Source organism: Triticum aestivum, chromosome 4A, assembly GCF_018294505.1.
Source record: "Triticum aestivum cultivar Chinese Spring chromosome 4A, IWGSC CS RefSeq v2.1, whole genome shotgun sequence".
Lineage (NCBI taxonomy): Eukaryota > Viridiplantae > Streptophyta > Magnoliopsida > Poales > Poaceae > Triticum > Triticum aestivum.
Window position 1 is genome coordinate 382855300 of NC_057803.1, and position 144179 is coordinate 382999478.

The following is a 144179-nucleotide window of genomic DNA, read 5'->3' on the forward strand; positions in this document are numbered from 1 at the left end:
ACAATTGCAGCATAGTAGAGGAGGCATAGGTCTTCTTTTCAGGAAGGTATGACACGGTGCAGCGATGGTTCCAGAACCAAGTAGATTCAGCTGCAGGCACTGTTCACTGCGAATCCCTCCAATATCAGCCGTTAGATTTAGGAGATGAGTGGCTAGGATTGATGCTCTAGGTGCAATCCAGGACTCGTATACTATATAGTAGTATAGATAGTATAGAAAAGATCATTTCTTGCAAAGCACAATAAGTGTTATTTCTTCACAAGTTTTGGATGCAGGTTGAACAGTTGAACGCTTTTGTTTGCAAAAGATACCTTTTTATCTATTTCACCCGGATGTTTGTGAGCTCTAGAGATGAAATAATATCCGAAGAAACCTATCGATACCCGTTACACATGAGATGACCCCCACATCCTTTGTCAAAATAAACAACTCCCCGATCAATGCATTTCACTCTTCGGTGCAACGCACGGGCACCTTACTACTATAGATTAGTACGACCAAAAATTGAACTAACATTATATATAGTACGATAAATGCTGATGCATGTCACCTAAAATTATATCATTCAAAACTATGTTCAAATACGAATCCAACGATATAGTTTTTGTTGACATGCACTAACATTTTGTCAGTTAAATCTTCAGTCAAATTCAATGGGGGACTAATAAACCACGACCGATGTAGTACAAGTGTAGAGGGCGGCGCTGCACGGGAGTCTCACCTCTCACCCCGCTCGTGGCGCGGCAGTAAAGCCGTCATATCACAAAACCCAACCACTCCCAGTAATAAGTGGCCTGGTAAAATAAACGGACAAGCAACCATCACATCCCTCCGTCTTTTTTGCATTTCATCTCTCTGCATTTACTTTCTCCGGTTCATCTCGCACACTCGATCCCTAGCTACTACTCCTAGGGCCAGTTCTTTTGGCGGCTTCCCCAGCTTTTCCCACAAGACTAGTCACAGTGGAGAGTAACAATAAGGCGCCTCACTCATTTATTTGGGCTTCTAAACTACTACTCCGTCCTGGTTTATTCCTCACCATTGTAATTTGTGCTAAATTTTGACCAAAGATTTAACTGGTTTATTCCTCACCATTGTAATCCCTCCGTCTAGGTGTGTAAGTCATCTTACGAAAACCAAATAATCCCAAAAAACTTAGGCGCGGTGCATTAACTTCTACCTCGTTTCTTGTTTCTTGACATATCAACCAATAAGAGATAAAGAGTGTGTATGCTTCTAATGACTTGAGATATCAAACATGACATGTAGTGGTTAGTTCATTGCATGCAATACTATTAATTAGAAAATAAACATTAATGTTTCTCGTTTTCTCCTCCTCCTTGGTCATGGTGCATAGCCTAAGAGCAAGTACAATAGAGACTAGTGAGCAGGCTATAGCATCTTCCACATCAGCAAAATCATAGCTGGAGGAGAGAGCAGTGAGAAGAAAGGACCAAGCGGGCGCTTCGCGAGTCGCCGGGCGATAGCACAAGCAACAAGGAAAAGGAGCCTGCATGTAGCCCATGCGAGCTCTACGGCCGGCGTTCAGCTCCCCCAGCCAATCCTGTCACTTTCCTTTGCCTAGCAAAGCATGCATGCATTAAATGTATAGCCAACACTACAGCCATTCTACTGTATGAACTTTTTCAAATACAGGCTATAGGTGACATGGCTCTACTATAGAGCCGGCAGCAGGCTTTACTATTAACCTTGCTCTAAGATGACTTACTCACCTAGACGGATGGAGTAGTGCATGTGACATGCACTAACATTTCATTAGTTAAATTTATGATCAAAATTTGACACAGATTACAATGGGGACCAATAAACCAGGACGGAGGTAGTAGTTATGGGATTACTAATCTAGAAGCCTAAAAGAACTAGCCCCTGGTACTCCTACTAGTAGTAGTACTCAAGTTGGAATTCCAATTGCACGGCACAACTTGTTAGGCAAAAAATTCGATACAGGGTGTAGGAAGCGGTTTGGGAATTTGCATGCCTTTCCAACCAGTGAGATACTCCGTACAAAGTACGACAGAGAAATAACCACAGAGAAGGAAGCTAAAAGTAAACAATCAAACGAGCATTTTTGCATTTGTTTTGCATTGAATCGTTTCACAAGCTTGACTAGTGTTGTTTTTCTACTTTTACAAAAACCGCATCGTAATGTTAAAACGTGCATTTGCACGTACATACGTAATAGTAGTACTCCCTCCGTCTAGGTGTATAAATCTTCCCTCCTTCTTGGTCACGGTGCACAACCAAAGATGACTTATTGACCTGAACGGAGGGAGTAGCACAGTCTGCAAGCATATATCGAGAGAGACGTGTAGTGCGATAGTATATAGTAAAGTTTGTGCTATATGCATGTACTTGCAAAATGCGTATGAATACATAAGGTTTCCAAACTTTCCCTTTTACATACTTAATTAAGGACGCTAAAAATTCCTGAATGTTCGGGATTTATCATTTGCGTCCCAAAACTAATGAGATCTCCTTATGAAACAAAAATTATACTCCTCCTAAAAGCCACGACGCTCGCAGGAGCGCTGGCGGCGCGCCACGATTGCCCTGGTGCGCGGCCGTTTTCCAGCACGCCGACACAACACCTCTTCCTCAGCCTCGCAACTCACGAGGTGCTGATTGGCGGCTTGCCGGCGGGCGAGCGCGATCTCACCGGTGTGGTGATCCGGCACCAACAGGTACTCCTCCTTGCTGGAAGCGTGCACCCGGTCCATGTACCGCCAAGCGTAGATGAGGCACTCGGGCCCAACTGCACTCAGGGCGTCGGCACGGGTGTCCTCTACCACCCTCACGGCCCCCGCACGAGCCTTTTGCCAAAGAGCCAATCGCCTGACTCTCTCGGACGCGACATAGGCCTCCAAGGCAGCTTGTTCCGCGGTGCGCTTCTCTTCCTCGGCCTTCTTCTCCGCCTCTATTTTGGCGCGCTCTGCTGGAGGCAAAGCCTCCTACAAGGCGACATCCATTTCTTTCCAAAGCTCCTCAAGGCAGGGGGGGCTCGGCTGGCGGCGCGACATTCTCCTCGTAGCGGGGAGCTGACGCGTCCTCCGGCGCGCGTGCTGGCGAGATTGGGAACACCGACGCGTCCACCTCGACGCGTTGCGGCGAGAGCGGAACGCCGACGCGCCCTCCTCGACCAGTGGTGGCAAGGAAAGGAAAGGCGACACGTTGCATCACGACGAGGAGCGGAACACCGACGTGTCCTCCTCGACTAGTGGCGGCGAGGAACGGAACGGCGACGCGTCGCGTAGCGGCGAGGAGTGGAACACCGACGCGTCCTCTACGACTAGTGGCGGCGAGGAATGGAATGGCGACACGTGACCGTCCGCGCGGTGCAGCGAGGGGCTCCTAGGGCTTGGGAGGGGCGATGCCATGGTGGTCGACGTGAGAGGGAGGGGGAGGAGATAGCGATGAACGTGAACGTGAGGGGGAGGAGATAGCGATGTCCTGGGAGGTGCAGTATTTATAGTGGGCAAGGGCACACCTACGTAAGATATGGACTGAGCTACACTGACTTAACTGCAGGTCCAGTTGCGTCACTGACATGTGGGCCAGACCCCTGTTGGGCCCATATGTCAGTCACCCAATGCACCTGCAGTTAAGTAACAGCTACGTGGGCATATTTGTTGGAGTAAATTACGAGGGAGCGAAGGGGTGGAAATATTGCTGGTCACAACGGATTGGATGAGCGTGGGGGAGGAGAGTCATGCATGCGGATTTTTTCACACGGGGTGGAGTGGTGGGATCGCCGGAGGGAGAAGGAGAGTTTGGCAGGCATATTGTTTCCACACATGGAGAGGAAAATATTTGGAGACGAACGGGCTTCCTGCAGGTATGTGGAATGGTGCATAATAAGTCATCTTGCATGCCGGGCTAGGTATAGTCTCAAGTCATTAAAAACATACACGCCCCACACATGTTCATATTTCAAGGTGCACTAAATTATTGCATGCGATGATTAAGGCTGGCCATAATGGTGGTATCTTAGCTGGTATCATGCACACGGGAATAGCAAACATGCTGATGTGGCAAAGAATTAAAGAAGAGAGGGGGTTAGAGGGGGGTTAGAGTAACTAGTGTTCATGCATGCATCTCGTTTTCCATTCACATTTTACAAGTAAAATTCATGGACAAACTTTGACCCAAACTACGATGGGGAATAGTAAACCATAATGGAGGCAGTAGTTTTTTTAATCAAAGAAGGGTTTCCCCTTCCGATTTTTATTACTGAAAACCAGCATCTAAATCTAAACCATAGTATTTGCCCTAGAACTACCAGGTTCAACATCTCGCAACATAAACCCATACAACCTCCATCGCAAAAAAACCATACAACCATACGCCAAGGAGGTACGTAGTACTATGAATTCCATTTTTGCTCCATACCAATCGTTCTAAAAACTACTTACTACTTATAACGCGCCATTGAAAATCAGAACTCTTAACCCCGCTAAAAAACGATATTTTAAACATGGCTACTCGATCTGTGGCAACTGGCGAGCCACCGCGCTCCAAGTCATTCCCCTGTGGTCCTGCCATCAACTCCTACGGATCAAATTATCACGCGAGCTGACTATTCCTACAAAGGTGCTCCACCACGTACCCGGTACCTGCAAATGCAGCAATCGTGCACCTAGGGTTTTAGGGTTTATTTGTTAACGTCGCCTTTACGTAACACTCATGTGTGCGAGACATCGAGAGGTCGACTGCGTGTGTGCGCCTCTTCTCTTCATATATGTACTCCACCGTTTGTCTGGTGTCCAAAAAATTATAATAACTACTAGCAATGTGCCAATGCGTTGCCACACGATCAAAGTAGATTAATACATATTCACCGATTTGATAGAAAAAAGTCTAGTTTTGAAATACGTATATCACTAAAAATATGTTATGTTTCACTCAAAATATATTCCTTTGGCGGTTTTGATGAGATAAGGGAGGAATGTTGTTGGTTTCAAGATTCGAGAAGTGGTATATGTCTAATTTCTACTCTTACTAGCAAGATGCCCGTGCGTTGCACGAACATCAAGATCTTGTGGGAGAAAAGGATGAACGAGGGAAGGCCTTATCTGCAAATGTGGTGAAGAGTGCGGGTAAATTGCCATATTTTCCTTCCTATCCGTCAGATATAAATCGGACGACCTACATTGCAGGATGGCAGGCCCACCATCATCACCAACTCTATTTTTTATCCCTACTCTTATAAAAAGCATTGTCGGTGATGATCGTGTGCCTGCCATCCTGCAATATAGGCCGTCCGATCTATATCTGATGGATAGGAAGGAAACTATGGCAATTTTGCAAAAAGATACCCACACCCCTCTCCACATTTGCAAATAAGGCCTTCCCTCGTTCATCCTTTTCCCCACAAGATAAACTAACCATACAAATGCATCTTGATGTTCCGTGCAACGCATGGGCATCTTGCTAGTTGTTGCAAAAAGCCCATGTGTGTGTGAGAGAGAGGGAGAGTGGAGGAGGACGGAGTGCATGTGTGACAAAGACACAAGGAGTGTGTGTGCGATAGGTATCAGCTTAAAATGAGGCGATAGTGTGTGTGCACGATCGAGAGGGCGTGTCTCAAGAAGGGAAGAAAAATCTACATAGATACAAGGAGCGGGAGAGAGACATGTATGCGATGGTGGAAGCACGAGTGTGCGGGTGTATAAACCTATCTAGAGGCTAGCTAGTCGATAAATGTTTGTGAGAGAAATACGAGTCGGGGTGCGAAAGCGAGAGTTTTGTGTGTGTGTGAGAGAGAGACGGTAGTCGGGAAGGGGAGTGGAAGCAGGAGTTGTGTGTGTGTGTGTCTGTGTGAGAGAGAGAGGAGACGGTAGTCGGGGTTGTCTGATCGGTAAACAAATGAATAATGTCAGTCTGGGATGGAGACGAAAAGGAGACCGCAACAAATGTTGTGTCTACAGGAGAGAGAGAGAGAGTAATTTTAGTGGTATGAGTCATATGTAGAGACATATAGGGTGTGTGAGAGAATCCCATAGAGAGAAAGACAAAGTGAAAGACGAGTGGAGACTGTGTGTGTGGCGGTGAAAAAGAAAGCTTAGGTACCGAGTGATACCAGAGAACAGTAGAGACGTGAGAGATAATGAAAACCGTGTAATGTATAATGATAGGGAGAGTGTGACACTTCTCAAGGGAGACGTCGAGAGACCATGTTTGCGAGGATAGGAGAAACATGAAGTGAGCGTGCGGGTGAGCTGGAGAAAAGAGAGTGATAGCTACCTGAAGGAGCATGCATGCGAGAGAGATGGGCGTGAAAGGAGTGAACAAAAAAGGGATTCAAATATTTGAATTCGAGATGATGATACATGTAATCCATACTCGAACCAAAATTGATCTATCAAACATGCATACTCATATGAATTCACGCACATCTATGTTATTTAATATGTAGATATTACTGATCCATACATTTTAGTAGAACATAATTTGGTTAAATTTTTTCGAATTCAACCTTAAGATTTCGAGATCGTTGTATTTGTAAATCATATTATACATATAAAGGAGCATAATTCTTTGTTGTGCTTTTGAAAGTATATATAAAAAATGATGTATATAGAATGTAATTCCAATTGAAAATGGATCCCGCCCGAAAAAAATAGAATACAAATGGAATTCGAATTGAGTTGGCACGGTAAACGTGCACTCTACAAAATTTGAACGAAGCGGGGAAAGTCGCAGTAACCGCCCGAAACCAAAATCTGCGAGATGGAAATCACTACTGCCTATCCCTGCCATGCAAAGCCTATCTGCTGGATTTCTATAGGTTTCGATAGGGGTAGGTTTGTAATTTCACCCAAATGTGGGCGCCAAAACACAGTGTGTCCTTGTCCGAAATCGATTCCCTCCCCGATTCATATTCATACACAGTGGTTGCCAAAAACAAACTCTCGTCGGCAAATATTCGGTGTATGCGAGATTACCGTCCTATCCCCAACTGACTAATGTTGCTGTGATGTAGTAGAAATTTGAAACAGGGGCTAAGTTTGTAAATTTCCTCGCATTTGAGACAAGCGCGCCCTAAATACATGGTTCCCCCCTTCCTCTCTACCTCCCTTTTCCCCATTCGTACTCCGTGGGCGCCAAAACACCCTCTCCACCCCACCCTCCTCCGTCCGCCGCCGTCCGCCACCCCATCCACCGCCATCCTCCTCCACCATGCCGGAGCTGATACCCCGATGCCGCCGTCCATTACAAGAGATCGACCTCTCTCATCCACGGCTTCAGACCGGGATCCTTGCATCCCGTCCTCTCGCTTCATCCCCGTCGTCGTCCACCTTGAAGGCGCCGCTCCTATGACCGTCTCGTCCACCGCGCCCCGTCGCCACTGTCTACCTTCCTAGATCTGCTTCCACGCAGCCGACAGCCATCGCTACCGCAACACCGTCAAATTCTCAGTAGATGCGTACACATCGCCGGACCAGAGGCGGTACTCTTTCGTATCTGCTCAACTTATTTATCACAGCAAGAAAATAGATCGCCACTGCTTTACTCTAATTTCTTGTCTTGGTTGCGAAGTTGCCTTTGTCCGGTTTGCACCTTCAGATCTGCCATGGCACGCTCAACACTATACTCCCAATGCTTATGGTTTTCCCCTTTTATATTCCACACTAGTTAAATCACAGTAGACTAAATTTCAAAATTGGGCCAGTCGATTTTTCAGAGCTCGCTGGAGTTCGCCGGTGCAATCAAAGGGGCTCGGGTGGTTGTGGGGCCTCGCCGAACGAAGAAAACTCGACGCGGGTGGGGGTTGTGGCAGGGGTGGGGGTGGCGGAGGAACACGGGCGGTGGGGGCCAGTGGTCCGGCCGGCGGCCCGTGTGGTGTTCTGTATGGGAAGAATCAGAGACGAGGAAGAAGAAGGGTTAGGAGACGTAGGATCTTCATCCAACCGCCTGAAATGGCCGAGAGACAGCTGGGAGTTGCATTCTTAATGCGCTCTGGTTCATCATGTGTGGGCACTGTGCAACCAACATTTTATTATCCAAAATCTGCTTGCTCTTCTTTACCATGTTCCTCTTCCGTTCTTCTTTAATATGTACTCTCTCCGTTCCTAAATACAAGTCTTTGTATAGATTCCACCATGGACTACATATGGAGCAAAATGAGTGAATCTACACTCCAAAATGTATCTGGATACATCTGTATGTGATCCATAGTGGAAATCTCTACCAAGACTTATATTTTGGAAGGGAGGGAGTATGATAGTAGTACAATATGTTCCTTGTACTGAAGATGAGCAGGGACTTTTGCAGTGTAGAGGTCTATACGGTCGGTTGTGATGGACACTTTGAGCCTCTTTGATTCGTAGGATCTTGTAAACATAGGAATAGGATTTGCAGTGGCCTCCCCACTTGAATCCTATAAGAATAGCAAGGAAATGCGGTGAGCTGTGTCGCCTTTGAGAGTTACACTGATATTAACAGTACCGCACCTTCACTTGAAGAGAGCTGGTATCCGAAGCCTTTCTAGCCGTACCGGCAATACTAGCACATATATTCCAGCAAGTTCCACTTTGCTGATTTTACTCTAATGTTTAAGGTTTTCCCGTTATATCTACACTATGATCTATGTAGCTGCTTTGTGTCGCACTAGCAGCAATCCACTCTTGAAGCTAAACACTGCAATAACTTACAAAATTGGCACCAAGGCATTGAGTGCCATTCTGGATGCAATGAAACTCATACGCTCCCCACCTGTTGATTCTTGTTCAGAATATGATCCTAATGACTATTCTATCCTCGAGGAGTCAAAGGCAGATGGCCTGTCCTGTTCACCCATCAAGGTGCATGTTCTAATTTCGCAATGTTTTATTGATTGCTGGTATCTTGCATATGTTGTCTTGCATTTCTTCTACTTTGTTGCACCGCCATCTGCTTAGTTTACTCATCATATATGTCGAGATGCCATGCCCATCCATTATCAATACATATTCCATCTGTCACCATACCATGTTTTTCCACTCAAATGATGTTCTTGTGCATCAGACATCAAAAAGGAAGAGGGTGATCGCCGAACCTAAAGGAGCACCAGCAAAGTCCTTGAAAAACATGGTGGTGCCAGAGAAATCAGACATCATCCCACTTATATTGGTTGTATAACCAGTGACACAAAATGTAGGACCGACTCCAGCAGACTGTACCCATACTTCACTGGCCACACCACTAGCCCCACCACAAAGGACCTGCACTCCAGCAAAAGGTATACCGATTTCATTTGCCATAGCACCAGTTGTACCACAGAAAAATCCCACTCCAGCAAAAAGTACAGCAAGTCCACCGGCCGAAGACCTATCCCAACTTCAGAGACGGCTAATTCCTGCAGATTGGAACCCCATTCCATTTATTCCCAGTTTAAAAGACAATGCTTTCAATGTTGTTAGGGACTATGTGCATATATTCCCATCATGGGAAGATTATTGTGAAGACAAACACCATTTTTTACATCTTCCTGTCCATCTTACGTGTAAGTGCTATTATTCATGGTTATTATTTTCCTGTTTTCTGCTGATTGAACACATCAATGATTTACATTACATTGTTGTAACTAGGCGAGGGTCAATCTGGATAGCCATGACGAGCAAAACATGCTTGTGCTTTTCAAGGAAGCATTGCAGCAATATCAGTGTTACCTGGGGAAATCACACTTTGATGGCAAGTCTATAAACGAATTTCTGGTGAAGTCTCATGTGCTAAATTTAGAAGACATTGAATGGAAAAACCTTGTTATGCACTGGTCTCGTTCCCAGGATGAGGTACTGTCTATGAAATCACATGACAATTTGAACTTCTACTTTTCCGCATGTGCCTTACGGATCTTTTTTGCAGGAAATCTGCTCGAAGAAGAATTCTGGTTTGATAAGAACGACAGGATATCGCAAATATGCTGCCTGCTACTTTGCTCTTGTTAGTACCTGTTGTCCTGTATCACTGTACTTGCATACATACCTGGTTCATTATGTGACAGCAATATGCATGATAGCTTGCTTATCAATTGTTCACTCCAAATTATCTGATCTGTATGAATGGTTACATTAGTGTACAATATATACAATGCCAATGTTTTTTAGCTCTGCATTGTTCTTGTAAGTACATGTTGTCCTTTATCAGTGTACTTATAATGACAGGTAGTTGTTCATGTACCATCACTCTGCAGCTTATTTTCCTTTGCCCTCCATTTTCTACACATCAGATCTATATTTACTCTTACCATAAGGTTGGTACTGAAGAAGTTTAGCTGTGCATTGCTCTTGGATGTACCTTTTGCCTATATCGCCGCACTTACATTTATAGCTACTTGGTTATGTAGCATCACTCTTCATCTTATCTTAAATATTCTCCATTTTTTGTATATTATCACATCTATATTTACTCTTAACAAAATGTAGAATAAAGGCAATGCTTTTCAAGAAGATTTTGTAGTAAACTTCTTGAATTGCCCCCCATCAGCATGGACAAGGCCTTTATAGAGCCTGTCTTCACCAATAATGTAAGTTTGTCCATCTCAAGCCTTCAAACTTTGTTGTATATATTTGGTTAGGCATGACTGCAACAACTGTTTATTTTTGGTGTTTGCATCAAATTGCTTATTTAAAGTTTATTATGTAGTTCATAAACAAAAGTTTGTCCTTTCTCAATTTAAGTTTTCAGTTGTACAACCAAGTTCCTTCTTCATACCATGTAAATTAAACTATACAGAGCAAGTGATCTTCTTTTGCACTGCATGTATGCTTCTGTTCTTAATCCGTAATCCAGTGGTGTGGTGAACCTACCCACCACAACACAATGTCATATTCTGCAATGTATTAACTATGAACAATGTCATATCATTCTACTATTATTTAAACCGTCTCTTTATTTGCCAATCTGAAATGGTATAAATTGACAGCACACTAACCATTGATACTTATGAGTTCTTGATCTATAATCCAGTGGTTCGTTAAGCTGCCAACTCCTTCACAATGTCATTTCCTGCCATGTCTTGACCTGAACAATACCATATTGTGTTAATGCAATTTTAAACTGTGTCACTTTATTCGTCAGTAAGAAATGTGATGAATTGCCAGCACTGATACTTTTATGTGCAAAACCTGTCATCTGTCTGCTTGTTTATCTTTTAGAGTGAGGAATATATAAGTGTTGAACAAGCGCAATCTCATCATCTTGCTCAGCTGCTTGCGCTGCAGCTCCCCAGCAGGTCTAACCTTTCTTGAACTCTATTGAAGTGCTGTCGGTTTTGTATATTATTTTGTCGACGTATTTATTTGCACTGGTGGCGATCTTTGATGCCCAGTGTATGTAATCTGCTGTCTGCTTGTGCTTTATTATTATAGTGGCGAACTTTGATGCCCAGTGGATGTAATATGCCGTAATTCCTTTATTGTATAGTCTAGGTTTTTTCTTATTCACGATGCTGCAGTTATTTTACTGTATATATATATCCTATCTTCACAGTAAACCGGCCAAACCGTAAAATTACGGTACATAATCGGGCCGTCATGCAACCACGATGTAGGTTGCGCCTAAAACGTGTCGAACAGCTCACGGGCTGGCAGCAGCCCGAAATGAACCCCGGCCCATGATTGTGCGAATCAAATCACGGGCTTTTAACAGGCCAAAATTGTCTTGGTCCTTGTTTGGCCCAATCATATATCGGCTGCGAGCAGGCCGGATGCAAACCGGGCCATAGTTAGGCCCAACTATATGACGGGCTTTTAACAGGCCAAAATTAATATAGGGCCGAAATGTTGAATGGGCCCTTAACAGGATAAAACTAATATTAGGCCGAATTACTAAGTGGGCGTTTAGCAAGTGGGCCCAAAAGCATAGTGTCCAGTTGACGGGCCGAATCTGATATGGGCCATAATTGAGCCCAAAGCCTCTTAAAGGGCTGGACCTGATCTGGGCCGTAATTTGGCCCAGAACGTGGTAGGATTTTAACGGGCCGGATCTCATATGGGCCACTATTAGGCCCGGAGCGTGGCAGGCCATTAATGGACTGGATCAAATATGGGCTGGCATTTGGCCCAAAACATGGCAGCCAGTTAATGGGCCGGCCTACTAGGGTCCTCAATATCTTGTGGGCATACAGCTGGGCCGGCCCATTAATGTCGGTGAAATCTCGTGGGCCTTTAGCTGGGATGGCCCATTATGATCCGCAAGAATCTTGTGGGCCTTTACCTGGGCCGGCCCATTATGGCACACAAAAATCTTGTGGGCCTTTACTTGGGCCGGCCCATTATGGCCCGCAAAATGTTATGGGCCTTTAGCTGGGCCAGCCCATTATGGTCCACAAAATCTCATGGGCCTTTAGCTGGGCCGGCCCATTATGGTCCGCAAAATCTTATGGGCCTTCAGTTGGGGCGGCCCATTTAAACTTGATGGGACGGTCCACGTGTCAACTTATCATAGGCGCGTCTTGCCCATTGGATGAGTGACACCTGTGCCAACGCGGACCTGACACGTGTCTCCTCCAGCCAATGATGATTTTACATGTGGAAAATCCCCATTGGTCAAGGCTGTTAACGGGTTATCGGATCCAAAACCCGACCCGATAGCTTAACGGCGTTCCGTTACGGTGGATGCCACGTGTCGGTCACCCTTGACGAAAGCACTTCTGTGACGCGCGATTTATCGTCATGGAAGTGGGCACGTCCGTGATGATAATTTTGGTAATGTCATGGAACACTTCTATGGCAGCACATGTATGACTATCTTGATTCTGTCATAAAATCGTCATGGATGTACATGCATGACAAAAAACGCGACCTACTGTGACAAACACGTATCATCACGGAAGTGTATTTTTTGTAGTGATCATTGTCATATTGCTTTGCATGATCATGTAGTTGACATTGTATTTGTGGCAAAGCCACCGTCCATAATTCTTTCATACATGTCACTCATGAGTCATTGCATATCCCTGTACACCACCGGAGGCAGTCATATAGAGTCATATCTTATTCTAAGTATCGAGTTGTAATACTTGAGTTGTAAGAAAATAAAAGTGTGATGATCTTCATTATTAGAGCATTGTCCCAGTGGGGAAAGGATGATGGAGATTATGATTCCCCCACAAGTCGGGATGAGACTCCGGACAAAAAAAGAGGCCATAAGAAAGAACGAGAAAAGGCCCAAACAAATAAAAAAATGAGAGGAAAAGAGAGACGGGACAATGCTACTATGCTTTTACCACACTTGTGCTTCAAAGTAGCACCATGATCTTCATAGAAGAGAGTCTCCTTTGTTATCACTTTCATATACTAGTGGGAATTTTTCATTATAGAACTTGCCTTGTATATTCCAATGATGGGCTTCCTCAAAATGCCTTAGGTCTTCGTGAGCAAGCAAGTTGGATGCACACCCACTTAGTTTCTTTTTGAGCTTTCATATACTTATAGCTCTAGTGCATCCGCTTCATGGCAATCCCTACTCACTCACATTGATATCTAGTGATGGGCATCTCCAGAGTCCGTTGATACGCCTAGTTGATGTGAGACTATCTTCTCCCTTTTTGTCTTCTCCACAACCACCATTCTATTCCACCTATAGTGTTATATCCATGGCTCACACTCATGTATTGCGTGAAGATTGAAAAAGTTTGAGAACATGAAAAGTATGAAACAATTGCTTGGCTTGTCATCAGGGTTGTGCATGATTTAAGTACTTTGTGTGGTGAAGATAGAGCATAGCCAGACTATATGATTTTGTAGGGATAACTTTCTTTGGACATGTTTTTTTGAAGAGACATAATTGCTTAGTTAGTATGCTTGAAGTATTATTATTTTTATGTCAATATTGAACTTTTGTCTTGAATCTTTCGGATCTGAATATTCATACCACAATTAAGAAGAATTACATTGAAATTATGCCAAGTAGCATTCCACATGAAAAAAAAAATCTGTTTTTATCATTTACCTACTCGAGGACGAGCAGGAATTAAGCTTGGGGATGCTTGATACGTCTCCAACGTATCTATAATTTTTGATTGCTCCATGCTATATTATCTACTGTTTTGGACATTATTGGGCTTTATTATACACTTTTATATTATTTTTGGGACTAACCTACTAACCGGAGGCGTAGCCCGGAATTGCTATTTTTTTTTGCCTATTTTAGGGTTTCAAAGAAAAGGAATATCACAATGGAGTCCAAATGGAATGAAACCTTCGGGAACGTGATTTTTGGAACAAACGAGATCCAGGAGACTTGGACCCTACGTCAAGCAACCAACAGGGAGGCCACGAGGTAGGGGGGTGCGCCTACCCCCAGGCGCGCCCTCCACCCTTGTGGGCCCCCTGTTGCTCCACTGACGTACTTCTTCCTCCTATATATACCTACATATCCCCAAACGATCAGATACGGAGCCAAAACCCTAACTCCACCGCCGTAAATTTCTGTATCCACGTGATCCCATCTTGGGGCCTGTTCCAGAGCTCCGCCGGAGGGGGCATCGATCACGGAGGGCTTCTACATCAACACCATAGCCTCTCCGATGAAGTGTGAGTAGTTTACCTTAGACCTTCGGGTCCATAGTTATTAGCTAGATGACTTCTTCTCTCTTTTTGGATCTCAATACAAAGTTCTCCCCCTCTCTTGTGGAGATCTATTCGATGTAATCTTCTTTTTGCGGTGTGTTTATTGAGACCGATGAATTGTGGGTTTATGATCAAGTTTATCTATGAACAATATTTGAATCTTCTCTGAATTCTTTTATGTATGATTGGTTATCTTTGCAAGTCTCTTCGAATTATCAGTTTGGTTTGGCCTACTAGATTGATCTTTCTTGCAATGGGAGAAGTGCTTAGCTTTAGGTTCAATCTTGTGGTGTCTTTTCAAAATTTTTAATTCGCATTCTACAAGAGAAACAAGAAGACACATCACAGGTTTAGCATGTATTATATGACACTCATTTTGGTAAACCGGTTCAGTAGTAAGGTAGACAGGATAATAGCATGAAACAAACATATATGTATGTACCATAGTCACTATATTGTCTATACCATTCTAGTTTATGTTACCAAATCAAGATAGAGACACATTTCAAATCATATCTTTTTAAGACACAACAACATAGACAGTATATAAGTGTGGGAAAGTACACAACACTAGCAACACTTATAATGTGCATGAGATGAGAACATAATTGTTTATACAACTAAAATCGGAATCAACACAGAGCAAGAAGTTAGAACAATAGTCCAGTTAAAGAAATAGGTTTAAAACATAACTGTTGTGCCATTGGAGTTTCAATTGGATCCTTCAAATTCAAAATTAGTTGATATGAGTAAATATAGTGATGCAAGAGCGAAGGAGTATGGACCATAGCTACGGAATCTGACCTGAGAACAGTTGCTTTTCTGCTTTAAACGTGGAGTTTTGGGTTCGGTGTGGTGGTCGTCGTGCTTTCGGCACTGCAGTTGCTTTACAAACTGCTCGTGTGGGGGTACTCTGTGGTGGACATGGTGCTATGTCAACTAGAAGTGGGTTACTACCTGCTGGGGTTGGGGTTAGATGGGGTGTAGCTGGTTCTCTATCGAATGGTGTAGGTGTACAATCTGGAAGAGTCTCGATTATGTGTGGCGGGGCTAGTTCCTGGGCCAGTACAACCATGGTTCTATCTGCATCGACGGGTAGCACTGTCTTTTGTGAAGAACAGGTTGTCAGATTTCGGGCTCTGCAGACCCTTGATATATTCGAACTCTGGGGTGCGTGCGAAGAACTCAACCTCCCAGTCTGCCTACTCGCCAACCTCGTGGCCTAGCTCGATGAACAAGAAGGAAATGGGACACAACAGTTTACCCAGGTTCGGGCCACCTTGCGGTGTAAAACCCTACTCCTGCTTTGTGGTAGATTGGCCTCGAGATGGGCTGACGATGAACTAGTACAGTGGAAGAACAACCTTAGGAGGTGTGCTCTTGAGTTTGTGAGCTGGTGGGGATTGAATGGATCCTCCCCCTCTATGGTGGTGGCTAAGCTATATTTATAGTGGCCTTGGTCCTCTTCCCAAAGGAAGGCGGGAAGGGATCCCACAACGGCCAAATTCGAAGGGAGAGAACTAGTACATCTTATCCTGACAAAAGTAGTGTTCGCCTGCAAAGCCTCTGGTCGTGACACCGTGGTGAGCTCGGCGATGACCTCCGTCCTGCCGTCCTGGCGGTCTTGGTCTTGTTGCCTGGGAATGGAAACCTTTGGCTGATTCCTCGAGGCTCCGCGCATGCGCTTGTGTCACGCCCAATATGCAATCCTGTCCGAGAGCAACTCAATGGTCCCACCAAGGATAGAACCGCATATTGAAATGCTTTTGCAAGGTGGATATCATTACATCGTACCATTACATAACAGATGGGGATACATGCAAAGGGCATACAAATGACACAAGAATACATCAAACATCATACATGAGAACAACATCCGACTACGGATGAAACACAAATAGAAACTCAAACAACATCCACCCTGCTAGCCCAAGCTGCCGATCAGGAACCTATCCCCTGATCGAAGAAGAAGCGGAAGAACTCAAAAACAAGCAAGCATCGCTCTCACGTCAGATCATCGCATTACCTGTACCTGCAACTATTGTTGTAGTAATCTGTGAGCCACGAGGACTCAGCAATCCCGTTACCATGGGTATCAAGACTAGCAAATCTTAATGGGTGTGGAAAGGATAAGTGGTGAGGTTGAGGTAGCACTAAGCATCTGTATGGTGGCTAACTTACGAGTACAAGAGTAAGAGAAACTACGCAAATGGTCGCAAACTAGTAATGATCAAGAAGTGATCCTAAACTACTTACGTTCAAACATAACCCCACTGTGTTCTCTTCTCGACTCACACGAAAAGAGACAGTCACGGTTACGCACGCGGTTTGTGTATTTAAGTTGAGTTTAGTTTGAGTTCACTACAACCAGATATTAAAAATTCCCATTTGCCACATAACCGCGGGCACGACTCTTGAAAATTTAAACCCTGCAGGGGTTTTCCAACTTAGCCCATTATAAGCTCATGATCAATGGTGGAAAATCCTCCTCCCAGAACAACCCGATCAAACTCAAAATCCCAGTTCACAAGACATTTCGACAATGGTAAAACAAGTCCAGCAAGACCTCCCAGCATGCCGACACCCTGATAGTAGCCGTGCGTATCTCATCTCAGGCCACGACCGAATGAGCAGTTCGTACAACTAAAACCAGTCCTCGAGTTTCCCTGTGGCGGCACTGCAAGGGGCTCTAGTTTGGGACCAACACCATCAGCACTGGCCCCCTGTATTATGTGGAATTAAGAATCCTCGAGAACGCGACCCCCTATGCCAATTAATTATTTATCAGGTTTATTTTTATGTTGAGCAAAAGGTAAAACCAATATTGGGTCTTGTTGGAGGAGTTTTATTCAAAGCGAACTGTCGAGGGGCCCATAAACCCCAATCGTGTTAGGAACGCAAAATCAAGTGACATAACACCGGTATGACGGAAACGAGGGTGGCATGAGTGGAACAAAACACTAGGCAAAAGGCCGAGCCTTCCACCCATTACCAAGTATATAGGTGCATTAATTAAATAAGAGATATAGTGATATCCCAAGATATCCATGAAACCCATGTCCCAACATGGAACAACCTGCAATTGCACCTGCAACTAGCAATGCTATAAGAGGGGCTAAGCAAAGCGGTAAGATAGCCAAACAACGATTTGCTGGGATCGTGGAAAATTTTTGAGGCTATCATGGCAATTTGGGAGGCTTGATAAACAAGTGGTAGGTAGCGCGACATAGCGATAGCATCGAGACAACTAGCACATCAAAGATAGTAGTGAGATCCAAAGTGATAGTCATCTTGCCTGAAATCCCGCTAGGAAGAAGATCGAGTCCATGAAGTAGACGAAGCCACATAGACGAACCAAGCATAGTCGAACGAATCCTCACGATCACAACGAAACATGAACAAACGAGAAGAAGCACAACCGGAAAAAAGCAAACAACATGGTAAACACACAACACGTAAACGTGGCACGATGCTCATCCAAGTATGATGCATGCCAACCTACATGATGCTACTCATGGCAAGAGATGATACATACAAGAGCCCCACATCAAAGCAAGTTTAAATGAGGCCGAAAACAACTTATAACAATTCCGGAAACTCCCTATATAAAAATTTCGAAATTGGACCAGAACTGAATAGCACATTATGTTGAAGTTGTTAAATAGAAAGTTAAAGTACACCATAATGATTTATGCGTCTTTCTAGTCAAGTTACATATAAAGTTCTTTTAATTCGGAGCTATGGCCTAGAAGATATGAGCAAAACAAGTTACACATGACATTGATACAAGAGGCATACAAATATCAAGAACACACACTCAAAACAAGGATGCAGCAGGCATGATGATACTACATGCAAAACCAAGTAAGTTCATATAGAGCATGCTCAAAACGGAGCAACAGTTCAACACATGCACACAAAACAAGATATGACAACAATCTGCCTAAACAGCAACTAGGCATTTTGCACTCATCACATGCTACAAGAACCATATTAGCACAAACTTGACATGCACTTAAAGTACATATTACATGCTTCAATTATCATCAAGGTTCAGGTTCATAGGCGTCAAGATTAAACCAATATTGCCAATGCAAAAAGTAACTTTATAACACAGATTATGACTTAGTGAAAAACAGGTCATACATGTGGGCATGAATAACATGTTGACATGTTGGAGGCATGAAACAATGATGCTACAGTGCAAGATCATAGCAACCAAAAGCATGGCATTAAAGTATAGGTTAAACATGGCAAAACATGATTACTAAGCATCTCCATATAACGTCTAGATCAATGGAATTCATCATGACAAGTAGCCAAGTCGTAACATATTCTCAGAAAGTGAAAAACAGAGCAAGGTTGAAAACAGATTCATGAAGCATACTTTGAGACAACAAAAGTATATGCTACATGAACATTTCATGGCATCAAAGGGAATGGCAAGCATGTGCTAAACACCGTTAACAAAACATCATTACTGAGCATGATCATTGGAGCAACAGATTGGATGATAACGTCAAGTTAACATGGCAAGATTATATAATAGACTTAGTGAAAACTGGGCATGGAAGAAACATCATTGTCGGTGTCAAAACCGGCGGATCTCGGGTAAGGGGTCCCGAACTGTGCGTCTAAGGCGGACGGTAACAGGAGGCAGGGGACACAATGTTTACCCAGGTTCGGGCCCTCTTGATGGAGGTAATACTCTACGTCCTGCTTGATTGATCTTGATGATATGAGTATTACAAGAGTTGATCTACCACGAGACCGTATAGGCTAAACCCTAAAAGCTAGCCTATGGTATGATTGTATGTTGTCCTACGGACTAAACCCTCCGGTTTATATAGACACCGGAGGGGGCTAGGGTTACACAGAGTCGGTTACAAGGGAGGAGATCTACATATCCGTATTGCCAAGCTTGCCTTCCACGCCAAGGAAAGACCCATCCGGACACAAGACGAAGTCTTCAATCTTGTATCTTCATAGTCCAATAGTCCGGCCAAAGGATATAGTCCGGCTGTCCGGAGACCCCCTAATCCAGGACTCCCTCAGTAGCCCATAAACCAGGCTTCAATGACGATGAGTCCGGTGCGCAGATTTGTCTTCGGCATTGCAAGGCGGGTTCCTCCTCCGAATACTCCACAGAAGATTTTGAACACAAGGATAGTGTCCGGCTCTGCAAAACAAGTTCCACATGCCACCGTAGAGAGAAAAATATTTCCGCAAACCTGGTTTTTTCTCAACCAGCTATTGCACACATCGTGAGGTGGTTTCGTTGGCACGTCTTGTCGAAGCAGAGATCGTGTCCCCTTATCACGGGATTCTCATCAATACGGATGCGGGTAATCCAACCGCGCCAACAATTACGGCGCTTGGGGAATAAGAGGTTTTACCAGGTGAGTGGGTGTAACACCCACGATGCGGCTATATCTCCCACGTGTCGGAGCACGACTTAGAGGCATAACCTCATAGTAGGCATGTCGCAAGAGGGGTAATCTTTACACATCCCATGTACTAAATAAGAGAGGGATAAAGAGTTGGCTTACAATCGCCACTTCACACAATACATAAATATAGCATTAGATCATCCAGAATACAATCAAGGTCCGACTACGGAACCTGCTACCTCTTGAGCACTGCATTGGTTTTCCCCAAAGAGGAAGGGATGATGCAGCAAAGTAGCGTAAGTATTTCCCTTAGTTTTTCAGAACCAAGGTATCAATCCAGTAGGAGGCTACACGTGAGTCCCTCGTACCTGCACAAAACAAATAAATCCTCGCAACCAACACAAATAGGGGTTGTCAATCCCTATAAGGCCACTTACGAGAGTGAGATCTGATAGATATGATAAGATAATATTTTTGGTATTTTTATGATAAAGATGCAAAGTAAAATAAAGGCAAAGTAAATAGCAAAGGAAATAACTAAGTAGTAGGAGATTAATATGATAAAGATAGACCCGGGGGCCATAGGTTTCACTAGTGGCTTCTCTCGAGAGCATAAGTATTCTACGGCGGGTGAACAAATTATTGTTGAGCAATTGACAGAATTGAGCATAGTAATGAGAATATCTAGGTATGATCATGTATATAGGCATCACGTCCGAGACAAGTAGACCGACTCCTGCTTGCATCTACTACTATTACTCCACTCATCGACCGCTATCCAGCATGCATCTAGAGTATTAAGTTAAAAACAGAGTAACGCCTTAAGCAAGATGACATGATGTAGAGGGATAGACTCATGCAATATGAAGAAAACCCCATCTTGTTATCCTCGATGGCAACAATACAATACGTGCCTTGCTGCGCCTACTGTCATTGGGAAAGGACACTGCAAGATTGAACCCGAAGCTAAGCACTTCTCCCATTGCAAGAAAGATCAATCTAGTAGGCCAAACCAAACTGATAATTCAAAGAGACTTGCAAAGATAACCAATCATACATAAAAGAATTCAGAGAAGATTCAAATAATATTCATAGATAGACTTGATCATAACCCACAATTCATCGCTCTCAACAAACACACCACAAAAAGAAGATTACATCGAATAGTTCACCACAAGAGAGGGGGAGAACATTGTATTGAGATCCAAAAAGAGAGAAGAATCCATCTAGCTACTAACTATGGACCCGTAGGTTTGAGGTAAACTACTCACACTTCATCGGAGGGGCTATGGTGTTGATGTAGAAGCCCTCCGTGATCGATGCCCCCTCCGGCGGAGCTCCAAAACAGGCCCCAAGATGGGATCTCGTGGATACAGAAAGTTGCGGCGGTGGAATTAGGTTTTTGGCTCCGTATCTGATCGTTTGGGGGTACATAGGTATATATAGGAGGAAGGAGTACGTCAGTGGAGCAACAGGGGGCCCACGAGGGTGGAGGGCGCGCCTGGGGGGGGGGGGTAGGCGCACCCCCTACCTCGTGGCCTCCTCTTTTCTTTCTTGATGTAGGGTCCAAGTCTCCCGGGTCTTGTTCGTTGAGAAAATCACATTCCCGAAGGTTTCATTCCGTTTGGACTCCGTTTGATATTCCTTTTCTTCGAAACCCTAAAACAGGCAAAAAACAACAATTCTGGGCTGGGCCTCCGGTTAATAGGTTAGTCCCAAAAATAATATAAAAGTGGATAATAAATCCCAATACTGTCCAAAACAGCAGATAATATAACATGGAGCAATCATAAATTATAGATACGTTGGAGACGTATCAAGCATCCCCAAGCTTAATTTCTGCTCGTCCTCGAGTAGGTAAATGATAAAAACAGAATTTTTGATGCGGAGTGCTACTTGGCATAATTTCAATGGAATTCTTCTTAATTGTGGTGTGAATATTCAGATCCGAAAGATTCAAGACAAAACTTCATATTGTCATAAGAATAATAATACTTCAAGGATACTAACAAAGCAATTATGTCTTCTCAAAATAACATGGCTAAAGAAAGTTATCCCTACAAAATCATATAGTCTGGCTATGCTCTATCTTCACCATACAAAATATTTAAATCATGCACAACCCCGATGACAAGCCAAGCAATTGTTTCATACTTTTGACATTCTCAAAACTTTTTCAATCTTCACGCAATACATGAGCGTGAGCCATGGATATAGCACTATAGGTGGAATAGAGTGGTGGTTGTGGAGAAGACAAAAAGGAGAAGATAGTCTCACATCAACTAGGCATATCTACGGGCTATGGAGATGCCCATCAATAGATATCAATGTGAGTGAGTAGGGATTGCCATGCAACGGATGCACTAGAGCTATAAGTATATGAAAGCTCAAAAAGAAACTAAGTGGGTGTGCATCCAACTTGCTTTCTCATGAAGACCTAGGGCAATTTGAGCAAGCCCATCATTGGAATATACAAGCCATGTTCTATAATGAAAGATTCCCACTAGTATATGAAAGTGATAACATGAGAGACTCTCTACTATGAAGATCATGGTGCTACTTTGAAGCACAAGTGTGGTAAAAGGATAGTAACATTGTCCCTTCTCTCTTTTTCTCTCATTTTTTTATTTGGGCCTTTTTTATGGCATCTTTTCTTTTTTTATTTGGGCTTCTTTGTCCTCTTTTATTTATTTTTCGTTCGGAGTTTCATCCCGACTTGTGGGGGAATCATGGTCTCCATCATCCTTTCCTCACTGGGACAATGCTCTAATAATGATGTTCATCACACTTTTAGTTTTCTTACAACTCAACAATTACAACTTGATAAAGGAACGGTGGAAAGTTGCATGGCAATATATCTCGGAATGGCTATGGAAATGCCACAATAGGTAGGTATGGTGGCTGTTTTGAGGAAGGTATATGGTGGGTGTATGATACCGGCGAAAGGTGTGCGGTATTAGAGAGGCTAGCAAAGGTGGAAGGGTGAGAGTGTGTATAATCCATGGACTCAACATTAGTCATGAAGAACTCACATACTTATTGCAAAAATCTACAAGTTATCAAAGAAAAGTATTACGCGCATGCTCCTAGGGGGATAGATTGGTAGGAAAAGACCATCGCTCGTCCCCGACCGCCACTCATAAGGAAGACAATCAATAAATAAATCATGCTCCGACTTCATCACATAACGGTTCATCATACGTGCATGCTACGGGAATCACAAGCTTCAACACAAGTATTTCTCAAATTCACAACTACTCAACTAGCACGACTTTAATATCACCATCTCCATATCTCAAAACAATTACCAAGTATCAAACTTATCATAGTATTCAACACACTCATAAGAAAGTTTTATTATTAATATTGTATACCAAGCATATTAGGATTTTAAGCAAACTACCATGCTATTTACGCTCTCAAAATAATCTAAGTGAATCATGAGAGATCAATAGTTTCTATAAAACAAATCCACCACCATGCTCTAAAAGATATAAGTGAAGTACTAGAGCAAAATTATATAACTCAAAAGATATAAGCAAAGCACATAGAGTATTCTAACAAATTCCAAATCATGTATGGCTCTATCAAAGGGTGTGTACAGAAAGGATGATTGTGGTAAACTAACAAGAAAAGACTCAAATAATACAAGACGCTCCAAGCAAAACACATATCATGTGGCGAATAAAAATATAGCTCCAAGTAAAGTTACCGATAGAAGTAGACGAAAGAGGGGATGCCTTCCGGGGCATCCCCAAGCTTTGGCTTTTAGGTGTCCTTAGATTATCTTGGGGGTTCCATGGACATCCCCAAGCTTAGGCTCTTGCCACTCCTTGTTCCATAATCCATCAAATCATTACCCAAAACTTGAAACTTCACAACACAAAACTTAAAGTAGAAAATCTCGTGAGCTCCGTTAGCGAAAGAAAATAAAAGACCACTATAAGGTACTGTAATGAACTCATTCTTTATTTATATTGGTGTTATACCTACTGTATTCCAACTTCTCTATGGTTTATAAACTATTTTACTAGCCATAGATTCATCAAAATAAGCAAACAACACACGAAAAACAGAATCTGTCAAAAACAGAACAGTCTGTAGTAATCTGTAGCTAGCGCAAGATCTGGAACCAAAAATTTCTAAAATAAATTTCTGGAAGTGAGAAATTTATCTATTAATCATCTGAAAAAAGAATTAACTAAATAGCACTTTCCAAATAAAAATGACAGCAGTTCTCGTGAGCGCTAAAGTTTCTGTTTTTACAGCAAGTTCAACAAGACTTTCCCCAAGTCTCCCCAACGGTTCTGCTTGGCACAAAAACTACTTAAACATAAAAGACACAACCAAAACAAAGGCTAGATAAATTATTTATTACTAAACAGGAGCAAAAAGTAAGGAATAAAAATAAAATTGGGTTGCCTCCCAACAAGCGCTATCGTTTAACGCCCCTAGCTAGGCATAGCAGGCAAGAATAGATCTAGGTATTGCCATCTTTGGTAGGCAATCCATAAGTGGCTCTCATAATAGATTCATAAGGTAATTTAATTTTCTTTCTAGGAAAGTGTTCCATGCCTTTCCTTAATGGAAATTGGAATATAATATTTCCTTCCTTCATATCAATAATTGCACCAATCATTCTAAGGAAAGGTCTACCAAGAATAATAGGACATGAAGGATTGCAATCTATGTCAAGAACAATAAAATCTATGGGCACATAATTCCTATTTGCAACAATAAGAACATCATTAATTCTTCCCATAGGTTTCTTAATAGTGGAATCTGCAAGGTGCAAGTTTAGAGAGCAATCATCAAAATCACGAAAACCTAACAAATCACACAAAGTCTTTGGAAACGTGGAAACAGTAGCACCCAAATCACATAAAGCATAGCATTAATGATCTTTAATTTTAATTTTAATAGTTGGTTCCCATTCATCATAAAGTTTTCTAGGGATAGAAACTTCCAATTCAAGTTTTTCTTCATAAGATTGCATCAAGGCATCAACGATATGTTTAGTAAACGCTTTATTTTGACTATAAGAGTAAGGAGAATTTAGCACGGATTGCAACAAGGAAATACAATCAATCAAAGAGCAATTTTCATAGTTAAATTCCTTGAAATCCATAATAGTGGGTTTAGCAACATCTAGGGTTTTAATTTCTTCAATCCCACTTTTATCAAATTTAGCATCAAGATCAACAAATTCCGAATTCTTGGAATGCCTTCTAGGTAAAGGTGGATCATATTCAGTCCCATCATTATCAGGATTCATATTGCAAAACAAAGATTTAATAGGGGACACATCAATAACTTTTAGATGTTCATCTTTATTTTCATAGGAACTAGAAGAACACGCTCTTATAAAGGCATCTTTCTTAGCATGCATCCTAGCGGTTCTTTCTTTGCACTCATCAATGGAAATTCTCATGGCTTTGAGAGACTCATTGATATCGTGCTTAGGTGGAATAGATCTTAGTTTCAAAGAATCAACATCAAAAGCAATTCTATCAACGTTCCTAGCCAAATCATCAATCTTAAGCAATTTTTCTTCAATCATAGCATTAAAATTCTTTTGTGAAGTAATAAATTCTTTAATATTATATTCAAAATCAGAGGGCATCTTATTATAATTTCCATAAGAATTGTTGTAGGAATTACCATAATTATTGGAGGGATTACTAGGATAGGGCCTAGGATTAAAATTTCCTCTATACGCGTTGTTACCAAAATTGTTCCTACCAACAAAATTCACATCCATAGATTCATTATTATTCTCAATCAAAGTAGACAAGGGCATATCATTAGGATCAGAAGAAACACTCTTATTAGCAAATAATTTCATAAATTCATCCATCTTTCCACTCAAAACATTAATTTCTTCTATCGCATGCACCTTTTTATTAGTAGATCTTTCAATATTCCATTGAGAATAATTAACCATAATATTATCTAGGAGTTTAGAAGCTTCTCCTAAAGTATTTCCATAAAAGTGCCTCCCGTGACTGAATCTAAAAGATTTCTGGAAGCAAAATTCAATCCGACATAAATTTTTTGTATAATCATCCACAGATTTAAACCATGAGTAGGGCAATTACGTATCGTTAATTTCATTCTCTCCCAAGCTTGTGCAACATGTTCATGATCAAGTTGCTTAAAATTCATAATATCGTTTCTAAGAGAGATGATCTTAGCGGGAGGAAAATACTTAGAGATAAAAGCATCTTTGCACTTGTTCCATGAATCAATACTATTTTTAGGCAAAGATGAAAACCAAGCTTCACACGATCTCTAAGCGAAAAAGGAAATAGCTTCAATTTAAGAATATCAGTATCCACATCTTTCTTCTTTTGCATGTCACACAAATCAACGAAGCTATTTAGATGGGTAGCGGCATCTTCACTAGGAAGGCCGAAAAACGGATCTTTCATGACAAGATTCAGCAAAGGAGTATTAATTTCACAAGATTCAGCATCGGTAAGAGGAGCAATCAGAGTGCTAATAAAAGCATTGTCGTTGGTATTGGTGAAGTCACACAATTTAGTATTATCTTGAGCCATCGTGACGAGCAAGAAAACTAACACACAAGCAAACAAAAAGAAAGCAGACAAAAAGAGGAAAATAGAGAAAGAGAGGGAGGATAGAGAGAGAGGGCAAATAAAACTACAAGGGTGAAGTGGGGGGAGAGGAAAACTAGAGGCAAATGGCAAATAATGTAATGAGGGAGATAAGGGTATGTGATGGGTACTTGGTATGTTGACTTTTGCGTAGACCTCCCCGGCAACGGCGCCAGAAATCCTTCTTGCTACCTCTTTTAGCACTGCGTTGGTTTTCCTCGAAGAGGAAGGGATGACACAGCAAAGTAGCGTAAGTATTTCCCTCAGTTTTTGAGAACCAAGGTATCAATCCAGTAGGAGGCTACGCGCGAGTCCATCGTACCTGCACAAAACAAATAAATCCTCGCAACCAATGCAAATAGGGGTTGTCAATCCCTATAGGGCCACTTACGAGAGTGAGATCTGATAGATATGATAAGATAATATTTTTGGTATTTTTATGATAAAGATGCAAAGTAAAATAACCAATCATACATAAAAGAATTCAGAGAAGATTCAAATAATATTCATAGATAGACTTGATCATAAACCCACTATTCATCAGTCTCAACAAACACACCGCAAAAAGAAGATTACATCGAATAGTTCTCCACAAGAGAGGGGCAGAACATTGTATTGAGATCCAAAAAGAGAGATGAAGCCATCTAGCTACTAACTATGGACCCGTAGGTCTAAGGTAAACTACTCACACTTCATCGGAGGAGCTATGGTGTTGATGGAGAAGCCCACCGTGATCAATGCCCCCTCCGGCGGAGCTCCGGAACAGGCCCCAAGATGGGATCTCGTGGATACAGAAAGTTGCGGTGGTGGAATTAGGTTTTTGGCTCCGTATCTGACCGTTTGGTGGTACGTAGGTATATAAAGAAGGAAGGAGTACGTCGGCGGAGCAATAGGGGGCCCACGAGGGTGGAGGGCGTGCCTGGGGGGGGGGGGTATGCACGCCCCCTACCTCGTGGCCTCCTCTTTTCTTTCTTGACGTAGGGTCCAAGTCTCTCGGGTCTTGTTCGTTGAGAAAATCACGTTCCCGAAGGTTCCATTCCGTTTGGACTCCGTTTGATATTCCTTTTCTTCGGAACCCTAAAACAGGCAAAAAAATAGTAATTCTGGGCTGGGCCTCTGGTTAATAGGTTAGTCCCAGAGATAATATAAAAGTGGATAATAAAGCCCAATAATGTCCAAAATAGTAGATAATATAGTATGGAGCAATCAAAAATTATAGATACGTTGGAGACGTATCAGAACCAAATAAACAAAGACAACCTGAATTGCATAGATACCCGATCACCCCAACTTGGCTCCTCTATTGATCGAAAGGAAACGAAACACAACAACGAAAAGGTCTTCATCGAGCTACCACTTGAGCTCGGTTGCGTCACCTACACGGGTATCATCGACACCTGCAAACTGTTTGGAAGTATCTGTGAGTCACGGGGAGTCAACAATCTCACACCCGCGAGATCAAGACTATTTAAGCTTAAAGGTAGGACAGGGTAGTGAGTTGGAGCTGCAGCAAGCACTAGCATATATGGTGGCTAACATACGCAAATGAGAGCAGAAGAGAAGCAAAGCAAACGGTCATGAACTAGAAGTAATAAAGAAGTGATCCTAAAACTACTTACGTTCAAGCATAACACAAGAACCGTGTTCACTTCGCGGACTCCGCCGAGAAGAGACCGTCACGGCTACACACGCGGTTGATTCATTTTAATTAAGTTAAGTGTCAGGTTTTCTACAACCGGATATTAACAAATTCCCATCTGCCCATAACCGCGGGCACGGCTTTCTAAAGTTCAAAACCCTGCAGGGGTGTCCCAACTTAGCCCATCACAAGCTCTCACGGTCAACGAAGGATATTCCTTCTCCCAGGAAGACCCGATCAGACTCGGAATCCCGGTTACAAGACATTTCGACAATGGCAAAACAAGACCAGCAAAGCCGCCCGATGTGCCGATAAATCCCGATAGGACTCACACGTATCTCGTTCTTAGGGCACACCAGATAGGTCAAGCTACGAGTAAAACCAACCCTCGAGTTGCCCCAAGGTGGCCTTGCAGGCTGCCCGTTTCGGACCAACACTCAGAGGAGCACTGGCCCCGGGGGGGGGGGTTAAAATAAAGATGACCCTTGAGTCTACAGAACCCAAGGGGAAAAGGCTTAGGTGGCAAATGGTAAAACCAAGGTTGGGCCTTGCTGGAGGAGTTTTATTCAAAGCGAACTATCAAGGGGTTCCCATTATAACCCAACCGCGTAAGGAACGCAAAATCAAGGAACATAACACCGGTATGACGGAAACTAGGGCGGCAAGAGTGGAACAAAACACCAGGCAAAAGGCCGAGCCTTCCACCCTTTACCAAGTATATAGATGCTTTAAAGTAAATAAGATATAATAATGATATCCCAACAAATATCCATGTTCCAACATGGAACAAAACTCCATCTTCACCTGCAACTAGCAACGCTATAAGAGGGGCTGTGCAAAGAGGTAACATAGCCAAACAACGGTTTGCTAGGACAAGGTGGGTTAGAGGCTTGACATGGCAATATGGGAGGCATGATATAGCAAGTGGTACGTATCGCGACATAGCAAAAAGCGAGCAACTAGCAAGCAAAGATAGAAGTGATTTCGAGGGTATGGTCATCTTGCCTGAGACCTCGCAAGGAAGAAGAACGAGTCCATGAAGAAGACAAAAGGACAAAGTCGAACCAATCCTCACAAACGCGACGTTAAGGGAACCAACCCGAAGAAGCACACCGGAAAGAAGCAAACACCATGGTAATCAACCATCACATAATCATGGCATGATGCACAACCAAGTATGATGCATGTCCGGTTTAAAGAGGCATGGCATGGCAAAATGCACAAACAATACTACAAATTAAGTGGAGCTCTATATGCAACGAGTTGCATATTGACGGAGCACCACATTCAAGTTATTTAGTTCGATCTCGTTTATGTACCCAACAATATTAAATGTTGATTAACATGACAAGGGGTTAAGCACAACAAAACTAGCTATTTAGGCAAGTTTAAATGAGGCCGGAAACAATGAACAACAATTCCCATAAAATCCTCATGTGCATATTAATGGATTTGGTACTGTTCTGCCCTAAACACAATTTTAGGGGTAACATGCAAAGAAAGCAAACCATGTTAAACTAGGCATTTTTCTACCCCATTTACATATAAGGTTTGCTAGGTTTGGAGCTACGGTTATTTAGTTATGAATTAAATCATTTTAGCATGCTATAAGAGCAAATTTAATCAAACATCATTTTAAGTTTTTCAAACATGGATGAAAGTTGGATATTGTGAAACTAGATGAAATTCTAGTCATATTTCATATATAAAACATTTTAAACCAATGCCCGGTTCAAGAGTTATTAAATGCATGAAGTTAGGGGTTTTTCTGTAAAACTGTAAAACCTAGGATATTTGACAAATTTGTTCAGGAAAAAAACAACATGGGCTGTAACTGACTGGGCCCATATTGCACAGGAGAGGGCTGGGGCTGCTCACCCATGGGCTTGGCCCGTTCGGTGGTGCGGTTAGGGTCTAGCAGCGGCTGGGCTAGGCCTTGCTCACGCGGCCCACGATGGTGCTGGAGGCGGGCCTTGCTGCCGATGCTCTGGAGGCGCAGTCAACGCTCGGGGCGAGCGCTCTCACGCACACGCGCGTCCATGGTGCAGGGCTCCGGCGAGCTTGGCTTGACGCGGGAAGTGAAGACGATGCCGGGAACGGGCCGCACCAGAGGAGCTTGTCCAAATCCGGCAGGGAATGGTAGAGGCAGGCGCCAACGAGGGTTACCTGAGGCGTGGTGACGTCAGGAGATCCTGCGGGACGAAGGATCGGGTGAGAGGGAGTGCGAGGGGAAAAATGAGAAGAGGAAAGGGAGCGAGATCGGCCTGGGAGGTCCTTCGGCGGAGCTTGATGGCGACGAAGTCTCCGGTGGCCGCCGGCGAAGCTCACAGGGTGCAGCGCAGACGCGGGGGCAGTTACCTCGATCCAGATTGGATCGAGCGCTGCGGGAGGATCAGCAGCAGCGCTTCGGGTGGAGATGGGCTCATCTAGGCGTAGATCTGGCCTGGCGTGGGTCAACGGCGGGCTCCACGGGCGGTGGTGAAGTGGGGCGCAGGGGGGACATGTGGCGCGCTGGGGTTGACTGGGAGGCGGTTTGTGGGGGAGGCTAGCCAATGGCTGGCTGCCAAGTGGCGGGAGCGAGGTGTCAGCGCCAGATCCGAGGAAGGGGAGGGTTTGGCTGCGGCTATGAGGTAGGGGAAGGGCTAGGGATGCCCAAAAATGGCAAGGGGGCTGCTTAAATAGGGTAGGGGGTCTAGGGTTAGGGGAACTAGTCCGTTTTCGGACCATTAGATCTCGATCGGACGACATCAGACGCGAGGAGGGGTAGGTGGGCTGAAGGTGGGTTGTGCAGAAGGCAAATGGCTGAGAAGAGAGGAGAGAGAGGCCCGACAGCAGTTTCGGAGACCGAAAATGTCCAACGTTTGACTGACTATATTGTCGTTATAGTTTAACAGTTGGGCTATCAAACGAACTCCTAATGGGATGAAACTTCGCATGCGGCCTACCTACAACATAACAACACCGCATGCCTACTTTCAACCCATTCCGAGAACATTTTCCGGCCACTTATAAAATACTATTTCGGACATGCCGCGGGCGCGTGCAAGTGTGTCTGGGCTCAAAACGGACAACGGAAGGAACGGGGAGACCTGGACAGATGCAAGTTTTGAAAACATGATGATGCAATGTGGATGATGACATGGCAAGATGCGACACGCAAGCAAATGACAAGGCAACAACAACGAAATAATTGGAAGACACCTGGCGCGTCGGTCTCGGGGCGTTACAACACTCCACCACTATGAGAGGATCTCGTCCCGAGATCTAGGATGGCACCGGAGGGAAACGGAAGAGGAAGAGAAGAGGTAAAACTAAGTTGCTTCTTTGACAAAAGAGTGAAACCAATGAACCTTGAGAGGTTGAACAAATTGAAAGAAAGAATACAATGGAGATGAACGAAGTTGAAGACACTCCGTTAGAAAAGAGGAACAAGGAACATTACTAGAGTCTTGTAAGTTGAAAGACATAAGAAAAAGGGTTGCAATGGATAATAAGTACATGCAAGCACTCCGTTTGAAACGAGATGTACAAAGAACAATAAGGATCAAATATGATAATACTTCAGTTGGAAAAGGAAGGCAATAATAGGGACTTGGCAAAATGAAAGCACTTGGATGAGACTTCGGTTAGAAGAGGAATGATAGACACCACACTCCGGTTAACACAAGATAGAGAAGGAATAAGGATGATATGATTTGGACAGCACTCCAACTATAATTGGAAAGAATTCAACATGAACTTGGGAAATTTGATGATACTTGACGAAATCAATGTCAGGACCCCGATCCTAAGTCACACCGATCTAGCATGTAACACATCATATCACTTTGCGGCCTCACGCACGGTATTCCCACGGGTGCCACCTTACCTGGCCCGGGACCGTTTGCGCCTTTTGGCTCACGTATATGATAGTGTCGCTAGCATCCATATGACAAAGAACCCGGGCTGACATGACTAGTCGTGAACACAAAGTGGCACTAACTTACAGGGACAGGCATCCATGACCCAGCATCGAACGTGTCGGTCATCAGCGAGTGAATCCAGGCTGTACCACTGGGCTAGTAGGACTCCGGTGAACCGGGCTGTAGCGGGCTAACAGGACTCCGGTATTCATCGCGTGACATTTCCCCGAAGGGACAGACACAGGAACGAAGAAGGACACATGCCAGCCAGCCTAAGTGTTCCGGAGCAGTAGGAAGCTACCATGGCTCAGTGGAAACACTAGGAGACATTTCCCGGTAAGAGAGGCTACTAAGGATAAACAACTAGATAGTCAGATCCCACACATACCAAGCATTTCAATAACATACACACAATATGCTCGATATGTGCAAATACAACATGGCATCACAACATGACTCTACGACTCAAGTATTTATTCAATAGGCTCCGAGGAGCGAGATATTACAAACATGGGTCTCATGACCCAACAATCAGAGCATACAAGTCAAAACACAAGCGGAAGCTTAACATGTCTGAGTACAGACAACTATAAATGAAAAGGGCTGAGAAGCCTGACTATCTACCAGATCCTGCCGAGGGCACAAGATCGTAGCTGAGGTAACAAGCTAAACGTCGAAGTCCAAGCGGAACTACTAGTGAGACTGAAGTCTCTCTGCAAAACATAAAATAGGCAAACGTGAGTACAAATGTACCCAGCAAGACTTACATCAGAACTAACTACATATGCATCATTATCAACAAAGGGGATGGTGGGGTTTAACTGCAGCAAGCCAGCTTTGACTCGGTGGCTATCCTGAACTACGACTGCAAGTAACCCTCTTGAGGTGGCGCACACGAGTCCACATATTCACCATATCAATGCACCACTATGGATCCGCTCCCATCTCCCTACGAGAACGCTATCCATAGCACTCATGCTTATCTTGCGTATTTTAGAGTATCCACTTTCACTTGTCTATGAACTGTACAAGGGGTCCAAGTTTCTATATCCGAGGAATCCGGCTATTCGAATAGATAATGATAACCCTGCAGGGGTGTACTTCTTCACACACGCTTTCGCCACTTATCGCCCTGTACACGTCATGTACCTCGGCAACCTTCAAGCGGAAGCCAGGAGAGGGAGTCGGCCATGACCTGACTAACCGAACAAGTCTCTAGTCCAGGTTTATCGCCTATTCGGGTTCCATCCGCAAGGAGATCCGGCCGGGGTGTCGCTCACGGCCCCAAACGATGTGTGCAGGGTTCCCAAGCCCACCTCGACGGGTGGATCTACGCTTGGTACACCGTGCCACTGTGCCTAGTCTGTCCCAAGCCCACCTGTACCGGGTGCCACTTGGTAGACTACTAACACTACCTACAAACACCAGAAACTAGTTGCAACTCCTGGACAGAGATCAAGTTGATTAATAAGTCGAGAGAGCTTGGAGCGCCCGGAGCTCAATGTGTGGTAGTAACTGATCATGGATCACAAACATAGAACTCAGTTCCTGAGGACGGCTGCAATGAGAAAACCCACCATGTACTCCTACATGGCCTCTCACCGCTACCTTTACCAAATCGTGTTCACACACTTAGCTCACACACAGTAGGACATGTTCACGCGCCTCTGATTCATCCCCGATGAATCAGACCTGACTCAACTCTAAGAAATAGCAGGCATGACAAACAAACATGAATGAGTAGGCACAACAGGGCTCAAACAACTCCTACTCATGCTAGTGGGTTTCATCTATTTACTGTGGAATGACAGGTCATGCAAAGGATAAAGGGGTTCAACTACCGCAGCAAGTAACAAATATGTCGTTGTTGTCCTAATGCAGTAAAATAGAGCAGGAGCGAGAGAGTGGGATTATATCGGAATGAACAAGGGGATTTTGCTTGCCTGGCACTTCTGAAGATAGCATTGAGTCTTCATCAGTGTCAATGATCACATCGTCGGTACAACGTCTATCGAGGGGGAACAACACCGGCAAACACAGAAGAAGCACGATCAATGCAATGCACAATATGATGCATGCTCATGACATGGCAATATGAATGTGTTTTGAGCTAATGCAACTAGCAACAGATTAAATGAAGTTGGTTTGAATACAAGATTCAAATTCAAACTCCATATGTGATTATTCAAATGCCATTTAATTGATTTGTGCTAAACAGCAGCTATAAGTTGTTCTAACATGCATGAAAATGGTACAGATGGATAGATTGGATTTTTCTGATAATTTTTCATATATAAATTATTTCATTCTGAGCTACGGTTGAATTTCTATGAATTTTTGAAGTTTATACAATTTTCTGGAATTTCCTGAATAATAATAAATCCAGAAATGATTTATGGCGTCAGCACTGCGTCACTGTGACGTCAGCAAGTCAACAGGCGCTACTGCAGGTCAAACCTGACCAGTGGGGTCCACTGGTCAGTGACACTACTAACTAACCGAATTAGTTAGTGTTAGGTTAAGTACTAATCTAGGTTAATTAGCACTAACTAATCCTAACTAATAACTAACAGGGGCGGGTCCACACGTCAGTGACTTAGGGGTAATTAGTTTAACTAATTTAATTAGTACTAATCCTAATTAACTAACAGGGCTGGGCCCCACCTGTCATTGAGTCAGGGGCGTCCAACTGGGGTCAAACCCACCGGCGGCTTGACGCCGGCGAGGCCAGCCGCGGTGGCGAGCCTCGGGTTTTGCCCACAGGGCTCGGTTTTGCTCTGGGTTTGCGGCTACAGCGAGCTGGAAGACTCGCGCATCTAGTGGTGGTGGCGGTAGCAGCTGCGGTGGTCGGGATCGACGGCGGCGACCAAATCGGCGGCGGCCGGAGTTCGGGTGCAGGCGGGGATGGGGCTGCGGTGCGCAAATGAGCGCGGCAAGGTGCCACGGAGGCTCTACGCGATGCGGGGAGCGCGTTGGGCGCATGCCCGGGACCAAATGGTCACCGGAGCATCACCGGCGACGAGTGCGGGCGGCGGTGCGTGCGGTTGGATGTGGTGCGGCAGCTACGGCGTGCGAGAGAGAGAGCGGAGAGGGGGAGCAGGAGCAGGAGCTCACGGCGATGACGACGGAACGCTCGGCGAGGTCGGGGACGGTCCGGAGCCGGCGAATTTGACAGTGATGGCCGGCGGGTCCGAGGTGGAAGACAAGCCCGGTGAGGTCGTTCGGGGCTTCTGGAGGGGCGTGGCTCGGTGAGGTGGGTCGAGGACGGAGTGGCGGAGCTTGTGGGCTAGTCGGGGAAGCGAGGGAGGCCCGGTGGCCGTGGTGGCCGTGGACGGCGGCGACGAGCGCGCTCGGGCGCGAGAGGGGGAGAGCAGAGAAGGGAGAAGGGGTCGGGAGAGAGTGAGAGGGAGGAGCGAGGGGGCTGCGTGGCTTCACCCGAAGAGGCCAGGGCGAAGCGGCAAGCAGGAGGTGGTCGGGGCGGCGTCGGCGCTCGCCACGCCTCGCCTCTGTCCTTTTAGCGAGGGAGGAAGACGACAGGGGGGAAAAAGCGGCGGTGGGCTGGGCCGTGCTGGGCCGGTTGGTGGCGCCAGGTAAGTGGCTGGGCTGCTGGTGGGCTACCAGGTAAGTCTTCTGCTCTTTTTTAATTTTTCTTTTCTGTTTTATTTTTATTTAATCTTTTGCCACTGTTTTGAATTTAAAAATAATTCAAACAATGCCAAAAGCTCCTCTGAATATTTTTATTTTGCTAGATGGACTTTTCCAAAAGCTCATAAAATATTTCAGGGGTATTTGAAATTATATTCTAGTTATATGAATATAATTCAAATTCAAATAGCTAATGATTTAAATTCAAAGTCCCAAAAATAAATCCTTAAAAATGTTCAATATTTTTGGTTTGAATCAAAACCCTTGCCAAAAATATTAAACATCTAAGAAGAGCATTTTGGAACAATGAATGAGATTTTAGGGTTTTTGCCCTTCTTTTATTTAGGGTTTTGAGGCTTCTAAATTCCTCAGTTCAAGTTTCAGAAATTTAAACATGATGCAAACACTAGGCAGCACCAGAAGCTAGGGATGTGACACAACACACTGCCTCCAGAACTATAGAAAGAATGGCACCAGGGTTAAGAAAGATTTCAGACAGCACTCCGGTTGAGAAATGAGGTAAAACTTGATAAGATGAGAGAACTTGAATGAAGGACACGACACTCTGATTGAATGGATAAGCAAAAGAAAGAACATGATCTTCACAAAAAATGAGATGATGGGTGAAGAGAGCAACATCACAATGCCTCCGGAACAAAAGTAAGAATGGAATCAAAAGAACGGAGGAGAAAACAACATCTTCTACCTCAAATGAGATTGAAAAGCATCTTTAGGAGAAGGGTCGAACGGAGTTGTTGGAAAACCAACAACGAAAAGAATAAGGTTGTAGTGGGCTTATGGAGAACATCTGAAAACTATGAGGTGAAATTCTGCCACTAACGAAAACAATAGATTGGATTGATATGAACTAGGAGACGAGAAACTTATTTCACCGGGAGGATAAATGAAGAACTAGGGTCGTTTATAAGCACCATAAATAGCACAATCCTTAGGGAAAGATTTAGGTGAAATATAACCCAAGATAACTCCAATGAAGAGATTGATGGGTTTCAAAGGATCTCATGAACGAATTGAAAAACATGGGTTTAAAATATGTCATTCTGGACAACTTGTCAATCATGAACACGAAGGAAAATTATCACCAATGACATAACACCACCTAAAAAGATGAGATATGAAAGAATTGCACTTCGGAATGCAAGATGAAGAATGCTTAACCTCCTAAAGACAAAACATGTATTGAGCACCATGTTTATTTTAGAGTATAGCTTGGGGGATCTTAACTTCAAGAGAAATCTTGGAGAGCAATAGAAGAATGCAAAGAATCCTTGACGAACTACCATGTAGAGCCTCTATGAAGAACTCCGGTAACAAAATGATGATAAAAATAAAGAGAAGTTGAAAACACAAGGTGAAGCCTTGTAATGATATAGATGGATCTCCGTGGTGATATAATTGCAAGAGCTTGGAACTCCGGGAAAGAAAAGATGAAACAATTGAGAACCGAGAACTTGATGAGCCTCCAGAATAAGGAATTGAATTTACTCGATGAAACAAGAATAAGAATTACATTATGCTTATCCTTCACCAATTTAAATTGATGACAAGCAACGGATTTTTGCATACTACTTATTCTCATAGAAAGGATTAAGATAGATATAGCGCCAACTTGAAGAGGCCTCCAACGAACAACCAGTAGGATTTGGAAACAACGAATGAATTGATATGAGAACGAAGGAAGAAGAAACTTGAACAAACCACCATAAGAATTGAAAAAAGAATGAAGAAAAAAATAAATAAACATTGGGAAGAATTAGAGAACGAATGAAGATACTTGAGGGGATTTAGATACAAGTGAACGAAGAGATCCCAAGCTTATTAGAGAAATTTGAATGATGCACTGGTAAGATTTAGAGAACGAGAGCTGAAAGCTGGAAAGAATAATTCTGAGATGATGGCTTTGGATGAAAAAACACTGAAAAGACTCTTGAATTGATCCTTATGGGTGAAAAGAATTCTCACAATCGAAAGTAATTATGAGAGGATGGCATCAAGCTAGAATCACGAATTTTTGAGGGAATGGACCATGATTTAAGAGAAACTATTCTTCGGTCTTCAAGATTCGAGAATGACAATGAGAAACACCGTCATGAATTGTTGAGGCACTCCGGAATGAAGAATGGAAAGGTTGAGCCAACGATGAAAAGAATTTGACAGATCTTGGAGAAATACATATGACTGATGATAATTCATTCTTACATCAAACTTTGAAAGATTTGAGAATAACTCCAGTAAAAATAAGAAGAGTCGGGTAAGATCCTGGTTAAAGACCTATGGGTAAGGGCCCACTCAAAAGACACACCATTGGAAATGGTTGCTTGGAAGAGAGATTGCACCAGTTGAATTAAATGGCTTGAATGAGATAACATCCTCAAAAGAGTTTGAATGGATTGAGAATGGAAACTAGAATCTTCTGTGATCTCTTCAGCACTCCAAAACAAATGAATGGCGAGAAGTTAATGAATAAGAGGTGCACCGACATGAGAAAACATTTGAAACGAGGAAAGGATATGATCAACAAAGCTTGACTTGAATCCATCGTAGAAAAAGGACGAATAATGATGAACTTGAGGCTCCGTTAGTATCTTCCCGAGAATCACCAGATAAGAACATTGAAAGGAAAGGAAGAAGAGAGTTCACATGAATAAGATGGATACTTGATTAAGAATTTTGAGTCCTCGAAGAAAAAGGGTGGGAGGGCGGGGAAAACAAAGGTAACTTGGAGACGGATGAAACAAACACAGTTGAGAAACTTAGAGTTGATCTGGCGGATGTTGAAAATGATCGGATCCACTTAAAGAGAAACGCGCCGGTTGGAAAAGAATTAACATGACAACCTCGATGATCAAGAAGGATCGGTATTCACATAGAAGTATGAGAACACCGCTTAGGAAAAGTATGGAATCAACACTTGACATTGAAGCAACTCGAATACCACAACAAAACAAAACAAAGGATTGGCTTGCAAAATAAGCCGGAAACAAACATATGATAGATCCCATATCGTATCATGTGTCTGTTGGAAAGATATTCTAGGAGCTACTTGAATTCCCACTTATAAAACTCCCAAAACTTCCTGGTTATGCAATCAGGTGTTGGGGATACAGGGGAAGCATAATATCTCACCCAAAACTAGCAAATCCTACATCCAGCTGTATCCATCCTTCAACACATAACCAAGAAACCTTCGGAAATCATTTACCTCAACCTTCGAAAAGCATCCGTTATACGAGTTATGGCAATACTCCCGAAATCCCACCCCAGTACTGGGTGGCGCTGAGGTTATCTCACACAAAACTGCATAAAAGAGATTTTCGATGTCGGTGAAACTCAGGTATTCCAGAACTGCAACGATAGAATTGTGACGACAACACCTCGGAGGTCAACTCCCCAGGACACTGCCACAACCCCTAAATGTCAGGAGGCACCAAGGACAATGCTCTTGTCACAAAACCATCGGAACGATTCCAAGATACCCGCGTGATCCTAAAAAAATTCATGAAATTTGGGGAGAGAAGAGTCAAAACTCTACGTCAGGAGACCTCACCGGAGCGGCGAAGGGACTGAGGAGTAAAAAGAATCCTACTCTCCGATATATATAATCCTATAAGACTCAAAACATTTTTCTAGACTCAACAACGCCAGCGATTCGATCAAGCAGGGGCTCCTAAGTCGGGGAAGGCTCTGATTACCAACTTGTAACACCCACGATGCGGCTATATCTCCCACGTGTCGGAGCACGACTTAGAGGCATAACCGCATACTAGGCATTTCGCAAGAGGGGTAATCTTTGCATATCCCATGTACTGAATAAGAGAGGGCTAAAGAGTTGTCTTACAATCGCCACTTCACACACTACATAAATATAGCATTACATCATCCAGAATACAATCAAGGTCCGACTACGGAACCAAATAAAGAAAGACAACCCCAATTGCATAGATCCCTGATCTCCCCAACTGGGCTCCTCTACTGATCGAAAGGAAACGAAACACAACAACAAAAAGGTCTTCATCGAGCTCCCACTTGAGCTCGGTTGCATCACTTGCACGGGTATCATCGGCACCTGCAAACTGTTTGGAAGTATCTGTGAGTCACGGGCACTCAGCAATCTCACACCCGTGAGATCAAGACTATTTAAGATTAAAGGTAGGACACGGTAGTGAGGTGGAGCTACAGCAAGGACTAGCATATATGGTGGCTACCATACCCAAATGAGAGCGAGAAGAGAAGCAAAGGAAACTGTCGTGAACTAGAAGTGATCAAGAAGTGATCCTGAAACTACTTACGTTCAAGCATAACGCAAGAACCGTGTTCACTTCCCGGACTCCGCCGAGAATAGACCATCACGGCTACACACGCGGTTGATTCATTTTAATTAAGTTAAGTGTCAGGTTTTCTACAACCGGACATTAACAAATTCCCATCTGCCCATAACCGCGGGCATGGCTTTCGAAAGTTCAAAACCCTGCAGGGTGTCCCAACTTAGCCCATCACAAGCTCTCATGGTCAACGAAGGATATTCCTTCTCCCAGGAAGACCTGATCAGACTCGGAATCCCAGTTACAAGACATTTCGACAATGGTAAAACAAGATCAGCAAAGCCGCCCGATGTGCCGACAAATCCCGATAGGATTCGCACGTATCTCGTTCTCAGGGCACACCGGATAGGTGAACCTACGAGTAAAACTAACCCTCGAGTTGCCCCGAGGTGGCCCCGCAGGCTGCCCGTTTCGGACCAACACTCAGAGGAGCACTGCCCCCCCCCCCGGGGGGGGGGGGGGGGGGTTAAAATAAAGATGACCCTTGAGTCTGCAGAACCCAAGGGAAAAAGGCTTAGGTGGCATATGGTAAAACCAAGGTTGGGCCTTGCTGGAGGAGTTTTATTCAAAGCGAACTGTCAAGGGGTTCCCATTATAACCCAACCGCATAATGAACGCAAAATCAAGGAACATAACACTGGTATGATGGAAACTAGGGCGGCAAGAGTGGAACAAAACACTAGGCAAAAGGCCGAGCCTTCCACCCTTTACCAAGTATATAGATGCATTAAAGTAAATAAGATATAATAATGATATCCCAACAAATATCCATGTTCCAACATGGAACAAAACTCCATCTTCACCTGCAACTAGCAACGCTGTAAGAGGGGTTGTGCAAAGTGGTAACATAGCCAAATAACGGTTTGCTAGGACAAGGTGGGTTAGAGTCTTGACATGGCAATATGGGAGGCATGATATAGCAAGTGGTAGGTATCGCGGCATAGCAAAGAGCGAGCAACTAGCAAGCAAAGATAGAATTTATTTCGAGCGTATGGTCATCTTACCTGAGATCCTGCAAGGAAGAAGAACGAGTCCAATAATAAGACAAACGGATGAAGTCGAACGAATCCTCACAAACGCGACGATAATGGAACCAACCCGAAGAAGAACACCGGAAAGAAGCAAACAACATGGCAATCAACCATCACATAATCATGGCATGATGCACAACCAAGTATGATGCATGTCGGGTTTAAAGAGGCATGGCATGGCAAAATGCACAAACAATACTACAAATTAAGTGGAGCTCTATATGCAACGAGTTGCATATTGACGGAACACCACATTCAAGTTATTTAGTTCGATCGTTTATGTGCAACGAACGACAATTCTGGTAAAATCCTCATGTGCATATTAATGGATTTGGTACTGTTCTTCCCTAAACACAATTTTAGGGGTTGTTAAACATGCAAATAAAGTGAACCATGTTAAACTAGGCATTTTTCTACCCCATTTACATATAAAGTTTGTTAGGTTTGGAGCTACGGTTTTTAGTTATGAATTAAATCATTTTAGCATGCTATAAGAGCAGATTTAATCAGACATCATTTTAAGCATTTCAAACATGGATGAAAGTTGGATATTGTGAAACTAGATGAAATTCTAGTCATATTTCATATATAAAACATTTTAAACCGATGCCTGGTTCAAGAGTTATTAAATGCATCAAGTTAGGGGTTTTTCTGTAAAACTGTAGAACATGGGATATTAGACAAATTTGTTCAGAAAAAAACAACATGGGCTATAACTGACTGGGCCCATAGTGCACAGGAGAGGGCTGGGGCTGCTGACCCATGGGCCTGGCCCGTTCGGTGGTGCGGTTAGGGTCTAGCAGCGGGTGGGCTAGGCCTTACTCATGCGGCCCACGATGACGCTGGAGGCGGGCCTTGCTGCCGATGCGCTGGAGGGACGGTCAATGCTCGGGGCGAGCGCTTGCACGCACACACGCGTGTAGGCAGGTGCGTCCATGGCGCAGGGCTCCCGCGAGCTTGGCTCGATGCGGGAAGTGAAGACGACGCCGGGAACGGGCCGCACCAAAGGAGCTCGTCCAGATCTGGCAGGGAATGGTAGAGGCAGGCGCCGGCGAGGTTTGCCTGAGGCGTGGCGACGTCAGGAGATCCTGCGGGACGAAGGATTGGGTGAGAGGGAGCGCGAGGGGAAAAACGAGAAGAGGAAAGGGAGCGGGATTGGCCTGGGAGGTCCTTCGGCGGAGCTTGATGGTGAGGAAGTCTCCGGTGGCCGCCGACGAAGCTCACATGGTGCGGCGCAGACGCGGGGGCAGTTGCCTCGATCCAGATTGGATCGAGTGCTGTGGGAGGATCAGCGGCAACGCTTCGGGCAGAGATGGGCTCGTCCAGGCACAGATCTGGCCTTGCGTGGGTCAACGACGGGCTCCGCGGGCCGCGGTGAAGTGGGGCGCAGGGGGGACGCGTGGCGCACTGGGGTTGGCTGGGAGGCGGTTCGCGGGGGAGGCTGGCCAATGGCTGGCTGCCAAGTGGCAGGAATGAGGTGTCGGCGCCGGATCCGAGGAAGGGGAGGGTTTGGCTGCGGCTATGAGGTAGGGGAAGGGCTAGGGATGCCCAAAAATGACAAGTGGGCTGCTTAAATAGGGTAGGGGGTCTAGGGTTAGGGGAACTAGTCCGTTTTCGAACCATTATATCTCGATTGGACGACTTCGGACGCGAGGAGGGGTAGGTGGGCTGAAGGTGGGCTGTGCAGAAGGCAAATGGCTGAGAAGAGAGGAGAGAGAGGCCCGACAGCAGTTTCGGAGACCGAAAACGTCTGACGTTTGACCGACTATATTGTCGCTATAGTTTAACGGTTGGGCTATCAAACGAACTCCGAATGGGATGAAACTTCGCAGGTGTCCTACCTACAACATAGCAACACCGCATGCCAACTTTCAACCCATTCCAAGAAAATTTTCCGGCCACTTATAAAATACTATTTCGAACATGCCGCGGGCGCGTGCAAGTGTGTCTGGGCTCAGAACGGACAAAGGAAGGAACAGAGAGACCTGGACGGATGCAAGTTTTGAAAACATGATGATGCAATGCGGATGATGACATGGCAAGATGTGACACGCAAGCAAATGCCAAGGCAACAACAACGAAATAACTGGAAGACACCTGGCGCGTCGGTCTCGGGGTGTTACAGTGGGGAGGCGCATCGCCTCTTCCGCCCTTATAAAGGGACTAGGATTCACTCTTTTCACCCACGCCTTCTTCCTGAGTCATTCCATTCTGCTCAGGCTCCAGTGCCCGAGCGTTCACCTTTTCTACCCCCAAAAGGTCTTCCAAAGATGTCCGGATCCGGAGCAGGAGGCAAATGGATGGCCTCTACCGTCCGAGAGAAGGATATCAAAAAGCTTCAGGAGGCCGGGTATCTGGTCAAGAAAATCAGCCACCATCTCCCGACGGAGGGACATATCGTCCCTACTCCGGAACCCCGCGAGAGGGTTGTATTCCTCCCTCACTTTATCCGCGGGCTAGGGTTTCCCCTCGACCCGTTTGTCCGTGGCATCATGTACTATTATGGGATCGATCTTCACGATCTGTCCCCTAATTCCTTCCTCAACATATCGACATTCATTGTCGTGTGCGAGGCTTTTCTCCGTATTTTGCCGCACTTCGGTTTATGGCTGAAGGTTTTTAATGTGAAGCCCAAGGTGGTGGGCGGTGAGCACGCTGAGTGCGGGGGCGCTATGGTGAGCAAGATGCCCAACGTCGTATGGCCAACGGAACCTTTAATGATTCTATCAAGGAGTGGCAACAGCAGTGGTTTTACATCACTGAGCCATGCGGCAAGGAATGGGTCGCCTCTCCCAAGTTTCGATCCGGCGCCCCTCTGCGGCTTACATCTTGGGTCAAGAAAGGCCTGGACTGGCCCTCGTCCGATGAACTGCCGGTGCTCCAGACGCGCATTAAAGATATGGGAGATAAGAACATTGAACTTGTCAACATAGTCTAGGTGATGTTAGTCCGCCGGATATTGCCTTGTCAACACCGGACCTCAATCTATGGGAATTCGATCCGGCCAGGCACCAAACTTTGCGAAGGTTCTTCGGCTCCTCGCACAAGGACATTTGGAAGGTGCTTTTCAAGTCTAGCAAATCATGGCCGGACTCCGCCGAAGACCGCGGGTACCAACTGTCCCGCCCTGCAAGTTCGGTGAGTTTATCAAAGTTTTCTATTTGCATGAGCCAAAGGAAGCACATAACGCGTGTTTATTCAACTCCCCCAGAGCTTGATGAAGAAGGCAGAGCGGATCCATTGTCCGGCCCTGTTGCCCGAAGACCCGGCCATCCCACTTCTGACGAAGATGTTGGTCCCGGCGCCCTACAAGGTGCCGAAGAAGACGACCGAGAAGGAGGCCAAAAAGACCCGGGGCGGCCTTCATCGTCGCGGCACTTCAGACATAATACCCGGAGGCTCTGATGCCCGTTCCGCCTATGAAGAGGATGAAAAGGAGGAGGAAGATGAATACCCTGCAGGGGGAAGAAGGAAGAGGACGACCTAGGCAACCTTGGAGGTGGAACTTCCCAAAAGGGGAAGGGCTTCTCTTCCGGAGGAGTCCACTGCCGCCGACAGCGGCCCGACATCGGATCCCAGGGCCCAGCCCCTGGTGAACTCGTAAGTATATAAAATCCTAGTACGTTTAAGCGTCCGGACTCATCGTGGCTAAGTATTTTAACCTTAAGCCATATTTTTTGGTAGTCCGGTGAGGTCCCGTACCACACAATCCTCATTAGAGGACCTGCTGAGCTCAAATGCTATTGAGAGCGGGACGCCCCCAAAGGCCCCTTCCTCCAACCAGGTGCATAACACCGAGGCTTCGTCCCAGAAGGACCCTGGCCAAGGAGGAAAGGAAGAAATCATGAAAGCGGCGCCTAGAGGTCAAACCGTAGGGGCCGGACACGTGGGGGAAAAGATTCCCATGGGGTCTGACGGCAGGGGAAATCCTAAGTTCGGCTCCCCACAGGATGTGATTCTAGGGGCCTATATGGCTCCAGAATCAAGAAGGCAGCCTCCTTCGGCTGGAGGGGGTGTGCCTGTTCCGCTGGCGACCTCTGTCCATCCAGAGGTGTCGGATGCTTTGTTGGTGGCGTTACGAGACGCCTCCATCGTTGACGAACACCGTGCCCTTATGGATATGGTGATTGAGAGTGGACTGAATGAAACCTGTCTCAGCCTTATAAGAGGCTTTGAGGTATGTTTTATAAGTCGTCGAAGAGTGTCATAATATAGATAATAGCCCCTGATACACTGTTCGGTGAAAGAAAGAACCGGACAGGGGATCGCATTGATGATCATAGGAAGACTCATTGAATGATATTGATTTCTCTTCTGTTCGAAGCAGATACCTATAGCGGCTGGTGCTTCTCGTACCACAGAGGTCTCCGAACTGAATCAAAGTCTAGAGCAGGCCATTGAAGAAATTGGCCAATTGAAAATGCAGTTGAGGGATAAACAAGGTATGCACAAGCGTTGCATGCATTTATTGTGAAATAAATGTTCAGTATGAAATAAGCCGCATAATTTGTGCTAGGGGTTATGACCAAAGTCGAGGCCCTCAAAAGGGCCATTGCCGAGGACGAGGAAAAGGTGGCCACGGAGCGGACTCTTCGTGAGAAACACGAGGCCAGAGTTATTAAAGCTGAGCAGGTGCTGCAAGAGGCCGTAAGTAAATGTGAGACCTTGGAGGAGAGTTTAACGGAGAAAGATTCCGAACTCACCAAGGTGCGTCAAGCCGCGAGTGACGCCCGGGGGGAGACCCAAAGCGCCCTACAGGGGATCCAAGAGGCGAGGAAGATCGCGGCGGGTAAGGCTTTTCCCATGTAAAGTAAGTATTTGAAGGGAAAACTATGTTTCTGATTGTGAATCTGGCCTTCTCAGGTGTATTTGCCGAGCTACCTCACATCATATCAGATGCCGCTCAATTCTACCGAGCCGAAGGAAGGAACACCGCCAATAAGCTCTTTTGGTCGCAGTATTTGGTGCTGAATTATCCGGTGCCTTTTGCCGATCAACTGAAACAGCTGATCGAATTGCATAAGGCAGTGGAACTAGCCATGAAAGATATGGTTATCCGGCTATGGCCTGCCGAGCCGATTCCAAGCAGCTACTTCGGGCTCGTGAGGCGGCTTGTAAACACTTGCCCTCGACTTGATGTCATCAAGCGGTCGGTCTTTATAGAAGGCGCGCGAATGGCCTTTGCCCTCGCAAAGGTGCACTGGGGGAAGATGGATGCCGAAAAGCTAGTGACCGAGAGACCGCCAGAGGGGAAGGAGCACCGCAAGCCTGAATTATATTATAAGAGTGTCCTGAAAGGATCCTACCTTGTAGCGGAGCTATGCACCAAGGACATTATATTTCCATGAATGCCGATCATGTTGTCCTTTGTAATGTTTGAACAAGGTCATTTATATATCGCCTGTTATATAAAAGTTTACCCTCCTGTGTGGCCGTTTGTATGTTAAGGCTGAGAGTTGGCTAGTTGTCGGCTTCTGCCCCCACAAAAGAAGTACGGGGGTGTTCGGGATAAACCTGATCACTCTTTATCCCAATATTGGATCCTCCAAAGGAGGTGCTCAGCACAATGAACCAGGCAATCGGACTATAGGGCTTTATCACTCTCACTTAGCCATAGGAGCTTTAGTATGGTCGGCGCAGCCCCTTGTGTTCGGAAGACCATACTGGGGGCTCTATAAGCGCCTGATCAGAGAAAAAGCCGATCCGTCGCACGCTGCATTTGTTATGGCATTATGCGGGAGAAATCCTTAAAGATTTTGTGACCGCGCGAACAGATGATCAGCTCTTGCCGTATCATGACAGTCAGTTTTCGGCTTTCTCTACTGAGGTGCTCATCTGGAAGAACCGAGACATAATCGCAGTAGTTCTCCCAGTGCTACCTTAGCCGATATAGAGGAACATAAGGTACCAAAACATGGGAGCCGGGCAAACCCAACTATTGACCCAAGACATGATTCGGAGCTGATGCATATAATGCGATAGGTTCGGGGTGCCGAACTTCCATGAAGGTGTTCGGACTTTTATTGCCGTGTTACGGGAAAAACGAAGCCCCTGGCATATCGATGTGTACGGATGCCACTTGACGAAATGATTTCGATAAGAAATAATCAGTAGGTAAACGTCATATAAATCCATATGTTGTATTTGAATAATACGTCTATGCGTATGGGTACAAGTAATTTGATAAAAAAGGAGTTGTGATAGCAAAACCTGCTATGACCAGGCGGAAGAGGTTGAGTGCGGATCCGTATTATAGCCGGACGTTCGCTACGGGGAATGTCTAAGGAACCCCTGACGCGTTCGAGTTGCCTCTGTGGAGTCCGTCCTGGTCGGTGCAAAGGTGAACCTGTAAAGGAAATATAAGAAATGTTTGCGTGCCGGAGGGTGGTTGAACCGCTAAGTTCGGCCTGTCATGGCCTTCGCCGGAGTGTTTTAGTTGAGCTCTGGACGAGCCGGGGTATCCTTCTGCGAAGTAGTTCGAAGCCTCTTGACGGTGTCCGGGAGCCTGGGCGTCGACTCAAGGTTCGGCTGCAAGGTTCTGCTCGTTGTTTCTGCTGCTAAGGCAGTGATGTATTTGTTGGTGCCGAAGGAAGGTTCGGCCTTGCCATGAACCGTGATGACGCCGCGTGGACCAGGCATTTTGAGCTTACGGTAGGCATAATGTGGAACCACGTTGAATCGAGCGAAAGTGGTTCGCCCGAGCAGTGCTTGATAGTCACTGCAGAAAGGGGCGATTTCGAAGATTAACTCTTCGATACGGTAATTTTCTGGTGATCCAAAGATTACCTCGAGGGAAATGGAGCCTGTACATCTAACCTCCATACCTGGTATGATGCCTCTAAAAGTGGCTTTAGTGGGTTTGATCGCCGAATGATCGATGCCCATCTTGCGCACTGTGTCTTGGTAAAGCAGATTTAAACTGCTACCTCCGTCCATAAGGACTCGAGTGAGGTGGAACCCGTCTGCTATTGGGTCGAGGATTAGTGCGGCTGGATTGCCCTGATTGGTGTTAACCAAACGATCCGTGCGGTTGAAGGTGACCGGCCCTAGCTTATATTGTGGGACGGCTAGTTCCATTGAGCGGCCGTCCCTAAGGGTGCATATCTGGTCCAAGTTGGCAATTTGGGTGGTATTTACCACATTCAACGATTGAATATGGGGGGGGAGGGTTTCTTTTGCCCTCCTGTGTTCAGCGATCTGGGTCTTCGTCGTTGTCGTCGCTTTGAGACCCCTCTTCGTTTTTGGCGCCTGCCTTGCCGGCTTGTTTGAAGACCCAGAATTCTCTGTTGGTATGGGTGGCTAGCATTTCTAGGGTGCCATGAATTTGACATTGGCGAGCGAGTATGCGGTCCAGACTGGATGGACCCGGATTTGTATTTTTGGGTGGCCCTTTCCGCTGACCGGACTTTGAGCCCCTGAACCCGGCATTAACTGCCGTATTTTTGGCATTTTCACCATATTTGCGGAGCTTGTGTTTGTTGCGTCGTGATTTGCCGTTGCTATCCCTGGCTTCTGATATGCTAGGTTTGCTCGATGTATTGGTACTATGAGCCAACCAGCTATCTTCGCCCGCACAAAAGCGGGTCATAAGTGTCGTGAGGGCTGCCATGGATTTTGGCTTCTCTTAGCCGAGGTGTCGGGTGAGCCATTCGTCATGGATATTATGCTTAAATGCCGCTAAGGCCTCTGCATCCGGACAGTCGACAATTTGGTTGTTCTTGGTTAGGAACTAGGTCAAGAATTTCCTGGCCGATTCCCCTGGCTCCTTGGTGATATGACTTAAATCGTCAGCGTCCGGCGGTCGCACATAAGTGCCCTGGAAATTGTCCAGGAATGCCTCTGCCTGGTTCTCCCAACTTCCGATGGAGTTTGCCGGCAAGCTATTGAGCCAATGCTGAGCTGGCCCTTTGAGTTTGAGCAAGAGATACTTGATGGCATGTAGGTCATCCCCGCAGGACATGTGAATGTGGAGGAAGAAGTCTTCTATCCATACCGCGGGGTCTGTAGTACCATCGTATGATTCGATGTTTACGGGTTTAAACCCTTCTGGGAATTCGTGATCCATTACTTCATTAGTGAGGCATAAGGGGTGTGCGGCGCCTCTGTGCCAGGCTATATTGCGACGTGGTTCGTACGAGTCTTGTGTGCTGTGTCCGGCTCGGCCGAAATTTGTAGAATCAAAAGTATGTCTAGAGGGGGGTGATTAGACTTACTTGACCAAATAAAAATCTAGCCTTTTCCCAATTTTAGTTCTTGGCAGATTTTAGCAACTTTGGACAAGTCAAGCAATCTTACCACAATTCAAGCAAGCATGCAAAGAGTATATGAGCAGCAGAAAGTAAAGCATGCAACTTGCAAAAATGTAAAGGGAAGGGTTTGGAGGATTCAAACGCAATTGGAGACACAGATGTTTTTGTCGTGGTTCCGATAGGTGGTGCTATCGTACATCAACATTGATGGAGACTTCAACCCACGAAGGGTAACAGTTGCGCGAGTCCACGAAGGGCTCCACCCACGAAGGGTCCACGAAGAAGCAACCTTGTCTATCCCACCATGGCCATCGCCCACGAAGGACTTGCCTCACTAGCGGTAGATCTTCACGAAGTAGGCGATCTCCTTGCCCTTACAAACTCCTTGGTTCAACTCCACAATCTTGTCGGAGGCTTCCAAGTGACACCTAGCCAATCTAGGAGACACCACTCTCCAAGAAGTAACAAATGGTGTGTTGATGATGAACTCCTTGCTCTTGTGCTTCAAACGATAGTCTCCCCAACACTCAACTCTCTCTCACAGGATTTGGATTTGGTGGAAAGAAGATTTGAGTGGAAAGCAACTTGGGGAAGGCTAGAGATCAAGATTCATATGGTATGAATGGAATATCTTGGTCTCAACACAAGTGTAGGTGGATCTCTCTCAGAAAAAGTAAGTTGGAAGTGTAGGTTCATTCTGATGGCTCTCTCTCCGAATGAAGAGGTGGTGGAGGGGTATCTATAGCCTCCACACAAAATCTAACCGTTACACATAACTTCCCAAACTCGGTGGGACCGAATGGTTAAACTCGGTCGGACCGATTCAGCAAAGCTAGTGATCGTTAGGGTTTTTGGTGGGACCGACATGCAACTCGGTAGGACCGATATGATTAGGGTTAGGGCATAACGTAATCTCGGTGAGACCGATTACACAAACTCGGTGAGACCGATTTTGGTAATAAGCTAACCAAAGAGTTGGTCAAGTAAACTCGGTGGGACCGATCGCTCATTTTGGTGAGACCGAAACGTTACGAAGGGAAAACAGAGAGTTTACATTGCAATCCCGGTGGGACCGATCGCTCATCTAGGTGAGACCGAAATGTTATGAAGGGAAATAGAGAGATTACAACCCCGTCTCGGTGAGACCAAGATCCCTATTGGTGAGACCGATTTTCCTAGGGTTTGTGGCAGTGGCTATGACATTTGAAACTCGGTGGCGCCGCATAGGAAGAATCGGTGGGGCCGAGTTTGACTTTTGGTTTAGGTCATATGTGGATGTGAGAAAGTAGTTGAAGGTTTTGGAGCATATCACTAAGCATTTTGAGCAAGAACCTCATTAAGCAACACCTCATCCCTCCTTGATAGTATTGGATTTTCCTATAGACTCAATGTGATCTTGGATCACTAAAATGGAAAATGTAGAGTCTTGAGCTTTGAGCTTGAGCCAATCCTTCGTCCTTAGCATTTTGAGGGGTCCACTTTTCTCATCCATGCCATGCCAATCATTGAGCTTTCTTGAGATATTAATCTTGAAATAGCATTAGCTCAATGAGCTATATGTTGTTACGAATTACCAAAACCACCTAGGGATAGTTGCACTTTCAGATTTGCTTTTAGTGTATCCGGCGTGACGATCGTCGTCGCGTATTGGTGCGCGCCCCATGATCCGTAGATCGATCTTGCATGTTTTGCCTTGTTTTCCAATACGTCTCGCAGGTCCCGTGTGTTGCCCCGGGCCTTGGTATTTTTTTCTGAGTGGCGGCGGGTGCAGGCTGAACTTCAGGCTGAAACGCCTCTCTGGCTCAGCCACGAAGTGGCCGGTCAGCCGCATCATAAACTGGTGATGTAGGTTTCAATGCTTCCTCCTCGAGGTGAGGTAGCAACCTGCGCTTTGGGTAACTCTTGGACGGGCACTCGAGTTTGTATTCCTCGGCCACAAGGACTTCGGTCCATCTGTTTGCTAGCAGATCTTGATCAGCTTGAAGCTGTTGTTGCTTTTTCTTCAGGCTATTTGTTGTGGCCATAAGCCGGCGCTTGAAGCGCTCCTGCTCGACGGGATCCTCAGGCACGATAAATTCTTCGTCACCGAGGCTCACCTCGTCTTCGGAGAGAGGCATGTAATTGTCCTCCTCCGATTCTCCATCTGCTACCCGCTCTGGAGGGCTAGCTTGTTCACCCTCCTGCTCTAAATCGTGCTGGAGGGGATTATTGTCATCTTCGGCACTATCCGGAGTGTTATTGTCTCTTGTGCCGGTATCACTACTTTGGCTATGACGGGACTTAGAGCGGCGCCGCTGACGTTGGCGCTTGGGTTGCTTCTTGGAGGGGTCTTCCTCCGTTGTCTCGTCGCCATTGCCTTCTTTGGGGGTGTCCACCATGTATATATGATATGATGAGGTGGCAGTCCAGCGCCCTGTGGGCGATGGTTCCTGTTCGTCTCCTACATCGTCGTCCATACCGTTGATGTTTTTGGAGTCAAAGTCGAGCATGTTGGTCAAATTGTCAACAGTGGCTACTAAGTGGGTGGTGGGTGGGGAGCGAATTTCTTCGTTGTCCGCTTCCCATTCTAGCCAGACATAGTTCGGCCAAGGTTCTGCTGACAAGGAGAGAGACCTTAATGAATTTAGCACATCGCCAAAAGGCGAGTGCTGAAGGATATCCACGGAGGTGAACTCCATGATCGGCGCCCAATCGGATTCGATAGGCACGGATGCAGGCGGCTCGGAGTCCGTGGCCAGAGACAAATCCAGTGGTTTGGCAACACGGCTCTCGTAAGGGGTGAAGTCAGTATCCGGCTCCATCGCCACTGAGAGTGCGGCCTCCATGGCGGGGTCTATCCCTCTATCCTCGGATGGCGCAATTTGCTCCGGATTGAAGGCCGGAGTAGTTGTAGGTGTCATCTCCCGAACACTGTCCGACGGCAGAGCTAAATCATGCTCGTCGTGATCGTTCGGCGCACCCAGCATGGGCTAGAATCCGTCGAAGATCAAGTCTCTGCGGATGTCGGTAGTGTAGTATAGGTTTCCGAACCTGACCTGATGGCCAGGGGCATCGCTCTCGATCTGCTCCAGATGGCCAAGCGAGTTGGCCCGCAGTGCGAAGCCGCCAAATATGAGGATCTGTCCGGGGAGGAAAACCTCGCCCTGGACCGCATCGTAACCGATGATCGAAGGAGCCATCAAGCCTTACGGTGACGGCACAGTGGAACTCTCAATGAAAGCACCAATATCGGTGTCAAAACCGGCGGATCTCGGGTAGGGGGTCCCGAACTATGCGTCTAAGGCGGATGGTAATAGGAGGTAGGGGGCACGATGTTTACCCAGGTTCGGGCCCTCTTGATGGAGGTAATACCCTACGTCCTGCTTGATTGATCTTCATGATATGAGTATTACAAGAGTTGATCTACCACGAGACCGTAGAGGCAAAACCCTAAAAGCTAGCCTATGGTATGATTGTATGTTGTCCTACGGACTAAACCCTCCGGTTTATATGGACACCGGAGGGGGCTAGGGTTACACAGAGTCAGTTACAAGGGAGGACATCTACATATCCTTATTGCCAAGCTTGCCTTCCACACCAAGGAAAGTCCCATCCGGACACAGGACGAAGTCTTCAATCTTGTATCTTTATAGTCCAACAGTCCGACCAAAGGATATAGTCCGGCTGTCCGGAGACCCCCTAATCCAGGACTCCCTCAATCATTAAGTAGGCATGTCTGCGAGCTTGTGCAACTCACCACAAAACATATCATGGCATGACAATACAACCAACAGCAAGAAGACATGTTTTTTCAACTACTCATATCACGAACATGGTCATAGGATGCATAGAACACTAGCTATTCACATGGCCAAAATGAACTTACTGTCAACAGGCTGACATAAACATTATTTAGCAATTTGAGAGCATGCTAGTGACAAGCTACAGTAGTCCATAATTGCAAAAAGGGAATGGATGGATAGACCATAACATGAACTTCAAAACATCCTTACTGAGCATCTCCCAAATATGTATAGATTCACTAGTAGTATCAAGTGAACATGACAACATAATGTAGCAGATTTAGACTTGGCAGAAAACTCAAGTGGCTGAAATCAGAAACAACAAGTATCCCACTTTGCAAGCTTGTGCTAGTCACCATAGGGCATATAAAAATACATGGATTGCACCACTTCAAAGATGACATTACTGTGCTCCTAAAACATGTTGACATGATGCTCAAAAGAAAATCACACAAAATGCTATGAAAGAGCCAAAATGACATGTTCCAGCAGTTTTCTGCACTTAATAACACTCAGCACTTTTGCAAAGAAGATTAACATGACAATATGAACTCCTATATGAATTCAACCACAACCATCATGAAGAGCACACTGAGCAGATCATTTCCATTAAAAGATCATCACAATCAGACGTACATGCACAAAGATATGAGCCACGCAAGATGACAATATGAGATGATTTTTTGGGGACTGAAAAACTACCAGCGCAAAAACGGGACCTAGGTTGGGCAAGCTCCATCTCTGCTACAGAACGACTCCGGCGGAAGTCAATGGCGACGGTAGGGCGGCGAGGACTCCGGCAGGCGTCGGGGAGGCCGGGAATGGGTCTGCGGTGGCGCAGGCTTGCCGGATCCGGGCAAGGCGGGGTTGGAGGAACTCCGGTGAGGTGGCGGCTAGACTTGGAGCTCCCAGTGGCGGCCATGGCGGCTCCCTGCGAGGAAGACAGAGAGAGGGCATGAGGGAGAGGGAGAGGGCGGAGGAGAAGGAAGCGAGGGCGGCCGGGACCTGGCACGGTCGGAGGTGGAGGTTGCTGCCGCTCCGGCGAGGCCGCCGGTGGGGCGCGGTGGAGACGAGGCGACGGGGACGGGCGGCCATGGGAGGCAGCAGTGCTCAAGTGCGGGCAGCGGCGTGCGTGGGCTGTCCCGGGCCCCGATGGGCTCGGGCGGGCCCTGATCTGGGCTGGGAGGACCACAGTGAGGAGAGAGAGGTGGGTGGCGAGGTGGCGCGCTCAGATTGGCTGCGACGACGACTGGGTGACGGCGCGCCTGCTCGGGCGGCACCAAGTGGTATGATTGTATGTTGTCCTACGGACTAAAACCCTCCGGTTTATATAGACACCGGAGGGGGCTAGGGTTACACAAGGTCGGTTACAAAGGAGGAGATATACATATCCGTATTGCCTAGCTTGCCTTCCACGCCAAGTAGAGTCCCATCCGGACACATGACAAAGTCTTCAATCTTGTATCTTCATAGTCCAATAGTCCGGCTGTCCGGAGTCCCCCTAATCCAGGACTCCCTCAGTAGCCCCTGAACCAGGCTTCAATGATGGTGAGTGCGGCACGCAGTGTTGTCTTCGACATTGCAAGGCGGGTTCCTCCCCCGAGTACACCATGGAAGAGTTTGAATGCAAGGATAGTGTCCGACCCTGCAAAATAAGTTCCACATAACACCGTAGAGATAATAATATTTCCACAAATCTAATCTGCTAACACGTTTTGACAGCATGACATCACACCATGGCCCGGTTATTATTCGAACCGTTTTTCTCAACCAGCTCCGCACATATCGCAAGGCGGTTTTCTTGATACGTCTTGACAAAGCAGAGATCGTGTTCCCCTTATCACGGGATTCTCATCAATACGGACGTGGATAACCCAACCGCGCCATTAATTACGGCGCCTGGGGAATAAGCCGTTTTGCCAGGTAAGTGGGGAGACACATCGCCTCCTCCGCCCTTATAAAGGGACAAATATTTACTTTTGCACCCACGCCTTCTTCCTTCACGCTTACCCATTCCCGCACACTCGAGCTCTAGCGCTCAAGCTCGCGTTCTTCTTCTCAAACCACTCCAATCATGTCTGGAGGAGGAGGCAAGTGGATGGTCTCCTCCGTCACGGAGGAGAACATCAAAAAGTTACGGGAAGCCGGATACTTGGCCGCGGATATTGCGCACCGGCTGCCAAGTGCGGGGCAGATCCTCCGCATGCTCGAACCCCATGAGAGGGTAGTTTTTCTTACCCATTTCATCTGCGGACTAGGATTTTCATGATCTGGCCCCCAATTTCATCGTCAACATCTCGGCGTTTATCGTCGTGTGCGAGGCCTTCCTCCGCATCAGGCCCCACTTCGGCCTATGGTTGAAAACCTTCAATGTCAAACCGAAGGTGGTGGGCGGCCAGCAAGCAGAGTGCGTAGGCGCCATGGTGGGCAAGATGCCTAATGTCACCTGGCTTGAGGGCACCTACGTGGATACCATTAAGGGGTGGCAATCGGGGTGGTTCTACATCACCGAGCCGCGCGACTCCAACTTGGTGGCGGCCCCCAAATTTCGATCCGGAATCCCCACGCAGCTCACCTCCTGGAAAAAGAAGGGCCTGTCCTGGGGTTCCGTGGTAGAGCTGACCGGACTCCAGACCTGCATCCAGAACATGACAAACAAGAAAATCAAGCTGGTCAACGTGGTCCAGGTTATGCTCTTCCGCCGGATCCTTCCGTGTCAATGATGGGCATTTGTTTTGTGGGAGTTCGACTCGGCCAAGCACCAGACGCTGCGCGAGATCTATGACACAATGCACGAGGACGTCTGGAGGGTGCTGTTCAAGGGCACCGAGATGCCTCCCTCCGTCACCGAGGACCACGGACTCAGCGCAAAGCATCGTGCCCATCCGGTAGGCTTTTATATCTCTCAGGGTATTTATTTGCCCTGGTTTAGTTATGTGCTGGACCTAAGCTTTCATGTCATTAACAGGACTAGATAGAGATACGGAGCAGCTTGATTGCCCAGCCCCCCTGCCTGAAGATCCTGCAGCCGCTCTTCTAATGAAGATGCTGACTCCGACACCTTACGAGGTGCCGGAAAAGAAGGCCAAGAAGAAGGCCATGGAGACCCAAAAGGGTCTCCGGCGCAAGGTTATATCGGACTCATCGTCCGATGACTCCGACGCGCACTCCTCCCACGGAAACAAGGAGGAGGAGAAAAGTTCTCCCCCCAGCCGGGGGAGACAAGAAAAGGAAGGCCGACCCATCCAGGCAGGCTGAAGGGTCCAAGAAGGGAAAGACCCTCCCTCCGGACTGTGCCGCGACGGCCGCCGACAACGGCGACGAGTGGCTACCCAGGGACAAGCCCCTGGCGAAGTCATAAGTGTGCGGACACCATAGTACTTCATGGTATGTTTTATTGTACTGCCTTTCCTCATGCCGAATCATGATTATGCAGTCCGTCCCGAGCTCATCTCAACGTACCTTTGTCGAGCGGCTCCTTGGACTCGTCGGATATGAATAGCGGTTCTCCTCCGGCCGCTTCAACCCCTCACCCTACGGACAATGCCGAGGTGTTGCCCCAAAAGGCACCGAGCCATGGGGAGGTGATCCTGGGGGCGCCTCACGGCGACCTCCCGGACCTTGGGTACCAAGGGAGCGAGTCTCCTACGGGCTTCGAGTTCGGGCCCCAGCTGGACACTGCGCCGGAACCTTCGATGGTTCCAAACTCCGGTAGGCGGTCCCCAGTGAAAGGGGGCCAACCATCCGTGCCGGTGTCCTCTGTCCAACCAGAGGTACCAGACAACTTGCTGGAAGCGCTTCACAGCGCTTCAATCGATGAAGAGCACCACACTATCATGAGTGTGGTGGTCAGGAAGGTTCAGTCCGCCAAAAACGGACTGACCGAAGCTTGCACCAGACTCCTAACAGGCTTTGAGGTAAGCATTCAAAATATAAAAATATTACCGCATAGATAGTAGCCCCTGATGCTCTGTTCGGCGTCCACAAAGAAAAGCCGAATAGAGTACCAAATGATAACTCAGGAGTCTAATTAGAGTATGTCTATGTGTATGTGCAGGCTTCACTGCTGGCCGCTACTGCACGTACTGTAGAGGTCTCTATGCTGAAGCAGGACCTGAAGCGGTCCGAGGACGAGCTCGGCCTTACCAAGAGGCAGCTCAAAGAGAGCAAAGGTAAGATATACCCCTGTCTATATAGTTAAAAAAGAAGTTCGAGTGTAAAATAATAGGATCATCATGAATTTGTCAAGGGCCATGACCGAGGTGGAGACCCTGAGGAAGGCGTTGTCCGAGGGCGAAGACAAGGCGGCCAAAGAACGCATTGAATGGGAGAAACAAGAAGCCCGAGTAGGCGAGGTGCAACAAGAGCTCGAGGCTCTCACCAAAAAGCACGAGTCCTTGGAGCTTGACTCCAAGACGCGAGAGTCCGAGCTCGCGCAGGCGCTTGAAAGCGTCCGGAGCGCCAAGGCCGAAGCCCACAAGGCCCTCTAGGAGATTGACACGGGGAAGAAGATAGCAGCGAGTAAGACATTCAATATGCAAAGCAAGCATGTGAGGGAGACTTTCCTTTTTCTTACCCGGGTTCGGAGCTCTCCAGGAGCGTTTGCAGATCTTCCCCGCAGTGTACTTGATGCCGCAGAGTTTTACCGGGCTGAGGAGGGGAGCTCAACGGAGAAGTTATTCTGGTCTCAGTATACTGGGACTGAACACTCCGTGTCCTTGAGCGACCAGCTGAAGCAGTTGGTCAAACTTCACAAGACGGCCGAACAGGCCATGAGGGGCCTTATAGTCCGGATGTGGCCTGGCGAGCCCATGTCTGGCAGCTACTTCGGTCTAGTGAGGCGGCTTGTGGAAGCCTGCCCACGGCTTGAAGTCATCAAGCGGTCCATCTGCATCGAAGGTGCACTGTAACGCCCTTGATGCGGCTATATCTCCCACGTGTCGAAGCACGACTTAGAGACATAACCGCATTGAAAGCAATGTCGCAAGTGAGGTAATCTTCACACAACCCATGTGTTACGATAGGGGAAAAGATACATAGTTGGCTTACAATCGCCACTTCACACAATTACATGAATAAAACATTACAACATCCAAACACAATCAAGGTCCGACTACGGAACCAAAATAAAAGAAGAACCCCAAATGCGACAAGGTCCCCGATCGACCCCAACTGGGCTCCACTACTGATCAACTAGAACGAAACAACACAAAGGACAAGATCTTCATCGAGGTCCTCCTGAGCTTGGTTGCGTCGTCTGCACGGACTCATTGGCACCTGCAAGCTGGTTTTGGAAGTACCTATGAGCCACGGGGACTCAGCAATCTCGCACCCTCGCAATCAAGACTATTTAAGCTTATGGGTAAGGTAAAAGGTATGAGGTGGAGCTGCAGCAAGCGACTAGCATATATGGTGGCTAACATACGCAAAAGAGAGCGAGAAGAGATAGCAAAGCACGATCGAGAAACTAAGATACGGAAGTGATCCTAGAACAACCTACGTCAAGCATAACTCCAAGAACCGTGTTCACTTCCCGGAACCCACCGGAAAGAGACCATCACGGTTACACACGCGGTTGATGCATTTTAATTAAGCTCAACTTCAGGTTTTCTACAACCGGACATTAATAAATTCCCATCTGCCCATAACCGCGGGCACGGCTTTCAAAAGTTCAAATCCCTGCAGGGGTGTCCCAACTTAGCCCATGACAAGCTCTCACGGTCAACGAAGGAATAGACCTCTTCCCGAGACATTCCGAACAGACTCGGTATCCCGGTTCTACAAGACATCCTCGACAATGGTAAAACAAGACCAGCAAGACCGCCCGATGCGCCGACATCCTGATAGGAGCTGCACATATCTCGTTCTCAGGGCAACACCGGATGATCGCTCCGTACAACTAAAACCAGCCCTCAAGTTTCCCCGAGGTGGCGCTGCAAAGGACTCTAGTTCGGACCAACACTTAGACAAGCACTGGCCCGGGGGGGGGGGTTAAAATAAAGACGACCCTCGGGATGCGCGACTCCCAATAGAAAAAGGCTAGGTGGCAAATGGTAAAACCAAGGTTGGGCCTTGCTGGAGGAGTTTTATTCAAAGCGAACTATCAAGGGGTTCCCATTATAGCCCAACCGCGTAAGAAACGCAAAATCCGGGAACATAACACCGATATGACGGAAACTAGGGCGGCAAGAGTGGAACAAAACACCAGGCATAAGGTCGAGCCTACCACCCTTTACAAAGTATATAGATACATTAATTAAAGATATAGTGTGATATCCCAACAAATAAACATGTTCCAACCAGGAACAACATCTCCATGTTCCAACAAGGAACAAACTTCAATCTTCACCTGCAACTAACAACGCTATAAGAGGGGCTGAGCAAAGCGGTAACATAGCCAAACAACGGTTTGCTAGGACAAGGTAGGTTAGAGGCTTGGTTCAACAATATGGGAGGCATGATAAGCAAGTGGTAGGTATCGCAACATAGGCATAGCAAAAGAGCGAGCAACTAAGCAAGCAAAGATAGAAGTGATTTTGAGGGTATCATCATCTTGCCTGAGATCCCGCAAGGAAAAAGAATGAGTCCATGAAGAAGACAAACAGACGTAGATGAATGGGTCCTCACAAACGCGACGTTACCGGAACCAACCCGAAGAAGCAAACACTGGAAAAGAAGCACACAACATAGTAAACAACCAGCACATGAACATGGAATGATATGCGGGATGTGGTATGCGATGCATATGCCAGATTTGACAAGGAATGCATGAACCTGGCCTCCACTTGGAATTCCAAGTGTGCCACTGGAAATATGAGGTGAAATCGCTTGAAAACGATATAAAGAACGCCGGAATCGGAGTTACGGTTTGGAAATGGCAAGCGATTCAAATATGACACCGATCTGCGATTTACAGTAAATTGCCATCTAAATGCAATGAGATGAACATGCTACAGCACCCAAACATGGTATCAAAATACATGGAAGGGATCCATTCAAGATTCTTAACAAAAGTCTAGCACTGAGCTACGGCCAATTCATACATTAACAGGTTCAAACAAGCATGGCAAAAAAGCAAACGGTAAATAGATCTCAGACTTAGTGAAATTAACACAAGCTTGGAATTTCAGGTCAGGTAGCACACGTCGGAGCATCAAATCTATATGCTACATGACCTGAACATGGCAAAGTAAAGAATGGCATGGAACTACGCAAAGATCTTAACAAAAGTCCCTTAGTGACCTTGAGCCAAAAGGGATCAGAAAATACAATTTCAAGAATGTGAACATGGCAAAAACATAAACAGATCACAGACTTAGTGAAAACTGGAGCATGCTGAAACAGTTATCAAGTAGGCATGTTTACGAGGTCGATGCACTCACTACAGAGCAAGTCATGACGAGTTAAGCATACACCCGTCAAGAATACACAAAATACAAGCTATACATGGAAAGAATAATAACATGACATGCACGGATCAACTACAACATCCTCGGCAAAATCGCTAACAAGTAGACAATTTGCTCAGATTCACGAAATGGCAAAAGTAGAGCTCGATTGACTCAAGCTAGGTTGCTCCAAAATTGCAAACAAAGACATGAATGGATAGAGAACTACAAGATTAACAAAACATCCTTACTAATCATCCTCAAAAGAGGCACGGATCACTAGGAAACAACATGAACATATGGCCATATGAGATAAACAGCTCAAGGACTTAGTGGAAATGCTAAGTCTCTGAAATCAACATTACCAAGTGCCTCACTTTGCAAGCTTGTGCTAGTCACCACACACATCACAAAAATACATGGGTTGCACCTCTGGATAGATGGCAAAACCCTTAACAAAACATATGTAGAGCTCATGGGCATATCATGCACACAATAATCATGGCAAAAATGACAAATATCTAAATGGAGCAGCAGATCTGACAATTATCTCAAGTAGCACTCTTCCAATAGCATTTTGGGCATCAAGATGAGCTCAAATGAAAATAATGCAATGAGATGAAATGATGTACTCTCTGAGACGACCATTTTGATATGCCATATGCATGAATCGGAGCTATGGATGCAAGGTTACGAGGCGATGAACATGGGCATGTGGATCTGGGAATTTCGGGGACTTAGTGGAATTTATACCTCCGCGAAAGTCAACGCGGGATGAGGATATCCGGGACGGAGAGATCCGGGGATGGGCGCGGGCGTTTGGATCGGCGAGGTGGTGGATCTGATCCCGATGTGTGGAGGAGAGGGCCGACTAGGGTTCCAGCGACGCACGGATTTCGAGGATCGCCAGAGGGAGCTCGGGAACGTCGCCGAACTTGGGGATTCTGGCCGGAGAAGGTTGGCGGCGGGGGCGGCGACCGCGGCGAGCTTGGAGGCGGCGGGTCGGAGCGGTGCGAGCTCGGCGGACGGCGGCGAGCTCCGCCGGAGAAGAGCGGCGGCGGGCCGGACTTGAGGCGTGGGGAGGAGGACGAAGGGCGGCGCGCGGACGGCAAAAAAACTCCGGCGGCGGCGCTTCGTGGAGGCGGCGGGGCTCGGGCGCGAGGAGCAGGACGCCTCGGGCTCCCGGCGCGCGGCGGCGATGAGTTGGGCCCGCGCGGGCCCGATCTGGGTTCCGCGGGCCGGCGGGCGCGGGGGCGAAGTGGGGCGCGGTGGCCGGCCAGGTGGTGCTCCGCGAGTGGCTGAGGAGCGGCGGCGTGGTGACGTGGCGGCTCCGGATTGGTCCGGGTGAGGTGGCGGCGGCGCGGACATGTCCGGCAATGCGAGAGGAGCGGGGCTAGGGTTCATCCGCGAAAATTTCGGGGATGGCCACATATATATAGGTAGAGGGAGCTAGGAGAGTCCAAATGAGGTGCGGTTTTCGGCCACGCGATCGTGATCGAACGACCGAGATGATGGAGCAGGTTTAGGTGGGTTTTGGGCCAAATTGGAAGGGTGTTGGGCTGCAACACACACGAGGCCTTTTCGGTCCCTCGGCTAATCGTTGGAGCATCAAACGAAGTCCAAATGGAACGAAACTTGACAGGCGGTCTACCGGTAGTGAACCAAGGCCGTAGGACAAGTCTCGGTCCAATCCGGAAATGTTTAATCCCCACCCACGAGAAGAAGGTAGAAATGACCACCGAAGGAGAACGGAACGCCGGAATGCAAAACGGACAACGGGGAAAATGCTCGGATGCATGAGACGAACACGTATGCAAATGAAATGCACATGATGACATGATATGCAATGCATGACACGCAAGCAATGACAAGGCAACAACAGCGAATAACTGGAGGACACTTGGCACATCGGTCTCGGGGCGTTACAACACTCCACCACTACGAAAGGATCTCGTCCCGAGATCTAGAATGGCACCGGAGGGAAAACAGAAGAGAAAGAGAAGAGGTAAAACTAAGTTGCTCCTTTGCCAAATGAGTGAAACCAAAGAACCCTGAAAAAGATTAAGCCATATCTAGAAAAGAATACAACGGAGATGACGAAGCTGAGAACACTCCGTTAGAAAAGAGGAACAAGGAAGAACAACTTCGGGCAGCACTCCGATTGAAAAGAAAAGGAATTGAATAAGAACTTGGTAAGATGAGAGGATACTTGATGAAATCAACAACACACTACCTCCATAACTATTGAATGAATGGGGCAAGGGGGTAAGAAAGATCTCGGACAGCACTCCGGTTCAAAAGAGATGAAAAACTAGATAACATGAAAGAGCTTGAGAAAAGGGACGCAATACTCCGGTTAAAAAGGATAAGCACGACCAAAACATGGTCCTGATAATCCGAGAAGATGGGTTTAGGAGAGCAACATCACAATGTCTCCGGAACAAAGGGAAACAAGATCTTGGGAGAGCATGGTTACAACAAATGCTAGAACGGAGTTGTTGAAAACCAACAACGAAAAGAATAAGCTTGATATGGTCTTATGGAATACATCTCAAATTATGAGGTGACAACCTGCCACTCACGGGAAAAAGAATTGGATTGATAAGAACAAGGAGACGAGAAAACTATTTCACCGGGAGGATAAATGAAGAACTAGGGTCATTTATGAGAACCATAAATAGCAACAATCCTCAGGGAAGGCTTTAGGTGAAATATAACCCAAGATAATTCCAACGAAGAGATTGATGGATTTAAAATACCTCATTCCTAACAACATGTGAATCATGAAACATGAATTCAAATTATCAAGAATGACATAATACCACCTCCAATGATACGAAAGAAAGAATTGCACTCCGAATTACAATATGAAGAAAGCTTGAGCTGCTTAGAAAAGAATGTCGATGAACACTTCGAGAAGTAAATAAATCTTAGAAGAACCATCATGTAGCACTCCGGTAAACAAAAGGATGATCAAACGGAAGGAAAAAGAAGTTGAGAACACAAGCGAAGCCTTGCGACGATTCAGCTGAATCTCCGAAATAAGGAATTAAATCACTTGGATGAAACAATAATAAGAATTACATTATGCTTATCCTTCACCAATTAAATTGATGACAATCAACAGATTTGGCATACTACTTATTCTCATAGAAAGGATTAAGATACATAATGCGCAAACTTGAAGAGGCCTTCGATGAAGCACCGGTAGGATTCGAAATAACGGAAGTATGATAATGTAAGAAGAGGAATCTTGAACAAACCACCTAAGAAATGAAAATGAACGAAGATACTTGAGAGAATTTAGATACAACTGAAACGAAGAGATCACGCGCTGATTAAAGAATATTGAATGATGCACCGGTGAGATTTGGGGAACGAGAGCTGAAAACTAAGAATGAACAAGTCTTCTGAAATGATGGTCTCCGGATAATCAAACTGAATATACCCTTGAATATATCCTGATGGGTGAAAAAAAGATTCTCACAATCGAAAATAATTATGAGAGGATGGCAACAAGCTAGCACCATGAATCTTTAAGAGAATGGAGCAAGATTAAAGAGAAACTCTTCTTAGGTCTTCAAAAGAGGAGAATGACAACGAGAAACACCACCAAGAATTATTGAGGCACCGGAATAAAGAAGAATATAAAAGTTGAATCAACAATGAAATGAATTTGAAAGATCTTGGAGAAAGACATTTAACTGATGATAAATCATACTTACGTCAAACTTCGAAAGGAAATTTTGAGGATAGCTCCGGGAAAATAAGAAGAGTCAGGTAAGATCCTGGGAAAATAACCTGTGGGTTAGGGCCCACTCAAAAGAAACACCGTAGAACAATTACTTGAAAAGAGAGATTGCACCGGTTGGATTAAATGGCTTGAATGAGATAACATCCTCGAAAGAGCTTGAATGAATGTAGAGTGGAAAACACGAATGATCGAGATATCTTGAGCACTCCGGAACAATAGAATAGCGAGAAGTGGAAGATTATGAGGTGCACCGGTATGAGAAGGTATTTGCAACAAGGAGAAAGATATGATCAACAAAGCTTAAATTAGTTCCACCGGAGAATAAAAGAATGAAGAATGACGAACTAGAAGCTCCGTTAGGATCTTCATGAGAATCGCCGGATAAGAATATTGACGGAAAAGAATGGAGAGGCTTCACATCAATAAGATGGATACTCGATTAAGAAATCTGAGTCCTCAAAGAAACATAAGGGAGGGAGGGCGGGAAAAACAAAGGAAACTTGGAGATGGATGAAACAAACAACATTGAGAAGAACTGATACCAGATCTTGCGGATGTTGAAATGTTCGATCCACTTGAAGAGAAAACACGCCGGTTGAAAAGGATTGACATGACAATATCGATGATCATGAAGGATTAGTATCCACATCGGAGTATGAGAACACCATCTGGGAAAGGTATGGAATCAACACTTGACATTGAAGCAACTCGAATACCACAACTCAAATACAAAACAAAGAATTGGCTTGCAGAATAAGCCAGAACAAACATATGATAGAGATTTCGTCCAAAGTTTTCGTGGTGGGGCCTACACGGGCTCGATCGTACAACACCATCATGTACAAGGCAGTGCACATGACATACGAAGCGTCCCCGAGTCGGCAAAGCCAAGGACTCTTTAAGACACAACGAGACCACTGTAAAACCAACCATGAATAGGCGGACCACTAGACGTTGAACCCCAATTTCATATCATACATCTGTCGAAAAGATATCCTAAGATCTACTTGAATTCCCACTTATAAACTCCCGAAATTTTCCGGTTATGCAATCAGGTGTTGGGGATACAGGGGAAGCATAATATCTCACCCAAAACTAGCAAATCCTACATCCAGCTGTATCCATCCTTCAACACATAACCAAGAAACCTTCGGAAATCATCTACCTCAACCTTCGAAAAGCATCCATTATGCGAGTTATGGCAATACTCCCGAGCTCCCACCCCAGTACTGGGTGGCGTCGAGGTTATCTCACCAACGAATTGCATAAAAGAGATTTTCAATGTCGGCGTACTAAACTCAGGTATTCCAGAACTGCAAAGATAAAATTATGACGACAACACCTCAGAGCTCAACTCCCCGGGACACTTCCACAAAACCCCTGACAGGAGGCACCAAGAACAATGTTCTCGTCATAAAACCATCGGAACGATTTCAAGATACCCGCGTGATCCTAAATTTTTTTTAGTGAAATTTGAGAAGAGAAGAGTCAAAACTCTACGTCAGGATGCCTTACCAGAGCGATGAGGAGACTGGGAAGTAAAAATAATTCCTAAACTCTCCGATATATAATTCCTAAATGACTCAAAACATTTTTTCTAGACACAACTCGGCCGCTAAATAAACGATCAAGCAATGGGGCTCCTAAGGTCGGGGAAGGCTCTGATTACCAACTTGTAACGCCCTCGATGCGGCTATATCTCCCACGTGTCGAAGCACGACTTAGAGACATAACCGCATTGAAAGCAATGTCGCAAGTGAGGTAATCTTCACACAACCCATGTGTTACGATAGGGGAAAAGATACATAGTTGGCTTACAATCGCCACTTCACACAATTACATGAATAAAACATTACAACATCCAAATACAATCAAGGTCCGACTACAGAACCAAAATAAAAGAAGAACCCGATCGACCCCAACTGGGCTCCACTACTGATCAACTAGAACGAAACAACACAAAGGACAAGATCTTCATCGAGGTCCTCCTGAGCTTGGTTGCGTCATCTGCATGGACTCATCAGCACCTGCAAGCTGGTTTTGGAAGTACCTGTGAGCCACGGGGACTCAGCAATCTCGCACCCACGCGATCAAGACTATTTAAGCTTATGGGTAAGGTAAAAGGTATGAGGTGGAGCTGCAGCAAGCGACTAGCATATATGGTGGCTAACATACACAAAAGAAAGCGAGAAGAGATAGCAAAGCACGATCGAGAAACTATGATCAAGAAGTGATCCTAGAACAACCTATGTCAAGCATAACTCCAACAACCGTGTTCACTTCCCAGACCCCACTGGAAAGAGACCATCACGGTTACACACGCGGTTGATGCATTTTAATTAAGCTCAACTTCAGGTTTTCTACAACCAGACATTAACAAATTCCCATCTGCCCATAACCGCGGGCACGGCTTTCGAAAGTTCAAATCCCTACAGGGGTGTCCCAACTTAGCCCATGACAAGCTCTCACGGTCAACGAAGGAATAAACCTCATCCCGAGACATTCCAATCAGACTCGGTATCCCGGTTCTACAAGACATCCTCGACAATGGTAAAACAAGACCAGCAAGACCGCCCGATGCGCCGACATCCTGATAGGAGCTGCACATATCTCGTTCTCAAGACAACACCGGATGATCGCTCCATACAACTAAAACCAGTCCTCAAGTTTCCCCGAGGTGGCGCTGCAAAGGACTCTAGTTCGGACCAACACTTAGACAAGCACTGGCCCAGGGGGGGTTAAAATAAAGATGACCCTTGGGATGTGCGACTCCTAAGGGAAAAAAGGCTAGGTGGCAAATGGTAAAACCAAGGTTGGGCCTTGCTGGAGGAGTTTTATTCAAAGCGAACTGTAAAGGGGTTCCCATTATAACCCAACCGCGTAAGGAACGCAAAATCCGGGAAGATAACACCGATATGACGGAAACTAGGGCGGCAAGAGTGGAACAAAACACCAGGCATAAGGCCGAGCCTTCCACCCTTTACCAAGTATATATATACATTAATTAAATAAGATATAGTGTGATATCCGAACAAATAAACATGTTCCAACCAGGAACAACATCTCCATGTTCCAACAAGGAACAAACTTCCATCTTCACCTGCAACTAACAACGCTATAAGAGGGCCTGAGCAAAGCGGTAACATAGCCAAACAACGGTTTGCTAGGACAAGGTGGGTTAGAGGCTTGGTTCAACAATATGGGAGGCATGATAAGCAAGTGGTAGGTATCACAGCATAGGCATAGCAAAAGAGCAAGCAACTAAGCAAGCAAAGATAGAAGTGATTTCGAGGGTATGATCATCTTGCCTGAGATCCCGCAAGGAAGAAGAACGAGTCCATGAAGAAGACAAACGGACGTAGACGAACGGGTCCTCACAAACGAGACATTACCGAAACCAACCCGAAGAAGCAAACACCAGAAAAGAAGCACACAACATAGTAAACAACCAACACATGAACATGGAATGATATGCGGGATGCGGTATGCGATGCATATGCAAGATTTGACAAGGAATGCATGAACCTGGTCTCAACTTGGAATTCCAAGTGTGCCACTTGAAAGATCAGGTGAAATCGCTTGAAAACGATATAAAGAACGCCGGAATCGGAGTTACGGTTTGGAAATGGCAAGCGATTCAAATATGACACCGGTCTACGATTTACAGCAAGTAGCCATCTAAATGCAATGAGATGAACATGCTACAGCACCCAAACATGGCATCAAAATACATGGCAGGGCTCCATTCAAGATTCTTAACAAAAGTCTAGCACTGAGCTACAGCCAATTCATACATTAACAGGTTCAAACAAGCATGGCAAAAAAGCAAACGGTAAACAGATCTTAGACTTAGTGAAATCAACACAAGCCTGGAATTTCAGATCAGGTAGCACACTTCGGAGCATGAAAACTATATGCTATAGGACCTGAACATGGCAAAGTAAAGCATGGCATGGAACTACTCAAAGATCTTAACAAAAGTCCCTTAGTGACCTTGAGCCAAGAGAGATCAGAAAATACAATTTCAAGCATGTGAACATGGCAAAAACATAAACAGATCACAGACTTAGTGAAAACTGGAGCATGCTGAAACAGTTATCAAGTAGGCATGTTTACGAGCTCGATGCACTCACTACAGAGCAAGTCATGATGAGCTAAGCATACACCCATCAAGAATACACAAAATACAAGCTAGACATGGCAAGAATAATAACATGGCATGCACGGATCAACTACAACATCCTCGGCAAAATCGCTAACAAGTAGACAATCTGCCCAGATTCACAAAATGGCAAAAGTAGAGCTCGATTGACTCAAGCTAGGGTGCTCCAAAATTGCAAACAAAGACATGGATGGATAGAGCGCTACAAGATTAACAAAACATCCTTACTGATCATCCTCAAAAGAGGCACGGATCACTAGGAAACAACATGAACATATGGGCATATGAGATAAACAGCTCAAGGACTTAGTGGAAATGCTAAGTCCCTGAAATCAGCATTACCAAGTGCCTCACTTTGCAAGCTTGTGCTAGTCACCACACACATCACAAAAATACATGGGTTGCACCTCTGGATAGATGGCAAAACCCTTAATAAAACATATGTAGAGCTCATGGGCATATCATGCACACAATAATCATGGCAAAAATGACAAATATCTAAATGGAGCAGCAGATCTGACAATTATCTCAAGTAGCACTCTTCCAACAGCATTTTGGGCATCAAGATGAGCTCAAATGAAAATGATGCAATGAGATGAAATGATGTACTCTCTGAGATGACCATTTTGATATGCCATATGCATGAATCGGAGCTATGGATGCAAGGTTACGAGGCAATGAACATGGGCATGTGGATCTGGGAATTTCAGGGACTTAGTGGAATTTATACCTCCACGAGAGTCAACGCGGGATGAGGATATCCGGGACGGAGAGATCCGGGGATGGGCGCAGGCGTTTGGATCGGCGAGGTGGTGGATCTGATCCCGATCTGTGGAGGAGAGGGCCGGCTAGTGTTCGGGTGATGCACGGATTTCGAGGATCGCTGGAGGGAGCTCGGGAACATCGCCGAACATGGGGACTCCGGCCGGAGAAGGTTGGCGGCGGGGGCGGCGACCGCGGCGAGCTTGGAGGCGGCGGGTCGGAGCGGCGCGAGCTCGGCGGACGGCGGCGAGCTCCGCCGGAGAAGAGCGGTGGCGGGCCGGACTTGAGGCGTGGGGAGGAGGACGAAGGTCGGCGCGCGGACGGCGGAAAAACTCCGGCGGTGGCGCTTCGTGGAGGCGGCTGGGCTCGGGCGCGAGGAGCGGGACGCCTCGGGCTCCCGGCGCGCGCGGCGATGAGTTGGGCCCGCGCGGGCCCGATCTGGGTTCCACGGGCCGGCGGGCGCGTGGGCGAAGTGGGGCGCGGTGGCCGGCCAGGTGGCGCTCCGCGAGTGGCTGAGGAGCGGCGGCGTGGCGACGGGGCGGCTCCGGATTGGTCCGGGTGAGGTGGCGGCGGTGCGGACATGTCCGGCGACCGGATGGACATGTCCGGCGATGCGAGAGGAGCGGGGCTAGGGTTCATCCGCGAAAATTTCGGGGATGGCCACATATATATAGGTAGAGGGAGCTAGGAGAGTCCAAATGAGGTGCGGTTTTCGGCCACGCGATCGTGATCGAACGACCGAGATGATGGAGCAGGTTTAGGTGGGTTTTGGGCCAAATTGGAAGGGTGTTGGGCTGCAACACACACGAGGCCTTTTTGGTCCCTCGGTTAACTGTTGGAGCATCAAACGAAGTCCAAATGGAACGAAACTTGACAGGCGGTCTACCGGTAGTGAACCAAGGCCGCATGACAAGCTCGGTCCAATCTGGAAATGTTTAATCCCCACACAAGAGAAGAAGGTAGAAATGACCACTAGAGGAGAACGGAACGCCGGAATGCAAAACGGACAACGGGGAAAATGCTCGGATGCATGAGACGAACACGTATGCAAATGAAATGCACATGATGACATGATATGCAATTCATGACACGCAAGCAATGACAAGGCAACAACAGCGAATAACTGGAGGACACCTGGCACATCGGTCTCGGGGCGTTACATGCACGCAGGGCTTTTGCCCGGGTGAAGGTGCATTGGGCGAAGCTAGACGCTGTGAAGCTGGTGAAGGAGGGGCCACCGGAGGGCAAGGAGCATCGCTGCCCCGAGAATTACTATGAGAGCGTCCTAAAGGTTTCCCGCTTAGTGGCAGATGAGTGTGCCATGAATGTAATTTTTGAATGAACATGCACATGTTATCCTGTAATATGAAACGAGTTATTTTGTGCCATGCGACGCTTTCTTAATTTAAAATATTACCTTCTGTGCGGCCGTTTACAAAATCTGAGAGTTGGCCAGTCGTCGGCTTCTACCCCCATGTAACTAGTACTGGGGTGTTTGGGGTAAATTTGAACACTCTTTACCCATTTTTGGGTCATTCAAGGGAGGTGTTCAACGCAATGAACCAGGCAATCGGACTATAATGATTTATCACTCTCACTTAGCCATAAAAGTCTATGATTTTAAATTTTTGGCGAAGCCCCTGGTATTCGGACGGCCAAATTTGGGGCGCTATACATGCCTAAGCCGGACGAGGCTGACTCCTTGCACGAAGCGGAAAAAGTCTTTAAGGACTTGAGACCTCTCGAATAGCGACCAGTCTCTCGCCTTATCATGACAGTTAGTTTTTGGCTTTCTCTACTGAGGTGCTCATCCGAAAGAACTGGGACACAATCACAGTAGTTCTCCCACCTCTACCTTATCCGATATAGCGGAACGTAAGGTACGAAAGCATGGGAGCCGGGCAACCCAACATTTGACCAAAGACATGATTCGGAGCTGATGCGTATAATGTTATAAGTTTGGGGTGCCGCACTGTCGAAAGTGTTCGGACTTCTTGCGCCGTATTATGGGGTAAACGAGAGCTCCTCGCGTACTGACCGTACCCGAATGTGCGGGTGCGGATTGTCGTAAATGGACATGTAAGACAAAGAGAAAAACTTAAATAATGCAATGACAGATTAATGATATGCATTGTTATTTGAATAATACGTCGAAGCGTACTGGTATAAGTAGTGCAATAAGCATAAAGTAGGATAATTCGAAATGTCCTATTCCAGGGCAAGCTACGCATAAATAGTGAAAAACGGGTATATCAAGTATTACTAGAGACCACCTGGCGGTTCCCCTGTTCATCTTAGCTTCTTGCCGCCTTGGTTGTGGCTTCCGGATTGTGTCTGGCAAACATACTGCCAGAAAGGGCTTCCAGGGAGTTAGGCCCTGAAAGAGAGAAGGAATGTCAAAGGTATACAGCCCCTAGTGTGGTTAAGCCACAACGCGGGGCGTGTCCTAATCGTGCCCCCGCCTATGTCCATGGTATTTTCAATGCGTAGTTATGTACGCGCGGCACGGATTTCGTCGCTTTACTGGGACTGGGACGGGGGCCGGATTGCTAGGCGAGCTCTGATCGTGCCAGGCGATCTTGTTGCAGGTTGTTCCGGACTCGCTTGAAGGTGTCCGGGGGCTGTGGCGCTTAATAAGTGGTCTGCCTGAACATGCTGCTTTGTGCCTTTGCTGCAAGGGCCGCGGTGTGCTCTTCCATACCGAGCGAGTGTTCTGTGTTTCCATTTACTGTTATGACCCCGCGAGGTCCTGGCATCATGAGCTTGAGGTATGCGCGAAATGTTGTCCGTCCGAGCAGTGTATGATAGCCACTACGAAACATGACGATGTCGAAGATTAACTCTTCGCTTCGGAAGTTATCCGGTGATCCGAAGACCACTTCCAGTGTGATTGATCCTATGCAATGGGCCTCTACACCTGGGATGACTCCTTTAAAGGTGGTTTTGCTGGGTTTGATCCTCGAGGGTTCGATACCCATTTTTCGCATTGTACCCTGATAAAGCAGGTTCAGGCTGCTGCCGCCGTCCATAAGGACTCGAGTGAGGTGAAATCCATCAATGATTGGGTCTAGGACCAGTGCGGCGGATCTGCCATGATGGATGCTAGTGGGATGGTCCCTGCGATGGAAGGTGATCGGACAAGCACACCATGGGTTGAAATTTGGGGCGACGGGCTCCATCGCATAGACGTCCCTTAGTGCATGCTTCCGCTCCCTCTTGGGAATGTGGGTTGCGTATATCATGTTCACCGTCTTCACTTGAGGGGGAAACCCCTTCTGTCCTCCTGTGTTCGGCGGCCGGGGCTCTTCCTCGTCGTTGCTATGCAGCCCCTTGTCCTTGTTCTCGGCATTTAACTTGTCGGCCTGCTTGAACACCCAGCATTCTCTGGTGGTGTGATTGGCTGGCTTGTCGGGGGTGCCGTGGATTTGACACGAGCGATCCAGTATGCGATCTAGACTGGACGGAGCCGGAGTATTTCTTTTAAATGGCCTTTTCCGCTGACCGGATCTAGAGCCTCTGAATCCGGCATTAACTGCCGTATCTTCGGTGTTATCGCCGTTATTGCGGCGCTTTGGTCTATTACGACGCTGCCTACCGTTAACATCTTTGGTATCCGAGGTATCCGAATTCCTCGATGTGTTGTTGCTGCGAGCCAGCCAACTGTCCTCGCCCGCGCAAAAGCGGGTCATGAGTGTCGTGAGGGCTGCCATAGATTTCGGCTTCTCCTGGCCGAGGTGGCGGGCAAGCCACTCGTCGCGGATGTTATGCTTGAATGCCGCTAGGGCCTCTGCATCCGGACAGTCTACAATTTGATTTTCCTTAGTCAGGAATCGTGTCCAGAATTGTCTGGCCGATTCCCCTGGCTGCTGGGTTATGTGGCTCAAGTCATCAGCATCCGGTGGCCGCACATAAGTGCCTTGGAAGTTGTCAAGAAATGCATCTTCCAAATCCTCCCAACTGCCAACGGAATCTACTGGCAAGCTATTCAGCTAATGCCGAGCTGGTCCTTTGAGTTTTAGTGGGAGGTACTTGATGGCGTATAGATCATCACCGCGAGCCATGTGGATGTGAAGGAGGAAATCCTCAATCCATACAGCGGGATCTGTTGTGCCATCGTATGATTCAATATTTACGGGTTTGAAACCCTCCGGGAATTCATGATTCATTACTTCAGCAGTGAAGCATAGGGGGTGTGCGGCACCTTTGTGCCAGGCTATATCCCGACGTAGTTCGTATGAGTCTTGTCTACTGTATTCGGCCCGGCCGGATTTACTCTTGGTGTATCCGATGCGACGGTCATCGTCCCGTGTGGGCGCTCGTGCCCGTGTCCCGTATATTGACCTTGCGATTTTTGCCTTACTGTCCAAGATGTCTCGCAGGTCCTCTGCGTTGCCTTGGGCCTTAGTATTTTTGACTCAGTGGCGACAGGGTGCGGTATGATCTTTAGGCTGAAACGCCTCCCTGGCTCGGCCGCGTAGTGGCCGGTCAGCCGCATCGTACAATGGTGAATGAGGTTTCACTGTTTCCTCCTCGAGGTGAGGTAGCAACCTGCCTTTTGGGTAACTCTTGGATGGGTGCTCGAGTTCACGCTCCTTGGCCGCAAGGACTACGGTCCACCTGTCTGCTAGCAAGTCTTGATCAGCTTGAAGTTGTTGCTGTTTCTTCTTTAGGCTATTTGCTGCGGCCATAAGCCGGCGCTTGAAGCGCTCTTGCTCGATGGAGTCCTCAGGCACGATAAACTTGTTGTCGCCGAGGCTCACCTCGTCTTCGGAGAGAGGCATGTAATTGTCCTACTCCAGTTCTCCATCTGCTGCCTGCTCTGGAGGGCTAGCTTGTTCGTCCTCTAGCTCTACACCATGCTTGAGGGGATTGTTGTTGTCCTCGGTGCTATCTGGAGTGTTATTATCTCCTGTGCCGGTATCACTGCTCTTGCTGTGGCGGGACTTAGAGCGGCGCCGCTGACGTCAGCACTTGGGTTGCTTCTTGGAGGGGTCATCCTCCGCTGTCTCGTCGCCATTGGCTTCTTTGGGGGTGTCCACCATGTATATATCATATGATGACGTGGCGCTCCAGTGCACCGAGAGCGGTGGATCTTGTTCGTCTCTGGCTTTATCGTCCCTACCGTCGAAGTCTTCGGAGCCAAAGTCGAGCATGTCGGTTAAGTCATCGACAGTGGCTACTAAGTGGGTGGTGGGTGGGCAGCGAATTTCTTCGTCGTCCGCATCCCATTCTAGCCGGACATAGTTCGGCCAAGGTTCTCCTGACAGGGAGAGAGACCTTAATGAATTTAGCACATCTCTGAAAGGTAAGTGCTGAAAGATATCCACGGAGGTGAACTCCATGATCGGCGCCCAGTCGGACTCGACGGGCACTGATATGAGCGGCTCGAAGTCCGTGGCCAGAGATGAATCTAGTGGTTCGGCGACACAGCTCTCGTAAGGGGTGAAGTCAGTATCCGGCTCTATCGCCACTGAGAGTGCGGCCTCCATGGCGGGGTCCATCCCTCCGCTCTCGGATGGCGTGACTTGCTCCGGATTGATGGACGGAGTAGTTGCGGATGCGATCTCCCGAACATTGTCCGACGACAGAGTTATGTCATGCTCGTCACGACTGTACGACGCGTCCGACATGGGCCCGAATCCATCGAAGATCAAGTCTCTGCGGATGTCGGCCGTGTAGTTCAAATTTCCAAATCTGACCTGATGGCTAGGGGTGTAGCTCTCAATCTGCTCCAGAAGGCCAAGCGAATTGGCCCATAGTGCAAAGCCGCCGAATATGAAGATCTGTCCGGGGAGGAAAGCCTCGCCCTGGACCGCATCGCTAGCGATGATCGAAGGAGCCATCAAGCCTTATGGTGACGACACAGTGGAACTCTCAATGAAAGCACCAATGTCGGTGTCAAAACCGGCGGATCTCGGGTAGGGGGTCCCAAACTATGCGTCTAAGGCGGATGGTAACAGGAGGCAGGGGACACGATGTTTACCCAGGTTCGGGCCCTCTTGATGGAGGTAATACCCTACGTCCTGATTGATTGTTCTTAATGATATGATTATTACAAGAGTTAATCTACCACGTGATCAGAGAGGCTAAACCCTAGAAGCTAGCCTATGGTATGATTGTATGTTGTCCTACGGACTAAAACCCTCCGGTTTATATAGACACCGGAGGGGGCTAGGGTTACACAAGGTCGGTTACAAAGGAGGATATATACATATCCGTATTGCCTAGCTTGCCTTCCACGCCAAGTAGAGTCCCATCCGGGCACGGGACGAATTCTTCAATCTTGTATCTTCATAGTCCAACAGTCCGGCCAAAGAATATAGTCCGACTGTCCGGAGACCCCCTAATCCATGACTCCCTCACACGCCATGGATTGCAAGTAGGCAAGTCTGGGTACCCCCATTCCCGAATGCCGGCAGTAGCCCCGGGCCCAAGGCGCGCTCGAACTTGGCTTCGTGGCGAAGCCAAAGGGCAAGAGTGGAGCACCGCGGGCCCCAACCGCCTACAGCCTTGGTCGACGCGTGTATCTTGATGAGACGTGGGCGACTCCGCTTCCCCATGCTGCCTCGGCAACTGTCCCGGCTGACAAAAAGGTTGGCGCTTCCTCGGCAATTGCCTTTCCTTCGTCTTACTCCAGATCCCCTTCTCCCTTTGCTCAGAGGGCCTCCAGATATACTGGATCCTTTTCCCGAGCCCGCCACCGATGGCATCCGGCAAGGCAAAGTCATTGGCCCCGGCTGCACGCTCGGCTTCCTGGTTCGAGCCGGCCCTAAGCGCGTCCTCCATTGATGAGAAGAAGCGCCTTGCTGCTGTGCTCCCACTGACGGCGTGCAGCAGCAATGAGGGAGGGGAGACGAGACTCCGGGTCGGCTCCGCCAAACCGGAAGCCCTGGCTGAAACCTTTTACCCCTTCTTTCTGCACAACGTCTTCACTGGGCTGGTTTCCCCCCTGCTCCATTTTCTTCTATGCCATCCTCAACCATTATGGGCTCCATGCCCTCCATCTTCATCCCAACTCCATCCTCCTATCGATCTTCGCCTTCTACTGCGAGGCGTTCATGGGGGTGGTGCCCTCCATTGCACTGTTCCGCCACTTCTTCTACCTCCGGGTAAGCAACGGCCAGTCCTCTGGGTGTGCCAGCTTCATTGCGGCACACAACAACAATGCGATCTCGAGGGCCGGGAAGAAGGTGGAGGACTTCTGGCATAAGTGTATCTTCATGGACACCAAGCGCTCCCATGCTCTGCTGGGGCTGCTGACTGCCTTCCCGGCGAAGCTGGACCGCTGGGCTCATGACAAGGTCACCGACCCCGGGTGGAGCGGTTGCTGGAGAAGATGATGGCTGACCTGCAAGAGGAGAAGCTGACATGGGCCATGATCGTCAAGGAATTCCTGACGCAGTGCCTGGCTCTGCTCAAGGCGCACTCACGCCCCCTGTGGAGCTTCAAGGGTGCGGAAGACGACCTTGTTGCGCCTGGATGTCCTGTCTGACGAGGAGCTGAGCGAGGCCATGTGCAGCTTGCTCGGGAACGACTAGGGCGGCCCCCCAGAAGCTCATCTCCCACTGTACCACTGCGACGACGGGGAGAAGGTGGCCACCCCCATGTCTGTCTTCGACGAGCGGGGGCTCATGCTGCTACAGCCTTCCCAACCCCCTAGCTTCTCGGTGACGGTGTCCTCCGGCGATCTCTCTAGGGAGGAGGGGAACAAGGACTCGGAGGTGACCTTAGAGGGGGCAGGGGAGACCTCTCCCCTGAGGCAAAGCAATCTCCTTCGCGGCCTCTCCGATGATGATGATGTCGGCGAGCACCCGATCAGGGAGTTGCCGCACCCCGGCAGGGTCACCACAAGGTCCGAGGGCACCCCCCTGAGGAAGATGAAGCAGGGGACCCTGAAGAAGGGCGGGGCCGCATCGATGCCTCGGGGCGGCGCCTCTGCCTTGTTTCCGGCCGCCACCGTGCGCTCATCCATTTCGGAGGGGGCAGCGGAGCTTGTGCCCCCGAAGCTCGGGGCTGCCGCGCTCCTGGGCAGGAAGAGGGCGTACGTCACCAAGGACTAGTAAGTGTATCGCCCTATCTTTGCTCTTTGGTCTTGACGCAACACTCAACATCTTAATCTTGGTGGCCAGGCTGACACCAACGGCGAAGAAGAAGAAGGAGGACATCGGGACCGCCGAGGCCAAGTGGCCTACCGTGGCTGCGACGACCCCGGTACAGAAGGAAGAGGCCACCTCGCATCCTTCCGTGATGGGGTTGGCCTCCCGAGGCTAAGGGGCCCAGCCTCAGGAGAAGCATGCCTCCTCGGCTGGGCTGGTTCTGGAGGCACCCATGTCCATCGCTCCTGCAGGGGGTCCGAGGGCTCCGCTGCCCCTGGTCGTCCTTTCTACTGCTTGGCCGGCCAATGCGCCAGTGCTTCCCACTTCCCAAGCCGTCGTGCCGGCAGGACGCGACTCCTCCGCCATGCCCAGCACCATGGATGATGCCTTCACGACACTAGACTGGCTCCGAGCTGACCATTAGGGCGCCAACCGGCGCATGGCAGCGGGACGACTGGGGCTGGTCTCGGGGTGGCTTCAGGCCGACTCGGCCGTCAAGGCGGCCTAGAGCCAGACAGAGGCTACTGCCGAGGAGGGTAAGAAGGTGGCCGTTGTAGCAGCGGCAGCTCGCGATGCGATGGTGGCCGATGCAAGGACCGTTGAGGAACGCTGCCGCACGGCGGAAGCCGAGCTGATGGCCCTCTGCGACGAGAAGGACGCTCGTGCTCGCCAGCTTGAGGAGCAGGAAGAGAGGCTGAAGACCTGGGAGGCCACGCTCAATGACCGCGACGCTGACCTGGAGCAGGCAGGCCAGGAACAGGCCATAGAGCGCGGCCGCCTAGAGAAGCTGAAGGAGGAGGTGGAGGCAGCCCAGGCATCCCACACCAAACTTGTCTCCGAGGAGAAATCTCGGCTCATGGCCGATAGAGCGGCCACCGTGGGGTGCGCCGCCTTCGACTCCCTCGATCCGAGGTCTCGCAAGGCACTGCAGGATCTCTATGGGAGCGGGTACGAGAAGCTGCTGGTGACTCTGGAGGAAGGCCCCGACGGGCTGCTCCTCAAGCTCATCGTGACGCTCGAGGGCATCGTCATCGGAGTGGTCCCCATGGTTGAGGGAGAGGCTCGCGTGCTTTCTACCTCGGCCGCGATGCGCTTCTTCAGCCACCTCTATCTTCGGGACCCCGGCTTCAACCTTGGTGCCTTGCTCGAACCCATGGACCCCGAGCTTCACGACGCTGCTGCCAAGGCCGTGAAGGAATAGGTGGAGGCCCTGCTGCGGAGGTTCCTCTGCGTCGCCCCCATGACCATAGCTGATGGCAAGGATGGCGGCGACGTCGTTGATGGCGGGCCTCCCCAGGAGGGCGACGACTATGCCCAAGGCCGAGGAAGAAGTTCGAGGGCGGCGCTTCCCCCTGCTTTTAGTCCTGCAACATTGATCATGCCTCGTGGAGGCGTAAGAACTTATGCTTTAAACTTTTTAAGAGACAATATGCTTTGTAATAACTTGTTAGGGTTTCGCAATTTCCTTTCCGGTTTGCTTTAGTGTTCTGCGTCGGCAGGGCCCGGCCCCACGCACACCTCAGTCGCCGTTGGGGCGTCCGGATCATCTAGACGGGACCAAGGGGTGGGGGGTTACATGACCAGTTAGGCTCCTGAGTCACGATGCTTAGGAGTCCCCCTTGACGTGCGAACAACCCTCAGGAGGGAGATGCATGTGTAGGCCTTAGTGTTCTGCGTCAGCAGGGCCCAGGCCCGCGCATACCTTAGCCGCCGTTAGGGCGTACGGATCACCAGGACGAGGCCAAGGGGTGAGGGGCTATGTGACCAATTGGGCTCCTGAGTCGCGATGGTCAAGAGTCCCCCTTGACGTGCGGACAGATCTCCATTCCTTTCCTCGCCAAGCTCTCGCTCGGGAGGGGCGTGCAAAGACCAGGTCCGAGGGACCTGGCGAGGTAGCGTATGCCAGGCGTCACCTGGGTGTGGACCCCGTGCCCCTCCCCTCACGCGACCCTCCCGAGGGGAAAGTGGTGTGGTGAGGATGAACACCGAGCTTGGTGGCTCACCTCAGGTTACCGCTACCATGAGGCTACCCTCAGTTGTTTATCACCAGCGCTGAGCATGGCGCTTCCGCTCTTGCAAGGGCATAGCCGCTCCTCGATCATGTCGACTGCCAGCATAGAGCATGGTGCTTCCACTAATACGTGGGTGGGAGCTCCATCTGAGGGGAGACTCCGGGGTGTGTACAGCCCCGCCCTGACACATGGCTTGTGTCAGATTTAGGGTTCCGACAAAACCATTGAGGTTCGAACACTGGGGTGCGCATGAAGATCTCTCCCCCTCTAGCCCTCGCCCTCACCAAAATCTCAAGTCTTAGTGCGTCGAACTCGCAGAACAAAGGGACACAAGATTTATACTGCTTCGGGCCACCATTGTTGTGTAATACCCTACTCCAGTGTGGTGTGGTGGATTGCCTCGTGGGCTGAGGATGAATAGTTACAAGGGGAAGAACGGCCTCCTGAGGAGAGGTATTATTGTGCTTGGAGAGCTCGTGGGGTGTCTGGTGGTTTGAATAATCCTCTCCCCCTTTGCTAAGGTGGTGGCTAGTCCTATTTATAGAGGCCCTGGTCCTCTTCCCAAATATTGAGTGGGAAGGGATCCCACAAAGACCAAGTTTGAAGGGGGGCAGCTAGTACAAGTTATCCTGACAAAAGTAGTCTTTGCCTACCAAAGGCTCTGGTGGTGACGCCGTCTTGGGCTCCACGGTGACCTCCGTCCTGCCATCCTGCTAGTCTCGGTCTTAATGCGCAAATATGGAAACCTTTGCTTGATGCATCGGGACTACGCATCTAAGCTTGCCTCTTTAACACCAAAGAGGAAACAAGGACACTGTGCGCACTGGTGCCCGCCTGGCCTTGGTCGTCATGGCTTATGTCACGGGGACCTCGCGAGGTCTCCCTTGCCTTGATCTCTCCGCCCCTCGGGACCCAGCCTGGTGAGGCTGCCCCCGAGGAGGTCTTGCGGCATCCGCCTCGTGAGGCTTGGCCCCTCGTGAAGGTCTTGAGTGCTTGCTGATGAAGATGGGCTGCACAGGGCCATTGGTGGAGCCATGTCGTGGGTCGCATGCATGCAAGTCTGGGGACCCTCGTTCCCAGAACGCCGACAGTAGCCCCTGGGCCCAAGGCGCGCTCGGACTTGGCTTCGAGGCGAAGCCAAGGGGCAAGCGCGGGGCGCCGCAGGCCCTAATAGCCTGCGGCCTCGGTTGACGCATGGCGGTTGATTGGACGTGGGCGTCTCCGCTTCCCCATGCTGCCTCGGAAACTGCCTGCCTGACAAAAGGCTGGTGCAGGCTACATTTGCCTTCATTGCTTTCCTTTGTCTTGCTGCATATCCCCTTTCTTGCCCTTCACTTCCAGAGACTCCAGATCCACCCAGACCTTCGATCTTGCCGTCAATGGCACCCAAGAAAGCCTAGGCTACCCCTTTGCCATCCAGGTACGAGTCCGCGGTTGACGCGCCAAGCGTGTCAGAGAAGAGCCTAGCCACCGTTCTCTTGATGGTGGCGGAGGGTGACAAGAAGAAGAAGACTATGCTCCGGGCCGGCTCCGCGGAGCCTGACGACTCTGGTAGCACCTTCTACCCCTTCTTCACGAGTAGCATCGTCGCCGGGTTGGTTCCCCCCTTCTCCGAGTTCTTCTACTCCGGCCTCAGTCACTACAAGATCCACGCCCTTCATCGTCATCCCAACTCCCCATCCATCCCTCGCCTTCTGTCGATTTTCGCCTTCTACTGCGAGGTGTACGTCGGGGTGATGCCTTCCGTGGTGCCGCTGCGCCACTTCTTCTTTCTCCAACTTAAGGGGGGCCCTGCTCGGGGTGTGTTGGCTTCGTCACGGCCAACAAGACCAATGCTATCTCGAAGGCCGGGAAGAAGGCTGAGGGCTTCAGGAGCAAATGGGTCCTGATGGATGCCAAGCGCGTCCACCCCCGGCTGATGCTGCCGTCGGAGGTGCCTGTATCCCACGAGGGGTTGCTTCGCGCGAAGCTAACCAACCCGCGGGCGACGCGGGTGCTGGAGAGGATGACCACCGACCTGAAGCCTGGTGATTCGAGGAGGGCGAAGCTGATGGGGGCCATGATTGCCCAGGAATTCATGGCCCAATGCGTGGCTCCCCTCCAGTCGCGCCTACGCCCACTATGGAAACTTGGAGAAGGAGGGTACGGCCTCGACCTGCACCCGGAGCTCCTTTCCGATGTGGAATTGCGCTCGTCTCTTTGTTCCTAGGTCGGGGATGACCAAGGGTACCCGTCTGATGGCCTTGTTCCCCTGTACCGCCGCTTGGATGGGGCGGAGGTCGTCGCCGCTCTGCCTGCCTTCGACGAGCATGGGCCCGTGCCAACTACGCCCACCAACAACCTGGTGGTGACAACTCCGGCGGTCATGTCTTCGGGCGAGTCTCGTGAGGAGGGTGAGGAGGAAGAAGAGGGAGAGCAGGAGCGCGACTGGCAGGCGACCCGTGAAGGGGCGGGGGAGACCTCCCCCTTACGCAGGGCCGACATCCTCCGCACCCTGCCTGATGATGATGACGAGGCCGATGTCCCCTCAGAGAGAGAGGAACAGCCCGTGGCTGGGGGCTCCTCAAGGCCCAAGGCCAGCCCCCGGAGGAGGTCACCGGTCGACGTTCCGATGAGTGGCTGGTCGGCACTGATCTCCTGAGACGACGCTCCTCCCCCGACACCGCTTGGAGCTACTTCCGGTCCATCTGCTGCCCCCGCTTCCGCTCCTGGAGCCCGCCCGCCTGTGCCTTAGGCTGTGAGGCTCTTAGGGTTCAAGCTTAAGAAGCGGAGGAACTACGCCGCGGTGGACCAGTAAGTGTCCTTGTCCTATCTTGTTCTTGCTGTCGCTGCTTTTCCTTGACGCTTCACTGCTGCTTGATTAGGTCGTCGCCTGCGGCGAATAAGAGGAAGGAGGAAGAGGCGGTGCTGCTCAGGACCAGATGGCCTATGGCGGCCGCACCCTTCTCCATGGACAGGGGCTGCGACGGCGCTCGCGGTTCTCCAGCCCGATCATCCTCGCGAGGCTCGGGAGAGCATCCTCGGGAGGAGTCAGCCCCCATGGCCCTACTGGCTCCGGAGGTGCCAACGTCCGGCCCGGGTGCTGGGGTCCCCAAAGCTCAGGAGCTTCTGGCCTCCCAGGCAATGGTGACGATGTTGCCTCCTCCCCTCCTGCCGCACCGCAATCTTCGGGTCCTTTCGCCTCCCCTGACATCCTGGAGTGCACTCTTTCTGCGATGACCCTACTACGAGAAGATCTTTGGGGCGCCGACCCCCGCCTGGTAGCCGAGCGCCTGGAGCTGGTCTCTGGCTGGCTTCACTCAAACGTGTCCGCTCGGGTGGCGCTGAGCCAGGCGACAGCAACCTCTGAGAAGGACAAGCAGGCCACCGCTCAGGCTGCGGCCACTTGTGAGGTGGCGCTGAAAGATGTTGGGCCGCCCAGTATCGCTGCCAGTTGCTGGAGGCCGAATTGAAGACTATGCGCAACGAGCGTGCGGAATAAGCTTGTGGCTGCAAGGCGGAGGAGGAGAGGATGAAGGCCCGAGAGGACGCCGTCAGGGGTCGCGACACCGAGCTGGAGCAGTTGGGGAAGGCGCAGGCCACGAAGCGTAGCCGGCTGGAGAAGCTGAAGCGGGAGATGGAAGCGGAGAAAGCTGAGCGTGATGCCAAGGTGAAGGTCCTGGCCGAGGACCGCGCGGCCTTCAAGCTCCTCGAGGAGAGGTCCCGCAAAGTGCTGCGGTCGCTCTACGAGAAGGACTTGGAGGAGCCGCTGGCCACCGCCGACGAGGGCCCGACCCAGCTGCTTCCTTATCTGGTCGAGGCGCTTGAGGAAGTCGTGAGCGGTGTCGAAGCCCGCATTCTTTCTTCAGCCGTGTTGACGCGCGTCTTCAGCCACCTCCATCTTCACGATCACACCGCCCACCTTGATGAGCCGCTGGAACCTGTGGACGCCGAGCACTACGCAGCTGCTGCCGAAGCGGTGAAGAGCCAGGTGGAGGCCCTGTTGAAGAGGTTCCGCGCCTTCGATCCTGTGCCTTCAACTGGCCGTGCTGCTGTTCCTGCAACTCCGGCGTGTGGTGCAGGCGAGGGCAACACCGCTACAGGAGAAGCATCCCTTGTGGCCGACGGCGGCGTCCAGGAATGACGATATGACTTGCTGACGGCTCCTTTCCTGTTTAGTTTCTGCAATACACACCATACCTCGTGGAGGTGTTAAACTTGCGTTTGGTTCCAGGAGAACAATATGTCTTGTAATATTTGCTTTGAAATTCTGCAATTTCCTTTCCATTTGCTTTATGTTCTACGTCGGTAGGGCCCGACCCCGCACATACCTCAGCCGCCATTGGGCCTTCCGGATCACTAGGATGAACCAAGGAGTGAGGGGCTACGTGGTCAGTTAGGCTCCTAAGTCGCGATGCTCAGGAGTCCGCTTTGACGCGCAAACAACCTATAGAAAGGAGATCTGGTAGTAGGCGTAGTGTTCTACGTCGGCAGGGCCCAAACCCCGCGCATAACTCAGCCGCCATTGGGCCATCCTGATCACCAGGACAGACCAAGGAGTGAGGGGCTACATGGTCAGTTAGGCTCCTGAGTCGCGATGCTCAGGAGTCCCCCTTGACATTCAAACGACCTTCATACCTTGGCTCCGCTTGGGAGGGCGCGTGACGACCAGGTCCGAGGGACCTGGCAGGGTGGCGTACGCTTGGGTGTGACCCGAGCGCAGCCCTTGTGCCCAGCCCCCTCGCGCGACTCTCCCGAGGGGAGGTGTTGCGATGAGGCCAGCCACTAAGCTTGGAGGCTCCCTGAGGTTGATACGACCGTGAGGCCGCCCTTAGTTGTTTATCACGAGCGCGGAGCATAGCACTCCCGTACATGCACAAGCATAGCCGCACCTCGGTAGTGTCGACTGCCAGTGCGGAGCATGGTGCTTCCACTAGCACGTGGGAGGGGACTCCCTACTGCGGAGAGCCCCGGGGCATGTACAACCCCGCCCTGACATGTGGCTTGCACGGTAGGGTTAGACAAGGTGTGTTTGGGCACTCATGAGCCAGTGCAGAACTCACGAGGCCCTACCTCAAGGCGGGTTGTGCCTGGTCTTGGTTCTTGTTGACCGCAGTGGTCCCGCGAGACGGTTAGACAACCTGCACTGATTGAATCTCCCGAGGTTATCGCACGAGAAGGCCAAGCACCAATGACCCCAAGAGGTGACGTGAACGGGGCCAGCCCGCCAGACAGAGCTCAGTCGTTGGATTTATCGACACTGCAGGGACGGACCCGAGAACAAACGTCGTGCCTAGCCTTCTTATGCGAAGGATCCTGAAGAAACACGATCGGCGCGTGGCTCCCGCGGTGGGCGGCAATCAAGCAGGTAGCGATGATAGGTAGCTTATGCATGGAAAGCAAACTAGCTGAGGTAAATGCAAGAACGATACATGCCACTTGGTCAGACCCGAGCGGCCTGGGGAAGGTGCAGCCCGAGGGGCGCCCCCAGCAGGGTAAACTAAAGATGCAAGTGGATACATGCCACAGGGACAGGCCCATGCGACCTGGGAATAATGCAGCCCGAGGGGCGCTCCCAGCTGAATGAACTTGGAAAATGTCACCTGGTTTGGTTGCCGAAGGAGTGTTGGGGTAGCTGAAGGCGCGCGCTGAAGAAGTCGCTCCTCACGAGCCGTCGAGACCCTGAGCCTCGGGAGGCTCTGGGGGCTCAGGTGGCCTCCTGAGGACCGTGTCGATCTCCGCCAGGACCGCATGATGCCTGGCTTCCTGGGTCGCCAAGACGCTCCGTAGATTGCGCTGGAAGGTGGCTGTGGCGCTCGGCAGGCCGAATGGCATGCACACATAGCTGTGAGGTGGACCCTCACATCGACCAGCATGCGAAGGCCAGAAGCGCTCCTGAGACGCGACCCTGTTGAGCTATGGGATATCAACGCAGACGCGCAGCTCACCACCCTTGCCTGGGTGGGGAGCTACACCAGGTGGGCGGTGGTCGCCGCGCATTGCCCTTGCTTCCTAAAGCTCCTGAGTGGTCTTGACGATGAACTCCTGAGTGCCAGACGCTCCTCGCCCGGTGCCCTCCTGAGGGAAACGTGCCGCGAAGCACGCCTCCACGTGGTGCCCGAGCGCCTCCCTCGTGATCTTAGCCAGGTCTGAGGCCCTCCAGAAGAGAGCCCCTGAGCCCTGCCCGAGGAGGGCGCCGGGCATGCCTTCCTATGTGAGGGGGGGAGGCGCCCCAGGCGCGGGTGCCGATCCTAAGGTGGCGCCACCAGAGGTGCAGCTCCCATGAGGTCGAGTGTGGAGTAGCTGCTTCTTCTTCTTGGGGTTGGCCTCAGGAGGGTACTGCACACACGTGCTGTCAGGGTCTTCGACTGCTGCGGCTTGGAAGGCACGCTCGAGGGAGCACACCGCATCTCTTCCTTCGCAGGGGACTGTGATGATTCCGCCACTTCCTGGCATCTTGACGATGTTGTATCCATGGTGGGTGACTGCCATGAATTTGGCTAGCGCTGGGTACCCGAGGATGGCATTGTACGGCAGGCGGATGTGGGCGATGTCGAAGTCGACGAGCTCGGTGTGGTAGTTGTCGCGCTGACCGAAGGTGACAGGGAGACGAACTTGCCCTATCGGGGTGGTGGAGCCATCAGTCACTCCTGAGAAGGGCTTGGTGGGCTAAAGTTGATCGTATGGCACTTGAAGACTGCCGAACATCTCGAGGGACAGGACACTGAGCCCTGCGCCGCCATCTATGAGGGTCTTGGTGACTTGGACATTGCTGATGACGGGTGAACAGAGCATCGAGAGGACGCTGGCGGTTGCCGGACATTTGAGTTGGTCCGCCGAGCTAAAGGTGATGGTGTACTTGGAGCATCTGAGCGGGCGCGTGGCCTCGAGCTTGGGGAGGGGTGCATTCACCTTGCGAGAGAATTGCTTGAAGATGCGCTAGGAAGCTGGGGCCTGAGCACCACCCAAGATGCAAGCGATGGCGCGCGGCTCCTGGAAGCCCGCAGCCCCTTCGTCCTATTGGTGGTCGTCGTACCTCCTTGGCGGTGGCGGCAGTGGAGGGAGCCCAAGATTGCCCTGAGGACGGTCCTCGCAAGGCTGGTCCCTCCAGGTGCCCTCACGAGCTTGGTCCTGTCAGCGGTCCTTGCGAGGCTGGTCGCGCCACTCCTGGCAGGGCACGCGATCATCCAAACGTCCTTCACCTCGTCCACTTCCTCGGCCATAGCCCTGGTCGCTACACTCGGGGTGTCGACCGAAGCGTCCATCTCGAATGGCCCTGAGCTCTTGACAATTGTTGGTGTTGTGGCTGCGCACGTTGTGGAAGGCACAGAATGTACGACTGCCCTTGGACGACTTGGGGAGGTCCCGGCCGCACTTTGTGTCTGGCTCTGCCGCGAGTACGACCACTTCTTTGCGCTTCAAGTCTTGACCTTGGTCGTCTTCTCCCCTGGATCTGTAGCAGGGAGCTCGAGGAGGGAGAGGCGCCCCTCCTCAGCTCTTGCACACTTGGTTGCTATGTTAAACAACTCCAAAGTCATGCACAACTCCTCATGGATGGCAAGCTCCTCCTTCATCTTGATGTCACGGACGCCATCGGAAAACGCTGAGATGATGGCCTCGTCCGCCACCTTGGGGATCTTGAGACGCACGCTGCAGAAGTGTTGGATGTACTTCTGCAGGGTCTCTCCCGGCTGTTGCTTGATGGGACGCAGGTCACCCGCGGTCGGAGGTCGGTCGTGTGTGCCCTGGAAGTTGGCGACGAAGCGGTCATGCATCTCACCCCAGGAGGAGATCGAGCCTGGAGGCAGGTTCAGGAGCCACGAGCAGGCGCCGTCCTTGAGAGCCATGGGAAACCAGTTCGCCAAGACCCTTTCGTCGCCATTGGCCGCCTCGATGCTCAGCTCGTAAAGCTACAGGAACTCTACGGGTTCAGGGTGTCATCGTAGGGTGGAGGCAGGTCCGACTTGAACTTGCCTGGCCAGACAACGCTGCACAGCTCGGGAATGAGAGCCCGACAGCCTGCGATGGCCACCGGGGAGCGCTGGAGCGTTTTCTTGCAGCCGGGGAACCTCTCGGCAGCTTCCTTCTTGGCGCGCGGGCACACGATGCGGTGGGTCACGCCGCGGGACCACACGTCTTGGGGCGAGGACGTCGTCTTGACGTGGAGGAGGAGGAGGCGCTTCATGAGCCGCGCGTCTCGGTGCGAGGGCGCCGTCTTGGTGCGGAGGAGGTGGAGGCGCTCCGTGAGCTACATCTCCCGCAGCTAGAGGTGGGCAAGGCAGCGAGAGGGATGGTGCAGGAGAGACTCCAGCGGCGCTGACGAGCTCAACAATGCGGTCCAACTAGTCCTCATAGAGGTCGTCGACCGGGCGGTAATGCAGGAGCTCGCGTGCCATGAGCAGCGCGGCCTGCGCGTCTGTGGGTGGGCGGAGAGTGTGAGACGACGAGCCGGCCGGAGTCAGCGACGGGGTGGCGGTGCGGCCGTCCCGCCGCACGGAGGGGTGCAGTGAGGAGGCCTGCTGCTCGTTTACCGCCAGGCCGGTGGCGGTGTTGGCAACAGGGGATGGAGAACGATGGGGAAGCCCACCGACAGGGGCCGTCTGAGCGACACGGGCGGTGAGGGCAGCCCGGCGCTCGGCACAGGCTCAGCGCGCGTCCGACATGGGTGTGGTGGAGCGAAGGGACGTAGATCAGTGGAAGGAAAGCTTCAGCGCACCCCTACCTAGCGCGCCAAATGTCGGATTTTGGGTTCCGGCAAAACCCTTGAGGTTCGAACACTGGGGTGCGCACGAAGATCCCTCACCCTCTTGCCCTCGCCCTCACCACAATCTCAAGTATTAGCACATCGAACTCACAGAACAAAGGGACACAAGATTTATACTGGTTCATGCCACCGTTGTGGTGTAATACCCTACTCTAGTGTGGTGTGGTGGATTGCCTTGTGGGCTGAGGATGAACAGTTACAAGGGGAAGAACGGCCTCCTGAGGAGAGGTGTTCTTGTGCTTGGTGAGCTTGTGTGGTGTCTGGTGGTCTGAATGATCCTCTCCCCCTTTGCTAAGGTGGTGGCTAGTCCTATTTATAGAGGCCCTGGTCCTCTTCCAAAATATTGAGTGGGAAGGATCCCACAACGACCAAGTTTGAAGGGGGACAAGTAGTACAAGTTATCCTAACAAAAGTAGTCTTAGCCTGCCAAAGGCTCTGGTGGTGACGCTGTCTTGGGCTCCACGGTGACCTCCGTCCTACCGTCCTACAGGTCTTGGTCTAGTTGCACCAATATGGAAACCTTTGCTTGATGCCTCGGGACTCCGCGCCTGAGCTTGCCTCTTTAGCACCAAAGAGGAAACGAGGACAATGCACGCTGGCGCCCGCCTGGCCTTGGTCGTCATGGCTTATGTCACGGAGACCTCGCGAGGTCTCCCTTGCCTTGATCTCTCCGCCCCTCGCGAGCCAGCCTGGTGAGGCTGCCCCCCAAGGAGGTCTTGCGGCGTCCGCCTCGCGAGGCTTGGCCCCTCGCGAGGGTCTTGAGTGCTTGATGATGAAGATGGGCCGCACAGGACCGCTGGTGGAGCCACGCCGTGGGCCGCAGGCAGGCAAGTCTGGGGACCCCCGTTCCCACAACGCCGACAGCTTGCACGGTAGGGCTAGAGGAGGTGCGTATGGGCACTCGTGAGCCGGCACGGGACTCACGAGGCCCTACCTCAAGGCGGGTTGCGCCCGAATTTGATTCGGAACACTTGACATGGTGTCACATCCCTAGCTCTGGTTTGCTCTAGGCTAGCCACCATTGTTTGCATCATGTTTAAAATTCAAATGAACTTGAATTGGGGGATGTTCAAACCCTAGCATCAATGAAATTCAAATAGGTTTAACTAAAAATATTTTTCAGTGAACCCAAATGGCCTTCAAAAATGTTCATCATTTTTGGAAAATGCTGGAAACAGCAACGAGAGGTGATGCACATTTTTGCATGACATTTTGGATTGTTGAATTAACACATATGGTATTTTGAATTGGAGCAAATAAATACTATAAATACTTTATTGCTCCAATAATTCTGATTTTTGTTGAGGGGCTTTGGAATAATACTTTTAGTCCCAGTAGAATTTATCAGAAGCAACAAAATTAGTTTGGTTCAAAAACCAAATTAAAACAAATGTCAGAAATAGAAAATATAAACAAAAGAAGAGGAACTTACCTGGGCCTCTTACGTGGCAGCCCAGCAGCCAACAGGCCGGCCCAGCCAACTGGCAGCGCCAGTCGTCGTCCTCCTGGCGCCAGGAGGACGAGAGGCACGTGCTCGCCACCCGCGTGCATGGGTGCCACGCCACCTACCTGCCTGCTGTCCCTCCTGACGCCTCGGTCACTCCGGACGTTTCCACGACACATCCCAGACCCATCTCACTCTCCCTCATGTCGATCCCCTCCTTTGCTGCCCCCCTCTCACTCTGCACCTCATAGCCGAGCGCTGCCATCGCCGCCGTTCGCCGTTGCCGCGCCCACCGCCACGGCCTCGCCCTTCCGTCGTGCCCACAAGCTCCGCGCCGTCGTCTTCGTCTTCTCCTTCAAGCCGTGCGTCTCCAGACGCCCTGTGGAGCCGCCATCGCCGTCGTCTTCACCTCCGGACACCCATGATCGTCGTCGCCGTTCTGCCCGCGTTGGACCTCCCCTGAGCTCGTTGACGCCTCCGCCGGATCCGCTGTGAGCCCCGCCGCCGTTTCCCCTCTCCGTTTTGTCACTCACGCACCATAGTCATGCTAACCACCGGACCCGAGCGGTCGCCCCGCCGTGGATCCTCACCGTCGTGGCCAGAGCCACCGCAGCTCCGCCCCCCGCATGCCACCACTCTCAGCAGCCTCCCAGAAGGCCAAGCCGCCGCCCGCAGCTCCTACCGTGCCCTGCAGCACCGCGCGCGCACCTAGCCATGCTCCGGCCGCCACCCCGAGCTCGTTCTCGACGAGCTCAGGCCACCCCCGCCTCTCCCGCTTGCTCCAGACGATGCGGACGAGACCTGGCTCCTCGCCCGTGGCCTCCGCCGCCCAAATGGTCGCCAGAGCGACGAACCCAACACGCTTCGCTGCATTCGGCCTCGCCGGCGACTAACCGCCGGTCAAACCGGTCAACCCGCGCTAATTAACCCCCCTGTGACACTGACAGCGGGCCCCGGCGCCCTAATCTTTTAATTAGATTAAAAATAACCCCCTGTTTAACACTGTGTCACAGACGTGTGGACCCCACACGTCATGTTTGACTCTGGACAGCGCTGTTGACTTGCTGACGCAAGCCTGACGCAGTGCTGGCATAATTAATCATTTTCTGGATTATTTCTATTTTGGAAATTCCAGAAAATTAGCAAAACTTCAAAAAATCACAGTAAATCAATCATAGCTCAGATTGAAATAATTTATATATGAAAATTTACCAGGAAAATTCAATCTATCCATCTGTACCAGTTTCATGCATGACAAACCAACCTAAACCTACTATATAGGTGAAAACACATGAATGGCATTTATAAATGTCAAATTTGGAGTTGGGTTCAAATGGACTTCATTCAAATAGAATGCTAGATGCATTAGCACAAACCACATCACATCTTCATGCCATGTTCATGCATCATATTGTTGCATATGCTTGCGTATTGATTGTCGACACCGTCCTTCTCGATAGGTCCTGCTTTGGAGACCGTTCCAGAGCACCTGTCAGAGGAGCAGTGCCCCCCTGTTGCTCTACCAGGCAAGCAAGCCCCCTTGTTCATTCCGATACAATCCCACTCTCTCACTCCTGCTCTCTTTTATTGCATTAGGACAACAATGATTCAACTGCTACTTTATGCTGTGGTAGGTGACCCCATTCCTCTGCATGACTTGTCATTGCCACAGTAAATAGTTGAAACCCACTCGCATGTGTAGGAGTAGATTGAGCCATGTTGTGTTTCCTACCATGCCATGCCTGCTATTGCTTAGTGTCGGTGGGAAACGACACCTATGGGATCACAAGAATCCCTACTATGGTTGCGGGGCGCGGGGTTGAGAGAAGAGCGGGTCTAACAGAGAGCACGCGGTTCATTTATCCAGGTTCGGGCCGCGAGGATGCGTAAAACCCTAGTCCTGATTTGGTGGATGTATTTTGAGTTCTTGAACTAGCTACGGGGTGTAACGAGCTCCAAAAAGCCGAATCCCTCCCCAGGGGTTGGCACAGTGGCACACAGAAGGTAGAAAGGCAACATTGTTGCGAGGTTATCCTCGTATTACAGGACAAAGCACATTAAATGCGAGGCTTAGGTGTCCCTCCACTTTATCGGGGGCGGGGGTGATGCCATGTAGGTAGGCAGGCAGCTGAGGTGGCACGGTGGTGGAGTCTCCATGAAGGGCTGCATGTCGCCATGCAGGTGCCTGCCCAGCTGGTTGGGTCGGCAGCTACATGTGAACGACGGCGGAGACATGGCTAGTGTGGGCCTGACGGTGGCCCTGCTGGTGCGCTTGGCGAGGGCCTTGCCGGGTGGCCCGGCAAGGGTCTTGCCGTGGCATGCAGGCGTCCCCGGCAAGGATCTTGCCAGGAGTCTTGTGGGTTTCTTCGGTGAGGATGGCTGCCTTCCTATCCTCATTTGACCTTGACTATTCTTTGTCTTCACGAAGATCTGCATGCCACCACAGAGGTGCCTCCCGAGCCCTGTCCAATGCATTTGTCGAGTGTTGGTGGGCTCGAGGGTGGCTTGCTCGACTTTCATGGGCGAGCTGCCCCGGCAAGGGTCTTGCTGGGGCCGCTGAGGCCCCCCCGGCAAGGGTCCTTGCCGGGGAAACCTGCTTTGCCCATATGATCTTTATGGCCTTGGTCCTTGTCGTTGCTTTGCTTCGTCTTGGGCTTCGATCTTACCTTGGCTTACCTCCCTTGCTTTGCTCGGTGTGGTCACGGGCGCGGCTTTGAATGCCCGTGCACAGGTAAAGGGGTACAAAAATGTGCCCCTAGTTTTGTACACCGACAGGAGCCCCCGGGCCTGGGCCACACATAAGCGCGACATGTTGTTGGGTCAGGCCCAAAACGGTGCGCAGGCAGGCGGGGCGGTTTTTACCGTGGTAAGGTTTTTCACGCGCTGTGCTTCCCACGACCCGCGCAAGCAGCGTGGGGTGGAGGGGCGTGTGTGACGTAGGTGGCATGCATGGGGCGGTTTCCACACACAGGCGTCACATCGTGGTAAATGGGCGGCGCGACCCGCGGCTTCCCCATAAAAAGGGATAACCGCAGGCGCACTGATCCTTTTACCCTTCGCGCGACCCCAATCTCGGAAACCTCCGCCTGTCTCCCTCTTCTTCTCCAAGCTTCGCCTCCGCTCGCCGCCATTGTGCTTCTGCCGCCCTCCGCTCCTCCCTCCTCCTTCAGCCACCATGGCGCCAAAATCCACCAGGGGCAAGGGGGCCCCGTGGGGAGTGAAGACGGGAGGGGGGGGAATTCGAGGCACCCGGCCACGCGCGTCATCCCTGCCGCCTGCGCCGACCCTGCCCCAAATCAGTACCCCTTCTTTATTGATTACCTTTCTTGCGGGCTCTGGCCTCCCTTCTCCAATTTCTTCAGTGACATCATGCACACCTTCGGCTTCCGTCTCTTGGATTTTACTCTGAATGCGGTGGCCTGCATGGCCCTTTTTGCACACCTTTGCGAGGGCTTTGCCGGAGTACACCCCAACACGATGCTCTTCTGCCACTATTTCTTCCCTCGGATCTAGCCAGGGGGTGTCGTCTTTGTTTGCGTCACTTGGATCCCAAGATCCAAGGGGGTGTACCCGGACGGCGCCATGAAGGAGAGGTGGGAGGAATGGCGGGGCCTGTGGTGCTGGATTGAAGAGAAGGACCCGCCGACCTTCTGCAAAGTTTGCCGGGTGTCGCCGATTCGCGGCAGCAATTGGAGCGACGTTGATGCTGCCGACGGGGGGCTCACGGTTGCCACCACCAGGATTCTCCGTCTTACCCAGACCGGGCTCACCCTTGAAATGATCGGGGTGGATTTCATCCGCCGCCGGATTACTCCGTTGCATAACAAGGGGAGGCCAGCCTGGCTCTTCACGAACCCCGCTGACATCATGCAACTCCGCCCAGGCCTCGACCACGACTTTACGGTGCTGGCGCACGCCCATTTCTGCCAGCGGCTCTTCCAGCTTGACGTGGGCCGTGACGGCGAGGTTGAGCGGACTGGCAAGGTTGTGAGGGCCGCCGCAAAGGCCGGCAAGGTCCTCAAGGGGCCGTTGTCGAAGCTACCAACGGGGGTGGTCCCGTTGTGCAACAATTCGCGTCGGTCCGTGATCATTGCCATGATGCCGGACTGCAACACGCATGGCCCCGACCCGAGCTGGAAGGAGCCGAAGGACGTCGAAGTGCAGTAGTTCTTTGACACCCTGCACGAGGGGTACGTCGATGCCGACGCCGAGCAACTGCTTGTCATGGACACCACCCAGGCGGAGCTGGACTACATCGCCGGCAGGGTGAGGGAGGCACAGCTTGCTAGGGAGGCTGGCAGTGCCGACGGTGTGGAGGACAAGGCCGCGACGGCTGCGGAGGACGAGGAGCTCGCCGGTGGGCGGCAGCCACCGGGGGAGCCAGGAGCGCCAGCACCGAGGCTCCTCTGGCCGAGTATGTGCCCGGCGAGTCGTCGTCGGAGGACGCCGAGGCCACAGATCTGACGCCACCTACGGGGAGGGGGCGAGTCTTGCGGCGGGCTAGTTCCGGCGAGCCGATCCGTCCCCGCAGGGCTACGCAGCCGTAGCTGACTTCGGAGGGGTCCCGGCCCCACACGAGGGCCGCGATGGTGAAGGAGCCAGCGAAGGTCGCAGTGAAGAAGAAGACGGCCACTCATTCTTCATCCAAGCGTGCCCAGACGCCGCCACCCTCCCCTCCTCCAGCGAACATCGGCACGGGGATCACCTTTGATTATGGATCCCTCAGTCCGAGGAGGAAGAGGAAGGCAGTAGAGGAGGAGGAGGAGGACGATGAGTAAGCATCCTATTCCTCCCCATTATTTATGCCCCCAACCTGCGTTACTGATCTTGACTTGTCTTCATCTTTGCAGGGACGTAGAGACGCTGGCCCAGAGAGCAAAAAGGGCCAAGGCCTCGGCGGGTGGCCAGCCCCCGGCTGGTACTTCGAGGGCGCCCTTGGTGGTATTGAGCAGCCCGGACAGCAGCCCCCGGCAAAGCCCCCAGCATAAGTTTATCATTCTTCTCTCTTCGACATGTGTCAGGGGCGCGACATTTTGGTGCTGACCTTGCCCGGTGTGTAGGAGGGGAGCGGCAGAAGGAGGAGCCACAGGGGGCTACTCTCAACAACACGCCCCCATCGACCACGCTGCCCCGAGGGACGTCCCCGACAAGGGAGCCAAGCACCAGGCCCACACACATGGAGGAGGAGGAAGAGAACTTGGGCGCCGGTGGCTTTGCCTCAACGCCGAATGTTGGTGGAGAGGGGACTTCCGTTTCCCAGCCAGGTGTCTGCAGCGGTAAGTCGTTCGCCATTTCGTCCCTGCTTCTTCTTCTTTCCAGCTCTTGGTCTTGGCTTTGCCTCACCCCTGTCTTCGGTGCCCAGATTCCTCCTTGGTGGACCCAGAGGATGTGGACGCCGTCGTCGAGGGTGTCGCCAAGGCTGCCGGGGCGGACGCCGAGAAGGTCATCGCCGAGAAGGCCGCCAAGGACGCTGCCGAGGAGGCCGCCCGGAGGGCTTCCAGGGAGGCCGACAAGGCTGCCACTGAAGAGGCCGACAAGGGGCTTGCTGGGGAGACAGAGGAGAAGGCTGGTGACCGGCCTTCCTCCTCTACTGCTTCCTGCTCCGGCAAGTACCTGAGGGTGAGCGACGACTCGTTCGTCCACCTTCCAGGTGCGTCGAGCACCAGGACGCCTATTGAAGGAGAGGTGTTCGACGATGAGGTGCTTGCCGCCGCCGGGCTCGAAGTCGTTGACGAGCCAATCATCGGCGGCGGCGGTTCGCAGGAAGGGCGGCTCCTCCACGCCATGGGTGCCAGCTTCCGGAAGCTCCAGGCGCTCCACCGCGCCCGCCTGGACAAGGTTGAGTCCAAGATGGCGGTGGTGGAGAAGGCGGAGGCGGACCTCCAGGAGCGCGTCGCCGAAGCGCGGGATTGGTTCTGCGAGGCCACCAAGAAGTTCAAGGCGGCCTAGGATGAGTAGGCCAGGTGCGACGTGGAGCTTACCATGAAGCTCGCAGACGTTGAGAAAGCCCAGGAGGCAGCAAAGAACTTGGCCAAGCCCGCCGAGGCCGTTCGGACCCAGCGTGAGGCCATGCTGAACTCCCAGGAGGAGGATCTTGCCACACACGAGGAGAAGCTCGCCGCCACACGTCGTGGAAAAGATGCCGAGGTGGAGAAGCTTGTCCTACAGCGGACCAGTGAGCTGGAGCAGAGGCACAAGGAGGCACTCAATGCCCAGGCCCAGGTTCATGCCGGCAAGGTGAAGGAGCTGGAGGAGGAGTGCCACAGGCTGACGGAGCAGGCGTTGAAGCTGTCCCGGGAGAAGGACGCACTTAACGGTGCTCTGACAGAGGCACAAGGCACGTTCATCGGCAAGGCTGGGTAGCTTGCCGAGGCTAACAAGCCAACAACTCCATCGGGGATCTCAAGCTGAAGATGAAGGATCTCGAGGAGGCGCTGGAGGAGGCCAAGACTCAAGAGGGAAACCTGGCCATGACGCTGAAGGGAGAGAAGCAGTTGCGGCAGAATGAAGGCCTCAACTTCGCCGATCATGTGGCGGGCGAGAACCGTTGGCTCGAACGCCTTGCTGCCGTCGCCAACCAGGCTGCCGCGCAGCTTGCCACCATGGGGATGCCGGACGTGAGGTATGCCTCGGAGCAGAACGTGAGCGCCCATTGCACCCTGACCTTCTTCTTTGAGAAGGTCGTCCATGCACTGGAGGAGCTCCACGCCAACCGGGTGGCCTCACTGGCGGAGGATTCCCGGATGCTTTGCTAGGGCGCCATGACCAAGGTCCTCACCAAGTTGGCGCACTGGTACCCCGACCTCGACTTTGACGCCGGGCTGGAGAGCTTGCCGGAGGGTGTTGACCTCGCGCCGCTCAGGGAGTGCATCAAGCCCATCATCAGCCGTATCGGCAGAATTCTGAGGGTGAAGGGCCAGCGCTGGGATTAGGCATCACGTTCCTCATTGCCGCTGCGGGTTCATAACTAAGACAATTGCTATCTCTAGTTAGAACCGCGGCAACAATTTGATGTAACATAACTCTGCAGCACTTTCAGTACTATGCATGTTATTTCCCTGTTCGATTTCCCTTTGTATATGCACCCTACGCCAACTAGGGAGGCTTGCCGGCATGGAAGCCCAAGGCGGTGTCTTGGGGACGGATCCCAATTCGCCTACCGGGTATGCGTGCTGCCGGACGAGCCACCTTACCGTTCTTAACGCGGCCGCTCGAACTGTCGAGCTTGACTCGAGTCAGAATCGAGAGCGTTGTCAATCGCGGAAGGCTAACCCTGCCGCACTCGACACGGCTGCTTGAGCTATTGAGCAGACTCGAAACAGGGCAAGGGCGTTGCCGATAGCGGCGGAGCCCCCCGGCGTGCAGGTTTTCCATACAAAGGCACGGCATCTCCGAGGGAAATAACCTTGTATAAAGAGGAAAGAAAGTAGTCAGGGTTCGGTGTGACTTAGCTTCTGCTTGTAGTCGCACCGACGTTGATCTTTCGACCCCTTCTCCTGCTTCTCTTAGAGCCATCGCCATGAAGAAACACTCACTTAACTGCTAAAACCGATTCTCACAATTGCGCCCCTACCTGGCGTGCCAAGGATGTCAGTGGGAAACGACACCTATGGGATCACAAGAATCCCTAATGCGGTTGCGGGGCGCGGGGTTGAGAGAAGAGTGGGTCTAACAGAGAGCACACGGTTTGTTTATCCAGGTTCGGGCCACGAGGATGCGTAAAACCCTAGTCCTGCTTTGGTGGATGTATTATGTGTTCTTGAACTAGCTACGGGGTGTAACGAGCTCCAAAAAGCTGAATCACTCCCCTAGAAAAAGGGGTTGCCACAGTGGCACACAGGAGGTGGAAAGGCAACAGTGTTGCGAGGTTATCCTGGTATTATAGGACAAAGTGCATTAAATGCGAGGCTTAGGTGTCCCTCCACTTTATCGAGGGCGGGGGCGAGGCCCGTCCCGTCCATCGCCGCTCCTCCAAGCTTCGACACGCGCCCTGGCCAGCGATGCATGCGGTGCCTTGTAGGTAGGCAGACAGCTGAGGTGGCACGGTGGTGGAGTCTGCACGAAGGGCTGCATGCCGCCACGCAGGTGCCTGCCCAGCTGGTTGGGTCGGCAGCTGCATGCGAATAGCGGTGGAGACTTGGCTGGTGTGGGCCTGACGGTGGCCCTGCTGGTGCGCTTGGCGAGGGCCTTACCGGGTGGCCCGGCAAGGGTCTTGCCGTGGCGTGCAGACGTCCCCGGCAAGGATCTTGCCGGGGGTCTTGTGGGTTTCTTTGTTGAGGACGGCTGCCTTCCTATCCCCATTTTACCTTGACTATTCTTTGTCTTCACGAAGATCTGCGTGCCACCACAGAGGTGCCTCCCGAGCACTATCCAATGCATTTGTCGAGTGTTGGTGGGCTTGAGGGTGGCTCGCTCGGCTGGCGTGGGCGAGTTGCCCCGGCAAGGGTCTTGACGGGGACGCTGAGGGCCCCCCGGCAATGGTCCTTGCCGGGGAAACCTGCTTTGCCCATCTGATATTTGTGACCTTGGTCCTTGTCGTTGCTTTGCTTCGTCTTGGGCTTCGATCTTACCTTGGCTTACCTCCCTTGCTCTGCTCGATGTGGTCACGGGCCCGGCTCTGACTGCCCGTGCACAGGTAAAGGGGTACAAAAATGTGCCCCTAGTTTTGTACACCGACACTTAGAGTTGTGTCAGGTCTAATTCATTGGGAATGGATGGGAGTGTTATGATATGTTCTAAGAGTTAACTGTGTGAACACGATTTGGTAAAGGTAGCGGTGAGAGGCCATGTAGGAGTACATGGTGGGTTGTCTCATTGGGACCGTCCTTAAGAACTGAGTTCTGTGTATGTTGTCCAATGACTAGTTACTACCACACATTGGGTTCCGGCAACTCGTCCCCTCTCGGCTTATTAATCACCTCGATCTCTGTCCAGGAGTTGCAACTAGTTTCTGGTGTTTGTAGGTAGTGCTATTTTTCTACCGAGTGGCACCCAACAGGGTGGGCTTGGGACAGACTAGGCACAGTGGCACGGTGTACTAAGTGGCGCCCGGATGGTGGGCTTGGGAACCCTTCTCACATCGTCTGGGGCCGTGAGTGAAACCCCGACCGGATCTCCTTAGGGATGGAACCCGAATAGGTGATAAACCTGAACTAGAGTCTTGTGTGATTAGTCAGGTCATGGCCGACACCCTCACCAGGCCTCCGCTTGAAGGTTGCCGAGATACATGACATGTACATGGCGGTAAGTGGTGAGAGCGTGTGTGAAGAAGTACACCCCTGCAGGGTTATCATGATCTATTCGAATAGCCGCGTCCTCGGTTATGGACTTCTTGGATGCTTACGTGGTACATAGACAACTTGAAGTGGATACTCTAAAATGCTCAATACAAGTGTGAGTGCTATGGATGGCCTTCTCATAGGGAGGCGGGAATGAATCCATAGTAGTGTATTGATGTGGTGATTAGTGGACTCCTGTGCGCTTTCTCACCTCAAAGAAGTTACTCGTAGCTGTAGAACAAGATAGCCGCTGAGTTAAAGCTGGCTTGCCACAACTAAACCCCACCTTGCCTTGGTAATACCAATGCATGTATGACAGGATCTGATGTAAGTCTTGTTGAGTACCTTTGTACTCACGTTTACTTTATCTATCTTTTGTAGAGGAGACCTCGGTCCCACTAGTAGTTCCTCATGGACTTCGACGAGTAGCTTGTTACCTCAGCTATGATCTTGTACCCTTGGGAGGGTCTTGTAGATAGTCAGGCTTCTCAGCCTTTTTCATTTGTAGTTGTCTATACTCAGACATGTTATGCTTCCGTTGCTTGTATGCTCTGAATGATGGGTCATGTGACCCTTGTTTGTAATAAATGCTATGATTTCTCTTCTGAGCCTTTATCTATATGAGTTGTTGAGTTATGTTGTGATGCCATGTTGTACAACACATACTTGCATGTTATGTGTACGTCTAATGTGTATTACTATGTGTGTGATCCGACACCTAGTTGTTTATTCTTGGTAGCCTTTCTTACGGGGAAATGTCTCCTAGTGCTTCCAATAAGCCATGGTAGCTTGATATTGCTCCAGAACACTTAGGCTGGCCGGCATGTGTCCTTCTTCGTTCCCATGTCTGTCCCTTCGGGGAAATGTCACACGTTGTTCCTTTAAGTCCTTGTAGATTGCTATGACTTGGGTTCATACGTTGATGATCGACACGTTCGTTGCTGGGTCATGTATGCCTGTCCTTGTAAGTTAGAGCCACTTTGGATTCACGACTAGTCATGTCAGCTCGAGTTCTCTATCATATGGATGCTAGCGACACTATCATATACGTGAGGCAAAATTCATAAACGGTCCCGGGCCAGGTAAGGTGGCACCCGTGGGAATACCGTGCGTGAGGCTGCAAAGTGATATGGTGTGTTACATGCTAGATCGGTTGGACTTAGGTTCGGGGTCCCGACAGATGGTCCTGTGAGATGGTTAGGCAACCTGCACCGAGTGAATCTCCCGAGGTTATCGCCTGAGAAGGCAAAACACCAACAACCCCAGTAGGTGACGTGAATGGGGCTGGCCCGCGAGACAGAGCTCAGCCATTGGGTTTGTCGATGCTGTAGGGATGGACCCGAGCACAGATGGCGTGCCCAGTCTTCTCATGCGAAAGTCCTAAAGAAAGACAACCAGCACGCGGCTCTCGCGGAGCCGAGGCACCGGGTCGCGTGCCCTACCTTATCCTCCCTCGATTAGCTCATGCGAGAACAAGGCACCAAGGACCATGGGAGGTGACGTGCACGGGGGCTGTCCCGCGAGCCAGAGCTCAGCCACTTGGGTTTAGCAACACTGCAGGGACGAACCCGAGCACATACGCCATGCCAGTCCTTAATCATGAGGTAGTCAAGGGTGGGTTTGCAAGGGCGTACGACGTTCATGGAGTCGAAGCACCAGACAGATAGGTGATAATCATAAAGCAGTTCATGGATAGAGTAAAGCTAGTTCTGGTGGATGCAAAGAACGATACATGCCACAGGGATGGACCCATGCGACTTGGGGATGATGCAGCCCGAGGGGCGCCCCCAAATGAACAAACCAAAAAGTGTCACCTGACACCGTTGCTGAAGAAGTGTTGAAGTAGCCGAAGACGCGTGTTGTAGGAGTCGCTCCTCACGAGTCCCCAGGCCCTGAACCTCACGAGGCTGTGGAGGCCCGGGGGGCGGGAGGATCCGTCGCCACCTCCGATAGGATCGCCTGGTGCCTCGCCTCCTGAGCTGCCAGGACACCCCACGTGTGGTGTTGGAATGTGGAAGCTGTGTTTAGCAAAGCAAAAGGCATGCTAACATAGTTGTGAGGTGGTCCCTCGCAACGACCAACGCGGGAAGACCAGAAGAGCTCCTGAGATGCGGCCCTATTGAGCCCATGGATGTTGACGCAGGCGCGTAGCTCGCTATCCTCGCCAGGGCAGGAAGCTGTGCCGGGTGGCAGGCAACGGTCGCCTGGCATAGCTCTTGCCTCCTGAAGCTCCTCAATTGCCTTGGTGATGAACTCCTGAGCGCCTGGCGCTCCGTGCCCTGTGCTTCCCTCACGGAAGCGCGCGTTGAAGAAAGTCTCCACATGGTGCCTGAGTGCCTCTCTCATGATGCTGGCCAGGTCAGAGGCCCTCCATAGGAGAGCCCCCAAGCCTAGCCTGAGAGGGGTGCCGGGTGCGCCTTCCTATGTGGGAGGGGAAGGCGCCTTGGTAGTGGGCGCAGGGTTTGAGGCAACGCCAGCAGACACCGCACCCTCCCGATGTCCTTGGCGGAGCAGCTGCTTCTTCTTCTTGGGGACAACCTCAGGAGGGTAGGCAGCACCCTCATCATCTGGGTTCTCGATCGCCGCAGCCTGGTAGGCGTGCTCGAGAGAGCACACTGCGTCCTTCTCCTATAGGCGACCGTGATGATGTCGTAGCTTCCTGGCATCTTGACGACGTTGTAACCATGATGAGTCACTGCCATGAACTTGGCCAGGGCCGGGTATCCGAGGATGGCGTTGTATGGGAGGTGAATGTGGGCGACGTCGAAGTTAATGAGCTTAGTGCGGTAGTTATCGCGCTTGTCGAAGGTGACAGGGAGGCGGATCTGCCCTATCAGGGTGGGAGCCATCGGTCACTATTGAGAAAGGCTTGGTAGGCTACAGCTGGTTGTAGGGCACCTGGAGTCGGTCGAACGTCTCGACAGAGAGAACATTGAGCCCTGCACCACCATCGATGAGTGTCTTGGTGGCGAGGACGTTGATGACGGTAGGCGAGAAGAGCATCGGGAGGGTACTAGCAGTTGCCACACACTTGAGCTGATCGGAAGAGTCGAAGGTGATGGCGTACTTGGACCACCCGAGCGAACGCGTCGCCTTGAGCTTGGGGAGGGCCGCGTTCACCTCGCGAGCGAACTGCTTGAAGATGCGGTTGGAGGCAGGGGCCTGAGTGCTTCCTAGGATGTAAGCGATGTCGCAAGGCTCTTGGAAGCCCCCAGCCCCCTCATCCTGGTGGTGGTCGTCAATTCTTCTTGGCGGTGGCGGCAGCGGTGGAAGACCAACGTTGCCCTGAGGACGGTCCTCACGAGGCTGATCTCTCCAGGCGTCCTCATGAGGCTGATCGCACCACTCCTAGCGGGTGTCGTGGCCGTCCTAGCGTCCTCCATGTCTGCCACCTCCACGGTCGTAGCCTCAGTTGTTGTGCTCAGGGCGACGACCGAAGTGCCCATCGCGGATGGCCCTGAGCTCATGTCAGTCGTTGGCGTTGTGGCTGTGCATGTTGTGGAAGACACAGAACGGGCGGCTGCCCTTGGATGACTCTGGGTGGTCACAGCCGCGATTCATCTCCGGTTCGCCCGCGAGCATGACCGGTCCTTTGCGCTTCACGTCCTTCACCTTGGCCTTCTTGTCTTCTGGGTCAGCCTCCAGGAGCTCGAGGAGGGAGAGGCGTCCTTCCTCGGCCCTCGCACACTTGGTTTCCATGTTGAACATCTCCAGGGCTATGCACAGGTCCTCATGGATGGCGAGCTCCTCCTTCATCTTGATGTCATGGACGCCATCAGTGAATGCCGAGATGATGGCCTCATCTGACACCTTGGGGATCTTGAGGCGAACACTGTTGAAGTGCTGGATGTACTTCTGCAAGGTCTCCCCTGGCTGTTGTTTGTTGTGCCGTAGGTCACCAGCAGCTGGTGGGCGGTTGCGAGTGCCCTGGAAGTTGGCGATGAAACGCTCTCGCATCTCATCCCAGGAGGAGATCGATCCCGCAGGGAGGTTCAAGAGCCACGAGCGCCCGCCGTCCTTGAGGGCCATGGGAAACCAGTTCACCATAACCTTCTTGTCACCGTTGTCCACCTCAATGCTCAGCTCGTAAAGCTGCAGGAACTCGGTAGGGTCAGGGGTGCTGTCTTAGTGCGGAGGCAGGTCGGGCTTGAACTTCCCTGGCCAGACGACGCCACGCGCGACATCCTGCCTTGGTCACGGAAGCCCGCCATAGAGGTGGAGCCTGTTCTTGGTGCTTGCACGCCACCACCGTAGGCGGCATGCGGTCTTGACGTGGCGGTGCTGGGAGCACATGCGCATCTCCTTGTGGCCGCTGCACCACCTGGCAGCTTTCTTCGTCACGCGCCGGCGCCCTACGCGGCGGGTCGCGCCGTGGAGCCTCGCGCCTTGGCTCGAGGGCAACATCATGCCTGGGAGGTGGAGGAGGCGCGCCGTGGGCCACGTAGCCCATGAGAGGCGGCAGGGGAGGCAGCGAGCGGGATGGTGTAGGGGCCTCCCTGGCGGCGCTGATGAGCTCGGCGATGCGGTGCAACTAGTCCTGGTAGAGGTCATCGATGGGGCAATAGCGCAGGAGCTCGCGCGGCATGAGCAATGCAGCCTGTGCGTTCGCTAGACCATGACGAGCATGAGACGATGAAGCGGCCGCCGGGGTTAGCGACAGAGTGGCGGTGCACCCATCGCGCTACACAGAGGGCTGCATCGATGAAGACTGCTGCTCATGGGCCGCGGGGCTAGTGGCAACGTTGGCCGCGGGCGACGGGGAGTGGCGGGGAGCACCATCGCCAGTGGGTGCTGTCTGGGCGATGAGGGTAGTGAGGGCGGCTTGGTGCTCAGCACGATCTCGATGAGCATCAGCCGTGGGGATGGCGAAACGGTGGCAAATCAACTGAAGGAAGAGAGGCTCCAACGGACCCCTACGTGGCGCGCCAAATGTCGGAATTTGGGCTCCGCAGACCCTTTATAGATTTGAACTCTGGGGTGCGTGCAAAAAACTCAACCTCCCTAGTCTGCCTACTCGCTAACCTCATGACCTAGCTCGATGAACAGGAAGGAAATGGGACACATCAGTTTACCCAGGTTCGGGCCACCTTGCGGTGTAAAAACCTACTCCTGCTTTGTGGTGGATTGGCCTCGATATGGGCTGAGGATGAACTAGTACAGAGGAGGAACAACCTTAGGAGGTGTGCTCTTGAGCTGGCGAGTTGGTGGGGATGGAATGGATCCGCCCCCTCTATGGTGGTGGCTAAGCTATATTTATAGTGGCCGTCATCCTCTTCCCAAAGGAAGGCAGGAAGGGATCCCACAATGGCCAAATTCGAAGGGAGATAACTAGTGCATCTTATCCAAACAAAAGTAGTCTTCACCTGCAAAGCCTCTGGGCGTGATGCCGGGATGTGCTTGGCGATGACCTCCATCGTGTCGTCCTGGCAGTCTTGGTCTTGCTGCACAGGAATGGAAACCTTTGGTTGACTCCTCAGGGCTCCGCGCCTGTGCTTGTCTCCTTAGAACCAAAGAGGAAACTGTTTTCCTGCACCCGCGGCACCCTCTTGGCCTTGGTCGTCATGGCTCACGTCATTTGAACCTCACAAGGTGAGGCTTGTATAGAGATATCCGCTCCTCAGGAGCCAGCCTGAGGGGGGCGCTCCTTCTAGAGGTCTTGGTGTCGTCCGCCTCGCGAGGCTCTTGAGTTGTTGATGCTGAAGGTGGGCCATGCCAGGCCGTCGATGGAGCCACGCCGTGGGCCACAGGAAAGCAATTCTGGGTACCCCCATTCCCGGAACAACATGACACAATTTCACATATATGATGGCTAACTAAATAGGTAGCATGACACAGTTTCAGATATATGATGGATAACTTATAGGATATGATGGCATAATTCAACATATGATGAGTATCTAAATAGTATGACATGACATAACTATATGGTTTCTTTCTAAAATAGGTTGGGATGAAATAATTCACATACATGCCGTCTAAGTATACAGGATGGCATGATATAATTCACATAATTGTTTCATATACTAAGTAGTCGGCACTCGCATGTATGATCTCTAAACTAAACAGATAGCATTGAATATTGTGTATATGATGTCTAAACTAAGCAATGCAAGACACCACATGCATGATATGAGAAATATAAACATTGCAAGTTAGAGCATACACCTCAGGTGGGATATAGGACTAGTCATCTGTCTCTAAATCCTCCTCTGAGGAGCTACCCGTAACCATCAAGACATATGCTTCAACATGTACCATTGCCTGCTCTGAAGACCTTGTTTTCACTCCAAAATTTTCCACAACCAGCTCAAATGGCTGATACACATGAAGAGTAGTTCAATATACACAGATTGTTGACAAATGGAGTACGTAATGAAAAAAAGGATGGCATTAGATAATTCACATATGTGATGCCTCGATACAAGAATGGCGATGCATAATTCACATATATGATAACTAGCTGAAAAAATGGCATTGCATAATTCACATATCAGATACAGATAGCAAACAAGAGGCATTCACACAAAGCATTTCTAATCTGAGCAGATGGCATGGCAATGCAAGACACCATATGCATGATATGAGCAATATAACCCTGCCAAGTTAGGGCATACACCTCGGGGGGAGGGGGCATACAATTGGTATCTGTATCTGAATCCTCCTCTGAGGAGCTATCTGTAACCAATAAGAAATCTGCATTGACAGGTAGCACTGACTGCTCAGAAGACCTTGTTTTCATTCCAGATTTTCCCATGACCGACTCAAATGGCTGATGCACAGGAAGAGTAGATGAATATACAAACATTTCGACAAATGGAATACATTATGAAAAAAAATAGTATGACATGATACAATTCACATATGCGATGACTGGCTAAACAGGATGGCATTGCATGATTCACATATATGATGCCTGGCTAAAGAAGATGACATTGCATAATTCACATATATGATATAGAAACCAAACAAGTGGCATTCACACAAAGAAAATCTAAACTAAGCTGATGACATATAAGATGTATAAAGTAAGCAATGCGAGGCGCCATATGCATGATATGACAAACATCAGCATGGCACGTTAGAGCAAACACCTTAGGGGGTTGATACGTCTCCAACGTATCTATAATTTATGAAGTATTCATTCCATGTTTACAACAATTCTATATGATTTTGGTATGATTTGATTAGAACTAACCCAAACTGATGCTGTTTTCAGCAGAACTACCGTGCTGTCGTTCTTTTGTGTAGAAATCAAAGTTCTCGGAATGGGCTGAAAATTACGGAGAATATTTTTGGAAAATATAAAAAATACTGGAGCGAAAAGATACCAGAGAGGAGTCCCGAGGCAACCACAAGGGTGGGGGACACGCTCACCTCCCTAGGGTGCACCCCCTGCCTTTTCACCGCCTCGTGGACCCCTTGACTTGTCCCTGACACGAAAAGCTCCTATCAATAGAGAAAACTCAAGAATGAAACCTAGACCGGGAATTCTGCCACCGCAAGCCTCTGTAGCCACTAAAAATCAATCTAGGCTCTCTCCGGCACCCTGCCGGAGGGGGCCATCATCACCGGAGGCCATGGAGGAGGATCCCGGAGGGGGCCATCATCGCCAAGGAGGCCAAGGGCCAGAGGGAGAACCTCTCCCCATCTAGGAGGGAGGCCATGGAGGAGGAAGCACAAGGGGGAGACCCCCCCTCTCTCGATGGCGCCGGAGTGCCACCGGGGGAACCAACACCGCAGTGATCGTCTTCATCCACATCACCATCTTCATCACCATCCTCATCTCTCTTATGAGGTCCACTCTCCCGCACCCCGCTGTAATCCCCTACTTGAACATGGTGCTTTATGCCACATATTATGATACAATGATGTATTGCCATCTTTTGATGTTTTGACTAGATTTCTTTTGTCTTTCAGGTTGATTGATGATCTAGATTGGTTTGAGTTGCTTGTTTTATTTTGGTGCTGTCCTATGGTGCCTTCCATTCTGCGCACACGTGAAGGATTCTCGCTGTAGGGTGTTGCAACACGTTCATGATTCACTTATAGTGGGTTGCTAGAGTGACAGAAGCTTAAACCCGAGTAAGGGGGTTGTTGCGTATGTGATAAAGGGGACTTGATGCTTTAATGCTATGGTTGGGTTTTATCTTAATGATCTTTAGTAGTTGCGGATGCTTGCTAGAGTTCCAATCATAAGTGTGTAGAGAAAGTATGTTAGCTTATGCCTCTCCCTCATATAAAATTGCAATGATGACCACCAATCTTGTTAACAATTGCCTAGGATAATTACGCACACCGATCCATCATTATTCCACACTCTCCATTTATAATATATAGTAATATATTCTAACTCTATATTAATAACACCTATTTTTATATTTTAGTTCTCTGATATCATGCAAAGTTACCCTCTTCATACCCACAACGTAGTTTTATTTCTCATTTCTAGATGGAAGCAAACATTCGATGTACGTAGAGTTGTATTAGTGGCAGAGAGGAGTTGAGAGAATATTGATCTTACCTTTAGCTACTTGTGGGTTCGACACTCCATACTTATCACTTCCACCTTTGAAAATTGCTACGATGATTCCTTGCACTTGGGGATTATCAAGCTCTTTTCTGGCGCGGTTGCCGGGGAGCAATAGCGTGGGGTTGATATTCTCATGTGTGCTTGTTTCCTTTCTTCATCAAGTAGATTTTGTTTTCCCTTTTTGTTTTTGTTTTATTTAGTTGTGGGTGAAATAGCAAAAAAAATTAAAAGAATGAAAATACAAAAAAATACTTGCCTCTTATGCCTAAAAACTTTTTCAAAAAGAGAAGTGATTGGAAGGTTATGCATTGGAGAAGTGAGGGTTGACCTTGAACGCTGGTGTTCATGCTCATGGAAACAATGTAGAATTTTTCATGGAAGTTCCTCAAAAATAATTATCCCCTTGTATATATCCATTGTATTATAAAAATAATGTGCCAACTTTTGGTTTTAGGATGTTTAAATTGCTTGTTTGGTGTGTGGAGCAGAAAAAACAGAAACTTTTGCTGTAGTATTTGAATTTTCATTTTTTACTGGAGCATGATAAAATCTTGAATTTTTTACCAATACTTCTATGCCAATTGTTTAGATTGTCCTAATTTTTTTTATAATTCTTTAAGTTATTGAAGTATACAGAAGTTCCAGATTGCTACAGACTGCCCTATTGTTGACAGATTCTGTTTTCTATGTGTTCTTCACTTATTTTGATGAATCTATGGGTTGTATCTGGTGGTATGAACCATGGTGAAGTTTGAATACAATATATATAATTCTAATATGAAATTGGAATGAGTTTACAACAGTACCTAAAGGTAGTGATTTGCTTTATTATAGTAATGGATCTTACAAGGTTTTTTGTTTAGCTTTCTGTGGATGAAGTGTTCGAAGATTGAGGAGTTATCAATATGAGAAGAATAAGGAGAGGCAAGAGTTCAAGATTGGGGATGCCCAAGGCACCCCAAGTAAATATTTCAAGGGTACTCAAGCATCTAAGCTTGGGGATGCCCCGGTTGGCATCCCATCTTTATTCCTCAACAATTATCGGTATACCTTGGTTTTTGTTTTGTTCACATGATATGTGTCTTTTGAGTTTATTTTTCCTTTCTTTTCCTTTATGCACCATTCTAGTATGAGATAGTCCTTTATTGATTTACAGAACACTTCATGTGCTTCACTTAAATCTTTTGAGTATGGCTTTATAGAATGCTCTTTGTGCTTCAATTAAATATTTTGAGCATGGCTTTATAGAATGCTTCGTGTTGCTTCACTTATATATTTTGAGCTTGGATGTTGGTAAATATATATTATTTATAGAATTACCTATGAAATTCACTTATATATTTTAAAGTATGAATAAAATTATCATTGGAATTGGGCTTGGAAGAGTATCATTAAGATCTCATGCCTAGCTAAAAAGGCATTAAAGAAAAACACTTGTTGGGAGCCAACCCAATATTTCTCCTTACTATTTTTGTGTGTTCAGATGATTAACATATTGTATTAATCATGTTTTATAGCTTTTGTTTCAATAAAGTGCCAAGTAAGAACTTTGGGATGGCATACGGTGATAGGTGATTTGATCTTGCTGAAAAACAGAAACTTTTGCGCCCGGTAAAATAATTTTCGTTTTTAACAGAAGCATGATAAAATGCTGATTCTTGTTGCACAACATTAATATACAAATTGCCTAGGTTTTCCTAATTTTTCAGAATTTTGGAGTAACAAAAGTATGGTTGTTGTCTAGATCGTTGTAGACTGTTCTGTTTTTGACAGATTCTATTTTCAATGCATAGTTTGCTTGTTTTCTAGTTTCTATGGCTTATATTGCTCAATATAAATTATAGAAATGATATGGTACAGTAGGATTTGTGTTAGAACAATTATGAATCTTATCTTGACAGTACCAAAGTGAATGATTTACTCTTTATCATACTAACCCATCTCACGAAGTTCCGTTAAGTTTTGTGTGATTGAAGTTTCAAGTTTTGGTTGAGACATAGATACAAGGAGAATAAGGAGTGGAAAGACCCTAAGCTTGGGGATTACCAAGGCACCCCAAGTTAATATTCAAGGAAGACTCAAGCGCCTAAGCTTGGGGATGCCCCGGAAGGCATCCCCTCTTTCGTCTTCAAAACCATCGGTACACCTTACTCGGAGCTATATTTTTATTTGTCACATGATATGTGTTTTGCTTGGAGCGTATTTTCATTTTAATTGTTGTTTGAATATAATCATTGGATCTGAAATCTTGAATGAGAGAGAGTCCCCCCATGGCTAGTTAATTATTTGACTACTCGTTGTTCTTCACTTATATCTTTTGGAGTAGTTTGTCATTTTCTCTCGTGCTTCACTTATATTCTATGAGTCAATGATTGAATGAATTGAATATCATAAATCTAAAATTATATATGCTTCATATGCTTATCCCATGGGGAGTAATGACTTAACATATAAGAAGTATAGGTGGTAAAATTTATTGAAAGTTAGCAAACACAACATTGGTCACTTGAACAATTCATGAAAGAATATTGAAGGAAGAGAGATTTCACATATAAATATACTATATTGGACATATTCTATGATTGTGAGCCCCATTAATTATTTTCAAACTTCAGAAAATTAGTTGAAGTTGGACAAGGAAGACAACGTAATGAGTTATGTTTGGGTATATTTGTATAGAAGTTATATTGTTATGGATCCTCTAACATGTGGTGCTTGCTTAGGATCTTTTGCTAGCCAAATTTTTGTACTAAGTAGAGATAGTACTTATGCATCCAAAACCCTTAAACCCAGTGTCATGCCATGAGTGTCCACCATATCTAGCTATGGATTGAATAAGATCCTTCAAGTAAGTTGTCATCGGTGCAAAACCCAATAAAAATGCTCCTAAATATGTATGATCTTTTATTGCAAGGGAAAATAAGCGTTGTACGAACTTGTGGTGGTAAAGAAATAAAAGCGACGGACTGCATAATAAAGATTGCTATCACAAAGGGCAATACAACATGACATTCCTTTGCAATAAGGGTTTGCACATCCAACATTTAAAAGTGCATGACAACCTCTGCTTCCCTCTACGAAGGTGTCGGTGCAACAAACCCTGGGTCCGTTGCCCAGACTGTGCACATGCATAAGAACAAGATTGAAGCACCAGCTTAAGTTAGAGATTGAGGGACCAAGAGATTTGAAGAACCAACATGCAGTTCAGAGGGACCAATATCAAGCCAGAGGTGCAATATATCGGCAAGAGAAGGGCCTCCCTTGCCGGGCAGGCGAGCCCGGCAAGGGGCGAGGACACCACCAGAAGCAGGCAACTAAGGCACCCCAGAAAGGTCTGCCAGGGCTCGCGGGGGCAGAACCACCCCACCAACCACTCAAGCATGACCCACGTCGTCAACTAGTGCGGTGTCAAGCCGCAGGGTGATTAAGTGGCAGTCATTCGTCACATGGCAGCCATTTCCTACAGAAGAAACCCACAGATGACACCCGTCCTGTGACGTGTCAAGAGAACAGGCGCGGAGCTGGCAAGATAGCCTGACAAGCCTTGCTGGGCAACCAGTGACGTGACACTAAGTGGTGCATTTAATGCACCCTGTCAGCCCATAAAGTTAGGTATGATAGCACTGTTCTCTATCATATCAGTGGATAATGACTACTTCGCCATTGTGGTGACCCGTTGATCTATAAAAGGAGGCCCATGGTACCCGTAGGAGGGGTTGGAAAGTTGACGAACCCACACCCCCATACACGCGTAGTCCCTACTACCCTATGGCAACCCCTGCCGAGGAAGTGTATTGCGCTCCACCATCCCCATTCCACCATCAATCCACTAAAGCAGGAGTAGGGTCTTACGCCTCGTGGCGGCCCGAACCTGGGTAAATTTCTTGTGTGGTCTCTGTCGTGCTGTCATGCGCTAGTCTGCTCTTTGTGCAATGCGACGTCGCCCTACCGAACCAGCAAGGGGCCTCCTGGTCCCATAGGTGGCCGTGGATATCCCGTGACATCTTTGGCGCGCCAGTTAGGGGGATCGCTTGCACGAACCTGAAAGCGTGCGCAGCACGTCATCTTCATCGCCATCTTCCGCTTCAACGATGCCATCGACCATGGCACCTAAGAAGAAGAAGTTAGACCCTTCGACCCATCCAACCACCTTGAGAGCTCCGCCGCTCAATGCCTCTAGTGCCTCGGAGGGTGAGGGTGCGGGGGCGAGCGAGGATGTGAACGCTGCTGGGGGCGTGATTGGAGCAGTTGGCGCCATCGCCACTCCCCCCCCCCCCGCGACCGACACGGGGGCTGGCGATGTTAGAGGAGTATATCATCAGCAATGCCTTGGCGGTCGTGCTCCACAAGGTGCGGGCGAGGTGGTCACTCCGTATGCACCCTCTCCTCCCACTAACGGGCACAGCCGCAGCAATGGCGCTTGGTCCGGGGTGAGCCATCGCCTTCCGGCTGCTCCCACCGCAGGAGCGACCGCGGCCCATGTGCCTCCTCCCGGATGAGCCGACTAGACCTCTGTGCTTGATGGAGCCACTGACCCTCGAGAAACTACTGCTGTGCGACCCCACTGCCTAGGTGGTCGTCCCACAGTTGCGTGGACGCGGCACCACCGCCATCGCCGCCGCCGGCACCATCAGGAGCCAGGCGACGGTGTGGTCAACGTCGTCAACATATATGCCAAGCACAGCCACAGAGGCTGTGGCGCGAGCTCAGTTGCTACTGAGGTTTCCGCCAGCGGCTGAGCAGATGAATGAATGGTGTGCCACCATCTAGAGCCTGCTCGGTTTTGCCAAAGTTGGTGACTCATGACGAGCTGGCCCACCACAACCTCCCCAAGCGACAGCAACCGCCCGTATTGCTCGCCAAACGGAGGGGGCCGTCCCCATGGTGCAGTCCCAACATGGCAGCCGACACGGGCACAGCTGAATCAAGACCCCGACGACGTCTCGATGGCCTCTTCTGACCCTCGAGCACGTCCAGGCCAATGTCGAGCCCCGAAGGATAGGTGGCGGGGAGACGCGCGCGTCGTCATAGATCGGCTCTACGACGACCTTCGCCAGACCGACGGGTGTAGAGGTGTAACACCCTCGATGCAGCTATATCTCCCACGTGTCGGAGCACGACTTAGAGGCATAACCGCATTGAAGGCAATGTCGCAAGAGGGGTAATCTTCACACATCCCATGTACTTAATAAGAAAAGAGGTACATAGTTGGCTTACGATCTCCACTTCACACAATATATGAATAAAGCATTACATCAACCAGATACAAACAAGGTCCGACTACGGAACCAAAATAAAAGAAGACTACCCCTAATGCTACAGATCCCTGATCGCCCCAACTGGGCTCCACTACTGATCAACTAGAAACGAAACAACATAAGGAACACGATCTTCATCGAGATCCTCCTTGAGCTTGGTTGCGTCACCTGCACGGTATCATCGGAACCTGCAAACTAGGTTTGGAAGTAATCTGTGAGTCACGGGGACTCAGCAATCTCACACCCTCGCGATCAAGACTATTTAAGCTTATGGGCAGGGAAAAGGTATGAGGTGGAGCTGCAGCAAGCACTAGCATATGGTGGCTAACTTACGCAAATGAGAGCGAGAAGAGAAGCAAAGCACAGTCGTAAACTAGAAGTGATCAAGAAGTGATCCTGAAGCTACTTACGTTCAAACATAACTCCAACACCGTGTTCACTTCCCGGACTCCGCCGAGAAGAGACCATCACGGCTACACACGTGAAGGGGACACGAAATTTCGGATCATTTCGCGGATGAACCCTAGCCTTCCCCTTCCTCGCGCCGCCGGACATGTCCGTCCGTGCCGGACGCGTCCGCCGGCCACCTCACTCCGGCGAATCAGGAGATGCCACGTCGCCCCACCGCCGCTCTCCTCCAACAGCGCGCCGCCACGTCAGCCGACCTCCTCCCTCTCTCTCCCTTGCACCCGCCGCCGGCCCGCGCGGCCCGCGCGTCACCCGCGGCTGCCCGAGCCACCCGCGCCCGGCCGCCTCCGAGCGCCGCCGCCCCGCCGCGGTTTTCCGCCGATCGCCGCCGCCATCCTTGCTCGCCGGAGCCCCAGCTCCTCCCACCGGCCGGCGACCCTCCGCCGCCTATACCCCGCTCCGGCCGCCACCTTGTCGCCGGCAAGCCTACCCGCGCCGCCCTCGTCGAGATCCGGCCGGATCCGGCCAGATCCGGCCCGGAACCGCCAACTCCGGCCAACTCCGACCTCGCCGGACTTCCTCGAGCTCACCGGAGACGAAGATGGATGAGATCCACCAGGAGACGAACCAAACGCCGCCCCTCCGTCCTGGTTCCGAACCATCCCGCACCGCTCCGTCCCGTTGACTTTCTCGGAGAGGTCCAATTTCTACTAAGTCCCCGAGATTGCCATGTTTCATATGCCTCTATTCATCGCATCGTAACTTTGCATCCATAGCTCCGATTCATGCATATAGCATATCAAAATGTTCGCCTTAGAGAGTACATCATTTCATTCCATTGCATCATTTTTATTTGAGTTCATCTTGATGCCAGAAATGCTATTAGAAGAGTGCTACTCGAGATAATTGTCAGATCTGATGCTCCATTTAGATATTTGTCATTTTTTCCATGATTATTGTGTGCATGATATGCCCTTGAGCCCTACATATGTTTTGTTAAGGGTTTTGCCATCTTTCCAGAGGTGCAACCCATGTTTTTTTGTGATGTGTGTGGTGACTAGCACAAGCTTGCCAAGTGAGGCACTTGGTAATGCTGATTTCAGAGACTTAGCATTTCCACTAAGTCCTTGGCCTGTTTATCTCATATTGCCATATGTTCATGTTGTTTCCTAATGATCCGTGCCTCTTTTGAGGATGATCAGTAAGGATGTTTTGTTAATCTTGTAGTGCTCTATCCATCCATGTCTTTGTTTGCAATTATGGAGCACCCTAGCTTGAGTCAATCGAGCTCTACTTTTGCTACTTCGTGAATCCGGGCAGATTGTCTACCTGTTAGTAATTTTGCCGGGGATGTTGTAGTTGATCCGTGCATGCTATGTTATTGTTCTTTCCATGTATAGTTTGCATTTTGTGTATTCTTGATGGATGTATGCTTAGCTTATCATGACATGCTCCGTAGTGAGTGCATCGAGCTTGTAAACATGCCTACTTGATATCTGTTTTCAGCATGTGCCAGTTTTCACTAAGTCTGTGATCTGATTATGTTTTTGCCATGTTCACATGCTTGCAATTGTATTTTCTGATCCCTTTTGGCTTAAGGTCACTAAGGACTTTTGTTAATCTCTTTGAGTAGCTCCATGCCATGTTTTACTTTGGCATGTTCAGGTCCTGTAGCATGTAGTTTTGTTGCTCCGAAGAGTGCTATCTGATCTGAAATTCCAGATAAGTGTTAATTTCACTAAGTCTGAAATCTGTTTACCATATTGCATTTAGATGGCTACTTGCTGTAAATCGCAGAACGTGGCCATATTTGAATTGCTTGCCATTTCCAAACCGTAACTCCGATTCCGGTGATCTTTATATCGTTTTCAAGCGATTTCATCTCATCTTTCCAGTGGCACACTTGGATTTCCAAGTTGAGGCTAGGTTCATGCATTCCCTTGCAAATCATGCATATGCATCGCATACCGCATCCAGCATATCATACCATGTTCATGTGTGGTTTGTTTACTATGTTGTGTGCTTCTTTCCGGTGTTTGCTTCTTCGGGTTGGTTCCGGTAACGTCGCGTTTGTGAGGACCCGTTCGACTACGTCCATTTATCTTCTTCATGGACTCGTTCTTCTTCCTTGCGGGATTTCAGGCAAGATGACCATACCCTCGAAATCACTTCTATCTTTGCTTGCTTAGTTGCTCGCTCTTTTGCTATGCCTATGCTGCGATACCTACCACTTGCTTATCATGCCTCCCATATTGTTGAACCAAGCCTCTAACCCACCTTGTCCTAGCAAACCGTTGTTTGGCTATGTTACCGCTTTGCTCAGCCCCTCTTATAGCATTGCTAGTTGCAGGTGAAGATTGAAGTTTGTTCCTTGTTGGAACATGGAGATGTTGTTCCTTGTTGGAACATGTTTACTTGTTGGGATATCACTATATATCTTATTTAATTAATGCATCTATATACTTGGTAAAGGGTGGAAGGCTCGGCCTTATGCCTGGTGTTTTGTTCCACTCTTGCCTTCCTAGTTTCTGTCATATCGGTGTTATGTTCCCGGATTTTGCGTTCCTTACGCGGTTGGGCTATTATGGGAACCCCTTGACAGTTCGCCTTAAGTAAAGCTCTTCCAGCAATGCCCAACATTGGTTTTAACATTTGCCACCTAGCCTTTTCTTTTCCCATGGTAGTCGCGCTCCTGAGGGTCATTAGTATTTTAACCCCCCTGGGCCAGTGCTCCTCTGAGTGTTGGTCCAACTGAGCGATGTTCGAGGCTACCAGGGGCAACTCTGAGCTGGCTTACCCGATGTCTTGCTCATCCGGTGTGCCCTGAGAACGAGATATGTGCAGCTCCTATCGGGATTTGTCGGCACATCTGGGTGGTGTTGCTGGTTTAGTTTTACCCTGTCAAAATGTCTTGTAGAACCGAGATACCGAGTCTGATCGGAACATCTCGGGAGGAGGTCTATTCCTTCCTTGACCGTGAGAGCTTGTCATGGGCTAAGTTGGGACACCCCTGCAGGGATTTGAACTTTCGAAAGCCGTGCTCGCAGTTATGGGCAGATGGGAATTTGTTAATGTCCGGTTGTAGATAACTTGAACCTTAACTTAATTAAAATGAGTCCACTGCATGTGTAACCGTGATGGTCTCTTTCCGGCGGAGTCCGGGAAGTGAACACGGTGTTGGAATTATGCTTGGCGTAGGTTGTTCTAGGATCACTTCTTGATCATAGTTTCTCGACCGTGCTTTTCCTTCTCTTCTTGCTCTCATTTGCGTATGTTAGCCACCATATATGCTAGTCGCTTGTTGCAGCTCCACCTCATACCTTTACCTTACCCATAAGCTTAAATAGTCTTGATCGCGAGGGTGCGAGATTTCTGAGTCCCTGTGGCTCATAGATACTTCCAAAACCAGTTTGCAGGTGCCGGTGTTACAGAGAAGGTGACGCAACCAAGCTCAAGGAGGAGCTCGATGAAGATCTTGTCCTTTGTGTTGTCCTGTTTCCAGTTGATCAGTAGTGGAGCCCAGTTGGGGTCGATCGGGGACCTTTGTCGCATTTGGGGTTCTTCTTTTATTTTGATTCCGTAGTCGGACCTTGATTGTATTTGGATGTTGTAGTGCTTTATTCATGTAATTGTGTGAAGTGGCGATTGTAAGCCAACTATGTATCTCTTTCCCTTATGTATTAAATGGGTTGTGTGAAGATTACCTCACTTGCGACATTGCTTTCAATGCGGTTATGCCTCTAAGTCATGCTTCGACACGCGGGAGATATAGCCGCATCGAGGGCGTTACAAGTTGGTATCAGAGCCTTCCCCGACCTTAGGAGCCCCACTGCTTGATCGTTATTAGCAGCCAAGTTGAGTCTAGAAAAATGTTTTGAGTCATTTAGGAATTATATATCAGAGAGTTTAGGAATTCGTTTTACTTCCCAGTCTCCTCATCGCTCTGGTAAGGCATCTTGACGTAGAGTTTTGACTCTTCTCTTCTCAAATTTCACTAAAAAAATTTTAGGATCACGCGGGTATCTTGGAATCATTCCGATGGTTTTGTGACGAGAACATTGTCTTGGTGCCTCCTGTCAGGGGATTTGTGTCAGTGTCCCGGGGAGTTGAGCTCTGAGGTGTTGTCGTCATAATTTTATCGTTGCAGTTCTGGTATACCTGAGTTTAGTACGCCGACGTCGAAAATCTCTTTTATGCAGTTCGTTGGTGAGATAACCTCAACGCCACCCAGTACTGGGGCGGGAGTTTGGGAGTATTGCCATAACTTGTATAACGGATGCTTTTCGAAGGTTGAGGTAGATGATTTCCGAAGGTTTCTTGGTTATGTGTTGAAGGATGGATACAGCTGGATGTAGGATTTGCTAGTTTTGGGTAAGATATTATGCTTCCCCTGTATCCCCAACACCTGATTGCATAACCGGAAAGGTTCGGGAGTTTCATAGGTGGGAATTCAAGTAGCTCTTAGGATATCTTTCCAACAGATGTATGATATGAAATTGGGGTTCGACGTCTAGTGGTCCGCCTATTCACAGTCGGTTTTACAGTGGTCTCGTTGTGTCTTAAAGAGTCCTTGGCTATACCGACTCGGGGACGCTTCTTATGTCATGTGCACTGCCTTGTACATGATGGTGCTGTACGATCGAGCCCGTGTAGGCCCCACCATGAAAATTTTGGACGAAATCTCTATCATATGTTTGTTCTGGCTTATTTTGCAAGCCAATCCTTTGTTTTTGTTTTGAGTCGTGGTATTCGAGTTGCTTCGAAGTCAAGTGTTGATTCCATACCTTCCCCAAGCGGTGTTCGTTTCACCCATTCCAAACTGTCTTTGTTTTTCCCACCCTCCCTCCCTTTGTTTTTCCCCAAGGATTCAGATCTCTTAATCGAGTATCCATATTATTGATGCGAAGTCTCTCCATTCTTTTCTATCAATATTCTTATCCGGGGATTCTCATGAAGATTCTAACGGAGCTTCTAGTTCGTCATTCTTCATTCCTTTCATCTCCGGTGGTTTCAAGTCAAGTTTTGTTGATCATATTCTTTTTCCTTGTTTCAAATGCCTTCTCATAATGGTACACCTAATAATCTTTCACCGCTCGCTAATCTATTGTTCCGGAGTGCTCAAGTTATCTCGAAGATTCATGTTTTCCACTCTGCATCCGTTCAAGATTTTTTTGAGGTTGTTATCTCATTCAAGCCATTTATTTCAACCGGTGCAATCTCTCTTCAAATCGTTCTACGGTCTTTATTTTGAGTGGGCCCTAACCCACAGGTCTTTTTCCCAGGATCTTACCTGACTCTTCTAAATTTTTCCCGGAGCTATCCTCAAATTCTTTTAAAGTTTGACGTAAGAATGAGTTATCTTCAGTCAAATGCCATATCCTAGATCTTTCACAATTCTTTTCATCGTTGGCTCAACCTCTTTGTTTTGATTCTTCCGGAGTGTCTAAATAATTCTTGGTGATGTTTCTCGTCGTCATTCTCGGATTTTGAAGACCGAAGAAGAGTTTCTCTTTAATCTTGCTCCATTCTCTTCAAGATTCGTGATTCTAGCTTGTTGCCATCCTCTCGTAATTGTTTTGATCGTGAGAATTCTTTTCACCTATCCGGAGCAATTCTAGAGTCTTCTCAGTTTGATTATCCGGAGCCCATCGTCTGAGATTTATTCATTCTTGGCTTTCATCTATGGTTCTCCAAATCTTACCGGTGCGTCGTTCAAGTGATCTCTAATCAGTTCGTGATCCCTTCGTTCTCATGTATCTTGATTGTCTCAAGTATCTTCCTTCATTTCACAATTCTACCGGTGGATCGTTGAAGACCTTCTCAAGTTTGCGCTATATCTCTCTTAATCCTTTCTACGTGAATAAGTAGTGTGCCAAATCCATTGATGGTCATCTATTTAATTGGTGAAGGATAATCATAATGTAATTCTTATTCTTGTTTCATCGAGTTTGTTCAATTCCTGTTTTTCCGGAGTGGCTCATCATACTTATTCTTGGTTTCAATAGCTCATCTTTCTTTTCTGGAGTTCCAAGATCTCTCAATTTATTTCATCACGAAGATCCATCTAATCATTGCAAGGATTCACCTTGTGTTTTCAACTTCTCTTTCTTTTTCGTTTGATCATCCTTTTGTTACCGGAGTTCTTCATGGAGGTTCTACATGATGGCTCATCAAGGATTCAATTTCCCTCTCGAAGTGTTCATCAAGATTCTTTTCTAAAGAGCTCAAATATTCTTCATCTTGTAATCCGAGTGCAATTCTTTCACGCATATCTTTTGAGGTGGTGTTATGTCATTCTTGATAATTTCCATTCGTGCTTCGTGTTTCACAAGTTATCAAGATGAGGTATTTAAATCCACCAATCTCGTCATTGGGGTTACCTTGGGTTATATTTCACCTAAAGCCTTCCCTAAGGTTTGTTGCTATCTATGGTGCTTATAAAGGACCCAAGTTCTTCTTTATCCTTCCGATGAACAAGTTCCTCGTCTTCTTGTTCTTATCAATCCAATACTGTTTTTGTTAGTGGAGGAATTTCACCTCAAGTTCTAGAGATGTTTTCCATAAGCCCACTACAAGCTTATCCTCTTCGTTGTTGTTTTCCCAACAACCCTGCGCAATCCTTTCTTGCAAGGATACTTTCCAAGTTCAATTGTGATAGAAGTTGTCATCTTCTTCTCCGCTCTTTTGTTCTGACAATCTACCTTTGATTCTTTCATCCGGAGGCATTGTGATGTTGCTCTTTTCTCTCATCATCTTGGATCATGTTCTTCTCGTGATTATCCATTTAACCGGAGTGTTCTGTCCTTTTTGCTCAAGTTCTTTCGCCTTATCAAGCCTTGCATCCCTTCTCAACCGGAGTGCTGCCCAAAGTTGTTCTTCCTTGTTCCTCTTTGCTTACAGAGTATTTTCAACTTGATTTATCTCCGTTCTATTCTTTTCTCAAAATGGCTTAACCTTTTCAAGGTTCTTTGGTTTCACTCCTTTGTCAAAGAAGCAACTTAGTTTTACCGCTTCTCTTTCTCTTCCGTTTTCCCTCCGGTGCCATTCTAGATCTCGGGATGAGATCCTCTCGTAGTGGTGGAGTGTTGTAACGCCCCGAGACCATTGTGCCAGGTGTCCTCCAGTTATTCGCTGTTGTTGCCTTGTCATTTGCTTGCGTGTTGCATCTCATCATGTCATCATGTGCATTGCATCGTCATATTTTAAAACTTGCATTCGTCCGGGTTCTCCGAGTTTCTCTCTGTTGTCCGTTCTGAGCCCAACCACACTTGCACGCGCCCGCGGCGTGTCCGAAATATTATTTTTATAAGTGGCCGGAAAATGTTCTCGGAATGGGATGAAAGTTGGCGTGTGGTCTTATTATAGTGTAGATAGACCACCTGTCAAGTTTCGTACCATTTGGACTTTGTTTGATACTCCAACGGTTAACCGAGGGACCGAGAAGGCCTCGTGTGTGTTGCAGCCCAACACCCTTCCAATTTGGCCCAAAACCCACCTAAACCTCTTCCATCATCTCGGTCGTTCGATCACGACCGCGTGGCCGAAAACCGCACCTCATTTGGACTCTCCTAGCTCCCTCTACCTATAAAAGAGCACCCCTCCCCGAAATTTCGGATCATTTCGCGGATGAACCCTAGCCTTCCCCTTCCTCACGCCGCCGGACGTGTCCGTCCGCGCCGGACGCGTCCGCCGGGCACCTCAGTCCGGCGAATCAGGAGATGCCACGTCGCCCCACCGCCGCTCTCCTCCAACAGCGCGCCGCCACGTCAGCCGACCTCCTCCCTCTCTCTCCCCTGCGCCCGCCGCCGGCCCGCGGGGCCCGCAGCCGGCCCGCGCGTCACCCGCGGCTGCCCGAGCCGCCTGCACGCCCGGCCGCCTCCGAGCGCCGCCGCCCCGCCGCGGTTTTCCGCCGGTCGCCGCCGCCATCATTGCTCGCCGGAGCACCAGCTCCTCCCACTGGCCGGCGACCCTCCGCCGCCTATACCCCACTCCGGCCGCCGCCTTCTCGCTGGCAACCCTGCCCGCACCGCCCTCGTCGAGATCCGGCCGGATCCGGCCAGATCCGGCCCGGAACCGCCAACTCCGGCCAAATCCGACCTCGCCGGACTTCCTCGAGCTCGCCGGAGACGAAGATGGATGAGATCCACCAGGAGACGAACCAAACGCCGCCCCTCCGTCCTGGATCCGAACCATCCCGCACCGCTCCGTCCCGTTGACTTTCTCGGAGAGGTCCAATTTCTACTAAGTCCCCGAGATTGCCATGTTTCATATGCCTCTATTCATCGCATCGTAACTTTGCATCCATAGCTCCGATTCATGCATATAGCATATCAAAATGTTCGTCTCAGAGAGTACCTCATTTAGTTCCATTGCATCATTTTCATTTGAGTTCATCTTGATGCCTGAAATGCTGTTAGAAGAGTGCTACTTGAGATAATTGTCAGATCTGATGCTCCATTTAGATATTTGTCATTTTTGCCATGATTATTGTGTGCATGATATGCCCTTGAGCCCTACATATGTTTTGTTAAGGGTTTTGCCATCTTTCCAGAGGTGCAACCCATGTTTTTTTGTGATGTGTTAACTGACTAGCACAAGCTTGCCAAGTGAGGCACTTGGTAATGCTGATTTCAGGGACTTAGCATTTCCACCAAGTCCTTGGCCTGTTTATCTCATATTGCCATATGTTCATGTTGTTTCCTAATGATCCGTGCCTCTTTTGAGGATGATCAGTAAGGATGTTTTGTTAATCTTGTAGTGCTCTATCCATCCATGTCTTTTTTTGCAATTAAGGAGCACCCTAGCTTGAGTCAATCGAGCGCTACTTTTGCTACTTCATGAATCCGGGCAGATTGTCTACTTGTTAGCAATTTTGCCGGGGATGTTGTAGTTGATCCGTGCATGCTATGTTATTATTCTTGCCATGTATAGCTTGCATTTTTTGATTCTTGATGGATGTATGCTTAGCTTATCATGACATGCTCCGTAGTGAGTGCCTCGAGCTCATAAACATGCCTACTTGATATCTGTTTTCAGCATGTGCCAGTTTTCACCAAGTCTGTGATCTGATTATGTTTTTGCCATGTTCACATGCTTGCAATTGTATTTTCTGATCCCTTTTGGCTTATGGTCACTAAGGACTTTTGTTAATCTGTTTGAGTAGCTCCATGCAATGTTTTACTTTCCCATGTTCAGGTCCTGTAGCATGTAGTTTTGTTGCTCCGAAGAGTGCTATGTGATCTGAAATTCCAGACAAGTGTTAATTTCACTAAGTCTGAAATCTGTTTACCATATGCATTTTTGCCATGCTTGTTTGAACCTGTTAATGGATGAATTGGCCGTAGCTCACTGCTAGTCTTTTGTTAAGCATCATGAGTAGATCCCTTCCATGTATTTTGTTGTCATGTTTGGGTGCTGTAGCTTGTTCATCTCATTGCATGTAGATGGCTACTTGCTGTAAATTGCAGAACGTGGCCATATTTGAATTGCTTGCCATTTCCAAACCGTAACTCCGATTCCGGTGATCTTTATATCGTTTTCAAGCGATTTCATCTCATCTTTCCAGTGGCACACTTGGATTTCCATGTTGAGGCCAGATTCATGCATTCCCTTGCAAATCATGCTGCATCGCATACCGCATCCCGCACATCATACCATGTTCATGTGTGGTTTGTTTACTATGTTGTGTGCTTCTTTCCGGTGTTTGCTTCTTCGGGTTGGTTCCGGTAACGTCGCGTTTGTGAGGACCCGTTCGACTATGTCTTTTTATCTTCTTCATGGACTCGTTCTTCTTCCTTGCGGGATTTCAGGCAAGATGACCATACCCTCGAAATCACTTATATCTTTGCTTGCTTAGTTGCTCGCTCTTTTGCTATGCCTATGCTGTGATACCTACCACTTGCTTATCATGCCTCCCATATTGTTGAACCAAGCCTCTAATCCACCTTGTCCTAGCAAACCGTTGTTTTGCTATGTTACCGCTTTGCTCAGCCCCTCTTATAGCATTGCTAGTTGCAGGTGAAGATTGAAGTTTGTTCCTTGTTGGAACATGGAGATGTTGTTCCATGTTGGAACATGTTTACTTGTTGGGATATCACTATATATCTTATTTAATTAAGGCATCTATATACTTGGTAAAGGGTGGAAGGCTCGGCCTTATGCCTGGTGTTTTGTTCCACTCTTGCCGCCCTAGTTTTTGTCATATCCGTGTTATGTTCCCAGATTTTGCGTTCCTTACGTGGTTGGGCTATTATGGGAACCCCTTGACAGTTCGCCTTAAGTAAAGCTCTTCCAGCAATGCCCAACATTGGTTTTACCATTTGCCACCTAGCCTATTCTTTTCCCATGGTAGTCGCGCTCCTGAGGGTCATCAGTATTTGAACCCCCTTGGGCCAGTGCTCCTCTGAGTGTTGGTCCAACTGAGCGATGTCCGAGGCTACCAGGGGCAACTCTGGGCTGGCTTACCCGGCGTCTTGCTCATCCGGTGTGCCCTGAGAACAAGATATGTGCAGCTCCTATCGGGATTTGTCGGCACATCTGGGTGGTGTTGCTGGTTTAGTTTTACCCTGTCGAAATGTCCTGTAGAACCGAGATACCGAGTCTGATTGGAACGTCTCGGGAGGAGGTCTATTCCTTCGTTGACCGTGAGAGCTTGTCATGGGCTAAGTTGGGACACCCCTGCAGGTATTTGAACTTTCGAAAGCCGTGCCCGCGGTTATGGGCAGATGGGAATTTGTTAATGTCTGGTTGTAGATAACTTGAAACTTAACTTAACTAAAATGAGTCAACTGCGTGTGTAACCGTGATGGTCTCTTTCCGGCGGAGTCCGGGAAGTGAACATGGTGTTGGAGTTATGCTTGACGTAGGTTGTTCTAGGATCACTTCTTGATCATAGTTTCTCGACCGTGCTTTGCCTTCTCTTCTCGCTCTCATTTGCGTATGTTAGCCACCATATATGCTAGTCGCTTGTTGCAGCTCCACCTCATACCTTTACCTTACCCATAAGCTTAAATAGTCTTGATCGCGAGGGTGCGAGATTGCTGTGTCCCTGTGGCTCACAGATACTTCCAAAACCAGTTTGCAGGTGCCGATGTTACAGAGCAGGTGACGCAACCAAGCTCAAGGAGGAGCTCGATGAAGATCTTGTCCTTTGTGTTGTCCTGTTTCCAGTTGATCAGTAGTGGAGCCCAGTTGGGGTCGATCGGAGACCTTTGTCGCATTTGGGGTTCTTCTTTTATTTTGGTTCCGTAGTCGGACCTTGATTGTATTTGGATGTTGTAATGCTTTATTCATGTAATTGTGTGAAGTGGCGATTGTAAGCCAACTATGTATCTCTTTCCCTTATGTATTAAATGGGTTGTGTGAAGATTACCTCACTTGCGACATTGCTTTCAATGCGGTTATGCCTCTAAGTCGTGCTTCGACACGTGGGAGATATAGCCGTATCGAGAGCGTTACACTAAGGCCCCTAACCCCTCCCGTGCTTCCATCCTCTTCCCCTCGATCCTGCGGAGTCACCCCAGCTCTCAAACACGATCGGGAGCCACCGTAGCTCGAGACCCCAATTCTCCTGAAACGACCGTCCGCCGCGGAGCTCGCCGCCGGCGACTCCCTTCGTCCCCGCTAGCCCTTCGACCACTGGGAGGACCGCCCTGGACTGGCGGATCCATCCCTACCCTCGGAACCCCATGGGGAGCCACCATTCGTCGACGGCGACCGCTGGAGCCCCGCCTTTGCTCGGCTAGAGGAGGAACGAGGCGCGGGCGACTGGTCAAACCTGACCAGTGGGCCAGATGGACCCACTGTCAGTGACCCAGCCCCGCCGAAGCGTGTTTTAAGTGGAAGCGCAATCCACCAAATACGCCTTCGCTAGAGGAAAACGTAAGTGCTGCCGAATTGTTTTCTTTTTCTGATTTTTATTAAAAACAGATTTTTGACTAAACTTTGACTGGCTATAACTTTTTAAATACAAGTCCAATTGATTTGATTCTTTTTCTGTTCTTTCTCAAATTTTGTCTAGTTTATTTTCATATTTATTTGAAAAAATTTCAAACAACTTTTTTTGTACTGTTTTGAAACTATGTGTTAATTTGAATTTTTCTTAAATAGGATTTTGGAGAGGGAGGCATCTTTCAGAAAATGCACCCCCACTTGCATACTCTTGAAGGCAAGCATTCTGAACCCTGGAATAATATTGTTGTGTGTTGTTTGATGCGGTTACAACACCACCTTGACACAGAGTATTCGTTATTTTATGTGATGACATGATCATACTCATGAGTGCATATTGATGATTCCGTGCTGTTGGAATTTGATATGTTTGTGATACAAATCACCGTCGTATGCCTCTCATGCCTACCGGAAGGAATCCGGGAAAGCCTCTGTCTTGGGTAGACATGAGCTTGTCTCTAGTTCTTTGTCGAGACGGTTGTGTCTGGTAAGGCATGGTGAGGTATGATGAATGGTGATTCTGTCTGGTTGGTGTGAAATATATTTCTTATGCTAATCATGCAGGCAATGCTTTAACTTCCTGAGTCGACCATAGATCGAGTCTTGTTCCAGTAACCCCCATGCTTGTTTCGTACTACCACTTGTCCCTGCCATAGGTAGGGTACGGTTCAGTAAGTTATCAACCCCTTCCTAGCACACACCATACAGAAAGGCCATGGTGGAAGATACCGGCTGCATCCGGTAGGCATGCCACCTGGTCCGGGGGCATGGGTGTTTCTGATTGGAGCCGAGGGGGTAACTCCCCTAGTTTGCATGCATTATAAATTTTGTGATCCCATGCAAATCGAGGTTGTAGCCTCCCCACTTAGAGTTTCACTTAACAGGTGTCGTGGGTGATTCTAGACACCGGTAAGTTAGCCTGGTGTGTGCGGTCAGGTGTGTTTTCAACTAAAAGACCATAAAAGGAATTAGTCCTGATGGACTAAAGGAATCCGTTACTCGTGGGTAAAGAATACACCCTCTGCAGAGTTTATACCTATTCGAATAGCCGTGTCCATGATTAAGGACTACAATCTGGGATGGGTCAAGTGTTGGTCTTAGTGTCGGTCTTTGGAGGAAAAACTGCTAAACCAGAACATGGATCATGATTTGTGACTTATGATGATTATGATTACTATTATTATGGACTAACCATTTACATTATTTGAATGACTAAGTATCCCTGGGACGGTTTTACCTCCTGGATATTCACTGTGACTACTCTCATATTAGCCCTTTATGTGGTGTCGCGGAGACGCCCGACTGTGGCATGCTTATTATTCATTTACTTTATAAGCCCTTTATGTGGTGTCGCTGAGACGCCCGACTGTAGCATGCCTGTTATTTACTTACTCTATAAGCCCTTTATGTGGTGTCACACAGACGCCCGACTGTGGCATGTTTGCTACTTATTTCCTTTATAAGCCCTTTATGTGACGTCGCTCAGATGCCCGACTGAGGCATTCTTTATATTATTATCCTTTCGAGGCGTCGCTTCAGACACCCGATCGGTGCATTCTATTTCTACTCCCCTATTGCATATTCATGTTGTATATGAATAACCTGCTTGCGTGCATCATGGATTCTTATTCCGTGACTGACGTTGTGATCATAAAATATTTCAGAGCATGATTATCAATTGTATTATTATACCTGTGTTCATAATGTTTGCGAGTACATTCAAAGTACTCACTGGCTTGTCCCTGGCTATTATCTTGGCCAGATTCCTTGCATGGAGAGGAGGGTTGCGATGACAGCCCCGGAACCTAAGCAATGGTGATAGCAGCCTCGCGAAGATAGGAGTTATCCAGGTCAGCTGTTCCTGTGGGAAATGGAGTCCCATAGAACGTTGAGGAACCACAAACCACTTCCGCCATCAACCACTAGAAACCATTTGTTGTACTCATAGGCTAGAATGGTCTTGTACCACACATTTTTGTATTTTGCTTGGAGTTTCTGTATCAAGTTGGTGTCTCATCAGCTAACAGTAATCCTGGGGCTGGTGAGCACAAGGGCCATTTTATGGGAAATTAATATCCCGAAAATCCGGTCCTGATAGTGCACCTCATAATCATTCACTTCTCGCTATTCATTTGTTCTGGAGTTTTGAAGATATCTCGGAAGATCCGTGTTTCCATCCTTAATCCATTCAAGTTATTTCGTGGTTGTTACCTCATTCAAGCCATTTAAATCAACCGGTGCAATCTCTCTCCAAAATCGTTTCAACGGTGTTTCTTCTGAGTGGGCCCTAACCCACAGGTCTTCTCCCAGTATCTTACCTGACACTTCTAATTTTCCCGGAGTTATTCTCAAATTCTCTCAAAGTTTGACATAAGAATGAATTATCATCAGTTAAATGCCTTGCTCCAAGATCTTGCAAAGTCTTTTCATTGTTGGCTCAATATCTTCGCTTTTCATTACCTCAGAGTATCTCAACAATTCATGGTGGAATTTCTCGGCAGCATTCTCATCGTTTGAAGACCGAAGAAGAGTTTTACCTTCAAATCTTGCTCCATTCTCTTGAAATACGTAGTTCAATCTTGTTGCCATCCTCTCATAATTTTTTTCGATTGTGAGAATTCTTTTCACCCATCCAGAGTAATTCAGGAGTATTTTTAGTTTGATTCTCTGGAGCCCACCATCTCAGAATTATCCGTTCCAGCTTTCATCTCTCATTCTCCAAATCTTACTGGTGCATCATTCAAGTATTCTCTAATCAGCTCGTGATATATTTGTTCTCATGTATCTTAATTCCCTCAAGTATCTTCATTCGTTTTCCAGTTCTTCCCGGTGAATTGTGCCTTTGATGCTGTCATTTTCAATTCTTTCGGTGGTTCATTCAAGATTTCTCTTCCTTCGTTATCATATCAATTCATTCGTTGTTTCCAAATCCAACCAGTGGTTCCATCAGGACCTTCTCAAGTTTACACTATATCTCTATTAATCCTTTCTACGAGAATAAGTAGTATGCCAAATCCGTTGCTTGTCATCAATTTAAATTGGTGAAGGATGCGCATAACATAATTCTTATTCTTGTTTCATCCAAGTGATTCAATCCCTTATTCTGGAGGTTCATAAAAAATTCTCGGTTTCAATTGTTCATAATTGTTTCCGGAGTTCCAAGCTCTCTCAATTATCTCGTCGTGAAGCTCCATCTAAATCATCGCAAGGCTTCATCTTATTATTTTGAAGCTTCTTTTCCTTGCGACCTTCTTTTTTTCTATCCGGAGTTTTTTGAGAGTTTCTTTATGGAGGTTCATCAAGGATTCATTTCATTCTTCAACTGTTCTTCAAGATTTCTCTCGAAGCTAAGATCAGCCAAGCTATACTCTGAAATAAACATGTTGTTTAACACATGTCTTGTTTTGAGGAGTTCAAGCATTCTTCATCTTGCATTCCACTATACTCTAAAATAAACATGTTGTTCAACACATGTCTTGTTTTGAGGAGTTCAAGCATTCTTCATCTTGCATTCCAAAGTGCAATTCTTTCTACATTATCTTTTGAGGTGGTTGTATGACATTTTGACAGTTTCCTTCATGCTTCATGATTGACAAGTTGTCAGAAATTAAATAATAATTAAACCCATCATTTTCTTCCTTGGAGTTATCTTGGGTTATATTTCACCTAAAGCCTATCCTAAGGATGGTTGCAATTATGGTGCTTATCAATGATCCAATCTTCTCCTTCCCATCTCGGTGAAGAAGTTCTTCATCTCTTCATTGTCCTCTATCAATCATTGTTTTTTGTTGGCAGAATTTCTCCTCAGTTTTGAGATGTTGTCCATAAGCCCGCTACAAGCTTATTCATTTCGTTGTTGGTTTTCCCAACAACTCCGTTTTAACCTTCCTTGCAAGGATGCTTTCCTAGTTCATTGGTTGTATCAGATGACCATTTTTTCTTCTCCATTATGTGATTCCAATGATATATCTTCTATTCTTCCTTCTGGAGGCATTGTGATGTTGCACGCTTCGACCCATCATCCCATTTTTGTAAAGATCATGTTCTCCCCTTTGCTTATCCATTCAACCGGAGTGTTGGGTCCTCCATTCAAGTCCTCTCATCTTGTCAAGTTCATGTTCAATTCCTTCCATTTACAGTCGGAGTGCTGTCCAAATTATATCATTCCTATTCCTTCTCTATCTTGTTTTAACCAGAGTGTTGTGGCTATCATTCCTCTTCTAACCGGACTCTCATCCAAGTGCTTTCATTTTGCCAAGCTCATATTCTTTACCTTCCTTTTCCAACCGGAGTGTTGTCGCAATTGATCTTTATCGTTCCTTGTACATCTCGTTTCAACCGGAGTGCTTGCATGTACTTCTTATCCATTGCACCCCTTTTCTTATGTCTTTCAACCTACAAGGTTCTAGTAATGTTCCTTGTTCCTCTTTTCTAACAGAGTGTTTTCAACTTTGTTCATCTTTGTTGTATTCCTTCTTTCAATCTGTTCAACCTCTCAAGGTTCATGGTTTCACTCATTTGTCCAAGAAGCAACTTTGTTTTACCTCTTCTCTTTCTCTTCCGTTTCTCTCTGGTGACATCCTAGATCTTGGGACGAGGTCCTCTTGTAGTGGTCGAGTGTTGTAACACCCTGAGACCGATGCACCAGGTGTCTTCCAATTATGCGCCGTCGTTGCCAAGTCATTCGCTTGCGTGTTGCAGCTTGTCATGTCATCATGTGTATTGCATCATCATGTTTTTAAAACTTGCATCCGTCCCGGTCTCCCCGTTCTTTCCGTTGTCCGTTCTGAGCCCAGAAACACTTGCACGCGCCCGCGGCACGTCAGAAATAGTATTTTATAAGTGGCCGCAAAATGATCTCGGAATGGGTTGAAAGTTGGCATGTGGTGTTTTTATGTTGTAGGTAGACCGTCTGCCAAATTTCATCGCATTCGGAGTTCTTTTGACGCCCCAACGGTTAACTATAGAGGCATTATAGTCGGTCAAAACGTCAGACGTTTTCGGTCTCCGGAAACGGTTGCCGGGCTGCCTTCTTTCCTCTCCTCTCAGCCCAAGCCCCTCTACACAGTCCATCCACCCCTCCTACCTAACCCCCTCTGCTCCGGACCGTCTGATCAAGATCGAACGGCTCCGAAACAGAGCAAAACCACCAACCCTAAACCCATGCCTATAAAAGGAAGGGCCCCTTCCATTTTTGGCAGCCGCCACCCCGTCCCTTGATTTCAGCGTGCCGCCAGCCTCTTCCCACCTTTCTCCTCTTTTTCCCCGCCGGCCGAAGCCCTCTCCGCCACTTGTCGCCGCCAGCACCACCCAGCGCCGCCGCCACGTCAGCAGCCACGCCGCGCGCAGCCAACCACACCCCGCCACTTGTCCTCCTCGCGCCCCACTTCGCCGCCAGCCCGCCGAGCCCATCTAGGCCCGGGCGAGCCCACACCGCCGCCCGTACGCTGCAGGAGCGCCCCGTTCCCCGCGCTGAGCTCCGCCCCGAGCGCTCCTCCCGCCGCGCCTCGACGCCTGCCGCCGGCGACCTGTCAGGCCAGCCCTGTCGCCCCGCCTCTCTGCTTCCTTCTCCTCCCCCTTCGGCCTCCCTCTCCAAACTCCCTCTCTTTCTCACAGTTGCCTCGCCACCGCCCCCAAGAGCCTTCCATGACCGCCGCCGTTGTCTGGTCCCGTGCTCCGCCGCCTTGCTGCGAGCTGGCGCCGGATCCGGCCGGGAGACGGGCGGATCCATCCATCCCCGTCGCCCCCTGGCCTCCCTTGCTCTCCTTCGCCTCCGACCTCGTCGTCCCCATCGCCCTCACCGGTGAGCGCCGCCATGCGCCGCTCGGATTAGGAGGAGCCCCGATCTAGTCTCCTTCCGCGTCGGCCCTCGTGGGCCTGCCCCAAGGCCCAGCCCTGCCAAGGCCCACCTCCAGATCCGGCATGTCTTCGCCTCTCGATCGACCTGGCTTGGCCCATGGTGAGCACCAGATCTAGCACCACCCTTCCACTGTTGGGCCAGCCAGATCCAGCCCTGTGCACGTTTTTTTCTTGCCTGCGAATTTGTCCAATATCCAGGAGTTTGGCAGTTTTACAGAAAAGTCCCCCTATATCATGCATTTAATAACTCACAAATAGTGCATCGGTTTAAAATGATTTATATATGAAAATGACTAGAATTTCATCTAGTTTCATAATATCAAATTTTCATGCATGTTTAAAGTGTTTAAAATGTTGTTTGATTTAATTTGCTCATATGCCATGTTAAAATGTTTTGTTTCATAACTTAATAAACGTAGCTCCAAATTTAATAAACTTTATATGTAAATGGGGTAGAAAACTTCCTAGTTTAGCATGGTGTACTTACTTTGCATGTTTAACAACTCTAAAATTATGTTTAGGGAAGAACAGTACCAAATTCAAAATATGCACATGAGGATTTTTCCGGACTTGTTGCTTGTTCTTTCGGCCTCATTTAAACTTGCCTAGATATGTAGTTTTATTATGCTTCACCCCTTGCCATGTTTAATAACATTGAATATTGTTGGGTATATAACCGAGAGAGAACTAAATAAGTCATGTGGTGTTTTGTCAATATGCAACTCATTGCATATTGAGCTCCACTTAATTGGTAGTATTGTTTGTGCACTTTGCCATGCCATGCCTCATTAAACCGGACATGCATCATACTTGGTTGTGCATCGTGCCATGTTTATGTGATGGTTGTTTATTATGTTGCTTGCTTCTTTCCAGGTTGCTTCTCATGTTAGCTTCGGTTCCGTTCCGGAGTTGTGAGGATTCGTTCGAGTACCTCCGTTTGTCTTCTTCATGGACTCGTTCTTCTTCCTTGCGAGATCTCAGGCAAGATGACCATACCCTCGAAATCACGTTTATCTTTGCTTGCTAGTTGTTCGTTCTATCGCTATGTCGCACTACCTACCACTTGTTATATCATGCCTCCCATATTGCCATGTCAAGCCTCCAACCCACCATCCTAGCAAACCATTGTTTGGCTATGTTACCACTTTTGCTTAGCCCCTGTTATAGCGTTGTTAGTTGTAGGTGAAGATGAAGTTTGTTCCATGTTGGAACATGGATATATTGGGATATCACAATATCTCTTTTTTTAATTAATGCATCTATGTACTTGGTAAAGGGCGGAAGGCTCAACCTTATGCCAGGTGTTTTGTTCCACTCTTGCCGCCCTAGTTTCCGTCATACCGGTGTTATGTTCCTTGATTTTGCATTCCTTACGCGGTTGGGTGCTATGGGAACCCCTTGATAGTTTGCTTTGAATAAAACTCCTCCAGCAAGGCCCAACCTTGGTTTTACATTTGCCTAATAACCTAAGCCTTTTCCCTTAGGTTTCCGGAGCCCAAGGGTCATCTTTATTTTAACCCCTCGGGCCAGTGCTTCTCTAAGTGTTGGTCCAAACCGGGCAGCCTGCGGGGCCACCTCGAGGCAACTTGAGGGCTGGTTTTACTCATAGCTTGACCTATCCGCTGTGCCCTGAGAACGAGATATGTGCAGCTCCTATCGGGATTTATCAGCACATCAGGCGGCTTTGCTGGTCTTGTTTTACCATTGTCGAAATGTCTTGTAACTAGGATTCCGAGACTGATCAGGTCTTTTCGGGAGAAGGAATATCCTTCGTTGACTGTGAGAGCTTGTGATGGGCTAAGTTGGGACACCCCTATAGGGTATAAACTTTCGAGAGCCGTGCCCGCGGTTATGTGGCAGATGGGAATTTGCTAATGTCCGGTTGTAGAGAACTTGACACTTAACTTAATTAAAATGCATCAACCGCGTGTGTAGCCATGATGGTCTCTTTTCGAAGGAGTCCTGGAAGTGAACACGGTTCTTGTGTTATGGTTGTGCGTAAGTAGTTTCAGGATCACTTCTTGATCACTTCTAGCTTCATGACTGTTGCGTTGCTTCTCTTCTCGCTCTTATTTGCATTTGTTAGCCACCATATTTGCTTAGCGCTTACTGTAGCTCCACCTCATTACCTTATCCTACACATAAGCTTAAATAGTCTTGATCTCACGGGTGCGAGATTGCTGAGTCCTCGTGACTCACGGATACTTCCAGACAGTTGGAGGTGCCAATGATACCAGTGCAGGTGACGCAATAGAGCTCAAGTGGGAGCTCGATGAAGATCTTGATCGTTGTTTTGTGTCTTTTCCAGTTGATCAGTAGTGGTGCCCAGTTGGGACGATCAGGGATCTAGCAATTGGGGTTGTCTTCTTTTATTTTGGTTCCGTAGTCGCACCTTGATTCTACTCTGGATGATGTATGTTTAACTCGTTATTTGTGTGAAGTGGCGATTGTAAGCCAACTCTTTATCCCTTTCTTATTCAGTACATGGAATTGTGTGAAGATTACCCCACTTGCGACTAAACCACCATGCGGTTATGCCTCTAAGTCGTGCCTCGACACGTGCGAGATATAGCCGCATCGTGGGTGTTAAAAGAACACACCTGCCTGCCCAAGCCATTCAGACAATCCCTTTATCATGACCGTTTTCAGTCTGGGGGCTTGATATCCCCGACCCCTTCCCCCGAGCAATCGGGGGCTTTGAATTCTTGTTCGTCGCCATAGACAAGTTTACAAAGTGGCCGAAAGTGACTACAGTGAGAAAGGTGACTGCTCAGACAACTATCAAGTTCTTGAAAGAACTAGTATGTCGTTTTGGAGTTCCGACAAGGATCATCACCAACAATGACACCCAATTCATGAGCCACACCTTCATGCAATATGTTCGTACCCTCGGACGCAAGATCTCATTCACCTCTGTGGCACACCCCAAGAGCAATGGACAAGCTAAGAGGGTGAACACTGAAGTGCTACATGGACTCAAGACAAGAACTTTCGATATGCTGTAGAAGCACGTCAGGCGGTGGATCAAGGAGCTGCCAGCAGTTCTCTGGTCCCTCAGAACGACACCTAACCGAGCTATCGGGCAGACTCCCGTCTCCCTGGTCTACAGGGCAGAAGCAGCTATCCCCACGGAACTCATTTACGGGTCCCCTCGAGTGCTTTCCTAAAATGAAGTAGCGCAAGATCAGCACCGGCGTGACGACGCTGTGCTACTCGAGGAGAACCGTCTTCGGGCTGCTATGCGTGCTGCAGGCTACCAGCAAGCCCTGTGCCGCTATCACAGCCGCAGGGTTCATGCCCGGTGTTTTGAGGAAGGTGACCTTGTCCTTAGGCGTGTTCTGTCCGACAAGGGTACAAACAAGATATCACCAAAGTGGGAAGGCCCTTACCGGGTGGTACGAGTCACCAGACCCGGCGCGGTCCGTCTAGAAACCGGAGATGGCACTTAGTTGCAAAACTCATGGAATATTGAGCATCTCCGCCAGTACTACCCGTAAGGCGCGAGGCTCCCTGGCATTGCCCAGCAGCCACCCTTTGTATAGGCCTTGCCTCAGCTGCATGTAACCCCTTATACAAAGTTGGGGCGATGACCCCGTGCAAGAGAAAATAAAGAAGCGCTATAGGGGGCCCCCAACTAAGATTGCATGCATGCACGAGCACACCAAGATCACTGCATAAGCATTTCATGAGCATTTGCATATGCATATAGATAGGATCGCATCCTGCATTCATTCTCATCTACATGAAGTTGCAGGTTCCTGCTGTGAACTTGGCTTCGACAAGGGACGAGAAGATTGCGTGGCACAAAAATCCCCGACAAGCCAAATAGATAAGTTTTACCTCTTGTCCATTAGTGTTCTGTAAAGCTATAACTTCTCTTGAGAAAACCTCGCCTCTCTTTTGAAACTTAGGTGCTCCCATCCATGACTCGAACGTTGCTTCAGTCAGGATGGTCGCAGTAGCCTTTGGTAAAAAGGAGCTGGCGGGCGGCTGGCCCCTCTGTCTATCCCCCGGTAGACGTAGCTCTCCGACAGACAAAGAGGGTGTCGGCAGGATATCCTACCAGGGAAAACTCGTTTATTTTCATTAAAGAGGCACCCCACCTCTGCATGGACATACATATGCATGGGTTCCCGGCAAGTTTCATCTTTTTCATTTATATGCTAATACAAGTACAAGCATTACAGAACACAAAGATGGACTCGAGAGATTACATTATTTGAATTAAAATTTGGCAAGTGCCGGCTAGTTTAAGATTAAAAAAAGATAAGTGTTCTGTAATGCCCTTTCTTATCCCTCTTCTCCTAGGCATGGCCATCGAAGGCAAGGGGGGCAAAAGGAGCGCCTGGGCAGGAGCCCAGCCCGCTCCCATCGGGCTCTAGGAGAGGTAGCCCGGCAGGAACGGGAGCGAGAGGGAACGCCTTGATAGAGAGCACGGCGGAAGGTGGCCCCGTCAACCACCGTCACCAGGGCCAACAGGACTCGGTAGGGCTAACGGAGCTGCAGCCCGAGAGGAAGCCTGCCAGAGTCCAGCTGGAAGGCTGCTGGAGGAGGCCGGTAGCACCATTCGCACCTCTGCATCCAACTCCCCGGCAAATCACATTGCCGGGGAGGAGACGCAAATGAAGATGATGGTGCTGCCGCCTGATGAAGATGGTGTGGGCCACGATCAGCTGGAGTCACAGTCGTCGCTCCCCCGCCCGTTGTCGTCATCATCGCCGTCACTGTCCTCCTCGTCGTTTTCACTCGAGAGGAGCTTTCATCGTCAGTCAAGCTCTCCGTGCAGTACCCTAAGCGACCTCCCAAGCGCCCGAAGATCTTGACGGAGAGCAGGCCGCTCTCCATTAATTTGGATTAGAGAACGTGCCCCTCCGAGAAACCATGGGCATGGGCAAAAGTCTTCCAGCCACGGTGAAGATACATCACGTGAGGGGTAGGGAAACCGACATCAACCCACATGCCGGCATTTCCACAACCCCTCATGTGCAACCTCAAAGCACGCGGCCGCTCGAGCTCCATCTCCCATGCAAAGGGAGTGGGAAGACAAAGATGACCACACAAAGGCTTATACAGCCTGATGATGAACTCTCAAGGTTGGTTCTCGACCTGGCCTTCCATCGGAGGGAGAGCCGCCGGTGGGGGCGCAACCAAGGTGCCACCCCGCCCTACTCCTCCTTGAGCACCGCGACGGCCTTGGCCTCACCTCCTCCTCCCTCCTATCACGACAGGTTCCACCACCTCAGGCTCCAGAGGAGGAGGGATGCGCTGCTGAGTGGAAGCCCTCGTCGTCGCCGCCGGAACACCATCACGTCCTCGCCCTCTTACCATGGCTAGGAGAGAAGGATTGCGGAGGAGGAAGAGAAGTGTGTGCAGAAAGATACTGCCTTTTTCTCTTTTTATAGAAGGGACGCGGCAGGGGGTTGGCCCCTCGCATAGGAGATGGCCGCCCCGCTCCTCCAATGCGGCCTCTCTGCACCCTCAGCAGCTTTGGGAATCAAGGCCGACCCTCTACTCCAACCATCAATGCTCGATTTTCAGCCATGGTGCCTCCCCCCCGTACCCTCCGTGTCCACCACCTACCACGCCCAATGCATGCAGAGCATGTGGTAGGTGCATACGGAACAGGGGGCAAGTGGGATGGCGGTTTCCGCCCCGTTATCATGGGGTGAGGCGAGTCCATAAGCCACGATTGGAGTTCCCCTGCGGCGTTACACATGACGCGCGGGGAAACCGGAAACTGGCCCGAAATCAAGGCTAATGAAGCTGCAATGGAAACCTCAAGGGGGCAATCCCTTCAACAACCCTGCCTATGCACTTATTAGGCCCTACCCCGACGACACTCAACATCGTGTTCGGGGCAGGCCCGAGGGCTTCTGTCGGTGCAACAAACCCTGGGTCCGTTGCCCAGACTATGCACAGGCACAAGAACAAGATTGATCCACCAGCTTAAGCCAGAAATTGAGGGACCAAGAGATTTGAAGAACAAACATATAGTTCAGAGGGACCAAGATCAAGCCAAAGGAGCAATATATCAGCAAGAGAAGGGCCTCCCTTGCCGGGCGGGCAAGCCCGGCAAGGGGCGAGGCCACCACCAGAAGCAGGCAACCTAGGCACCCCGGCAAGGTCTGCTGGGGCTCGCGGGGGTAGAACCACCCCACCAACCACTCAAACATGACCCACGTCGTCAATCAGTGTGGTGTCAAACCGTAGGGTGATTAAGTGGAAGCCATTCGCCACATGGCAGCCATTTCCTAAAGAAGAAACACACAGATGCCACCCATCCTGCACGTGTCAAGAGAACAGGCGCAGAGCTGGCAAGATAGCCCGGTGAGCCTTGCTGGCAACCAACGATGTGACACTAAGCGGTGCATTTAATGCACCCTGTCTGCCCGCAGAGTTAGGTATGATAGCATTGTTGCTATCATATCAGTGGATAATGACTACTTTGCCATTGCGGTAACCCCTTCATCTATAAAAGGAGGCCCATGGCACCCATAGGAGGGGTTGGAAAGTTGACGAACCCACACCCCCATACGCGCTTAGTCACTGCTGCCCTATGACAACCCCTGCCGGGAAAGTGTATTGCGCTCCACCATCCTCATTCTACAATCAATCCACTAAAGTAGGAGTAGGGTCTTACGCCTCATGGCGGCCCGAACATAGGTAAATTGCTTGTGTGCTCTCTACCGTGCTGCCGAGCGCTGGTCTGCTCTTTGTGTAACACGATGTCCCCCTGCCGAACCAGCAAGGGGCCTCCTCGTCCGATATGTGGTCATGGATATCCCGTGACAGAAGGGCCTATCTTTTACTTTCATGTATTTACTTTTATGCAAGAGTCAATAGTATCCCTTCCTATTTCAACCTCAATTATTCTTTAGTTGGCAAGCATCATGTGGTGGAGAAAGATCCAAGCATATATGGCCATTCAAATATATTTGATCATGAATTATTATTGTTGACAATTATCTATATGATAAATAAGTTGGGAGGTGAAACATTAAGCCCCTATCTTTCTCTATGTTTGACGGATGCTATTTGTTTTAAAAATATGCTTTGAGTGTTAGCAATCATGGAAGACTATATGATAGTTGTGTATGTGGGATTTGCTAAATCAAAGCTCTTACGTAGACACTTCCTGAAAATAAGATGAATTACAATTGTTTGATGATTAAGAACATGGTTTGTTAGTTTTCAAGAAACTTTATGGTCTATACTTTAACTTGTGAATAGCTTGCTACTTGATCATGAGAATTTTATGAGATGAGCTACTGTTTATGATATATAATGATGCTAGAAAAAGTGTTTGGAACTATCATTGATCAAACTTATACACTATGCTGACATTCACACTTCATAAATTATATCTTTTATCATTTACCTACTCGAGGACGAGCAAGAATTAAGCTTGGGGATGCTGATACGTCTCCAATGTATCTATAATTTATGAAGTATTCATGCCATGTTTACAACAATTCTATATGATTTTGGTATGATTTGATTAGAACTAACCCGGACTGGCGCTGTTTTCGGCAGAATTACCGTGGTGTCATTTTTTTGTGCACAAATAAGTTCTCGGAATGGGCTGAAAATTTACAGAAAATATTTTTGGAAATATAAAAAATACTAGAGAAAAAATATACCAGAGAGGAGTCTCAAGGCAACCAAAAGGTTGGGGGCGCCCACCCTCCTAGGGCGCGCCCCCTGCCTTGTCACCGCCTCATGGACCCCCTTGACTTGTCCCCGATGCTAAGAGCTCCTATAAATAGAGAAAAATCTAGAACAAAACCTAGATCGGGAGTTCAATCTAGGCCCTCTCCGGCACCTTGCCGGAGGGGGCCATCATCACCAGAGGCCATGGAGGAGGATCCCGGAGGGGGCCATCACTGCCATGGAGGCCAAGGACCATAGGGAGAACCTCTACCCATCTTGGGGGAGGCCATGGAGGAGGAAGCACTCTCCCCCTCTCTTGGTGGCGCCGGAGTGCCATCGGGGGAACCATCGCTGTGGTGATCGTCTTCATCAACATCATCATCTTCATCACCAACCTCATCTATTTTATGCGTTCCACTCTCCCGCACCCCGCTGTAATCCCCTACTTGAAGATGGTGCTTTATGCCACACATTATGATCCAATGATGTGTTTCCATCCTATGATGTGTTGAGTAGATTTCTTTTGTCTTTCGGGTTGATTGATGATCTAGATTGGTTTGAGTTGTATGTTTTATTTTGTTGTTGTCCTATGGTGCGTTCTGTGCCGCGCACACATGAAGGATTCCCTCTGTAGGGTGTTGAAATACGTTCATGATTCACTTATAGTGGGTGGCTAGAGTGACAGAAGCTTAAACCCGAGTAAGGGGGTTGTTGCATATGGGATAAAGGGGACTTGATGCTTTAATGCTATAGTTGGGTTTTACCTTAATGATCTTTAGTAGTTGTGGATGCTTACTAGAGTTCCAATCATAACTGCATATGATCCAAGAATGTAAAGTATGTTAGCTTATGCCTCCCCCTCATATAAAATTGCAACGACGACCATCGATCTTGTTAACAATTGCCTAGGATAATTCTGCACACCGATCCATCACTATTCCACACTCGCTATTTATAATATATCGTAATATATTCTAACTTTATATTAACATCACCTATTTTTATATTTTAGTTCTCTGATATCATGCAAAGTTATCCTCTTCATACCCACAACGTAGTTTTATTTATCGTTTCTACATGGAAGCAAACGTTCGATGCACGTAGAGTCGTATTAGTGGCAGATAGCACTTGAGAGAATATTGATCTTAGCTTTAGCTCCTTGTGGGTTTGACACTCCATACTTATCACTTCCACCTTTGGAAATTTCTATGATGATTCCTTGCACTCGGGGATTATTAGGGGTAAATAGGAGTGGTTGGCTCCGTCTGAACCCCCCTCTAAACAGTTATCTTCCTCTAGAATACAATCTGGAATGGGGGGAGGGGGCCCCACTTTTCCCACCATGGAGTGGCGTCTGCATGACATTATATCCCCACGCAATGGTCTTCTATTTTTCTCTACATGTTCAGTACGATTGTGTACAATAACTGACATGGATAATTAAAAACATAGTTAGATTATGTAAGGCCTAAGGGGTGCGTGTAGAAATCAAGACTTATGGTAGCAAATGAGTGGATAGATCCAATACAAATGATAGTAGGCATATAATAGATTCAGTTTACAAAGATAGATGATGGATCATCTACTGTTTGTTTCCCACCCAACATGAACCACATAGAAGACCCGAGATGAACCACGATAGTAGACAAACACTATTCATTGCTTCCTTGATATGTGCCCCACATGCACTTTAGAACTCAAGTTTGAATATTAGTTTGGACTTGACTCAGAGTCTAAGAGGTGAACAAGACAATAAAGTAGCAGGTAATAATAATTGGTGTATAATGTAAGTAGACACGAAAGAGTATGACCTCTCTTCTAGAACCGTGTAGTCCTCAGGTTCATCTGCTCAGTCGATGATGGTAATGCAGTTGGCGTGGCTGACGGCAACAGGAAAGATGATCTAAGGTGGCGAAAAAGTGCAGGGGGGTCTCTGCTGCAGTGAACGCTTCCGCCTATGGTGCACCTCAGGTGGGGTGGATGACAGCACGACAGGAGCGGGGCAAAACACACAAAGTTTTCTTTGACACCTATCTGAAAATGAAGTAAGTCTGTAAGGGCTCCTTAGAATTGGAGGATTCTAAAAACGCAGGGACAGGAAACACATGAATAGGACTGGAATGCACATGCAAAACAGAGCATTTGCAAAGACATGATTTATGTCAACCTGGGTGTTTGGTTCACATGAATTGGAAGAATACATGAATGGAGAAACATGGTCAACTTAATGTCAAACCACATGAAAATGTAAAATAATAATCTTATTATGCTAGTAATGCACTTAGTCCTGTTCTTCATGCATATTAATTTGAAAAGGGCATCCAAGTGGATATTAAAATTCCTACATTTTTTCTTTGAAAGAGACAACAAAGGAAATAATCCTCCAGTTTTGCTTTGCTCCATTCCTTCTAACCAAATGCATGAATAGTTGTACCATTGTAAAGTTTCCAATTCTATGTTTTCCTTCACTTTTTCTTTGAACCAGTGGCGATTCTAGTAGTAAGTCTTCAATAGGCTGAAGCCTGCCCTCGAAATATTTTGTGAGCTTATTTGATCCGCATGAATATCATATAAGGACTATCTTGCTAAACCGATTGAAATTGTGGTTCAAAAGAGCATTTATTTTTCTCCCTGTTAACTTTGTGATCACAATTCATTTCTTTCTAGATTTGCATCTGCTTTGAACCAAAGGATCCCTGAGGGATCGACATGAATGTAGAGTAACAAAGTGATGCGACGAGTGTACAACCTCTTTGGCGTGGCCTTGTCAACCTCAACATCACTGGGTAGGACATGGAGGATGGTAATGCTGGTGTGACTATCGGAGGCGGGGAAGAAGATCTAAGGCCTCTGGAGATTCCACCGAGGGTACTGCTCCACTGTGATGGATGATACCGTCGTTGGGGCAGCTCCGGTGAGGTGTACGACGGTGAGGCTGAAGTAGGACAAGACAAACACCGTTAATTGTGAAAGTTCATGAAAATCTAAGCAAGATGCATATATGACATGTTACATTTGGATTCATGGATATAGAGTTATTGACAATACAAAATAGTTGAGTTATGTTATTATGCATGCACTTGGAATTAGACAAATTGTAGCGAACATAAAAAATATAGATGCAGGCCGAATGCTTCGAACCCAATACCTCTCTAGGAAAACTGGAGCGCTGACCAGCCCAGCTAGGACGTGTTTGTTTAAAATTGAGGAAGCTAAATTACTTGGGATGGATACAGAAGGTCGAGCCTTCATAGCCATGGCTCACGGCAATGCTCGCCGGTGACGAAAGCGAGCAAAACAATAGGGAATCAAGCTACCGGACAGAAGTAGGCTTGCGGAAAACTATGAAGGTAGCAGCTATGAGGCGCGCACGTGCTAACGCTCGAGCAAGAGCTCGTGCTCCTCTCAGGTGCAGCACGACATGGTGATGCGGTGGTGGCAAAAGCTGGGCGAGCATGGCTTGAATTTGCGGGCGAGCTGCGGGCATGCGGGACCGACTTGTGAACGCGGGACGAAGCGGCTGTTGCTCGTCGGTATTGCGTGCGTGTCAAAGCAGGGCGAAACAAAGGGGGTGTGCAGCGACGTGCACGAGCACGAACTCGAGCTCGAGGTCACTGCCATGGAAGCCGAAAGTAGCGACACACGGGCGATGCTTATGCGGAGACACAAGACCATAGAGGGAGATGGGAAAGATTGGGGCTTCACCGAGGGTTTTTCCAGCGTAGTCGAACATGGCGGAGGCGTGGTGGAGTCGACGCAAGGAAGCATTGATGCAGACATACAGGAAGAAGTAGATGAAAACGCACTCCGTGAAAAAGATGTGGCCGACCCGGGTGCGTGGACGCGAACGTAGTGGAAGGAGACGGTGGAGAGGTGGCGTGGGGAGGCACTGACGGAGACGACATGAGGACGCGCTGATCGTGGAGGTGCTCGGCTCCCTAAAGAAGAAGCAGGGGAAGTAGTCTCGATGGAGGAGGCCGATCTAGGGCTCCAGGGACTTGCTACGGGGTCGAGGACGAAGGCAGGGACGCATGCGTGGTCATGGAAGAAGACGAAGATGGCTACAGCGAGAATGAAGCCGGAGAAGAGCTTGAGCTCTCCTCGGCCATGGAGCCGGGTGTCTCGGGAGGAGGCGCGTGGGGCTGCCCTCCTAGCTGGCGCCGGCAGAGGAGGAAAGAGGGGGTCCGAGGGAACCCTAGGAGGGTCGCTACGAAGCTTTATAGGAGGGGAGGCGCGGTGCCGTGGCCACGATGGCCATGTGCCCTGCTCTCCCAGAGTTACCATGAGAGAGAGAGATGTGATGGAGGTGGAAGAAAAGGTGTGGTGTGAGGGGATGATAGGTGGGGCCGGCTGGGTGCATGTGGGAAATTTTACTAGTGAGAGCGATGGGCGTCCAGGTGGGCTTGGCTCCGGGCTCGGCTGGTAGTGCATTTGGATGGTTTTGTGGTGGGCTGCGCTGCACTCCCCCTTTGTTTTCTTCTTCTCTGATTTAATAAAACCAAAAATTTGAAGACATGACCAGAGAGGTAGGAGTTAAACTAGGAAGGGGAAAAGATATTCCTGGAGACCTGGTAATATGCACAAATTAAATAAAATGCTCTGGCAATTTTTAGAGAGTGCAATTTCAAACAAGTTCGAAAATAATTCAAGCTTAAATAAATCCTTAGTCCAACCAAAACACTTCCAAAGACTTGAAAACTGGAGGAGGTGGTCTTGGCATGGTGTTGGGAATATAGATATATAGTGAATATTAATCTGGAGCAGAAAATGCCGCTAGAGAAATAATTGAAAGAAAGGGAAAAGGAGAAGTTTGGATGGGATAGCAACTTGGGTGAACTTGATGAACTGTTGCTGGTATGTGCATGGTGTGAAAAAGAGAGGTAGAATAAGAAGAAGAGGGGTTCGCACAAGAAAACACAACAAAACTTAAATATGCAACCAAGGTATGATGATCATGATGCAATGTAATAAAATGACAAGAGGCACATCAAAATCATGAAGCATATAACGAAGCAAGATGATCATGGCAACAACAAGGATGGAAAAATATAATTAATAATGCACATGATGCGAAAATCAAAATATAACAGTGGTACTCATCATGTTCATGGCAACAAACAATTGAAACACCCAACATCAACAACAAAAAAATGGAAGGCATCTAGAGCTTCGGTCTCGGGGCATCATAACACTCCCCCACTAACAGAAGATCTCGTCCCGAGATCTTAGGAACGAGACGGAAGAGGAAGAGGATGAGGTAAAACAAGAGCGCAAGAGAGAAGGTGAACAAAGTCAAGAGCACTCGGGTAGAAAAGAGTAACGCCAATTATGACGAGAATCAAAAGCTCAAGGAACAATATAGACTCTAAAACCACTCCGGTTAGAACAGGATAGAAAAGGAATAAGAACAGAAGAATTGAGATAGCATCCTGGTAGAAAAGGAAAGCAGAGATTGGCAAGAATAAGGACTTCAAAAGAGGGCTTGACACTCCGGTAAAATGGATAAGCAAGGACTAAACTAGATGATGGGCGAAAATAGCAACATCACACTGCCTACAGAATGGAAGAATAGAAGCTAAATCATTGAAATAAAATAAAAAGGGAACAAAAGAAAACTTCCACCATAATAGAATCGAGAAGCATCCTTGAAAGGAAGGATTAAACGGGGTTGTTCGAAATTCAACAACGAAAATACTAAGCTTGTTGTGGGCTTAT